This window comes from Saccostrea cucullata, unplaced genomic scaffold (assembly GCF_032062105.1).
Source record: "Saccostrea cucullata isolate Sc308-1 unplaced genomic scaffold, CSIRO_AGI_Scuc_v1 ctg231, whole genome shotgun sequence".
In the NCBI taxonomy this organism is placed as follows: Eukaryota; Metazoa; Mollusca; class Bivalvia; order Ostreida; family Ostreidae; genus Saccostrea; species Saccostrea cuccullata.
In genome coordinates, this window is record NW_026926599.1 from 165,594 (window position 1) to 278,479 (window position 112,886).

The 112,886-nt window shown below is 31.5% G+C and overlaps 2 protein-coding genes across 2 annotated transcripts; both read right to left on the reverse strand.

The window, feature by feature from the left end:
- Positions 1–6,998: 6,998 nt before the first annotated feature.
- On the reverse strand, positions 6,999–84,821 carry LOC134272207 (uncharacterized). Its single transcript, XM_062754453.1, has 24 exons — positions 84,757–84,821; positions 67,060–67,137; positions 66,597–66,813; positions 64,665–64,790; positions 64,398–64,479; positions 63,168–63,239; positions 61,950–62,056; positions 50,383–50,442; positions 49,601–49,660; positions 48,180–48,287; positions 47,098–47,373; positions 46,532–46,654; positions 42,567–42,656; positions 38,522–38,614; positions 37,679–37,798; positions 36,953–37,045; positions 36,530–36,603; positions 34,123–34,243; positions 33,399–33,491; positions 23,467–23,586; positions 21,861–21,980; positions 21,157–21,249; positions 15,960–16,157; positions 6,999–7,147 (listed from the first exon to the last, which is right to left on the reverse strand). The coding sequence occupies exons 2-24, from the start codon at positions 67,105–67,107 to the stop codon at positions 6,999–7,001; spliced, it is 2,643 nt and encodes an 880-aa protein (XP_062610437.1). The 5' UTR covers positions 67,108–67,137; positions 84,757–84,821.
- Positions 84,822–103,276: 18,455 nt separating this feature from the next.
- On the reverse strand, positions 103,277–112,578 carry LOC134272205 (gastrula zinc finger protein XlCGF57.1-like). The gene is made up of 10 exons (XM_062754452.1): positions 112,114–112,578; positions 111,782–111,882; positions 111,250–111,421; positions 110,600–110,732; positions 110,237–110,320; positions 110,036–110,121; positions 109,388–109,600; positions 108,602–108,758; positions 107,789–107,954; positions 103,277–104,647 (listed from the first exon to the last, which is right to left on the reverse strand). Exons 1-10 carry the CDS (start codon positions 112,513–112,515, stop codon positions 104,236–104,238), a joined length of 1,926 nt encoding a protein of 641 aa, XP_062610436.1. The 5' UTR covers positions 112,516–112,578; the 3' UTR covers positions 103,277–104,235.
- Between the last annotated feature and the right edge of the window lie 308 nt (positions 112,579–112,886).

Genomic DNA, 112,886 nt, shown 5'->3' on the forward strand with positions numbered 1-112,886 from the left:
TCTAAATCCTATGGTTCAAAATTTATACCGAAAGTGCATAAAAGCTATTTTAGCTTATCGGTCAGTGTCTAGGTCACAGAGTCATTCACCTTTGTGTCATTTGAAAGAGCTTAATTGGTGAAAAACGCATACCAAAATTAAGTTTATATCTCTCACGATTCAAAAGTTATCGCAAATGTTAGAGTTGACAACAGACAGACAAAGAGACAGAGAAATAGATAAACAGACACACAGACTAACAGAACAAAAACAATATACGCCCCAAACTATCGATCCCAGCACATAGAAATTAGTATAATGTTTTATAAAGATTTTATTTATTATAATTTTATCTTAAAATTGTCAGAACATCATGATATATTCGATGATTGATATACTCAGTGTTGACGAAGATGGTAAAATTTTCAATTCTCATCGATTTAAACATTAGTTTTTTTCTTGGAGTAATTCAATATTTGTGAGTTACTTCCTTAACATTGAAGAAGCAGTCAGAAATATCATCACTTTCAAAGTTAATTTTTTTTCATTTTAAATTTATAAATATTCCTAATTAATGAGCTTATGACAATATAAAGATATTAACTTTTTTTCTCATGTAATTTTTCCTTTATTTCCCGATTATGATAAAGAGCACACGGCAGGTTGTACCGATTTCTCAATCGTTCATGGCACCTAATCCCACCTCTAATGCTTGAGAGGTCAGTGTTTGTTCTGCTCTAATTTGCATTGTATGAATCGGCTTTTGAGTTTAAAAACTGTTTTTTATCTCTATATATCTCATCTGTAATGTGCAGGTAATGTCACGTACAGCTATTTAGAAGAAAAAACTAAAGAAATTCTTCAATGATGAATTTCTTATTATCGGGAAACTTTTATATAGATAATTGGATTTTATTTTAAGCCTAAACAAGAATCCCAGGGGCCAATTCGCTTACCTGAGCACACAGTAGCTAGGATTGATTGATTGATTAATTGTATATTGTTTAATGTCCTTCCTAAGAATTTTTCACCCATATGGAAACGTCACCGTATGCCGGTGAAGGGTTTCAAATTTTGACCTTTACTTGGCACTCAGGGTCATTGAGTAGTGAGAGATCTTTATCGTGCCAACGCCTGCCGCTGACACAGGGCCTCGGTTTTTAAAGTCTCATCCAAAGGACAAGCAACTTTCACGTCAAAGAGCCAACTGCATGGCAAAGTAAACAGTTGCTACTCATTCTAACGACTTGGTCAGTCTAGGCGGAGATTCGAACTCACGACCTTTCGATCCCGAGCGTTCTACCGACTGAGCTACCGTAAACGGTCAGTAGCTAGGAAAAAAGCAAAGATCAATTAAGTATTTAAAAGCTTAAACGCATGTGTGGTCCCAACCTTACTCTTAAAAGACAGAATGGTTAAAAGGGAGGGAATACGATTTGAACAAATATGAATCTACACTATCTGACGATGCTATAAAAAAGATATGAGAAACCATTGCTTTGTTGTTCTTGAAAGTAAGATTTTTCCTAAATATCATATGCTGAACGTTATTCATCATTGTGGCCCCTTCCCACCGAGAGTGGTGTAATTGAATAAACTACAATCTACACAAAATATTTACACTACCAACAGATTATTTCACATAAATATGTACAAACATTGTTTTACTGTTCTTAAGAAGAAGATTTTTAAAGACTTTTTCTTAAATATTCCTATGTTAAACGTTGATCGTCCATTGTGGCTTCACCCCATCTCGGTGGTCATGTTTTGAACGAACTTGAAAGTAAACCACCTGAGAATGCTTCTATATTCATATGACCAACCATGGCTTTTGGGTTCTTGAGAACAATTATCTTTGGTTTTTTTGTGATTGACACTGGCTCCCATATTTATTTTCTATACAAAAAATTAAAATTGAATTAATTATTTTTCACCAGAATTAGTTTTAAATAGATCTATTCATTATACATCATGGCCGATTTCCATACTATCGGGATACTTTAAAGGCATTTTTTAAAAAAAAAGTATTATGGCTTTTGAAAAATCTGATGCTTATTTAGCCAAATAATTTTATTTAGTATTGATAATTCTTTACTGACATGTAAATTTAAAATTATTGTTTTATTTATAAATTGTATTTGTGACCAGTATAGAATCCTACGATTATGTTCAACATTAATTCATCTTTAAAAAAAATTATACACATTTTATTTATCATTTTTATGTTTTACATTTTTACATAGATTGAAATTAGGGTCATTGTTTATTGAGGAGCATGTTCAATGATGTGTAGCACTGATACGTGAACCCAAATAACATGCATGATTTCACTCTAACTGAGGATGCTTCCACATGAGATCCATTTTTCCTGGCCCAGTGGTTTTATTTAAAAATAAAAGTAATAGATGTCATTGATTTTTCACTAATTTATAATTATTTTCCTTGGAAGAATGTGTGACCTTTCATTTGAACAAACTAGAACTCTTTTTTAACCAAGGATACTCTGTGCCAAATTGAAATTAAAATAAGTTCTGGAGAAGAATATGAAAAGATGAAATGTAAAAAGTTTATAACGATGCCGACAGACGGCGGACAAGTTTTGAATTCAAAAAAAAAAAGTTCAGCAAAATCGTTTACTTCTGAAAATTATATTTACGCGTGACAGAACAAGTTCAGGCAATATAAAAAAAATGTGTTTTTACTCGTAAAAGAATCTCCGAATTCTCTAAGCCCTGAACAAGGGTTTCTGTTTGAACAGACTTGTGTGCATCGATCCACTACTCCATATCATAAATAACCCTCAGTATTCATAATTGTAGAGAGGTGCATTGGTATGTTGTTCTTAATCATCAATAATCCTTCTTAAAAAAACCAAAATATGCAAAGAATGGGTGATTTTGAGCCAAACAGAAATGCCTCCTCTTATATCTTAATTGTATGGCAATGTAGGCTATATTATTTTGTGGTCATGTCAAAAATCTATCATTTTTTTTACTGGTGTATAGCCTATTATTTTGATCTCAAAGAAGATTGAATTTGGAGGTAACATATTCCAAAATTATTTAATTATTTAAATTATTATTATTTTTTTATTATTATTATATATTTTATTATTATATATTATATCAATATTATATATTATTATATATTATTATATATTTTATTATTATTATGAAAAATTATTTAAATGTTATAAAATGCTGAACAAATACTGATTTTTATGTACTTAACCCGCGATATACTCCCAATATTTTCCCCTAAAACGGTGTTGAGATATACAATTTTTAGCTCCTAATAATTTAATGATCATTTTGTTTAATTTTCGTGCAATTGTGCATTTCCTTTCTGTAAGGTACAAGTAATGTAGGAAAAATTTATTTTTTTTTAATAAAGCACCTTTATTAAAGTATAAAATGGAACACAAAGATTTTGCATAAGACAGATGTGTTTAAGGAAACTTATGAGTCTCTAAGAATATAAAGAATGGAAATCATCATGCATGAAAAAATATTGTTAAGAAACGTTGATTATTATTAATTACACAATAATTGGCCTAATACGGAATCATACAGGGTGTGATATGGAAATCCGTATATGGCGAGGCGAAGCCGAGTCCCAATACAGATTTCCATTTCATACACTGTATGACTCCGTATTAGGACACTAACTGACTGTGTTGCGAATTCATCTTGCTAAGGATCTTCTGAAATATATAGTTTTTTAAACATTGTGCATCTGATCAAAATATCAAGCTTAAAGTAAATAAAAATCAATATAAAATTAAAAGAAATTTAAGTAATTACACCACCTACGCAAACCGTTTCTTTTATTGGAAATTTCAGGGCGTCATGTGATGAGCTTTTATCCAATCAGTAATCTACACATTTGTGAGAAGCGGGATAATATAATTATCCCTGTGATATATTTTCTCAGGTAAATTTATGAATACTTAATTCCGTCACTGACTTATTGATAGCATATTTTGTAATATTAATAATACATGTCATTGTTATCATCCAGTCTTATTCTGATCCATTGTTACGATTAAGCTCCCCCTCTAATACAGACCCTGAGACGTGCTACTACCCCACATGCTCACTGCACGATCGGTAAACGAACAATTCACGGATTGCACGAAAGGCTGCACGGTTTACACGAAAAGCTACTCGGTTTACACGAAACGCTTCACAATTTACACGAACGCTTAGATTGAAAGTTAGAACAAAAACTGAAAAGACTGTATAAGCAATTTAATTTACCACCCCCTTCCTTTCACGTACTTTAAATGTAAAGACAGGAGCGGAGTCTTGAAATGTTTTTGCTGTAAATTAAAAATAATTATACCGGTTTTCTTTCTTTCTTTGAGAAATTTTTTTTAAGAAGCCATGATTGCGTTATTAGTATAAGTAATTCAATGCCCTTGTACAAAGTAGTTGATTAATTTTGAAAACATTTTCTTTAGAAGGAAGAGAAAACAAACAAATATATATTATATATTACCGTGAAATTTAATTTTGTTCAATTTTTTTTTTGGTTTTTACTCCTAAAATATCACAAGCATAACTAATTCAATGATTAAATATTAATACAATTTGACATCCTGACACATCGATAGCCATATTTAAAATGAAGTGACTTCCAAACGAATCCTACACGATTCTTGCACGAAAGTCACAAGTTTCTCACACGGTTCCTACGCGAAAGTCGCACGTTTCCCAACTCTTCTCACATGCTTGCTACACGGTTTGCACGAAACGTTTTGGAGCTTACACGAAACGCTGCAGATTTACACGAAACGCAACACGGTTTGCACGAAACGCTGCACTGTTTACACGAAACGCTACACGGTTTGCACAAAAACGGAAAGCGCACGAAAGTCACACGCTTTTTGGGGGTAGTAGCACGTCTCAGAGTCTGTACATATGTACATATGTTATGTTCAATCAGGGCATATATGTTTGAATTATTTGAATATCAAAACCCATATAGTCTGGTCCAGATTTTTTTTTAAAAGAAGGCTAGAAATAACTTCTAAGGGCAAATAATTATTATCTGGTCCAGCATAGATTTTCAACCTATTTCGAGTATGCTGAATCCGAAAAAAATGCTGGCTTCATGAAAATTGCGTTAAAAAGGTCAAAATTGCGATTCAAAAAAGTGGACATGTGTGAATATTTCATTGAGTGAAATGCAACTATAAAAATGATAATAATATGCAAACATTATAACTTTAACTCAGTAATTTAGTCATTTCTGTATTTAATCCGAATTTTCTCTGATTAATTTGTCTATTATTTTTATATTCTGTTATGTTCAAGGATTTTTTATTTGTAAATATTAATACACTGTACATTTGTATTTTTCCTCTGCATCTCACTATTCTACAACTGAATCAATGTGCAGCTGTAAGTAAAAAGCTAAAATGGCGATTAAAAATGGCGGATATTCATTTTTTTTTAATTAGTTCTTAACGTTTAAATATGAATAAAGATAATTTGTGAATATCTTAATGAGCGTTGTTCAACTATGAAAATGACAAACAGCACTTAGTCTAATATTTTCACTTTAATTTGGAAAAATTGATCGTTTAAATTTTAAATGTGTTAATAAGCTCAAAATGGCGATTTAAAATGACGAACACTCGAATTTCGGAGAATACTGACTCTGCTTAATTCCGAGGCGTTTTGCAGAAAATAAATTTATTAAAGTTTTTAATTAACATTAATGAAATAATTTTCAAATGTTCAATTAAAGTTCGAGGGAATTGTTGTTAATGACTTAAGATTTTTATGACACGGATCTTTGTTAAATTACTTTTATTATTTAGATTAACTTTTGACATTTTTTTTTCTCTCCGCATCTCACTATTCTACAACTGAATGATGGTACAGCTGTAATTTACAATTCAATTATTTTTCTTAAAATCTCCGCAATGGCCCATGCATAAGTTGCAGCAAACAACCAAAAACATCAATCCCGTCTGTTTGGTCTTAGTAAAGTAATACTACCACTACATATGCCGTATCTTAATCTCACATACTGCTTGGCATTGTTCTGGCTTTGCATGCATATAAAAAGAATTGAAAGCGTAATTTCCAAATTATTTTTCATGCGCGTAAGGGGACACCGTATACGAAGTTCGTTCAATAAATAATGCAACATGTCATCTAAAAGTAAGAAAAGTACGTAATACTGTAAAAGCACAAATATTCGTGGGGGATTAAATTTCGTTTATTTCGTTGTTAACAAAATTCAACGAAATTAAATCCCACACGAAATTTTATCTGACTATATATTGAATAGGATTAGTTTTAAAACAATGAAATTAAATGCACACGAAATTATTTTTGATGGCAAAACAACGAAATTTTATACCCACGAAAATTTGTGCTTCTACAGTAAATATTTTTAATAGTTTCAATCCCTAAAGGCATTCCCTGTTACCAGTTTCATGTGTCTTAAGTCTTTGAATCAATGAACAGAAATCCTCAGCATACTTCTCGCTAGGGATACCCCACAGACACTAAGAAATTTCATTTCCCATGGCATATCTAACATTATAAAATCTTCCTTTGATTGTTTTCATGCGTTTTGGGGAATGAAAAGATCTCACAATGGCTGCGATTAAACTAATATTGGTCATTGAAAAGTCCTGTATATTTTCTTTTCTTCAAAATTTATTTTTTTCTCTCAGAGTATATCCAACTGCGTTGTTACGCACAGGAAAAATACCTCGGTCACTGAGTTTTGGACTTTCTTTGCAAAACTTCTGAATTCAAGTCCATCTTCAACAATTCAATCACCCCTTCCCCTCATCCCTTCTACACACAGCAAGCAGTGACAATGTCTTTCATAATGGTAAATGGGAGGAGGCAGGGTATTATTTTCCAAGGTTTAGCAAAGTTAAAAGGCAGACGAATTTCTCTTAATGTCAGTTTCTTCTGAGTTTAGCCAGTTATATTGATAATTTTATTTTAATGAACAACGTTTTAATTATTTCTGGAAAAAGTTAAAACATACTAGACTTGAGAGCTTCCAATTTTTTTACTCATAATTGACCGTGTTCCAAAGCCTTTGATCCCCTTTCCAGCTACATTCACTCCTGAATCGCTGTCATTATCAATGCGCACCTCCACTTCAACATCCCTCAGCAAACCATCGAATAACACTGAAAACAAATCTTGTCCAATTTCGTCGAACCCTTTGTACTAACAGAATTTAGCAGTTGTAAGAGCTAAGGATTACCCCTATCTTCTATTCCAGCCTTAAATGCTATATGTATCAATCAGTCATCGGAATTTTGGTCTTTTCAACACTCAAGGAACTACACCTTTATGTTCAAACATTAAAAGTATATTTTGTTTACCAAAACCTTATGCAAAATGGACAAAAAATATTTCTGATTTTAAAGACAAAATAGCTTCCTATTTTGTGATCATGTACATTTATTGTCTTTCGGGGTTGAAAGGTCATTCTACATGTACTAGCAAGAAAATTCTAAAAGTTTACCATCTAGAATCACACTAGATAAAAAACAGATTAAGAATTTCCAACAACTGATATGATTTAGCAACCCTCGAACAACAATGTTCACTTGCCTTTATGCTCGGGGAATACTGCCCTTGATGCATCTTAATTGGCATATTTTATTCTAAACAGCAATTATTATATGATGATATTAATTATTTACACAAAGAAGCATATGGTGAGACGGGTAATAGGTAAATTGTCTTCAGAATTGTCGTCAAAAATAATGAAACAAAGACCCGTGTCTTAAAAAAAACATAAGTCATTAACAACAATTTCCTCCAACATTATTTGAACATTTGAACAGCATTTCTTTCGACCTTTTCCGGATTAAAGTGATAATATTAGTGATCTATTGTCATTTTAACAGTTGTACTACGTTCAGTAAGATATTCAAATCCTTTCTCCTATTCATTGGGAAATAATTTCCATTTTGAATCGGCATTTTAGCTTATAACTTACATCTGCACCTTAATTCAACTGTAGAATAGTGAGATGAAGTAAACAAAATACAAATCTCCAGTGTTTGTATATATGTTTGTATATATGTGAATGTAAAATCCTTGAACAAAGCAGAATATAGAAGCAATAGACAAATAAATCAGAGAAAATTCAAATCAAATGTAGAAACCACCAAAATTTTAAATTTTAAGTTAGTTATAATGTTAGCATTGTATTATCCTTTTTAAAGTTGCATTACGCTCAGTGAAATATTCTGCGTTTTGAACGAAATAAAGAGAAATTAAAAAAACATTGATTGTTTGCCATTTTGAATTGCCATTTTAACCTTTTGAACACAATTTTCATGAAGGCCAGAATATTTTTCGGATTTAGCATACCCGAAATAGGTTAAAAAATCTACGCTGGACCAAATATTAATTATTTCCGTTAAAAGCATTTTTTTCTATGAATCGGATTTAAATAATAAGGGCAGAGATCATGGAATTATTTATTGTATAACAGTGTTATATTATTTTTAGCGTTTGTATTTGGTGTCTATTTGACAGTCCATTGAAGTTAATATATAAAAATTCAAATGTTTTAAGACTTAAAAGCAACAGAAGCTACTGGTAAAAGACTCACTACACAATGTTAAGTACAGTAACCCTTTCAAACCATTTTACTTTTTTGGATGAATTATTTAGAAAACTTCTAGTATTTTCTGAGAAGTTTTTTTAATACATTTTTTTTCCTTTTTTGCATTTTGCAAATTCCATTTTACAGTTTTGAAGATTACCAATATATTGATAATATCATCCCCAACAGAAGGATATGGAAATAACGAACATTATTCAATCTCAACGTCCATTTAACGAATATACAAAATAAGAGCAGAGCAAACACGGACCTCCGAAACATCAGAGAAGGAATCAGTTGCCATGGAGGAGTGAACGTCCCCTGCCGACCGGTCCCACCCGCCGTGTGCTCGTTGTCATAATCAGGAAATAACGGGAAAAATCCGTGAATTTGCTGACAAAGTCATTGTATCGACCATAGAATTTACGAAATGATGACTTTAAACGAGACTGTTGATATTCTTGTTACATCAACTTGCTTGTCAATAATTTACCTCGTATAAGAAAATGTTCATGCGTAGAACATGCTCTTGCGTATCGAATCAACTGAGATATAAATACTCCGTATGCAGGTATGTTGCTGCAAAAGTAAGGGAAGTTGACGATAGAAAAGTTAAATTCATCACGTTTATCATATAGCTTGGTTGTTAGATTACCATTAGTGTCTTTTTCAAGTAAAATATCCAAGTATGAAGCAGAAGTGTCGGACTCTGTGGTATCTTTTATCTCAAGCTCACCAGTATATATCGCGTGGACGTAGGAATGGAAATTATCATTATTAATTGACAATACATCGTCGATATATCTAAATGTCGAGTTGAAGGCCACAGCAAGTGTTGTCTTCTTTTCACAAAAAAGATTTTGCATAAATTCCACTTCATATGAATATAAAAATTAGTCTGCTAATAACGGAGCGCAATTTTTACCCAATGATAATATCATCCCCAACAGAAATAAAATCAACTCTGATAGAATCACATCAATTGCAAACTCTTTTTTACAAGGAGTAGCTGGGCTAAAATTCTTTTAGGTCGAAACTGTTTAAAAGCCTTATTGCAATATACAGTTTTATTTCATATATATCTCTATTATGTATAATTTATGCAATCATCTATCTGCAAATTGGGAGAAAAGAACAAAATAAGATTATACTGTTATTTTTTTTCTCCAATTGCTTTGCTCTAATTTCGTTTTAATTACTATAATGTTTCTATTTATTATTATATTTTGTAATTTTTCAATTACATAACTATTATATTAAATGATATCGAAAAACAGATATGAAGGTTTTAAAAACAGGATAACGCAAGAATTGATACATGAAAAATATACATGTATTGGAAAAATATTTAATTGTCACTTACGGGAGAAGTTAAATACAGGGACAAGTTTGATAATCTGAACTTTTTCCATATAAAACATATATATTTCCATAGTGTTTTTCGGTACTCTCATTTGGATAAAAATGATCATATCTAGACATTACTGATGTGCAAAATTCGGGGGAAAAGGTACTCATTATTTCAAGAAAAGAAAAATGCCAAGTCTTCTTTAAATTGCTCAACTTGTGAATCAATATGTGTCTTAAATATATTATACTACTAGCTAGTAAACATGTTTTTGAAATCAACTCTTACATAGGTTACAAATGGAAAATAGTATTCAAAGTATCCAAAATTAACCATTTTACGAATTGAATTTCATGTTATAAACTATTATAAAGGATGTTAAGAAAGGTCATTTCAAATTCATAAGTTTCATAACACTCCTTATGTTGCAACAAAATAATAGAGAAAAGACTTCAAAACCTTTGCTTAGGGCGCATTATGATATCTCTGATGGGTTGGCAATTGTCGATGTTTTTTTATACCACAGAGAATAAAAATTTCGCTCTGTACATTTCAAGCGTACTTTTCAAAACCTACATTATTTATAACTGATGATAAATTTTTATAGACTTTGGAATAATAATAGTAATTTGAAATAGATTTTTAAATTTGACAATCATACGATCAAAGTCGAAGAACATAGCACCAAAATATGATATTCAACTTTACATTAGTCAAATAATAAATCGTATGTTTCTTACTGAAGGTCAATAGTTCAAACTAAAAACAAATAATGAGAAACGAAATTATTTAAAAAAAAAAAAAGAAAACAAAAACTGATATATAAAGAAAAACGAAGTTATTAAATAAATAAAAACGAAATAATTAAATAAATCATGAGGTTGTTCTTTATTTGAATAATTTCGTTTTTCTTTATATATTAATTTCGTTTTTCTTTATATGATAATTTCATTTTCTTATTTTAATAACGCCGTTTTTCTTTATATATTTATTTCGTTTTCCTTTATATATTAATTTCGTTTTTAAAGTAGAAAACTTAAACTAAAATACGGAATTTAAAGATGTGCATTGTAAGGGCCTGCATTCATTTATCATTAGCGCATGCGTGTGATAGACCTGATTGTTTTTTTGACAGTTAAAACGTGTGTTGTTTGCCTTTACTCTCACCTACTCCCATATCGAATGTGTTACCATTAAAATATATGAATAGGGGAGAATTAAACATTTGGTATCTTATAGTTATATGCTTAGATTTATGTTTTATCTTACATAAACATGATAATTGTGAACTTTGACCAGTCTGATAATTCGGTGAGATGTTGACGTCAACAATCGGATAACATTAGCTTTCTTAAACCCTCTGCCGGAAAGGTACTAATAATCAGCAAATAATGAATCTGAACATGACACATTGATGAGATTATCCGAATAAATTTTACAAAAATTTTAGATAATCATGAATGTTAAAATTCCTTTGTTTATAACATGTACTGTTGATTTTTTTTACATTTAGGAAATTCCAATGGCTCATTATAAATATTGCACAACATCTGCATCGCAATTTGAGGGTTTGTTTGATTTTATAAAAATGTATAACAAGAACAAGTCAGATATTAAAATCAGTCAAATTTGATTTGAATGATTGCTTACAATATTAGAAATAAAGCAAAACACTTTTGATTTTTTTGGTCTTTTTATCGATTTGAAGCATGATGAGAAGTGATGTACCATCTACTAGTTCTTATTCTCAGATATTAATAATGTCAAATTCTCAATCTGCACTATTTATAAGTCAATGATACGGACTACTATATAGTACTTGTTCTCACATACTCTAAATGACAAACTCTCAATCTGTGTATTTATAAGTCGGTGATATTTGTGAACGAACGATACACACATTTGCACATTACATGTATAAATCCCACAAGTTCATCACATCATTTTTCTTTTTTATTTTTAACAATCTAAGATTGATGGGCACACAGATAGAATTAATTTTATACAAGCAGAAACAGCTATCTACTTTAAATCAAGACTTACAGTCTACAGCATTGATGATGAAGGGATACGACACATCAACAATTTCCCGTAAACAAAATTGAACAGTTTATGAATCGTTTACAGAAATGTTAGTTTTAGGCCGTGTGCACGTTTTTTTTCTACTTTTGTCAAATTGATATTTATTAGTAGTTTTTTTTTTATATTTCATTCTCCCTACAAGTTTGTAAGGTCGAAAAAAAAAATGTCTACTAATAGTTACTATGTGATGCTTTAGAACACGCGCGCTTAATGTAATGATTAATTTGATTAGACCCTTCTCATGCACATGTATAAATTTCGTATTTTAGTTTCAGTCTTCCATTTTAAAATTTCGTTTTTCTTTATCTAATAATTTTGTTTTTCTTTATCTAATAATTTCGTTTTTTTTTATTCAATAATTTTGTGTTTCCTTATTTCATTATTTCGTTTTTCTTTATTTAATATTTTTTTTTCTGTCCGACAATATGAGAACAAAATTAATTTCCTTTTCCTTTCTTAATTAATTTTGTTTTTCTTTATTTTATAAATTTGTTTTTCTTTATTTTATAATTTCGTTTTTCTTTCTTTATGTTTTGATATGCACTACTGGGCGTTTATAGGTTTTTGATGAAATGGTGAATACATTTTTAAAAATCTGAATAAAAGATCACTCTAAACAACAGGTAGGTTGTTTCCATGGTTTTACCGCAAAGTAGCCATTAGCCCATTTTGTTCTCATATTGTCGGACATTAGGTCATTAGAGTTTAAACAGCTCTGCTGCAAAAGTATTTGCAAGAAAAAAACGGCGGAATTTATTTTAATATTCAATTAAAGATTAATCTTACCCTAGTATTCGTTGATGTTTGATTAATTAAGAGTTATCTCCCGTATTCTTCTCACAAGACCAATGACCTAAACTGATAACATATCAATGTTTTCGTGTGATATTTTTATCTATCGACGACATTCAACATTGGACGCAAGTCAAACGATATGAGCAATGAGGTTAAACAACTGGTAGCTGATTCTGATTTAAACGGGGTATAGAAACTGTGATATTGAGAGGTTCGTGAACTTAACAAAGTCGACAATTCTTTCTTTATGAAAAAGGTTTATTTCCTAGAAAAATTATGAAAAGTTGCCTTAAACAGGCAAACCTCCAAATGTTATTAAGTGTAGCAGAGACTCGTAAGAAGAACCGACAGAGACTGATGCAAGATATACCATACGAAAGTTCAATTATTTTGCAATATTGCTGCTTTATTGCAGTAACATTGCAGTTACACATTTTATCATCAGAAACTATTTTGGGGTTAGTGAAATATCACCGCTACATGCAACCACGTCTGTTGATATTCTGGTTAAACTACAAGAAAAAACTTTCTGGCAACATCTAGGATTAGGCATCAGGCATTTCTTGAGCATGCTCAGTCATTCACCTCCTCTTTTTAGATAAAGTTGGAGAGAATTCAAAGGCATGCATGTTTTGCTTCATTATTGACTTGTATCAAGTAAATTGGTATTGTTAATTATGAGAAATGGTATTAGACAAGATGTGTAGTAAGACCCAATAATTGGGAATAAGCTAGAAAAAAATAATTTCAACAGTTTCTATGGTATGGCCCTTTGAAAATATTATAAAAATGTCTTCTTTGCTTTCATGGTATACACATCAGACTTGCTGAGTCAAAACCATACTTTTTATGTGATGGAGGATTCTATCGGGATAATATAGGGAAAAGTATATGTATTTCAACTATATAATGCTTGATATCCATGTTTACCAGAATTGTACGTCTATTCTAATGTTGCAGGAAAAAAATTGAATGTATACTATCAATTAAATGCATGCACAAATGTAATTAATTGATTGCATGAATTTGAATACCTGAAAGAAAATTGAATCCATATATGTTGGAAATTTCAAACAAATTGGCCTAATTAAGCTAATATATAATACTCAGATTGGCAATTGGGTATTTGTGATGGGCATAATGTTATGGACATTGTTACAGTGACATATTTATATTGTTTCTATGCATATTTTTATGTGCCCAGATCGAAAGATTGGGGTGTGTATTGCTTTGTCCTGTCTGTTTGACTGTTAACTTCAACCTTCACCATAATTTTTGATCAAGAATAGATACTTAATTCATATTTGGTATGCATACTCCACTATTTCTTTCACTAGTTAACACTTATTTTTTCAAATGACATCAAGTTCAATGACCATGTGACCTTTACTGTAACCTTCATGCTTAAAATAGCCTTTTTAAACTTCCACAATAAATTTTGAACCATAACATATAGAAACTTCGTATTTAGTATACGCTAATTAAGTTCCTTAAATTTACGACAAATTAAAATTTAGGCTTTTTGATATCAGTGACAGCTGCTTCTTTAATAAAAATGGAACTCGTAAATTTACTTACATCGTCCTTTGTCATTTGCAAAATTATTTTGTTGAAACAGATTTTGATTGCACACATAAGAACTCTGAAGTTGACATCAAGAAGATGCTTGAATTTCTGACTGACAACATCTATGTGGCTTTTAGAAACCAGGTATTCCAATAATTTGTTGGAATTCCCATGGGTACAAATTGCACTCCGTTATTAGCAGATTTATTTTTATATTCATATGAATCAAAATTTATGCAAAATCCTATGTGTGAAAAGAAGAAAACACTTGCTGTGGCCTTCAACTCGACATTTAGATATATCGACGACGTATTCTCAATTAATAATGATAATTTCCATTCCTACGTGGACACGATATATCCTGGTGAGCTTGAGTTAATAGATACCACAGAGTCCAACACTTCAGTTTCATACTTGGATATTTTGCCTGAAAAAGACACTAATGGTAATCAAACAACCAAGCTATATTACAAACGTGATGATTTTAACTCTATCGTCAACTTCCCTAACTTATGCAGCAATATACATTCATCACCTGCATACGGGGTATATATATATATCTCAGTTGATTAGATATGCAAGAGCATGTTCTACATATGAACGATTTCTTAAACGAGGTAAATTATTGACAAGCAAGTTGACGAAACTAGAATATCAGCATTCTCTTTTAACGTCATCATTTTGTTCTATGGTCGATACAATGACCTTGTCAGGAAATACAGTTTATCATTGAGTCAAATGCTGATTGACATTTTTTCATACCAATAGTAAGTCCATAACATGTATTTATACACTGAATTGACGACGATTTTTCCGTTATTTCCTGATCATGACAAAGAGCACACGGCGGGTGTGACAGGTCGGTAGGGGATGCTTACTCCTTCTTGGCACCTGATCCTACCTCTGATGTTTCGGGTGTCCGTGTTTGCTCTGCTCTTATTTGATATTGTCTTATGGAACTTGAGATTGAATACTGTTCGTTATTTCCATATCCTTTTTCCCTTCTCTGTTGTGACCTTGACTGTGATCGATGTACTAAAATAAGCTGTTTCAAACTTTGTTGCCGTCGGGGGCATAGTGTTTCAAAAACACATCTGGTTTCTTTTTTATGATGAACAACGACATTTCTTTATATTTTCAAAGAATACCATAAGAAGCTATTTCTTACTGACCATGTGACATTTGACTTAATTAATTTTACTATTACTTTACTATTGCCCTTACCTTATTACTGAAGATCAATTATTTTTATAATTATTTTTACGCTTTTGATTGAATTTGATCAAAATAAGGATTTTAAAGAGCATTTTCCAGCATATGAAATGTATTCAAAATAATACCATGTTCATCTCTTAACGACCAATCTTCTAGTACATGCACATATTTTTAATATTTTGGAAAATCTGTATATCAAATTATGGAAAATACTGGGCCTCCGTATAATAGGTAAGCTATTTAATTCTTTGATGCTAATTAAATCTCTTAAGGACTCCCAAAATTTTTTGGCAGACTAAGAATTAAGTTAATTCTGATTCAAGAAGGTAGAAGCTACATGCACTTTGTAGTTATGGAATTTTCAAATTACCTTCACGAGAACACTTTTCCACAGAATCTCTATCATCCATTTCATGGTCACCATCACGTCTTACAAGGATCTCTACTTGTTCTTGCACGGAAAAGTCATTTGGAAGTCCATCGTCATTTATACGAATGAAACATTTTAAAGCATGGGAATCTTTAATAATATTACGTTGGTGATCTTCATTTCTGTGGTTAACAATGCCTGTAAAAAATACTAAAAGATATGATTTTATATAAAAAAAAAAAAAGAAATAATGTCACACTCACTCATAATTAAATGAACCAATATAAAGGTAGTACCTGTTACAAAAATTGAAAATGAACCTGGTCATCTGATTTATGCATAACAAGAGGCCTATGGGATGCATTGCTCACCTGAGCACAATGGCTTGAAAAAAGCATAAAATATGTTCCTTTTTGAAAAGTAAGACTTGAATTTTAAATCTGAGAATGCTTCCTTATAAATAAAAATGGTTTCCTGTTCTTCAACAGGAGATTTTTTCTTCCATATTCCTTTGCAAAAATTAAATCCAAATTGTGGCTACTCCCTAGCCATTGATTTGAACAAATGTGAAACTACACTACTTAATGGTGCTTCCATGTCAATATAAATAAACATCACTCTCCCATTTTATAAAAGAAGACTTTTCCTAAATATTCAAAAAAAAACTTTGATAGTTTATTATAGACCCGTCCTACCAATGGGTCATGATTTTAACAAACTTGATTAAAAACTACATGAGGATACTTCCATATACATATATCCAATCATGGCATTCTTGTGCTTTATAAGAAGATTTCTTTTTAAACTGTGAAATCACAAATTTTAAAGGGGGTTTAATTTTCATTTTTTTCGACGTGAGAAGATACCATGAATTCATGTCCACCCTGAAATGTAAAATACATAACTAATCAACAATTAAAATCCCAACAAACCAAGAATTTTTCCTCAAACCACGAAAATTAGACCACATGAAAATATGTGATTTTACAGTATTCATATGCAAAAGTTTGAGTATCCATTGTGGCCCAGCCCAACACGGAAACTATGACCACTAGAAAGGTTATTTTATCTATTATCAAGTCTGTACCGCCGTACAAAATACAGGTTTTAATGTCAAAGTAAACTGTCAACAAGTTGAATTGTAAAAGTCAGTGCTTCTCTCAAAAGTACATTAAGTTGGAAACACATGTTAAACAATGAAATGTCTGAGATACCTACCTACCCACCAAAAGCTCGACAACTAAAAATACATTCAGGTATCCAGAAATCTCAAATAAACTTTTGTAATTTTTTACCAAGAATTTTTATCAAATTAGGTTAATTAACATGATTAATTATTTGTCTCAATAAAAGGATTAGTCTGAGACTTTAAGACTGACGTTATTGTCAAACCAGTGAAAATTGTAAATATTTATGACAGAAAGAGAATTATGTGCATAAATTAGAATCAACATATACATGTACGTGTTATTTTGAGGAGGAGGAGGATGGTAGACGTGAGCTAAGGGGAAAAAGAAAGGGTGACAAAAATATTACATGTTCAGGTTATAACTTATTGCATGCAAAAAATAAATAGAGATCAAGTTTAGAATAATGAATATATACATAAGCTGACGTATTCAAAATTAAGTGCAATCACCTGGTCACTGGGTATGGAGTTGTTCCCATATTTATGAATATGCACTGAACACTAAATGACCATGTAATGTATTCATAGATGATTTCTTAGCATATTCATGAAATCGCACACTGCTGTCCATACAAGAGGACAGGGGGCTTAATCGCTCACCTGAGCAAATCAGCTAGAAAAAAAATTAGTACTGAAAAGTTTACTGAAGGGGGAGAGTGGGGGGGGCTTGAATTTTAATACTACTTGAGAATAATTTCATATTTAATACAGCATATGACTTTGCTGCTCTTGATAAAAAGATTTTTTTTTAAAAAATTTTCTTCCTATATATAACTTCATAATAATTTGAATTTGATACCCCATATTTTTCCTCCCTATCCCAAGTGCCATGATTTGAATAAATTTAAATTTTCAATACATGAGGATGCTTACCTGTCATTTTGACTAAACATTGCTTTTCTGTTCTTGAGAATTTTCCCTTTATTTTTCTATGTAAAACTTTGATCAACCATTGTGACCCCACCCTACCCTTGGTGATAACGATTTGAACAAATTTAATTCTACACTTCCCGTAAATGCTTTCATCTAAATGCTAGTATAACTAATAATGATTTTGCTATTCTTAAAAAGAAGATTTTTAAAAATATTTTTTAATGTAAAACTTGGATCCCAATTGTGGCCCGCCCTATACCTGGGGGTTATGATTTGAACAAACTAGAACCTACATTACATGAGGAGATTCCACATAAATATCACTAATCATGATGGCTTTAAAGTATTTGAGAGGACGATTTTAAAAAAGTTTCCTATCTAGTCCTATGTAAAACTTTGATGGGCCATCGTGACCCCACCCTACCCCCGGGGGTCGTAATTTGAACAAACTAAAATCTTCACTACCTGAGGATAATTTCACATGAGTGTCAACTTCTTAGTCCAGTGGTTCTTGAGAAAATGATTTTAAAAGACATTTCACTTATTGCACAGAAAAAATATTTGTTGACATAACCGGGCAAAATGCCACACATAATATAAAAGATTCTTCACTTACATGTATATGGTCTTCAAAATTTCATATCAAAATATTGTAAATTGATATAAATTTTGAGTGATTTTTCAGCAAATATTATTAAGTCATTGAGCAACAAAATCTTCTAAGTTAGAAGCATTATAATAAAATATGTTATTTAGCTTTCATTTTCTTACTATTTTCCAAAGAGTACCTAAACAGTTTGAGTTACCTCATCTACTCAACATCCAAACACAATTTCTTGTCAAGCTCGAAATCTATTAAACAAGTTAGGAATATTCCTAGAATTTCTTTTATTTTAAAACCAACAAGAGGCCCATGGTCCACATCGCTCAACTGAGCACTGTGGCTAGCAAACAAAGCTGAAATAAGCTCATTATTGAAAGGTTTAAGCCCAAAAGTAGTCTCAGCCATTCCTTAAAGGTGAGAAGGTAAGATTTGCACAAACTTGAATCTACACCACCCGAGAATGCTTCCATATAAATACACGTATGACCAATCATGGCTTTGCGATTCTTGAGAAGATTCTTAAAGAATTTTCCAATATATTTCGAAGTAGAACTTTGGCCGGCCAATGTGGCCCCGTCCTACCCCCAGGGATCATGATTTGGACAAATTTGAATCTACACCACCTGAGGATGCTTCCATATAAATATGACCAATCATGACTTTGTAGTTCTTGTGAAGAAGATTTTTAAAGAATTGTCCTATATATTTCCATGTAAAACTTTGGTCGGCCACGCCCTAACCATGGGGGTCATGATATAAAAATCTTGAATCTACACTACCTGAATATGCGTTCATAAAAAATATGATCAATAATGTCTCTGTTTTCCAGAGAAAAAGAATTTTAAAGAATTTTCCAATAGATATATTAATATAACTTTGTTCAGCCATTGTACCTCCCCCCCCCCCAACTAACCCGAGGGGGTCATAATTTGCACAAACTTCAATCTTAACTCCCTGAGGATGCTTCCATATAAATTTGAACAATCATGGCTTTGCTATTCTTAAGAAGATTTTTAAAGAATATCCTATAATTTCTATGTAAAAGTTGTGGCTCTTGTGGCCCCGCCCTATATTGAGGGGTCATGATTTGAACAAACTTGAGTCTACACAATTTGAGATGCTTCCATATAAATCTCATCTTTCCTGGCACAGAAGTTCTTGAGAAGATTTTTAAAGAGTTACCCTATATAATTCTATGTAAAATTTTGGTCGGCCATTGTGCACCAACCCTTCCCCCGGGGGTCATGATTTGAACGAAATTGAATCTACACTACCTGATGATGATTCTACATGAGTGTTATCTTTCATGGTCCAGTAGTTCTTGAGAAGAAGATTTTTTAATGCCATTAATTTTTCACTTATTCATAATTATCTCATCTTTGAAGAGGGCTTGGTCCTTCATTTGAACAAACTTATATCCCCTTCACCCAAGGAAACTTTGTGGCAAGATTGGTTCAAATTGGCCCAGTGGTTCTTGAGAAGAAGTCGAAAATATGAAAAGTTTACAGACAGGTTCTTGGGAGGAAGATGAGGATGTGAAAAGTAAACAACAATAACGACAACAACGACAACCACGACAACAATAACGACAGACGACTTACAAATTTTGATAAGAAAAACTCATTTGAGCCTTCGGCTCAGTTGAACTAAAAAGTGTTTTTGTTTTTTGAACAGAATACTGAATTTTATGAATTTTTTTTCCATAAAACTAAAAACTTTTTCAACTATATCTAAATTTATAAGTTTAAGTTTCATTTAATATCCGTTATTTTTTTTAAAGTACAGGAAAAAGTAAACAAAGTTTTCAACAATTGTTCACAGTGTAAATTGGTCCTTGATTGCAAATTGCTTAATTAAAACACATCTATTTTCAAACTTGCTTTCACTGGGCAAAATAACAAGTGTCATTTTTAACCATCTGCTTTCTTTCACGAAAACGATCAATCCATACATTGATTGAATTAATAGGAAGTCATTTGTCTTAATAAACTATGTGCAAATTATTATTCTCTACTTCAAAGGGATTTCTAAGATGTACCATAAATTAAACAGTCGGTTATTGAACGAGTGGAACTGAAAAAAACATTTTTCGTCACAAGTGAGCTACATAGTGACGTAATTTTACACATTGTGACGTGACAGCGAGAAAAACTATATTCAGCATATGCTATTTATTAAACCTGTTTATGGCTATGTGTACACTATTTTTTTTTTCTAATCTGAATCGGGGTTTTGTAGATAAAGAGAGTTTGCTAACTTTTTGATCACCCCTCGCACACTTAAAAGAATAGGAGAATTCAAAGAATAGCATGGTGCAAAGTTTTAAAATATCATGCAACATCATTTGTGTTTGCTGAAAAAGTGGATTTTTAGGTTCAACAGGACTTTGAACACAGTTCAAAAACACTTGTATATAATGTAAGTAAAAAATTATTGTTTCTCAGTAAAGAAATAAAATATTATAAATTGAATAATTATTACTTTAATTATCTGAGTATTCTATGTCTGTACATGTATATTTATTCATGTACCTTGACCTATTTTCGACACGAATTGTGTCTCCTGAATTTTACAAGTGCATACATCATGGTCCACTTTGACTCCACTAAATATCGACACGGAACCTACAAAATGAACAGACAAATATTCAATGATTTTTCAAGGTTTAAGAAGTATAAAAAATAGTCTTCTTAAATACTTTTAAAATGTCATGCTCGTGTTTTTTTATTGGTGGTATATTTACTTTTTTTCAGCAGTGTAAAAAAACAACACCAATTATATACACTATTATGCATTTAATGACTGTTCCATGGCAACGTGTTTTGTCGGAGCAAAGAACCAAAATGTTTGATGGAGGGTTGAAAAAAGGGATATTAACAGAAAACGCAAATTCATTATGTTTTGGCATGCCTTTAACTTTTTATTATAATAAAACATTCTGCTTTTATTTGCTTCCATACTACGATTTCAACTTAATCAATTTTGTAGAGTTCTGCCGAACTCCAACGAATGAAAATAAAATACAGCTGATTTCCAATTACTGTGACATATAAGCGATATAACATGTTATCGGCAGGTCCGATATCTTCATCTTCGATCAAACATCGACTTTTTATGACCGCTCAGTAAAACAATGGAAATTTTGGACTATTACAGCATAAAATTATAAAAGGAAAACAATTAAATTTACAACAGTAAAAATCAAATTCAAAGTCAGGGTTTCATAGAAACAAACCGTCATTTGACTCTGGATACATCAAATCTTCCTTCGTTTCCGTACTAGATTCCAAGGGTTCGATAATCATGTAATCCACAGTCATCTGTTTTGAAGCCTCATTTTTACATATTTCTTTGTCTAAATTGAAGAAAATGTTCCTAAATCATTTTGAGTTTAATACAAAAAAATTTTCAGTACAAAGACTCATAAAGAAAGTTGATAAATAATAGGCAACACCTAATTATACATATTTAGAGGATAACTTTATGCTTTATGATGAGGAAACAGATATTCAGTCTTTCAATCTGTGAGCAGTTTACATTTTCAAAATTTTTCTTACACATTTGTGTACGTATACTAGAAGTGCTCAAGCTATTTAAAATGGAAATTCGAAAGAAAGTGAAAACATGAAACAATTGAAATATTAATAGTTCCACGTAGTGACATTTCTCTGCAGAAAATGTTATGCCTATACACAGCATTAAGTATTTATTTGAAAACAAATCAACAATATCTTTTTCAGTAGAATGAAAAAGTAGCTTCAAAACACTCATTTAAAAAAATCACATACCTAGGATATAAAAAAGAAGTAGGTTGTTGTTTTTTAACAGAATATTGAACATTATTCAAACTGTTTTTATATAAAATTAAAAATGATTAAATAATTAGAAGGTTACTTTTTAATATTCTTTATATTTTTAATTTAAAGGGAAAAGAAAACAAAATAAACTTTACTGCTTTTACTCGAAATCGATGCTAAATTTGGGAAAAATATTCAGTGTTATGTTTAGTATTTGTTTTTTGTTAAGTTACAAAGGGACTCGCTTCCGCTTAAATCTTTAATTGTAAAATATATTGAAAATTCATTGCGATAAAATTTAATGTTCAAATATTAAAGAAGCCCCTAATTACAGAGACAGATTTAATATTCATCAGACACTTCTCTGAACTGCTTCATATTCAGGTTTATCTTCTAAATGGCTTTTAAATCGACAAGGAACCTACACAATGAACAGACAAATATTCAATGATTTTTCAAAGGTATTGAAGTGTAGTCTTCTTCAATGCTTCTGATGTTATACTTTTGAAATGTAAAATTTGTTATTCTCATGATTTTGTATTGGTGGTTTATTTACTTTTTGAGCAGAGTAAAAAAGCAACATAAATCACATACAATATTTTGCATTTATTGACTGTTCCATGACAACATGTGTTTTGTCGGAGCAGAGAACAAAAGAGTTTGGTTCAAGGTGTGGAAAAAGGCATAGTGGCAGAGAATGCACTTTCATTATGTTTTTGCATACCTTTAACTTTTCATTATGATAAAACATTTTGTTATTATTTACTCCCATACTACGAGTTCAACTTAATCAATTTTGAAGAGTACTGCCAAATTCAACGAATGCAAAAAATACAACCGATCCCCAATTACTGTGAGATAAACGATATAACATCTTATCGATAAGTACGATATCTTTATCTTTTATCAAACATCGACTTTTGATAACGGCTTAGTAAAATAATGTAAATGCTAGAATATTAAAACAGGAAATTAGATGAGGAAAACAATTAAATGTAAAACAGTAAAAATCAAATTCACAATCAAGGTTTCATAAAGACAAACCGTTATGTGATTTTTGAGACATCGAACCTTCCATCGTTTCCGTACAAGATTCCAAGGGTTCGATATTCATGGAATCTACAGTCGTCTGTTTTGAAGCCTCATTTTTTCGTTTTTCTTTGTCTAAATTGAAGAAAATGTTCCTAAATCAATTTGAGTTTACCAAAAAAATATTTTCACTACAAAAGCTAAAAAAGAATGTTGATAAATGGAAAGCAACACCTAATTACATCTCCAGAGGATAATTTTGTGCTTTATAAAAAGAGACTTAAAATGGAAATCTGATTGAATGTTCACGCAACAGAAAGCATGAAACAATTGAAAAATCAATAATTCTGCGTAGTGACATTTCTCTACAGAAAATGTGATGCCCCCATAAAATGCATTAATTATTTATTTGAAAACAAATCAACAATATCCTCTTCAGCAGAATGAAAAATAGTAGCTTTACGGCAAATTAAATAACATCAATCTAAAGTAACCCAAAAAGTGTCATGATGTAATATGAAATTGCAATGCACAAATTTAAGATCTGATGATGTGAAACGACATGAATAAATTTATTGTTACATTTGACATACTAGTTTGAAAACTATTTCAATTTTTTTTTATTTTAAATTTGATGCTAATTAAATCTCTTGAAGACTCCCATCTTTGTCTATCAGCAATCATTTTTATGAAGATAATAGGAAAAAAACTTGACCTACATGATAGGCTTTAAATTTCTGCAATTCTTTTATTTTGATAATACTTTTATTTTAATTTTTAAGAGCGTGTCTCAGAGAAAAACATGCAAAATCTGAAAAATCGTCCAGGAGGGTCTACAAAACTTCTTATTTTATCATATATTTTTAAGGTCTAGGTTGTCTGAGGATCTAAAATTTAAATTTGAAAAGTGTGCCACGTGTTTCTATTTTTAGTAACAGCCCTGTTTCTATATTTAGCAAAAATTGGCATAAAATAGTAGGTGCAAATATGAAAGTTTGAGACCTTGCAAAATCAATTGAAAAATTTTTGCAATGCCAGATATCAATTATATCATCAACACATACATGTCAAAGATGAAAAAAAATTATTTTTCACAATGATTGCATCTATATGTATTCTATGATCGAGCCACAAGTAAAGCTAAATTTAGAACTTTAGATTTGTTATCCTTGTTTAGTGCAATGGTACAGCTTAAATGGTGAAAATAATTTTATCTAATAATGTGCTTTATAATAATTTATTTATGCTCTATCAAATATCAAAAATTCACTGATGGCTTTTAATAGGACATATAACAAATAATTGGTGGAAATGATGACCTTTCGATGTTAGCCAAGCTCTCCATTTGTATCTTAAAATTGTTCAAATGTAATGAATATTGCTTCAGTTGATGATTAATAAACTGATTTTAATGTAAATAAATGCCGAAAAAACAATCATAATTAAAACCGTCGTGAAAGTGTAAAATATTCACCAAAATTGATAAAGAAAGATAATAAAATGAGTGTTATTTATGTGTTGAAGAGTTATCTCCCGTAGTAGAACTCTCCATACAAAAAAGGGAGAAAATGATATTACAACACTGAGGGGGCAAAAGAACAATATGATTTCAGCAATTTTTCAAACATTTCAAGCGGTGATGGCCCAATAAATTCATTTAGAAGAATACACTAAGGATCTTTCAAACCATATTCGTTTACTCAAGTCTCTGAACATACCCTAGCTGGATTGTATGGAAAATTTATGATGTACCAGAGGCGATCGTTTTGCTGCATTCTGTAGTCTGTACTGCTGTAGGCCTATAGAAATGGTATTTTTTCTATTGACACTACTAGCACATTAAAATTATAAGTATGTCCAGGACAATTAAGGATTAAAATGGCAAAGAATAAAGCCAAAGTGCTGCCGTCCCGATCAAAAGGGAGAAAGCAAAAGCAGACCGATGGGCTACCCCTACCTTTGTAAAGAATATTGATTGAAAATGAGAGAGACAATATACCAGTTCAGTTGGATCAGGTAGGACAAAATTTTCAGTTGGAAGTTAAAATAATGAATGTATGAGTTTGGACCAAGGAGTATGACAGTGGTTTTAATAGAGGAAATAAGTATATTTTGATACATGCAAGGACAATTTTGAAGATTTAGCTGATCACACAAATATTTCGTCACCATAATTACATAAAGATTTATACAAAATTAAATTGAGCGTCTATAAATTTTTCAAATTGATGATATTTTGAAAATCAAGAAAATTGATTAAAATCATTAAAATATACTGTCACTCATAAAGTTAATACTGAAAATTTTAGCTTGTATATGCACTAGACAGTATATGCTTGCTAGCTAGTATACCAGGTGTATTATAGAGGTTTTAAACATCTCCCATATATTTTATAATTCCTCTCTTGAATTATACATTATTTACAATTGATTAAAATTCTTTCCCATAGCAACAGTTGTCCATGTGCTGCAGTATTTATTGGATCCAACCAAATCAGAAGAGAAAACCCTGAAGCAAATTCATATGGTAAAGTGTAGAGCTAGAAAATTAATAATTATATTTTTCACTGGTCACATTTTTTAATAACTCAATACTTCAATAACTCTTATTATCCCACTGGGCCAGTTGATTTTAGAAGAACTGGCCAAAATGCATAACTATAATTTATAGTACATGTAATACCTGTTTATATTACATGTATTATGATGCTTTGTAATAGTGCAACATACATACAACAAAACAAACCAAAAGTCTCTGTTGAGACTGTAGCTCTATTGGTTTGTTCTTATAACAAACAGAAAAAGGAAGAAAAAAAGTAGCAGTTGGGTCTAGAATAATGATTTTTGATAAAGCCTCTTTTTGTGGAAAGATTGCAATAAAACCACAACTGAAGGAGCTGCTTTGATAAAATTTTAGAAAATTTTCAATTTTAGTTACTGTAACAAAATCATTCATCAATATAAAAAAAAACAAAAAAAACAATTTTTCTCTGTGTAGTTTATTTGCCACATTATATTATAATCAGACTAAAACTGTATTTAAAATAGCCTTTTGAAAGTATTTCACAGAAATTTCTATTTTTTATTAACCATGGCAACACTGTTCATCAAAATTAAAAAAAAAAACCCATACATTATCTTCTAATTTGTAATTCAACCGTTTACAAAGGTTATGTCTTTCTCGAGAATTTTTCACTCATATGGAGACGTCACTGTTTGCTGGTGAAGGGCTTCAAATTTTGACCTATATACTGGGCACTCAGGGCCATTGAGCGGTGAGGGTTCTTTATCATGCCAGCGCCTATCATGAAACGGGACCTACGTTTTCAAGGTCATACCCGTTATCCGAGAGACCTATGACTTTCACTTCTGATGCCGAGCACTTAGTGAAGGAACAGTCACTACCTATTACTTCTTAGGTTTGACTTTGCACCGGGAATGAGAATCGAACCCGAGCCGGACCTCCCAATCATGAAGGGAACGCTCTACCACTAGGCTACCGTTAACGGTCCTATTATGAAAAGTACACTTTATAGTTAGTCTTAAAATAAATCACCACCTTCATCTAAAGTAAATTGTTTATGCTGCATTTTAATTCATATTTTAGGTAATACAGGGATTTCTAAGAGTGGAGGATCTCAGGAGTGGAACTGTTTCATTTACCCAACACCTTGAGCTGACTGATCAAGGGAAATATGAAGCAGTTTATATATGAAAGTTCTGCTGGAAGCACAGAGATTAATACTGAACAATACATGTTTAACCTCTGCCCGGACTCATCATAACAGAAAGTATTTTCAAAATGTTGCAATCACAAAAATCTTCTGGGAGTTGGAAATCAGTCTTACAGAAATTGAAGATCAAGAAGGAACACTGCAGCAAATTTATATGCTACAAAATGTGAAAGTATTAGATAGTCTCAAAATTTATTGATACAAACAGTCAAATCAGGTAGAGTTGATGATGGAGTCCAGAGTGAGCCAACAGGAGAAAGCATGGGTTTGGCACTGGAGAGCAGAAGAAAGCAATACAATTCTCCAAGAAAGAAAAGGACTACTTGTGCATGATATACAAAGAATGTGCCAGAACAGGAAAATGCCCCGATAGTGTCTTATTGGCAGATGAGCTGAAGAAAGTAACTGATAAAAATGGTGAAAGACTTTTTAAGAAAGAAAAATAGCTAAATATTTCACAAGTAAGAGGATATATTGCCTCATATATTTGTCAATAAAATCTAAGAGTGTCTCTGTACCTCCCTCTGTAAAAAGTCAATTGTTGTCTGAAAGTTGTTTTGAAGATGTTTGTATTGATGAGGATGAAAAACTTGCAGATATTGTTTCTGCTTTAGACTCGAATGAATATGAAGATCAAATGACTTGTATGGTTTACATCTGTAAATATTCAGTAAGTTTATAACCTGTATAATCACATATTTTGAAAGATGGGAATCGAGGATTCAGAAAAAAATGTTGATATGTGGAAATTTTGATTTTATTTTGCAGTTGTTGAAGTGTTGAGTAGAAATTAAGCATAAAAATTTTATATTTCATGATAGTCATAAATGTGTGGGTCTCTCCATGCCCCAAAACATTGAAAATTAGCCCCCCCCCCCCCCCCCCCTCACACACACAAAAAAAAAATTAGAACCATGGAAATTAAAGGTTCCAATATACTGAACCATGGTATTGATTTTGACATTCTTACATTATGATCAAAAGTTTCATGATCATTAAAATGTTAGAATTCTGATTGTTACAGTATTTTCAGTTTAATGGAATATCAAAATCAAATGAGTTATTTAAATTTATAATCTCTGTTGCCTACATCACAATATGACTTCTATCAAAGAATGTATGAATCATTATAAAAGTAATTAGTTCCCAATACAGTGTAACATGTTTTGGAATCAACAGAAATGAAATTAACTACAGTAACTGTAAACATGAATGTATTTTAAGTGTGTTTACTGTAACCAACATTATGTAGATGAAGTTCATGTATTACATACCATATATTGTAGAATAAGAGATCGCAATGCTTATTTTGACCTTTATGCACTTGTTTTCTGAATTCTATTTCAGGAGAGCTATCACATTCAAAAGATGTGGGAAAATAATCAAACTTATTAATTATTACAGAAGTTAGCTTTTGTTCACTTAAAACATTTACAATATTCGTTTCCTTACATGTTAAGTTTAAGAGATGTTAGAGGAATCATAATATTGTGTGTAACACCCCCCCCCCCTTCCCCCACACACACCCCTTTCTAATGGATTATTTTGATTTATAGAGGTGTTATCTATTGAACTGTACTTAATATGTTTAATTTTTAAAATACAGACATAAATGTTGCCACAAAAAGATTTTTATTTAATGTTTTGAAAAGTTTTGAAGTATTTTATGTATAACACTTTAAGTAATTTTGATACCTTGAGTGTGAAAAATTAACTAACTTTGACATTCAATAAATACTAAAGTTTAAATTTGCCATCAGCAATTTTTTCATATTTTGTTCACATAATAATCCTTAACAATAAGCAGTAAAATTTACTAGATTAAAATTACCATTATGGCAGTTAGTGTTATTTCAATTTATTAGAAAATTGACATTTTTTCAAAAATATGGAACATTGTCAATTCTATGACCTTTTTGCACTAAAACACAATGGATGTCAGTCATTTTTACTATGCACTTAAAAAGTACTAACCTGTGTTCTTTTATTTCAAAATTAAATATTTTGATAATAATGAGAGTTGCAGTTTTAATTCTTCTCCAAATATGACTAAAAAGTATAAAATATGACCTGAGATTTTGTTGCATAAGAGCTATTTTTAGTAACAGGTCATATAAGGTATACCGGTATGGTTGGCACATTAAAAATTTGTCCAATTTCTATTCATGCATACTAGATTTAGCTCGCAAAATTTGAAGGCAATTGGAGAACCTTGCTACTGGACCATTTTGCATGTTTTTCTCTGAGACACGCTCTTTAAAATTCGAATGAGACTTGAATTGTTGAAAGCATTTATGATTCAATAAGAATTAAAAACAATAGAAAGGGTTTTAATCCCAAAATTGGAAAATACTTCATTTGGGTGTTTAAAGAGATCAGGACAGTTAGTTTTTAGAATGTGTTAACATTGCATTACCTGTTAATGGTCTTTAATCTAAATTTTAAACACTTCAACGCGTCGTATGAGCTAAAATAATTATATGTGATAAAGTGTTCTTTAAAAAGAATTTTTGCTCTTTATCTTTTTTTTTTTTCAATTTCATTGGACGGAATATCTAAATCGTTTATTTTATTGCTTTTCACATTCCTTGAACAGTGTTACTGATAACAATATCACTGATTATTTACATGCATCATGCCCAATAAAAAACCGCTCATTACAAAAATAATTTTTTTGGACATGTACATTAAAAAAAAAGGTGTTGTTGGCTTTTTAAACAAAATGCTGAACAATATTGAGACTTTTTTTTTACAAAACTATAAAACAATTTCAAAATTTATCAAAAAAAACGTGTTTTTAAGTTTAAGTTTTATATATCCTTTACCAGCTTTTCTGATCACATTGTCCGTCTGTCTGTGCGTAAACTAATCACATTTTCGACATCTTATCAAGAACCGCTGGGCCAATTCCAACCAAACTTGCCACAAAGTATCCTTCAGTAAAGGGGATTCAAGTTCGATCAAATGAAGGGCCACGCCTTCATTCAAAGGGAGATAATTGGGAATTAATGAAAATTTGGTGGAATATTTTAAAAATCTTTTTCTCGCGAACCACTGTGCCAGGTAAGATGAAACTTATATGGGGAAACATTCTCAGGTAGTGTAGATTCAATATTGTTAAAATCATGACCCCCGGGGGTAGGGCAGGGCCAAAATAGCCGACCAAAGTTTTACATAGAAATATATAGGAAATTTCTTTAAAAATCTTCTTCTCAAGAATGACAAAGCTATAATTCATCATTTTTATATAGTAGTATGCTCAGGTGTTTAGATTCAATATTGATAAAATCATGACCCCCGGGGGTAGGGCAGGGCCAAAATAGCCAACCAAAGTTTTACATAGAAATATATAGGAAATTTCTTTAAAAATCTTCTTCCCAAGAATGACAAAGCCATAATTCATTATATTTATATGGGAGCATGCTTACGTAGTGTTGATTTAAGTTTGTTAAAATCATGACCTTAGAAGGTAGGGTGAGGCAAAAAATGGCCGACCAAAATTTTACATAGGAATATATAGGGACTTTCTTTAAAAATCTTATTCTCAAGAATGACAAAGTCATAATTCATCATATTTATATGGAAGCATGGAAGTAGTGTACATTCAGGTTTGTTCAAATCATGACCCCCAGGGTAGGGCGGGGCCAAAATGGCCGACCAAACTTTTACATAGTTATATATAGGCAAATACTTTAAACATCTTCTTCTCAAGAATGACAAAGCCATAATTCATCATATCTATATGGAAACATGCTCAAGTAGTGTAGATTCAAATTTGTTCAAATCATGACCCCCTGGGTCAGGGGCGGGCCAAAATGGCCGACCAAAATTTTTAAAGATATATAAAGGAAAATTTTTAAAAACCATTTAAAAAAAATACAGATTTATGATTGGTCATAGGACTACTTTTTTTATTTAAACTTTACAATAAAAAGCCATTTTCTACTTTTTCCTAACCCTAGTGCTCAGGTGAGTGATGTGGCCCATGGGCCTCTTGTTAATGTATGTATTTGATCCTTAATCATTCAGTGAATATTCCCATATGGAATGTGTTTGAAATCATCTCTTGGCAATTGGGGGGAGGGGAAGGAAAACGAAATTTACTTTATTGTTTTAATTGAAATGGGTGCTAAATTTTGGGGAAAAAATCTGTGTTTTGATTTGTATTTGTCTCTTGTAATAATACAAATGAACTTGCTTCCGCTTAGATGTTAACTTGAAAATTCATTGGATTGGAATTTAATGATCAAATACTACAGAAGCTTCTGAATTCAGAAACAATGACATAATCGACAAAACTGCATATCTGTGTTTGGTTGTTTTTCACTGCACTATCAGGCTGATATTTCTTATAGGAGGCATAAACAGCTTTTATTTTATCAGACACTTCTCTAAACGGTCTACATATTCAGGTATATCTTATAATTGGTTTTACATTAGCTTACTTGCAATTAAATTCTAAAATGTGGCATTAATACTTTTGAAAAGACAAAGTAAAACGGATATACCCTTATTCAAAGAAGAGCAATGGTGCAATATTTAAATTTAAATTACTTGCAACATCATCTCTGTTTTCTTAAAAAATGGATTTTTAGATTCAGCTGGGCTTGAAAACAGTTCACACAAACACTTGTATACAATATAAATAATGAATATGAATATTGTTTCTCAGTTATAAAAAAGGTAAGAAATAAAATATTCTAAATTTATTAGTTATTACGCTGGGGTCCTATGGTATCGCGGTAGTTAACCTATTTTGTAAAAATATCTACCATACCTGGGATATTTCAAGAAAGTAATATCATTTTCAGTTTCTTCTATTATTTATCTATATTTATTGTTCTGATGTTGAATTTTCATCATGTTGTTTATCTACTAGGAGCTATCGAAAAGAAGTACCACTGTTTACCTTACAACGCGAAAGAGTTCTATGGTATCGCGGTATCCGGTTGACACTAGACTATGGCGGCCTAGCAGTGTCATATTTAAAAAAAAATAAAAGTGCAATTTAACTATGATATGCCTATAATTTAATGACTTTGTTGTAATTAAACTTTTATGATATTGTACTTCAAAGTGAAATAAAAGATTATCAACCATTGAAGTATATGTAGATTTAAGAATGGGGGCCGGGGGCTATTAGAAGTACTGTACTTCTCCTTCCACCCACTTGTACATTGAAGTGAGATATAATTTATTTTCTTACTAATAGGATTTTATCCCTTGTTTTTATCTTTAATAGGGTTTTTAAGAACAAAATAGATTATAGTTGCTTTTTAGACAGATATTCTTCATTTACAAACATCACATGTTCTCTCCAGACATGCAAAACTCTTTTGAAGTCTTTATAATAATATCTTTCTTTTTACTCTAAAAAATTAGGATATGAAAAGTAGTAGTAGTAGGCAAATTTTGATACAATGAACAATATTTTTTTTTTAAATATAAAAAATGCAATAAAGAGAAAATTGACACAAATATTTAAATAGAAAATAAAAAAAATTAAAAGTAACAAATTGTAAATATTTAACAAGTATCTATCGGTTTGATATTTTTCCTGAATTTAAAAAACCCTGCTGATTTTTTTTTTTTATTTTTATTGGTTTAACTTTGAATTTTTAATTCTTTAACATATTTTTTCTCTAGTGAAAAATATTTTGATAAAAAAAGACAAAAAAGCTTTGTTTGATAAATAATTCGTAATGTTTCAGCTCAAACTGCAGTGTTCAATTTTTTTTTTGACCAGCGAAATTTTTGTTAATTTTTTACGAAAACTGTTTTCCATACTTTTTAATTTTTTTTTCCACTTCCATAAACGGAAAACACGTGATCTTCGAAGCCTCGTTTTCATAGTAAACACCAAACTACAGCATGTTCCGATTGAACTTTGTTATCTTAGTTTTTTCATCGTTTTCATATTGTTATATATCACATAGTTTTCGTAAAATTTATCAATGTTGACCAAAGTGCGAAAATATTACAGAAATGAAGTTAACAAATCAAAGGATGCGAAATTCTGCTAAAAAAATTGTCAGGGAATTCAACATGGCTATGTTTACAATGTCAAAAAATATCGGGCTATCACGTGCCGTTTTCAGCGCGTGCCAGCTCATAAACAGAAATACCGCGATACCATAGAACCCACAATATCATAGGAAGGGAGTAATACTTTAATTACCGGAGTATTCTATGTCAGCATATTAATACATGTACCTTGATTTTCTACCGACACGGATTGTGTCTCCTTCATTTTACTAGCGTATACATCATGTTTCTCTTTTACTCCTCTAGATATCCACAAGGAACCTACACAATGAACAGACAAATATTCAATGATTTTTCAAAGGTTTTGAACTATAAACAACATAGTCTTCTTCAAAGCAAGTAATTTTATAATCTGAAATGTAAATTTTTCAGGCTCATATTTTTGTATTGGTGGTATATATGTTTACTTTTTCAGCAGAGTAGAAAAGCAACACCAATAACATACAATATTATGCATTGACTGTGTTTTATGGCAACATGTGTTTTGTCGGAGCAAAGAATCAAAGAATTTGGTTCAAGGTGGGAAAAGGGCATATTGACAGAGAACGCACATTCATTATGTTTTGCATACCTTTAACTTTTTATTATGATAAAACATTCTGTTATTATTGACTCCCAGACTACGATTTCAACTTAATCAATTTCGCAGAGTTATGTCGAACTCCAACGAATGCAAATAGAATACAGCTGATCCCCGATTACTGTGATCGCGATATAATATTTTATCGACAGGTCCGATATCTTCAACTTCGATCAAACATCAACTTTTTATGAACGCTCAGTAAAACAATGGAAGTGTTAGATTATCACAGCATATAATTTTATAAGGAAAAAACATTAAAGGTACAACAGTAAAAATCAAGTTCAAAATCAGGGTTTCGTAGAGACAAACCGTTTTGTGATTCTGGATACATCGAATCTTCTATCGTTTCCGTACAAGATTCCAAGGGTCCGATATTTATGGAATCTACAGTCGTCTGTTTTGAAGACTCATTTTTACATATTTTTTTTGTCTAAATTCAAGAAAATGTACTTAAATCAATTTGAGTTTAATACAAAAATATTTTCAGTACAAAAACTCAACAAGAATCTTGATGAATGGTAAGCAACACCTACTTACAGCTCAAGAGGATAACTCTGAGATTTATGATAAAGAAACAGATTTATGAATCTTTAAATCTGTAATCATTTTTTTTCCAACTTACAAATATGTCATTGTATACCGAAAGTGCTAAAGAGATTTAAAAGGGAAATCCGACACAATTTCCCGCAACGGAAAACATTAAACAATTGAAATATTAATAATTCCGCTTAATGACATTTCTCTGCAGAAAATGCGATGCCTATACACTGCCTATACATATTTAAAAACAAATCAACAACATCCATTTTAGCAAAATGAATATTAGTAGCTTCATATTAACAGCAATTTAAGTTACAACAATCGAAAGGTAACCATAGAATGTCGCGATGTAATGCAATTGCAATGCACACATTTAAACAAGATCTGTTGATGTGAAACGACAGGAATAAATTTATTATTACATTTGACATACTTGTTTGAAAACTATTTCAAGTTTTTTATTTGATGCTAATTAAATCTCTTGACGACTCCCATATTTGTCTATCAGCAATCAATTTTATGAAGCTAAATAGAAAAAAAATATTTTGACTTCCATAGGGATGGAATGGACTGTTGGACTTTAAACTTCTGCAATTCTTTTTCTAATACTTTTTTTTAATTTAAAAGAATTAAAAACAATGGATGGAGTTCTAATCTCAAAACTGGAAAATACTTCATTTGTGTTTTTAAAGAGATCAGGACAGTTAATTTTGAGAATGTGTGAACAATAGCACGTGTATTGTATTACCTGTTTACGATTTTTTATCCAAATTTCAAATACTTCAACGCGTCTTATAAGCTAAAATAATTAAATGTAATAAAAAGGAAAAAAATTACTCTTTATCTTTTCTTTTAAATTGCATTGGACAGAATATCTAAATCGTTTATTTTATTGCGTTTCACATTCCTTGAACAGTGTTACTGATAACAATATCACTGATATACTTGGATCATGCCAAATAGGAAAACGCTCATTCCAAAAATCACATACTTAGTACATGTACATGAAAAAGTGTTGATTTTTAAAACAAAATACTGAACATTTTTTAAACCTTTTTTTAACTTTAAAACACCTTCAAAATTTATCAAAAAACGTGTTCACGATTTTAATTTTCATTTATTCTTTACTTTTTTAAAGTATATATTTGATGCTAAATCATTTGGTGAATATCCTCATGTTTAATTGGTGTTCTAAATCGGCAATTGAGGGGAAAGTAAAAAGAAATTTACTTTATTGTTTTTAATCGAAATCGATGCTTAATTTGGGGGAAAAAATTCAGTGTTATAATATACAATTAATTACGCCTTGTGAGGTCAACATGGTGAAATAAGGCCCCTCGACCTGGCCAACTCGATGACCTGCCCTGACCTCGGCCGCTACGCGGCCTCGGTCACTTCGTGGGCCAGGTCGCGGGTCCTTATTTCACCATGCTGAACTCACAAGGGGTAATTAATTGTTTTATTATACCGATATGTATTGAAAAGTGTGAATCTCTAACCGTTATCAATTCTTTCTTTGATGGGGATCGGGATTTGCTACAGACCGTATAGTGCATTTGTTTACATTGGCGTCTACAATCTGCATGTGTAAGTTTTTGCATCACGATTTACTGATTAAAACAATATATGGTTGATAGCGACATACATTGTTATAACTAACGATTAATTTTCCTCTACACAGTCAAAATCTAACACAGAATTTAACTAGAAGAGCCGCCTCTACATTCTATTGAACTGAATTGTAACGATATATTGAAACGATATATTGTAACGATAACATTTTACCGTATTCTGTATGGTAATGCAAAACAGACAATGCAAAATTTCAAAAACGTTGTTTTTTTTCGAATAATTATTATTTTACGCATTAACATTACTCAAAAACGAATTTTTGATTAAGCGGTCATTTTTAGCGGTCATTAAAAATAATGACCGGGTCATTATATCCCACGTGCAAATATTCCTAGGTTAGTATTGCTGTAAACAGTACCATTTGGAGTCATTGTTGTGTTTTAAAGTTTTCCTACTTGCCAATCAAATTCGAGTATTATCAATAGATGTTTAATAATAAGTATTTGTTTCTCGTTATGTTACGAAGTGACTCGCTTCTTTTTAGGGCTTAACTTGAAAAATATATTGAAAATTCATTGGAATGGAATTTAATGTTAAATATTACAGAAGTCCCTGAATACAGAGACATATTTAATTTCATCGGAGAGTTATCTATTCGGACACCTGGTTCAGGAATATCTTATAAATGGATTCAGATTAGCTCACATGCAACATAAATGCCAATATGTAGCATATATACATTTCAAAAGACAAAGTGAAACATATATACACTTATTCAAAAAATAACAATGGAGGAAAGGTTAAAATTCAAATAACTTGCAACATCATTCCTGTTTGCTTGCTAAATTAATTTTTATATTCAGCAGGACTTTTAAAACAGTTCACACACACACTTGTATACAAGATAAATAATGAATATGAATATTGTTTCTCAGTTATAAAAAAGGTAAGAAATGAAATATTCTAAATTGATTAGTTATTACTTTAATTATCGGAGTATTCTATGTCAGCATATTAATACATGTACCTTGATTTTCTACCGACACGGATTGTGTCTCCTTCATTTTACTAGCGTATACATCATGTTTCTCTTTTACTCCTCTAGATATCGACAAGGAACCTACACAATGAACAGACAAATATTCAATGATTTTTCAAAGGTTTTGAACTATAAACATTATGGTCTTCTTTAATGCTTCTGATGTTATACTTTTGAAATGTAAATTTTGTCAGGCTCATATTTTTGTATTGGTGGTATATTTACTTTTTTCAACAGAGTAAAAAATCAATATCAATAATATACAATGTTATGCATTTATCGACTGTTCCATATGGCAACATGTGTTTTGTCGGAGCAAAGAACCAAAGAGTTTGGTTCAAGGGGTGGAAAAAGGCATCGTGGCAGAGAATACACATTCAATATGTTTTTCTTTACCTTTAACTTTTTATTATGATAAGATATTCTGTTATTATTTAATCCGAGACTATGATTTCAACTTTATCAATTTGATGGAGTTCTGTCAAATTTTAACGAATGCAAATAAAATGCAGCTGATCTTTTACTGTGACATAAACGATATTACATTTATCGACAGGTCCGATATCTTCATCTTCGATCAAACATTGACTTTTTATCACCGCTCAATAAAACAATAAAATGTTCGACTATTACAGCATGAAATTATTTAAGTAAAACAATTAAATGTAAAACAGTAAAAATCTAATTTAAAATCAGGGTTTAATAGAGACAAACTCTTATGTGATTCTAGATTCATCGAATCTTCCATTGTTTCTGTACAAGACTCCAAGAGTACGATATTCATGGAATCTACAGTCGTCTGTTTTGAAGCCTCATTTTCACATATTTCTTCGTCTAAATTCAAGAAAATGTTCCTTAATCAATTTCAGTTTATTACAAAAATATTTTCAGTACAAAAACTCAAAAAGAATGTTGATCAATAGAAAGCAACACCTAATTATTTCTCCAGAGGATAACTTTGTGCTTTATTATGAGGAAACAGATGTATCAATCATTCAATTGTTGAGCAAGTTTCATTTTCAACAATTTCCGTCAAAAATTTGTTAACGTATTCTAAAAGTGCTGACGAGACTTAAAATTGAAAATCGATTGAATGTAAAAACATTAAAAAATTGAAATATTAATAATTCCGCGCAGTGACATTTTTCTGCAGAAAATGTGAGACCCATACACACATTAATTATTTATTTGAAAACAAATCAACAATACTTTTCAGCATATTGCAAACAAATGCTGATACATAGCCTATACATAACATAAATACATTTCCAAAGACAGAACAAAAACGGATATATTCTTATACAGAGAATAGCAATGGTGCAAAGTCTTAAATTCAAATGACTTGCTAAATCATTTTTCTTTGCTTAATAAATGGCTTTTTTAGGATCAGCAGGATTTTCAAAAAAGTTCACACACCCTTGTTTACAATGTAAATAATGAATAGTGATTAGATGTATTGTTTCTCAGTTTCAAAAAAGGAAAGAAAAATTATTCTTAATTGAATAGTTATTACTTTATTTACTGGGATATTCTATGTCAGCATGTTTATACATGTACCTTGATTTTCTTCTGACACGGGTTGTCTCTCATTCATTTTTCTACTGCATACATCATGTTCCACTTTGACTCCCGTAAATATCGACAAGGAATCTACAAAACGAATAGACAGAGATTCAATGATTTATCAAGGGCGTTGAACTAATAACAACATAGTATTCATAATGCTGCTGATAATATACTTTTAAAATATAAAATTTTTCAGGTTATTTCTTTATGGTATATTAACTTTTTCAGCAGAGCCACAGAACATCTATACAATTACATAAGATACTAAAGAATTATATAGAAAATAAATTTTAAAGGTATTACAATAACATCTAAACCCAAATTCAAGGGGTTTTTTTAAGACGAGAACCGTTAATGATTTTTCATTCTTGATATCTGCAATGTATTCCGTACAAGATTCCATACGTTTGAACTTCATGGACAAAAGTTGTCCTTTTTGTCGCCACAGTTTGATATATTTCTTCGACTAAATTTAAGGAAAAAATTCTAAGATCATTTTGTGCTTCATTTTTTCTGTAGATCACTAGAAAAAAATAATAAGAGAAATGCAACATCTACTTAAACCTTTAACGATACTTATTTGTTTTATAATAACGTAAACAGATATATGCTTTATTCTCCTTCTGTGATCATTTTTACATTTTTCACAATTTCCGCAATAATATGTGTACGCATTTTAAAAGTGCTCGCGAAATTTGAAAAAAAAAAAACAATACAAGATTTAGACTTCTAAATTATAGATTTATTTAGCAATTTTTAAAGGAAAAGAATAGAAATTAAATTTCAATGCAAGGGTTTGTAGGCACAAATCGTTAAATGGTTTTCCCTTCTTCGAATCTTTTCTGCATTCCGTACAAATTTCAAAGGGGTCGATATGCATTTACTCTTAAGTTGTCTCTTTTGCAGCAATATCTTGCCATATTTCTTCGCCTTTAATCAATCAGAATTGTTTAAATCACTTTAAAAATATATTTATCATACAAAAATCTTTAAACAGAACATTGATGAAAGATACGCAACTTTTTCTGTAACCTTAAGTTAATTATTTGTTGCATGATCAGGAGACTGATACATTTCTTGCCACCTATGATCATTTAACAGTTTTCATTATTTCTACAGATTACAGTTATAGGGATGAATTTATGAAAACTAAATGAAAACTTAATTACGATTCAATAACGTAATAAATTTTGGGCAGAACTCATTTCGTAATTGAAAAATCTTCATTTGGTGTTCAAAGAGGTCAGGGCGGTTAATAATTAAAATGCGTTATCAGTAGCACGTGTATTTTATATTCTGTTTAATCTTTGTCATCCTTTTTAATAGCTTTACTCTTCTAAATAAACAAAATAATAATATCTGAAATAATTGTTCTTCAGTAAAAATATTTTACTCTTGATCTCATTTTGTAAAGTTAATCTTTCAAAGAGTATCCAACATAAGTTGATTTTATTCTATTTTAAGTTCCTTACAGTATTACTGATGAAAATACCAATCTAATCATCATGCCCAATCAAAAAACGCACAACTTTGCAAAAACCCCATGCAATGTTCCTTTTTTTCAAGGAAAAAGTGAAAAAGTATTTTACCCCTTTGACAAAACTGTTTCAAACTTTTTTCTTTCAACGTATAAATTGTTAGATTTTCTCCATCTTCTTTTAAAGTATGTATTCAATACTAAATTATGTTCAAGCAAGAATCGTATTAATAAATTTGTGTTTGTAATTACCTTTCTGCAAGATGGAAGGACGGAAAAACAAAATACATATAAAATGTACAGTGTAATCATTTTATCAAAAGAAAGGCTATAAGCATGAAATTTAAGTATATTGAAAATTAAACGCATTTAAATGGTCACAATTTTCAGAAGCATCTAAATACAGGGAAAAATTTTACATTAAGTGATTAACTTTTATATATAACAGGTATATTTTCTAAATAGTTTTTAAATAAATAATTTATTTCCTCTTCCCAAAAAGTGCTGGGAACTAGTCAGTGCTGTTTGCGAAGTACTTCAAATTTTGCCAAAAATGCTTATAATAGCTATAAATTTCCACCTCGCTTAAATTCTGTTGTAAATAAAAATAATGTTATTATGCAAACCAGGTTCAGCTCCCAGCACTTTTCAAAATATACAATATATAAGCAATAAATATTACAAATTTCAGATCAAACAAAATAGTCTATGCCCTTGCACTTTTGATGTAAATCACGAATACGCTCATCGTTTTAGCGATATTCTCTACATTCCCTATCCCTATGCAGCTTCAATCTACTAGATAAATTCATATTCTATACACATTGTATTTAATAGATTATTTTCATTTAGTTTTAATGATTAGGTTGAAAAATTAGCAATGGTATTATATTTATTTAAGCTTTTTTGTTATTATTAAACCAGTGAATCTAGTCCTCTGGATCACCAGTGCTGCGTCATGTCAAGGCTGATGACGTCATATTTGAAGAAACGCTTTATTCTATTACTCGACTGTATTGCTATCAAGTATTGCGATTTTAGAACATTTTATAAATAATCGATACAATAAATAAATTCCAGTTGTTATTTACGCATGATCATGTCGTCAATTAATTTTTGTGGCTTGTTAAATTTCAATGACGTCACAGTTAAACTTACAATACAATATACAAGGAATGTGAACTCTGACCTTCCTTAACATAGCTGAGTACATCCTTTTTAAAGAAAAAAAACAATGCAAAGTTTTTAATTCAAAGAACTTGCAAAAATTTTCCTTTGCCTCAAAATCGGCTTTGTACGTTCAACTGGACTTTGAAAACATTTCCTAAATACATTTATACAGTACTAGTGTAAATACTGAAATGATTATTTTTATACCCCCCGCTTGAAAAGCGGGAGGGTATATAGTAATCGTTAATTCCGTCCGTCTGTACGTCTGTCCGTCCGTCCGTCCGTCTGTTACGCTTTGGGGTACCCATCTCTTATCCGCAACTCCTCTCATACCACTGAAGGAAATTTGATGCAACTTTCACAGAATCTTTATTACATATTGCCATTGTGCACCTCCTATTTTACTCTTTGATCCGACAAATGTTGTGGGTTTCCCGACCACAGCAAAACATGGACTTTTTCACCAGTTATAACCTATGGGAGGTGGGGGTATCATTTAGTGAGCTCATTGCTCACAGTACCTGTAGTTTTTAATTACAAAAATGTAACACATGGATTAGTTTGTTATTTATCTTCTTCCATCCCACTTCGCCCATTTTTGTTTGTTGTTTAAATTCATGTTTCAGCGTTTTCAGACCCATTTTCATGTTTTGTCTGTTAACTCTAAGTGAAAATTAGAGTAAATTTGGATTATCACCTTTACAAAATTGGCTTACAGCAAAACTCGCTTAGTGCGAACACGGATATTGCGAATTCACGGATATAGCGAAGTCATCTTGGATCCCCAGCTATATATATTTAATGAATTTCTTATACGGTTATAACGAATTACGGATATAGCGACGTAATTTCATAGGTCCTTGTGACTTCGTTATAACCGAGTTTTGCTGTATTTCTCATTTTGATATTTTGTGTCTGCTAAAAATTATATGTCATTCTTAATAATACTTTCGAGAATTTCAAACAAATTATTAAACGTCACAAAGGTGGCAACACACGAAAAATTGTTCTACAGACTCGCCACATAGACATAAAACCCTTTACCACAGAAACAGATCTAACGTTATTAAACACATGTCTTTGTTTGTCTCCATGTCACTGTTATATCTCCTAAGAAAACAAATAATGCATAGCTTTTAAGCATTTGCAAAGGCCGAGTTAAAACGAAAAACCCCATCTTCAAAGAAAGCTAAGATTCCTAGTTTTTAATTCAAATATTTTGCAAATCTTCATTTTTCTTTGCTTCATAAGTGGTTATGTAGGTTCAGCAGGACTTTGAAATCAGTTTATACATACATATATACATGCAGGACGTAAATAATGAAATGATTATTATTCTAGAGTTACAAGTTTAGAAATTAATTAATGTCAGCATGTTTATACACATACCTTGATCTTTTGACACGAAGTCTGTCTCGTTGTTTTTGTTAGCGCACACAATATGTTCCACTTTGACTCCTCTAAATATCGAGGAGGATTCTACTAAATGAATAGATAAACATTCAATGATTTAACAAGGACATTGAATTAAAAACAACATGGTCTTCCTTAATACTAATCAGGGTTCTGAATTGTTTGATATTTTACTGCGTTACAGAAATGGCATGGTCATACATATTGATGAAAGTAAAAAGCATAACAAATTCTAGTCGATACATTCAAATAATGTTCCAATTTTGAAAGTAAATTTTCCGTGATTTTTGTCAGATTTCTACAAAAAAGTTCAGAATATTAAAATAATTTTAGTACGGTGAAATGTTTGACGTACAGCGCCGACATAAGTTGAAAGCCGTTTCGTTATAGAAAAAAAAAATATGTATTTTTAATGTAACATCCAGTTATCCGTTACATGGAGGTGTGAAAACAAATTAACTGTATCTGTTCTCACATGAGTCAAGTCCGGAGAGTGTCTAAAAGATAATTAATTATGCAAGATGAAGCTCTAGTTAGATCCTCTGCCTTTTAGAATTGAAAGAGGGTAGAATTGTCTGATTTAAGTTTCTTAGAGAGATTTTTTTTATGTTTGGATATTCTGAGTACTACAGATCTTACTGTGTCGCACGCATTAACCAACACAGTAGCACAGCCCATGGAGAACCCCGATTAATTATAATACAAATATGTTCTTTTGAAATGTAAAGTTTGTCAGACTTTTTTTTGTTTTGATGATATTTTCCTTTTTTCAGTAAGGCATTGGTATATCCATACTTCATAAATACATTGTTTAAATTCAATCAAACCTAAGAAAAAAATTAGACACATGATTATAATTATTTTCAGAACCGTTTTTTTTTCTAAATTTTAATTTGTTTTTTATTCCTTTTATTCAGAAAACTTTCTTGGTTTATATTATCTCTAATTTATTTTTCATTCAAGGAATATTCCGTGCAATCCGTAAAATGTTCATTAACCTTACGTTCGTCTGTTTTGATGTCTCTCTTTGACAAATTGCGTAATTTTAGTTCAAGTAAAAAATAATTAAAATACTTGGCTTATTTTTACAAAACTTTTCGATAACGGATTAATGTAGGGAAAAAATAGGCAAAATCTTCTGCGATCTTGAATAGGTATAATTAAAATCTGCTGTTTTAGGAAAGAACTAAAAAATTAAGATGTGCTTTGCTCCATATATTTTGACACCTTCCTTTATTACACTCAACGCACTGTATAGAAAGATATGAAGATAACGAACAGTATTCAATCTCAAAGTCAATAAAACAATACAAAATAGGAGCAGAGCAAACACAGACCTCTGAAATATCAGAAGTGGGATCAGGTGCAATAATGAGAATGGCAATCCAGCAGTAAATTTTAGAGGAATTCGTGAAATGTGACCAAATATACAGTATAAATCATTTACGGAGAGGAGTACGCATACAGTTTTCTTTTCAGTCTGATGAGAAGTGCCTTTACAGTCAAATCTAATTTCAGACATCCGACAGTTTACCAAACGAATATTAGGTTGTTATAATTTTTTTCTTCAAATTTCAATAAGAATTGTTTATGTGGTTCTATTTTATTTGCATTAAATTTTACATAATGATCTACGTGTACTTTAAAGATTTCATTAAACATATATTTCTTTTAATTTAAAGGATCCTAATATAAATTTTGTGAAAGCATTCCGTTTTCATCAACAAAACGGACAACATTTATGACGTCGATTATTTAGGAAAGGACTGCTGGACTTTCATTTTACTTATTATTTTTTACACAGTTATGTTCAGTTACCAGTTTCCCCCTTTGACTCTTCGTTAGGCACTTTATTTAAATATTCCGAATTCCGCTTAGTATTCACAGCAATATGTGTCAATGTGTCTTGTCTTACTGTAATAAAATTGAAAATCTTTGCTTTCTTAAGCTTTACGGTTAGAAATTTCATGAGAAGATTTTGTGCGTATTTTCAAAAACATTCCTGATAAAAGACATATCATTTTATGATGTGTACTACGCTGATAAATATTATAAATATTTCAGACACAAATGTTTTTAAAAAAGTTGTGAACGAAGAATCAAAATTTAAATGATATCTAGTTTATCAAAAAGGAAAGATTGCTTCACATAATTGAAATGTATGATAGATACATGTGTAAAAGGATTGTTCGGAATTTATTGAGACCTCTATTTTAACTCCATAAAGGGCAGAAATAAATTCATTAAAATTTTATAAGAAAGGAATAAACCGCTACGTCAATTAAATGCCACATCAGCCGGAGATGTTGTCGTATGTATAATGATCGGGAAATATCTATTCTTCTCTGTTTGTTATAATTAACTCTAAAAAACAATTAAGGTTGCAAAACATGCCTTGGCATCATGTTGTGCAAATTTATGTTACGCAGCTCAACGCTATTAATTCTGTAATAATTAATTGTCGTCCGGGGCATTTTATTCCACTCTGGTTGAATTTTTGGTTTAAAAAGAATAACCCAATGATATAACAAACCCTCAACATGTTTTTTTCCCTGGGTGTTATTGTTTTAGCAAGTTGGTCAGTTTGGAAGAGTTTTACATAGCGCTATACAAAATTTAAGGTTTTCTCGCTTCTCCGCCTTGACGTCAAAATCCATTTAGTCGTCGGTATTAGATTGCTTTTCTGCGCCTACTTTTAAAATGATCTCCGAACGTCTGATCAAATTCTGACTTGCACAACATAAAGTCAAAATTAAACTGAAATATTATTCACATGAATAGACTTATTTTCGCTTTTATTATGGGTCCACCGGGACTTTCAAAATTGGTGTTACATATTTTCAACATCTGATTTCGTGACTGTTTCGTCAAACGTTTATGGAAATTTTCACAAAAAGACGTTAATTGGAAAGAAAAATATACACAATGTCTCAATAAATTTGGAGAAGCCCTCGTAAATACATGCTCTTTGAAAAAAAATCCTATAACTAGCATAATTTAACAAATATAGGTGTTTATTTTCTTCTCTTATTCGCGTTTACCTGATTTTGTTGAAATGAAGCAGTTATAAAGTCATTAAATAAATACATGTTTATACATAAATATATATGTGTCATCATTTTCTCTATTTACATAAACACTTTCATATACATATAAAGCAATTAAAACATTGCAATATTTGACCTCTTCCATTTGTATTGTGTACAACATTGTACGTTTCTTGAATAATTTTGCATTTTGTTGTATGATTTTGCATTTAAAATGTATAATTTTTCATCTGTATGGTACAATTATCCATTTGTACGGTTTAAGTTTCTATTTGGACTTTATATATTCTTTTTTATTCTTTTATACTCTGAATGGATTTTATTTCATTTATTTGTATTCATTTTTATTGTCAACAATCATTAGTATTGTATAATATTTTTTGTATAATTGATTTTTCAAAAACATTGTATATTTTTGAAATGACTGTGTTTTTCCTTATTTGTTTGCAATGATTTTTCATTTGCATGTATTTTATCTGAGGATTGTTCTCTGTTTCGTTAGAAAAGATTTCATTGGTGAAGTTTACTCTATAATGTTCTAAACACTAGCAATATGTTTTAGGTGCCCCTTATAATTAATATTGGTACTCTTCATACATGCAATTGAGTTCATGAACTCTCTACAAACACAAATTGGGCTCCTCTATTTACTTGAAAGTAGCAAATTTTGTCGAATCTAAATGGACCTCCGTGTTTATTGTATTGCTCTAATTTTGTATTGTTTTATGGTCTTTTCATCTTAAAATACTGTTCGTTTTTTCATATTTTTATTATAGAGAATAAATGGGGGGGGGGGGATGTAGAAAACAAGTAAGACGTATAAAAAACGAATGGAAAGTTTTTACAATGCAAATGGAAAAGATCGAATATTGCAACGTTTGACATGTCATATACCTGAATGCTTTCTCTGGCATATTTCACAGATTTTCAGTGTTGTTCTTTTTAAACAGCTTAACCAGTTGAAGATGCTCTCTGTTAAATTCTCTGTGAAGTGCCCTTTTTTGTGAAAGTTGTCATCTGAGGGGGAAAAAATTAAGTGTTTGCATATTTCACAGAATTCAAATTTTCCTTACAGTGGAAATTAATTTAAAAAAGTTATTTTGTCAGTTAAAATGTTTTTTATAACTAGAGTTGTAGAAGATCATGCATGGAATTTCATTTAAATCTCGTTGTAGTGGCTAAGGGAAAAGTAACAACAAATATTTAACTTGTAGTACAATTAATGCAAGTTTATTTTCACAAAAATGTGGGAAAAGTCATGTTACTTACGTTACATGTTACCTATATGACTCTTTTGGTCTTGAATATGGTTTGTTATTCACCAAAGAAATATCAGTTTTGACCGAAGCGAAGGTCGATATTGATAGTTTTATGCTGAACAATAAACCATATTTAACACCAAAAGAGTTAATAACTATATATTATAACTCTACATTTAGTATGCATATTGATATACTCACCTAGATTGCGACAATAAAATATACACTCATTCATAATGCTGATTTTGAATACTTTGTGCTTGCGCATACTTGAAAAATCACACTTCCTGAGTGTTTCAAGTAATGTATTTTTCACATCCAAGCTCAAAAGAACACATCCTTCTGCAATTCCCTTTATACGAATGTCTGTTGGTTTACAAGATAACAATATCTGCAAATGCTTCATGATATTCGTCAAATCCTCGAGATTGATCTTATCAATATCCGTGGCTAATTTGACAGATACTCTAGTGCTATCTATAACCAGAAAGGTAGATAATGTACAAGTCTATGAAAAAAATATCTATTTCTTACTTTTAAAGCTTTGCTTTTCTGTCCAACTTTTTTAACAAACTCTTTTTTTTAAAAAAATCTTCCACAACCCAAATGAAAAAAAATATATCAAATGTTCTTTTTTTGTTTTTTTTTTTCTATTATTTTAAATTAAAGTTTTATTAAAAAATCAATGAAAATTATTTTTTTTATTTATTAAATTTTTTTATGATTGTAGATATAAATTGAAGAAAAACCTTTGATTTTTCTCTTTTTGGAATAATAAATTCGAGGACAACTTGCATTCTTCGCAAATTCTTCGCATTTCTTTACAAGCTCTAATTCGTCAATAGCTTCCAAGTAGGCCATTAATATATATATATTTACATCAAATTCGTATAATCTGTCCATGTAATCAAGCAAACCATAACGGTCAAGTGTAGAATTCTTAGCGTCCTGCACATCATTTACTTTCTCATATTTCGTAATGTTTGCTGCAATATATTGTTGGGATACAAATTTAAAAGCAAGAAGCACTGATAAGAAGTAAAGGTGTACAGTGCCAGCAAAGTTATATTTCATTTTTTTTTTTTGAAGAGTGCCAGCTATGATAAAAAAAAAGGTTTTAAATAGTTATGAAATATAGTTATAAATCGATGTTAGTACCATTATAAATCTGTTTATTTTAACATTATATATTAACAATTTATAAAACTATTTCAATATTAATTTTCATATTGAAATTGATTTTTAATCAATAACTGTGTAAATCATGAATGAATAAAACTTACATTCCAGGAGATATTTTAGTTGCGGTATTTTTTCTTCAGGTATCTGTCTCGCTATTTCGGCTAACAGCGGGTTCACTGAACTTCCAATCATTTCAATATACGTCGTTTCTGTAAACATAATTCAAAACGTTTGTGAATTTCTGGTATTAAATAAAGAATACTTGCAATAAGCGAAGTATATTTTTTTTTTTTTTTGAAGAATAACTTTCCAGTTGATAGAGTATGCCAGGCATCAATGACAGTTGGAAACGCGGGATAATTTGCATAACGGGTAAAACCCATTAAGCATAAATTATCCCATGTTTTCAACTATCGTTGATGTCGCTGGCATATTCTACTAACTAGACGGAGATACCTTATAATTTTTATTTCATAAATTGTTATTTGAATTTCAAAAATGTAGACTTATTCTTATATATTTAAATTACACAAAATCTCCCGTGACAAGTTCAATAATCCCCGTCCATTCACGTCAAATACAAAGACAGTTGCACATATTAGGTCTCTTTAGCGTCAGGCGCAAAACGGACACATGAGATTTACATACACATTAAATCCGAATTTTCAAAGTGATCACTATGGTGTTAAAGTGAACAATAAAGTAAATCAAAATTTATCACTATAATAGTGTCATTGCTATCACTTTAGCAAATCAATGTTTTCAAAGTTATCACTCTAGAAAATCAAACGTTTCATTATTATAGTAAATCACATTTTTTCATAGTGAACACTACGGCCAATCAAAGTCTTTATGGTTATAACTTTAGTAAATGAAATTGTAAAAGTTATCACTATAGTAAATCAAAATGTCAAGATAATCAAGTAATAACTTTAATAAATTAAAGTTTTTATGATTTCAAAGTTAATTACATGTTTGTTCTCTAAGAAAAAAAAATCAATTTTCTTCTTAATAACCATAATATAGAGAATACATTTTTATGTCAAAAACGTAATCGATAAGTCTGCAGGACACTGACATTCTTTCTATAACATTGACGCATCTTTTCTTATCTACAAATCCTCATATACCTTAGAATAAAAAAATTAGTTATTTTACAGAATCTTCATTTCATAGAACCATTCGACACCTCTACATTTACATCTAAGACTACAGATGAACGAACAAATAAACTAAATACATATTTAGGAAATATTAAGAAAATTTAAACTCCATTTAGAAAAAATCAAAAAAAAAAAAAGAAAAACCAGCAACCATACCAATGAAACTATGAAACAATTTTTCTAACTTGACAAGAGAGGTTATTATCCCATCAGGTTGTGGGTAATTTTAATAGTAGGATATACATGTATAAGCATGTTTTCACAAACTACACAGTGTTGAAAAGAATTCTTAATTACTCTATTTAGATTTTTAATTTGATTATACCCTTGCATTTCATTTTTCAAAGATTTAAAACAACCTTCCTTTTCCTCTTCATCTCTTTCTTTGAGAGCTTCCATCAAAGACAGTGCGTCAATTCCTATAAATCGTATATAAACTTACATAAAAATCAGAGAAAAATGAATGATTTCCTATACAAATAAAAAAACAATAAGTTGGCAGTTAATCTAACTTGCTTATTTCTATTATTTATTCCAGTCAATGTATGGTGATGTACGAGGGTTGATCCAAAAGTAATGTCACAACTTTGATAAAATTGCTATAAATCGACGTAAAGCAACAAAATTATATATGATTTAAGTTTTATGTATTTCAAACCAGACCTGAAAAATCAAAGGAATATGATGTATACTTTTCAAAATATCGGATTTAAACAATGCGCGTTGATGGTAGTCGCCTCACCTAAAGATAAAATCATATGACGGATACACGCCGTCATAGTTTTAAGGGTTTTCCCCCTCGTTTCATTAAAATTTTTAGTCTAGAGATGAACGAACAAATAAACTAAACTAAATAAATATTTATGAAATATTACGAAAATTTAAACTCCATTTAGAAAAAATCAAAAAAAAAGGAAAAGAAAAACCAGCAACCATACCTATGAAACTATGAAACAATTTTTCTAACTTGACAAGAGAGGTTATTATCCCATCAGGTTGTGGGTAATTTTGATAGTAGGATATACAAGTATAAGCATGTTTTCACAAACTACATAGTGTTGAAAAAAATTCTTAATTACTTTTTTTAGATTTTTAATACGATTATACCCTTGCATTTCATTTTTTAAAGATTTAAAACAACCTTCCTTTTCCTCTTCATCTCTTTTTTTGAGAGCTTCCATCAAAGACAATGCGTCAATTCCTATAAATTGTATATAAACTTACATAAAAATCAGAGAAAAATGAATGATTTCCTATACAAATAAAAAAACAATAAGTTGGCAGTTAATCTAACTTGCTTATTTCTATTATTTATTCCAGTCAATGTATGGTGATATACGAGGATTGATCCAAAAGTAATGTCACAACTTTGATAAAATTGCTATAAATCGACGTAAAGCAACAAAATTATACATGATTTAAGCTTTATTTATTTCAAACCAGACCTGAAAAATCAAAGGAATATGATGTATACTTTTCAAAATATCGGATTTAAACAATGCGTGTTGATGGTAGTCGCCTCACCTAAATATAAGGTCATATGACGGATACACGCCGTCATAGTTTTAAGCGTTTCCCCTTCGTTTCAGTAAAATATATTTGTGATTCGCAAACACTTCCACGAATTCCACTTTTTTAAAGAATTCTTGGTACCATTACACACTCAATTTTTCATAATTAAGCCCTCTGTCAAAATTTTTTGAACAGAAGCATAAGAAAAACTTAAGAATTCACATGTCACTCTATACGTTTGTCTTTTTTGACAACGTCAGACACCAGTCAGCGTTTCCGTCCGATCTCCTATCTTTTGTTCTTCTTGTCCTCTGCTAATCATTCAGTGACCAATCACCCGCCCAAAATTGCTGAAACTATCTATTAAGATGTCTCTTATTTACATTCTTTATTCTGTAAGTCTGATTGATTATTGAAAATGTCGCTAGTGATGATTCCAATATTTTGAAGCAAAATGCATTACAACTCGTCGAGCCCTTTTTCCCATTTCGACAATCCCTTTGTTAAATTCAACAGAGTAAAACAACAATGATTATGATCAAAAATACCAATGCTGTCATTTAATTTTCAATTAAAGACTAGAAAGTGACGAGAATTGTGTCTTTAAAAAAATTAGGAGATTAGGTGCTTTTTTAGAATCTTAATGTGTTTTTCTTTTTCATTCTAAGAAAAAAATACACTTCAAAACGTGACGTTCCGTTTTGACGCGGCGACACCCCCTATGCTCTTTAATGTAAACATCTGTAAAATAAATTCAAATAAACTTTATTAAATTAAGATTTCAATGTTAATTATATTGATATTTGTGCATCTTTTGGTATATTGTATTTGATAATATGACGCCAAATATAAAATATATGGACACTGTGACATTACTTTTTGATCAACCCTCGTACATAGTAAAATTCTTGTAATCTCTAGGTAATTTTTCATAGTGGTTAAGAAAATGGTTTGAGGAAGATATCAGGTTTAATGTCTGACTGATAGCACACACTGAAAATTCATCAGCTACCGGTAAATTTTCTCCTTTCGAGATTTCCTCTCTAATTTTTTTTTCAGATTCATTTGCATAGTTTTATTGTAATCGTATTACTAATGCACTAATGCTGTTGAGAACAAGTGACGCTAATTCAATGACATATATAGTAAAATGCATCGTTCACTCCAGTAAACGCATTTCCATACTATGCTTGTAAAATTAACATGAAGCAGACACAGCACAATGAATGTGAAGTAGAATCGATATATTAAAACAAAATATGTGTTCCAGCTCAATTTCTTGTTACAAAATTAAAACCTTGCAATTTTCAGATAAAAACTAAGCATTTTCATCACGACGTTGTACATGTTTGGTGCGCGACGTCATTTTTTTGTATGCCTGCGCGATAAAAATGAAACGTGCAAAATCATCTGCATATTATCTGTCAATACACATTTTTATGGATAATGTTCTCGTAAACATTGTCATAATTCACTCACAACTTGGGATTATTTCAACTAAACACAGCGGGAAGTCAATTTTTTTTTCTCCCAGTAAAATAAAGTAGTATGAAAAATATAACAAAATGATGTACATGTATACAAGTTAAGAAAGAATATTAATCTAATCGGATTTGAGAACATTTTCCTGAAATTTTAAGTACTGTTATCTATAATAAATGGTGACAGATTTTAAAATCTTGCTCGACATCCCCCTACAGACAACATCAAAATCTTTAGGTTAAAGGCGAATCTTTATTGGAAGGTCGTTATAAAAAATCAATTTAGGACATACATTTATATTCTATCTCGTTTTTATAACTCGATCTTTTTTTCGGGGAATTGAATTCCAACATATTAAAAGAATTGCCATTTTAAAACAACGGGCCTGTCCTTTGGCATGTGTGCGCTGGTGCTTTTTCTAGTGGGCACGAAATTCGTTTCACCGCACTTCTGACATTGTACATAGCTAACGGATGGCAATATATATTTTCCACAAGTGTAATGGGATTTAAAACCACTAAAGGTTTAATCTATTTATCAAAGTGAAAAAAATAATTGCTGTCTGCTCTGGTCGAAAATGCATCGAGTTCACTAGGCAATTTGTACGGTATTTATCAGTTCCATTTATAGTTTGGAGATATAAGTAGCACATAGCAAGGGAACTCTGACGTCACGGCACTTATTCATTAGTCTGTGCTGAAACTTTCTTCAGCTACTCGCCGCGTCCCTGCCTCTCATGATTTTTCGTCCTTTCCGTGTGTTGCAAGTTCGAGGGCATTGTCTGTATTTTCTTTGTAATGATCTGCTACTTTAAAAAAGTTTCAGAAGTTCTTCAAACTCGCCACTCTTTTGTAAGACACAAACTTCTGATATTTCTTTGCTAAAATGTTTTGTCGGTTTGTCGATTGTGATACAATTTTCTTTTTTTTTTAAATAAGTCGATGTAACTTGTAATATTCTTCCTTAATGAATTGAATGCAAAATTTATATGATATCAATACTGATTTATTGAGTTTTACTTTGAAAAAATAGAAATAAATTTAGCCTTACAATTTTCCTCGTAAAGAATACTCTTGATTTAAGCATGTTAATCTTTGATGCATCCTTTTTTTTTTAATTATTTGCATATATAAATAAATGTTTTTTTTCTACATATCAAACAAGCTTTTTTGCATACGTTTCATTCTTTATACTGTATACTGTTGAAAATATATTTCGCTTTTTTTTTACTTAACTACAACAAGCGCAAAAAGATTTCTACTTCAAAGCCTATTGTGACATCAGCAAACCCATCATCTTTCTTAAATTGTAAGCAATTTTATTAAACTTAAAAGTACAAGTAACAAACAGTGATCGATATCAATGAATCCATAAACAATACAAATATGTAAAAGGGAATTGGAAATTAAAGTAAACATCCCGTGTTGATCAAACAAATTCATCATGATTCATACATGTAGGTATTATTATTCTTCAGAATTATACAGTCAGTCTGACTGGTTTTGGGCAAGTCATTTGAGGTGATATGTCTCCCTTACGCACAGGGTGCCAACTGTTGTCACCCTTCTGATTAAAATTAAATAAAATAGGCAATCATGCAGGGTAACAACTGTTTTGTCACCCTTTGAAAGCAATAACAATGGTTTAAGCGAGATAACTCTTATTAAGTAATTATACATGTACCATATTGCTCTGTTTTAAAACAGAATTTTAGAAACATATACTTTAATCATGAGACATTGTTGTCTTTGTTTGATTGTTTTATTGGCAGTATCTTAAATTATTCGTCAAGAATTTTGGGTTCACTTTAATCACCAAATATTGAAAAACTACATCTTGATTTTTGCGAACATATTTTAGGAGTAAAATAATGGACAATATGTAATGTAGCTGTATATTCTGAATAAGGACGATATCCTCTGCTGTACCACAGAATCTATCATATAATTAAGTTTGGAAGAAAATTCCTGACCAAAAAAATTGTATCATCCAACATTGTTACAGTGTTTTACATGAGTGTGTAGAAATGCATAATGCAAAAAAACTGATTGTCAAATGTTAAAAGCATTTTCTGCAATTTATGTATGTTTGAATTATGGGAAAAAACAAAAAGTTGAATGTGTAGACCTCCCTATTGTAAAGCAAAGAATTTTTTACCAGGCGAGACAGAATATTTTTTTCTCAAATAGATAGCTCTAGGAAGTGTTCTTTCTACAGATATTCAATTGCAAATCATAATTTACAAATTAACTTACGGAAACCCATACCAATATCAAAATATCAAATTAAAATGTATTTCTAAATTGAGACTGTCTTCACACCAACTGGCAATTGAAACAGAGCAATACAGAAATACATTGTAGATATTGTTTTTTGGTGTTCAGATTATGTTGAGGATGAATTTCATTTTTTTTAATCTGTCCTGCTTATGAAATACACCGTAAAAATACTTAAAGTCCTATTACATGTGTTGGGAAAAAACCTTCAATTGTTGTAACTTTTTAATGTTGAAAATGTGAAAGAACAATGCAACTTTGTTAAATTTACTTACTTTAGCCTAAAAACTAGAAAAGACATGTTTAATTAATCATTTATGTCATATACATGTACATATATGTATGTATCATATGTACATAATTATCGTATTCTCCTTTAAAACTGTGCAGTTACGTTTGCATTTGCTTTTACTGATGAGCTATAAAGCTCAAAGTCAATAAAGAACTTGAACTTGAACTTATGAAATTCTGACTTTAAACAAAGCTATTTAAAAGACTGGAACATCAAGTTAATAGTGATTTTCCTGCCTCATTTAAGAATTGATTGTACTCGGAGAGATATTTTAGGTGGCAGATAAGCTACATGTAGGGGACATAAACACAATCAGTAGTTGATAGTGTTATATTACTGCATAATAACTAATGGAATTTGACAATGGAAAAAATGAAGTCAATTTGTTCGTCATACAAATTTGTTTTCAATTGGCTTTTATTGTGTTTCGTCAGTAAAACATCCAAATATGAAGCCGATATAGCAAACTTTCTGGTGTTTTGAATTTCAAGTCCACTGTGACATACTTACACGGGAATGGAATGAAATTGACTATTGTTTATTTCTAATGCATCGTCAATATACCTTAGTTCGAATAAGGCCACAACAAGGATTTTTTTTAACAAGTCAGTTTAAAAAGTAGCTCAGTTAATGTTGAATGGAATCTCAACAGTTTGTTGAAATTGACGTAAAGGGTAGAAATGATAAAGAATGTGAGACATTGAGGAACTACTACTCATGAATAAAAAGTTTTCTTCCATATGTAAAACAATGATCTCTCACAATGGTTTAACCCTATCATCTGGGGCAAAAAATGAAAAATGTTTGTCGTCAACCTAATTATAAGAATAATTATATTAACTTCTGAGGAAGTAAATGCGCATTTTTTTTCTTGACGCCTTCAAACGTAAATATCTGATCTTCATTCTTATTCCTACCTAGGTCCCAGAATCTAAAAATTTTATCAACTTTAATACAAATAGAAAAGAATTAGTCTTTATGAGGCCCTTTTGTTTCCTTCGATAAAACCATTTGATAATGTGATTTTACATTATTTTGATCCTTCATTTTTTTATGATATTGGTGTTTATTTTCAATATCGATCACACTAGTCTTGTGATTAAGAGATAAAATATGGCGGTCAAATAAAGAAAAAAATGAGGGTTAGTCTAATTACATCGCGCGTTTATATGAGTATTTCTAAGAATAAAGTATCATTTTTAGAGTTACATTGGAGTATGAGATGAAGTCGGTCACGTGATTGAATTCTATAAGTGAATTTGATCACATACCGACTTCATGTCATATCCAATGTAACTCTAAAAAAGATATTTCATTTCTTATATTTATATTTTACATTTTTAGTCATGTCACAAAGAAATATAGGCATTATTTAGACTTTGCTATAGAAATGCAACACAACGTATCCACGATGTCCTGTGACGTCACAATCGTAACTTTCCAAATGGCTCGTGCAGTTTGCTTTCCATAATCAGGAAAGTCTGATCATGTGACCAACTCATGTCATTGAAAATTGAATTTCAATTTTATTAGCATTGTTATATAAGAAAAGACATCAGCAAATGTTACTTTTGAATTTTAGTGGTCGATATTTTTATACACAAAACATATCAAAATAAAACTAGAGTATTCTAATGAACGCATGTGCCCTGTTTTAATCTTTCTTAAAGATGTAGCTAAATTTAAGACTGTTCGGCAATTTATATTCTACTAGCATATTTACAGAATTTCATACAAATTAAATCTAGCATGATAGTTTATAAATGCACAAAAACATCCACACAAAGTATAAGAAAGCGATTGAATCTGTCAATAAAAACGATTCAAAACCTAATATTCATCATTTAATTGAAATTATTATAAATAACTTTTTATTACTTTACATGTGTTAACACGGGTTTTGCTAGCGCTCTCGAGCACTGAAACTACGTTACTTCATAATTCTGGATTACACGGTTGGGCATTCTACTCATCTCATCTTAACTTTATGTCATTGGAGAACTTACTGATTAAAATACATGTAATTTATTTTCACTTATGTTTTAAACGTATGTGAAAAGCTAGAAAAAAAAAGATCTTCAAAAAGATTCGAACAACCTCCAAAGCTAATGATAGGCGTAAGACTAAATGCGTTACCCACTACCCGGTATATGCTACGAAATCTTCTTGTTATTGTGTGTCATTGTGCTTTTAATGAACGATTTGTTGAGACAAATAATGTTTTTACACCTTTCATACATAATTTATCTTTTTTTTTTGGCTTTACTTCTTTTATCCAACTGTTAGACTTTTGTGTTTATACTAAGTATGATTACGGAATCCTCCGTTTACTTGATCATAGTAGAGCATAGTAGACAACGGGTGTGACCAATCAACAAGGGATGCTTACTCCTCATAAAAATCTGCTCTCACAAAAATACCCCACTATACATTATATCTCTTATATTGAATAGTAAGTTATTTTTTGTGGACCGGTTATAATTGGGTTTTTTTATTATTTTTTTCATAGTCATATAGCATAATTGTGAAACAAAATGTCCAACAAGCCCCAGGGTTGAATATCTGGGGTGGGGGACGGGGACTGTTAACAAGTATCTGTGCTTATACGTTCTTTATCACTCTTTTATAAATTTTTAATAAGGAGATAATAATGCAACTTTTGTAATATTTCACAATGACATCAGAACTTAAAACTTAGAATCAGAAACAGAATCTATGAAGATTAAAGTTTAATCAAAACTTGGAATTATTCCCCAAAACAGATCAATGAAATCAGAAATAGGTCCGAAAATCAAGACCTGATAAGTTTTTTCGAATTCAGTATAATTATTAAGAATATTAAAATAACATTATACAAGATGTGTTTGTGACACACTGATGCCCCCGTATGGCAACATAGTGAAGATTAAAGTTTTTTTAAAAGAAAATTTTAATACATTAGTATACAAATCAGGGTCTTCTAACTGGAAATACAATTGTGAAACATGAAAGCTCTATCAGCATTTCATAAGTACAGAAATATTCAAGATAAAGGTCAGAAAGTCAAGGTTATTGGTATCCATTGAAAGGTCTTTCCACAAAGAACACATGTGTGAAGTATGGACCCCCTAGCACTAATCATTCAAAAGTTACGGCCAATGTTAAAAAGATTTTAAAAGTAGGTTAAACTCCAAGATCAAGGTCAGAAAGTCAGAGTTATTGATACTGAATGAAAGGTCTTGTCACAAGAATTACATATGTGAAGTATGAAAGCCCTAGCCCTCACTCTTCAAAAGTTATTGCCAAGGTCATTATTTTTCATAAGTCCAGAAATCTCTAAGGTCAAAAGGTTAAGGTAATTTGTGTCTAATAAAAGGACTTGCCACAAAGAATACGTAAGTGAAGTTTGCAAGTCCTAGCCCTAACCTTTAAAAAGTTATTTCAAATGTTACTGTTTTTTCATAAGTCTGGAAATATCCTAGGACAAGGTCAAAAGGTCAAGGTTATTGGTATCCTATAAATGCTCTTGCCACAAAGAATACATATATTTAGTATACATGTATAAGCTATATCCCTAACCGTTCAAAAGTTATCGCTTAGTTTAAAATTTTTCAAACGTAGGTCAAATTCTAAGGTCATGGTCAAAGAGTCAAAAGTCCTGATATCAAATGAAAAGTCTTGTCACAGGGATAAAAAAAAGTATGAAAGCACTAACTCTGACCCTTTTAAAGATATGGTCAAGTTTTGTTTTTTAAAAGTAGGTCAAGCTCCAAGGTCAAAGGGTCAAACCTCCTGACATCCAATAAAGCGTCTTTTTACAAGGACTACATATGTGAAGTATGAAAGCTCTAACCCTTACTGTTTAAAAGTTATTGGCAAGGTTAAAGCTTTGTTCATTAGCTCGTACGTTAATATCCAAGGTCAAGGTTTCAACGTCAAGGTTGGTAGTATCGAATGAAAGGTCTTGCCATAAAAATTATATATTTGAAGTATAAATGTCATGGTATGTACGGTTCAAAAGTTATTGCCAAAGTAAAATTTGGAATTTTTGTGTAAAAGTGCAATATGCTATGAACTGTATGAAAAAAGATCCATGCATGTCTTCGAGAAATGTGGTTTGTTTTCTATATATTACAAGAAGACGTTTCTAATATTCCATGCAAGTTCTTCTAAACGCTTGAAAAATACGGATGAATTGAAATTTTTAAATGAATGAAGCGACATTCAGATTTGATGTTGAATGTCTTTTAATCATTATACATTTATTTTCATATCAAAACTTTAAATGCATATAGATTATCACTCAAGGGTTACAAAACCATTTGTGTATATAAAGTCTAAGAGTTGAAACCGATCTTAAAATATTGTAATTATTTATAAGGTAAATTGGTAAGCGACATAGAAATTCTTACTTTGGCATGTTTGTGTTGAATGGCTGTCATTAGTTGATTGGAAGAATGAGAATATGGAAGAATTGAGCTTATCCACCAAAGTTGACCAACAACCCAACCATAAAGTAGGTTTTTTGTTGAGGTCTTGTAGTGTTGTGGACAATTATGTAACCCCCCCCTTCCATGAGAAATTCTTGCTGAATCCATTTTTTATTCCGAAAAGTTGAATTATTAACATACTAACGAAGTAATTTGGTCATTAGGGTTGCTTCCATTAGAAAAAAAAAACTTCATAAAAGTTTCAGAATGTTAACACTCTCCTTCGTACTCAGTAACTAACCAAGACGCTAATTACTTTTTCGATAATAATTTATATAAATACATATGTATCACACTGAGCATAAAACACCAAAGGTGAGCATATGACCCATGGACCTCCGACGTTATACCATCTTTCTGGATAATTCCACCAACCTCCTAAAATCTCTTTTTTTCAAAGTTTGTTGGCAAAACACAATAAGCGAGTGATACAATGCAGTTCTACACTTATATAATATTAACCCTATAAAATACACTTATAATAATATAATAATATACACAAATAATAATAACTCTAAATATCAGACTCAAGCCTCGTTTAAAGTTAAAGAATTCAGCAAAATAAACCACTTGATTACGAAGCTTTATTTCCATGATTTTAAATTGCTATGGAGCTAGCTCACCTATCTTTTTGTATAAATGTTTATTATAAAAGCCCACCACTCAAAATTTAAAAGTCCTCACTCTTCTCTAAAATAGATCAAAGATCAACGTCACATGAATTGTAGCGCAGGTATATTTCATACTAAATTGACAATCAGTGTACATGCTAAAGAGCATAGGATAACCCCTAAAATGTTTTTTTAATGCTATATATTGGCACTTTTAACTGAGTAAAGTATGTCATAGAAAATGACCGAAGTCACAATGTCAGTATCCATGGCAATTTACAAATACTCTAGTGCCAAGTAATGTATGTGTTAAATACCCCCCAGTATCAAGTTCATATCTCTCACAGTTCTTGAGTTACAAGGTGTGACAGACGGACAGTCAGACAGCTAGACGGAAAGACAGACGTCAGATAAAGTGATCCCTAAGTGCCCCTCTGCTCCACAGGCGACACAAGAATATATATACAAAATGCCATAATTATGGAATTTTTTTCAGAAAAGTGGTGCAATTACATTTTGTAAAAAAAAAATGTCAAACTTGGACGCTTCCGTACACATGACAGCTTATGGCGAGGGTTGAATTCTTTCAATTGTATTTCAACTCCAAAGGTCGGGTAAAAAGGTCAAAAGTGTTGGAACCCAATGTAAGGTCTTGTTACAAAGACAAGGGTTAAAGTATTTAGCAAACAGTGGATCAAACGCTAGGTCAACATCGATAGGTCAAAAATATTTATACCAGCTGAAAGGTCTTGTTATAATGAATACACATATGAAGGATGAAAATCCTAACTCCAACTGTTTAAAAGTGATGGCTAAGGTTAAAGTGTATTATTCTTTTTTGAAAAGTTGTAAAGGTAGGTCAAACTCCAATTCAAATTTGGTGGTACTCATGGAAAAAGCTTGTCACAAGGTATACACCTGTGAATATGGAAGCAGTAGCTCTACCCATTCCATAGTTATGGGCTAGGTTAAAGTTGAAAAAGACAGACAGAGGCAAACAGATATACATAAAGACATACAGACAGACAGGACAAAAACAATATACGCCCTATCCTCGTCCTTCTCTCCCCCATCGACACTCAAGGCAAAAGAACGCAAAATATTTAATAGCTCCTAAAATTACTCAAAGATTTTAGAATCTCTGTAACATCAAACGTACAAGTGAGTCCTATCGGTTGTGAAAGTCTAGTGGTTGGGCTCTAGAGGAGAAATGGTTTAATTCTCTTTCATAGTTCCTCCAAACTTACTCGTTTAACATGGATAGTGGCAGTTCCTTAGCATTGAGTGTGAAAGTCCTGGGTTTTTTTTACTGTTGAAACGGTTGTTCTGTGACACGATAGATCTTGGCCAATAGAGAAGCAATATGCAAAAAATTGTTTTTTAACTTCTTACAAAAAAAGGGTTACCTCTCTAAATGGATTGAGATTGTTGCGCTGCATTGCTTAAAACAACATGCATGCTACAAAATGTGTCTTGCATCCATAAATTCCCAAAGACTGACTCACCTCAACACCCAGATTTTATTAAAAAAAAACTAAGATATTTAGTCAATAGTCTGGAGAAGAAATAGGCGTTTCTCTCTGAAAGGTGGACGGAAAATCCGATTTAAAAATATTTTTTTTTCATGTTTAAAATTCCTAATCATATTAACCTACTACATTGTATCTTTAGTTAATATATCACTATCTTCCACTGCGAAAGATGTGGAAAATATTTGCGATTGCATGCAAGTCTTGTTGTTGCTTAAAGGTTGTTATGGCATTTGTAGGAGTTACCATATGCATTGTGCCCAAACCTAGCCATCTTCCATGTCAGCCGCCATTCCCGAGGACAAGAATTGATGCACAAATGCATCTGCATCAAATGGGTTTTTTTTCAATTTTTATTTCACTTACCATAACCAAAGTAGTCTACATTAATCTTTCTTATACATGCGAATTTATTATGCATCTCTCTGAACCTTTCTTTGTTCTTGGGACAATAATTAAAGTAGATTTAATCTCAACTAATTAATATCGAAAAATTCTAATTGAATAGGTCAACAGCTACGATTTATGAAAACAAACCTTCGTTATCAAATTTTTTCTCAATCTTTCTTCTTCTGGGAAAGCGTTTCATCTTAAAGATGTATGCCACAAGACCACAGATAAGTGTTGCGCAGAAAATGATTAGCCTATATAAAATAGAAATATTTTGATGACAAAACAAAACTCTAAAGTATACTTACAACACTTACTATCTACATCTGTAAATTTAATTTTTGACAAAGTGTAGCTAATCTGGTTTGCACTTATAAAGAGGAGAAATTCAGTCTTGGATATATTCTATGACAACACCAATAAAAAGACGATCCGAGGTTAAGTTTCTCATTGTTTAACATTTTTATTGAAATTAGAATAAAACATTTTGAAGGAAATCTTTTGCAATGATTTAGTTTTTTATATTCATGAAGAATTCGTTGCATAAATTGCATATTTTAGTGTATTATATTCAAATAAATATAATTGTTTATAATTATTTCAATGACATGAAAGTATGATTTTTTTTTTTGATTTGTTATTATCTCGAATGGTTTACAACTCTTTTCATAAAAAAAACGCCGCCCAGAGTAAATTTGAGACTGCTTTAAATGGGATGTTGTGAAAATTGCTCATTATTTTGGAGATCCTTCGTAGATAAACAAAACCCACAAATTTGGCAAATGGTGATACACCAGTTTCTTATCAACTCTTCATTCTTAAAAGTAAATTTGTACCTTTGAAAACACCTCCGACTTTAGAAACAGCATTTTATTTTTCTTATCAACGTCAATAAAGTGCTTCTGTAATCAAAACTTTAGCTCTGGCATCATCAAAAGATAGAACAACTTGTTTTATTGTCTAGATTTTCGACAATGAATTCACATTCATTTATACAGCTTCATTTATACATCGCCGATATATGGATGAAATATTGCTAATTGGGCGTTAAACATAAATCAATCTTTTATACAAAAAATCTCAATAAACAAACGTTTTTGTTTGTTTTATTTTCATTTTTAAACGAATATTTCCCGGAATTGCTTAAAATCCAAACTACTTAAAGCACTGTATCAGAGTTGAAATTGAAAGTTTTCAGATATTTCTAATTTAGTAGTTACGGTGGAATTATTTGTCAAAATCAAAAGAACTGCTGAAAGAATTTTGTCTAGTATAATCTACTTGGATACCATGATTGATTAAAATTTGTACAAGTACACGTACAAATCCATGACCGAATTTAAGAAGTGATTGAATTTTACTTACCCGGTTAAGAACCAAACTAACCAAACTTTAATGTCATTTTTGTTTGATTTCGGGGTTTCATACTCAGTCTGACTAAAAAATAAAATAACTCTTATTCACTTCACTTATATCAATTCTGTATCTGTTTTCCTCCTACATATCCAGGGGAGAAAAATGCACATTAACATATATTTATACATTAACATTTATATTTTTTATTTCTGTCTGTTTACTAGATGCTGTGATTTCATTAATATTCGTGGCGAACAATTTTCAAAACATCGCAGTTTTGAGGATACGAAAATGGATAATGGTCCTTATAGAAAAAATCTTTTCATATTTTTTTCGTGTTTTGCTTTAGTAGGATCAATCATGCCATTTACAATAAGTAGAGTACGTAGATATTAAAATATAGTAAAAACCGAAGATAATTTTTAGAATTTTTTATTATCTTCATTTTACTCAATTGGTTTTTCAAAAGTCTGAACCTTCAAGTGGCGAATTTATCTTTAAAGCGCACATGTATATACGGTAAATTATATAGTGACAAAGCAGGATATTAAAAGTGTCAACAGTAAAGTAATCAATTTACAAAATTATGTTGGGTACGTATTTTTTATTTGAACGGCGTGTTTCTGGACTCGACAGAGACATCCAGATTCCCTTGTTTGTGAATTATCTACGAATCAACAACGAAATCCACGAAAATTGATATTTTGCGAATACTGATGAATCCACAGTACTCCAGGGCATAGGGGAAGATTTTCAAAGGATCGATGAATGATATCAACTAAATAAACCTTCCCCCAGATACGAGATACCTGACCCAGTTTGGTAAGGTAGCTACTTCAACTGGAAAGCGGAAAATGCAAAGAGAGACATTTCATTTTTTTTTCAAAGACGAATTCATATAAATATGAACGATGAATTTAGAATTTTTAACTCCTTTAGAGACTTTTGCAAGTAGAAGGCAAAATTTAAAAAAAAAAAATTCAAATGAAATTGAAATATTGTTGGCATAGTGCTAACCTAATCAATTATAAATATACCTGGTAGTTTTAAGATCACCGGGTTCTAAGTTAATGAACATATATTAAGGATAGTAGTTAATCTGTGACTGATTAAAAGCTCTTGATTATATGAATGTGTCTTGAAGAGAAACATTAGATTATCCAAACTTTAATCTTTTTGGTAGGGAGATTTTTTGTTTCCATTTCATAATGTTCATGTGAACATGATTTTCTAACTTACCTTGTAGAGTTCATATCTGTCGTGCAATTGTTGTCTGCTCTAAAACATCCGTGACTTATGTCAATATCAAGACACTCTGGATCTGGGAAAACAAACCACAAAATCATAACTTAATTGAAATACCAATAATGCATTAAAAACAAAATGGATTAACATTACAACAAATACAGAATATTTCAAGGAAAAGTTTCAACAAACAACATCCTGTATTATCTAAAAACATTTTAGGGTTTTCAGTAACGAGAAAAGCTATGAAATATTGCTTACATTTGTATACGTCCCTGGAGAAGTAAAATTCTCTTGGACATCCCGACGAGAATGTAGAACAGTTCAAGTAACTTGGAGCGCTGTTTTTTCCGCTCGTATTAACATAATGAAATACTGGACAATAACCTTCAAAATAAAAACACATTGTCATTTTTTTTCATACGTAGGGTAAAACATGCATACATGTATGTAAGTATCAAAATGAAATCTTTGTCACAAAAAACTTTACAATTCAGTAAGTATTTAAGTGAGGAAAGCAGTTAAAAATTAATATAAAGTACACTTATTACATGTAAACAACCCCCCCTTTTTTTGATTTTTTTCACTTGACTTTTGTATTAAAACATGTATATATAGCGGCCATCTCAGTGTGAGTGAAAAAAATGTTATCAAAGGGAAGTAAAAACAGACTAAACAATACTACTACAGCATGTGTCCATACAAGAGGACTTTGTATTCTTTACTTCAAAAGAGCAAAATATTCGCGCTTTACATTTGTAAAATCCAATTTATGGTCACATTTTACACTTAGGTTTAAAAATTCTTATGATTTATGGTGTAAGGTATAAAAATGAATTAAACCATTGATCGTGGAACTTTATCCCAAATCGGTTGTTTATGAAAATATGGGATTATTCTGTGTTTTCGCCGTATAAACCGTATTGAATCTGCCGCTTAATATGAATCCAATAGGGTAGAGCTGAAATGTAATAATAATGATCACAATGTTCCACTTTCCTTATCCTCACTCATCGCTAACATTCTCCTTTCTGTGTTTCTTTAATACCTTTTCCTTTTCTAATTCCTTCTCTTGTGACCGTTTATAAACCTTAATTGGTCAAGTTTTCCGAGTAAATAATAATTTTGATTTGTTAGTTTAACGTTCCATCGAGAATTTTTAACTCATATTGCCGGTGGATAGCTAAAAATTTAGATATGTACTCAGCACCCAAAACATTATCAGTGCGGGATCTTTCTCGCTCCAGCCCCTACTGTAACATGCATCTAGGTTTATACAGTCTCATCTGTCAAAAGCAAAAGAATGGGTTTCCTCGTCTCACTGCAATATTCGAACTTTAAATAACGGTATCTATTCTTAGGGTTCTGGTCTCAAAGTATTGAGAGACTTTGGGTAAAAAGATAAAAATAAGCTTTACATTGAAACACAGATGCGGAGCACCACAAACTGAAAATAACCATTCCCGTCATAATGCTATTCGTCAGTTTATAATCAAATAGATTTTTTCTTCAATGAGGAAACATTCTCTTTAAATACAGAGCAAACTTACTGTTTCTTGGCAATTACTTTTTGCCAGTAAATAACTGTTGCAATTCTCGAAAGAGAATAAAAAAAAAAAAATTTTAAGCAATGAAACGATATTTTTTGATAACGTCTTATTACTGCAACAGTGCGTGCAAGCAAATTGGGTAACGTGCGTACACACCGTTGCAGTTATGAGACGATATCTTTAAAAAAATATTAATCCATTGCTTATATTTACATGTTGTACTCTTTGTCTTGACTGCAAATGTAACTTTCATTTTGAGACCCATTTATTATACTTGATGCAGACTATAGTGCATAACGAACGAGCCAACATAACAACTTCTGATCTATTTAGCGTGATTTTTTATCTTCGCTTTTGAGTTGCACTTCTTCGGCATTCAACGATTTAACACGAATATCTTTAACCCTGTACTCAGTGTCCATAATTGTGTGCTTTGAATCTTATTCAAATCATATGAAAAAATGTGTGTGATGTAAATATATACAGTTATGTATTAAAATATGCCATTAATTAAAATTAAGAAATTCAGTTAGTGAGAACATTTAGGAAAATAATTTGAAAAATAAGAAAGTTAAGACATTATTTTTGTGTACTTTAGCTACAATGCATAAGACTAATTAAATAATTTAAAAGAGTGTCAAACCTGGGTCCATTGGAGCAGTGAATCCACAAAACTCGACATACTCATTCAGTGAACTGCTTGGGAGGCAATGATAAAGCTTTTTATTACGGGAAATTTTCCCAAAAAGACTACAACCAAGTCCTTTAGATGCCAACTCCCAAGCTGTCTTGTTATTTGCCGCTGGACATGTCTGCACAATTTTTGCCCCGGTAGGCAAATCTCTGACAGATTTAATTCCCTTCATTAAAAAATATTAAATCAAGTATAGAAATGTTATTGCATTACTATTGAATAATAATGTTTTTCTTTGCAAATAAGAGATGGTGTCCATTCTTTTGATAAGAAGAGCAGAGTTGCAAACAAAATAAAAGTTTAATCTAGAAGTGATATTTATTTGCTTCAAATTTATGCTCACTTTACGTCATTACTTCACACATTACAAACAACCCAAATTTAATAATTGAATCAAAGTCATACTTCGCACCTTGAAGTTTAGCATTGCAAAAAAACATACAATAATCCAGTCTCTCATTTTAACGTCTGCTCTATGAGGAAGGAACTCCTAAAAAGAATATACAATATATTAATATTAACTTAGTACATAAGGTCCTGAATTCATCAAACTTCAGGTCAGGTCTAGAAAATAAAAGGTGCCCACAAATTTATCAAAATTCAGAAGAAATTCGTTTAATCAATAATGCTCTATAACTTTAGCGTTGTCAAATAAGGTGTTTCGAGGCATAACTTGTAGGAAACAAGATTAAAAACCATATTTTAAACTTTCATTTTCACTGAAAAATTAAGCAAACTCGTCATGAATATGGGAGGTTTTTTTTCATTTTCGGCAAAGGAAAAAAATCTAAATTGCTTACCGTCTCCCAGAAAACGGTAATTTGCTTGTTCATAGCCTCTTTCAAATCATATCAATTAAAATAGACGTCGGGATTACTGTTCATATCATTTTAAAATGAATTGAATTCCATGAAAATACCCTATTTTCTACATAACTCTGTTAAAGCCGTAAAATAGGGGAAAAAGAAGTTGAAATTGATTGTGATTCATAATGGATCTAGCACCAAAAAATTAGTCTAAAGTCATTTACTAGATCTTGACCTTAATTTAAGCTGCATTTAGATTTCAAGGTTAAATATCAAATGATTGAGAATATTCGATATTAATATTATTTCTTATGCCCCCGTAAACGAGGTTTCGGGTATACATAGTTTTTGTCATGTCCGTCTAGCTAACTGTGTGTCTGTATTTGACCTTTGCCTTGGAGTTTGACCCATATTAACACCAAACTATTACTTTTTCTATATCTTTTGAACAGTATATATCAGGGCTTTTATGCTTCATGTATGTAATCTTTGTGGGAAAAAAACTTTTATTGATTTTTAAACACTATAACCTTTTGACCTTGACTTTAGAGATTTCAGTATTTATGAAAAAACTTTTACCTTGGCCATAACTTTTGAATGCTCAAGGCTAGTGATCTCATACTTTACATATGTAATGTGAGAAGTTTCTTCATTGTTTACCAAGAACTTTAACCTATGACCTTTGAGTTTGACTTATTTTAAAAAAAAATCAAACCCATATCATAACTTTTTAAGGGTTAGAGCTAGTACTTTCATACTTTGAATATTTAATCCTTGTGACAAGATCTTTCATTTGAAATCAATAGCTTTGACCTAGACCTTGGAGTTTGATCTACGTCTTACAATTTTTGATCTTGGCCATAACTTCTTAAAGGTTAGGGCTAGGGCCTTCATACATAACATATGTATTCTTTGTGACAAGACTTTTCATTGGATACCACTTACCATGACCTTTTTGCCTTAAAGATTTGCATACTTATGAAAAAAACTTTAACCGTGGACTTCTTTCATATGCCACGATTGTATTTCCATTGAGAATACCCTACTTTGGGTACCAGTATATTAAATCTACATTTAAGAATAATAGAATCATTCATTAATACGAGTGTGGGATAGTGAAATTCCACCAAGGGGACAAGATTCACGGTCTAGGACGAGGCTTTGCCGAGTCCTAGACCCTGAATCTTGGCCCCGAGGTAGAATTTCATTATTCCCGCATGAGTATGTAATGAATGATTATTTTTCTTGCATTATTTTATCCAAAATAACGGCCTGTCAATGACGTCGCCATGATTTGGCTAAAAATATATTTTTAATTTTCCATAAAATTATTAAAAATCTAAATGCACCATCGGAGTCAGCGTTCCTGAAAATGGATTACACGTAGTGTAAACTGATAAATTAAATTAAACCCCGTGTAAATTAATTAGATAGATAAAATCTGGGTATAAAAAACTTTTCTCTCCGAGGGCGTAAAAGAAGAATCATTTCGCGATTTAAAAATAATGCCATTTAAAAAGTAAAAAAACGACAATATTTTGAATGAAAATAAGTTTATATTAATAAGTTAAATTACAAAATTTTAGGTATGTGTAATATTTTTTAACATTGTTACAATTTCTTTGCATAAAGACGGAATGTTTACGTTATCGTTCGCGGCGAAGTTATACACAGTGTAAGACAGAAAAATCTCACACTGCTCCCTCACACCGGACAAGTCAAACTAACACTGGTGATTATACGAAATAACTTTAATCTTCGCTGTGTGCCATACGGGGGCATCAGCGTTTCACACAAACATCTTTTTTGGTTTTGAAAAAGACATCAATCAACCAAACCTGTCGTAAATTTAGAAGGGTTCGACACTCTAGACCACTTATGTTTGGCGGTTTTTAAAGAGAAATGTGATTTGTTGCTCTTAAGGCCCGCCATCATCTAAAGCCCACCTTATTTATTAGTCTTAAGCTATTGTAAGCGAGACTTAATTATCATTTCGCCAATGTTTTTTTGTGTTAACTGTAGGCGATTATTGGTTCATCGATAAATAATTCTTTGCAAATTGTGTCTGTTTGCAAAATGTTCCAGTGTTTGAGAAGGGGATTTTTTAAACCTTTGATATATGGATTGTATTTGGTAATCATAACATTTGGGTTGACGCCGTTTTTCTTTCATGATTTTTTTTTCATGCAAGTACTTTTTCTGTTTGTTTTGCCCATTTCAGTGATAATGGGATCGATTTCCTTATCAGAGTAACCTCTCTTGATGAAGTGTGTCTTAAAGTTTGCTAAGATGGTTGTCAGAATAGATGAATCACTTGTTTTTCTTGCATGTCTGATGCATTCGCTTTTTATAAGTCCTTTAAATACTGAAGGACTATGGGCGCTTTCTCTGTGTAAATACTGAAAATTATTTGTTGGTTTTACATATGATTGTTTATCGAGGACTTTACTCTCCTTTGTATATTGTGATGTCAAGAACTTTCATCTGAGATTTCAAAGGTGAATTTTAAGTGATTGTGACAGGTATTGCCGATAGCGAAGAATTCTAGAATTTCCTCTTTTGTGCCGTTAAAGGCTATAAACCCATCATCTCTATATCTACCATTAGAGAACTTGGTTGGCGAATTTGAATTTTGACATAATATTATTTGTGATTTGATACATTTGTTTCTGAGATTTCAGGGAATGGTATCGCACGCATACTACAGGCTTTAATTTGTTTGTAGTATTTTCCATTGCATTCAGAGTAATTGTTTTCTGATAAACACTTTAATAAGAAGATAAGATCTTCAACATCTGGATAAGGGATGTCTCTTTGTGGCTTGTTAGTGCTTTAATATGCTTCATTGACGGCAGAGAGGAGCTCGTCAAATTCCATGTTAGTGCACATACTAGTTACGTCATATGTAACCATCAACACGTCTGCTGGAAGTTTGAGGGTTTCTATTTTGTTGATAAAATCGGAAGTGTCCTTAATATATGTTGATTGTTTTTGTACTATGGGCATGAGAAATAATCACAGTAAGCGCCTATATTCCGTGTTGTCGTATCGCACTGTGAAATAATTGGGCGACCAGGTGGTACCTGCGTGATGCTGCATTGGCCTTTCATGAGGGCATCTCGTACATTATCTTTAATTTTGTGTTTTTGGGGAGCAATAAAGATGACCACATTTTAATAAGGGTTTGTTATCGCATAGAAAGCGATATGTTTCATTATCTATTGTTCCCTTGGAGTGCATTTCAGTGATTTTATTTTGTATCATTTTATGCAAGTTGTTTAAGTTCGGTTTTTCATCTTGCATGTTATGTTTGGATTGCAATTGGCGCAATGCCTCTGAGATATATAAGTCTTTGTTCATAATAACAATTGTGTTGCTTAAATTTTTCCGCATTTTTTGATAACAATATTGTTATTGTTTCTCAGAGAAGTAGGTGCTTCTCTTTCTAATTTAGAAGTATTGCTGTGTATTTCCTGATTGGGATAGATAATAGTTCTAATTTCGTTTTGACCGTTCACGGTAGCTCCGTCGGTAGAGCGCTCCCTCCGTGATTGGGAGGTCGTGAGTTCGTATCTTGGCCGCGACTGACCTAGTCGTTAAAATAGGTAGCAACTGTTCCTTTGCCATGCGCTCGGCACTTTGAAGTGAAAGTTGCGGGTCCTTCGGATGAGACCTTAAAAACCTAGGCCCCGTGTCAGCGACAGGCATTGGCACGATAAAGATCTCTCACTGCTCAATTAATGACCCTAAGTGCCGAGTAAAGGTCAAAATTTGAAGCCCTTCACCTGCATACGGTGACGTCTCCATTTGAGTGAAAAATTATCGAGAGGGACGTTAAACAATATTCAATCAATCAATCAATCTAATTTCGTTTTGTCAATGTATTGTTCTAGGGTATAACAAGCGAGTGGGGGGTTTGTGACCCGATAGTTTTCTGAAAGTATGCATAGGGGAGTTTTCTCCCTTATCATAGTGATACTTGCATCTGAGTTTTCTGGCGAACTCGTCAAAGTCATTTAAAATAACTTTTTGATACTTTTTTTTTTACAGTTGGTATGAATTTCAAGCTTTTGGAAAGTGCAGAGTATGCATGACGATTAATTTCGTATCTTGATAAATTAAGTACATATTTCTGCGAGCTACTCTCATAAGTTATGTATACATTCTTCATCTGCAGTAAAGAGTATTAAGATCTTCCTTTTATGATTTTTTCTGATTTTCTCCCGTCTATTAAAATGTCTAGCCATTTTAATAGAATAGAATTCAATGTTAAGAACTTTGTGGAGAGTGCAAGTCTAAAATTCCGACTATTAAACGATTATTCGTTGTAATAGATGAAACAGTATATGCTGCGACAGGTTGTCTTTGGAAGATTTAACTCAAGCTAAGAATACCACGTGGTTGTAGATACGCCTTATTCTTAAAAATTAAACAGAATCAAGTTTAAAAATTTTCAAAGAGCGTTAAATTTTGAACACACTCAACGCACTTTGAAAAAATTTTTCAAAGTGCGTTAAGAGTGTACATAAACATTCTTTTACCATGGGGACATTTCAAGCACTTTGAAAAAAAATGTATAGAACAAAAAAATTCTTGACTTAGATTTTAGTAAATGGGAGAAACAATTTGTATAAAAATCTTTTGAAAAACTTTTTTTCATTTACATGCACTCATTTAAAGGTACTTGGACACAGATTTGAAGTTAATTTTTTCTGTTTAATATCACGAATTATATATTTCAATAGGCATTTCACACAAAAATTAAAAAAATCTTAATTCATTAAAAAGATATTAAAACTTTAAATCTATTGGCGGGTTTGATTGACACATCCTTGCACTTTCACAAAGTTTAACTTTATTCTTAATCCTTAGGAAAAGTGGCAATCTTTTTGTGTATTATTGAGAAATACTAAAACTTTAATCCAAAAAAATAATTTTATTCAAAGTAGAAATGTTAGAAAGCAAAACTCCTTCACAAGTATCGTCATTCAGTTGTGTACAGAGTTTAGCAAATCGAGCACTCTCGTGTTATGTACACAGTTTTTGTAAACAAGGCAAGAGCCCTGTTATTGTTTGGTGCTTACGATTCACCGGGTGCGTTAAATCGCCAAAGTCTGCTCACCATAACTGCACGGACTGACAATATATTGTGTGTTTGTTTTGCTTTCGAACATGTCTACTCTGAATTTTCTGAAGTATAGTATTAATATTTTTCATTAATACACAACAGTATTGTCATTTTTCCTAAGGATTAAGAATAAAATTAAAATTTGTGAAAGTGCAAGGACGTGTCAATCAAAATTTTAAATAACTTTTAAATGAAATAAGATTTCTAAATAATTTTTGTGTGAAATAGTATTAAAATATATAAGTCGTAATATTATACAGAAAAAAATAACTTCAAATCTGTGTCCAAGTACCTCTAACCTCATTGAAAACAATGAGAAGACGAGGAAAGGTCTCTCAGCCCAACACTTTTTTCTTATACATGGTGCATAGCCGTCGGTAGCAAATTGAAAGTGGATACCCCCCACCAACCCTTCCCTTAGATAAGCCCCAATTTCCAATGCCTATACTCTGTATGTCTTTGCAAAACATTTGTGTGGCTAAGCCCCCCCCCCCCCACCCCGGTACCGATGCCTATGCTACACCCAAATGTATGTATTTACATAACTATTATGACGTTGAAAACTTTCAGTGCATATCATGCATGCAAACTAGGAAAAATAAGCACAGTAAAACATTTAAGAGAGAGAGGGAAATTACAAAGTATGGAAAAATCAAAATCGCTCACTTTCACATCCTAAAGTGACCTCATCACCGAAAAGTTATCAAACAGGTTCAATTAATTATTTTTCATACCTAAGATTGACCAAGCCATATACATTTTTTCAAAGTGCGTTTATATGGTCGATATAAACGCACTTTGAAAAGAAATTTTATTTTTTTCAAAATGCGTTGATTTATTCCCAATTTAATGCACTTGAATTTTTTTTCAAAATGCGTAATTTTTTTTGAAAGTGCCTTGTAACGCACGTGTATATTCTTCTGGACAAAGGAGAGGTAAAAAAAAGGTCTTAAAATAAGATGAAAACTGAAACATCCAACAATCAAAGCAGATACTAAAATCTATTCATTTAAGTTTAACATTTTGAATTTAAATGCAGATACCTAATTGATATAAAGTTATCAATAATTACAAAGTTATTACATTATTATTATTATCTTGATTTTAATATTCATTACCTGCGTTTAGAATGTAAACCTTTTTTTTACACCTTGATAACATGCGTCTTACTGTTTGCAGCTTTTATCATTCAGTGGCTCATCACTGTGCATATTACAGCTAAAACCCAGATCGGAGCAAGTAACTGCAAAAGGGAAAATAAATGTAATAAGTTAACATCATTTGTTTGAATTGATAAAAAACAACATAACTGTGAACAGAGCTATTTCATTGTAAGATTTAATGAACATTAAAACATAAATAAAAGGCACTGTTCACTGATCTGCAACTGTGATTCCGATTGTTTTAAAAGACATATCACATTAAGTATTGTTTTAACAAACAAGTAATTTCAAATACAATTTTTTAAACCTGTGAAAGCGTTTCATTTATTTTATCTCTGTAATAGCTACAACTTTTGTTTCTATACTAACAATCAAAGAACATATTTTATCGTTCGTATTCATATTTGCATAAAAACATATAAAATAGGGGAAAAACATTCAATATTTCAGTATTGATACATGTGTGTACATTACTGTGTGTTACACTGATGGAAAAGATATTGTTCAGGAACTATATGCAGGTTATTTGCAAATTTTCATTAACAGATCCATGAACAGCCCTGAAATTTATCAGAAATAAAATATCCCACATTCAGTGAATGTAAATATAAGGTGCCGAATAAAAACAAAGTAAATAATAGGACACTTGCGTTCAAGCATAAATTATATTTTCGAATAATCAACACTTTTTTTTTCATTCTGTCTATTAGTTTACATTTTCAAACAATGAATATCTATAACAAATGAAAATTACCCCCTTTATTTCCTAAAATTATATCCCGAAATAAAACTGATTCCTTTTGTCACTCGTTCATTTTTTGAAACGTCTGCGACTAAAGATGTTTTGCTTCCTCTATCACTGCAGTAATAGAGGAAACAAAACATCTTTAATGCACAATATCTAAAATACTTAATAACCGATTTATTTATATGAATTGTAATAAATTTATAATAAGAAATATATTTAATATATATGAATTAGTTGATGATACACGTATCACTGTGAAAAACTTACTGCTCCAGGAAAATCTCTAAATTTGACTTCAATTAGCAATTTTGAAATTTGGAAGACCATTTAAGTAAAGATTCTTTTATATTATGTTTGACATTTTGCCCGATTATATCGTCAAATGTTTTTCCGTGCAACGAGTCCACGTAATTTTTTAACGGCCCTCGTACTTATAATATACGAGGGTTGTCCCAAAAAGTCGTAGACAAGTAAAACAGTTTTGTTTCTCTTTGCGTTTTTAAATTTCTTTCCTTGTCATAGCAAAGAGTAACATTTTATGATCATGCACTTCAAGTATCATGATGATATCACATCTTATAAGAAAATTATGAAAAAATAAAGAAAGAATATAAGTGTACACCGGCGCACGAAAGCAAGTGTAAATTACGTGTCGTATAACGTCACGATCTCTTTATCTGCTTCACTAGCGGGTATTAACATTCAATATCATTTTTAAGTGATAGACCACTCTTGATTAACGGACATATTTAAATTCAATACTGTCCGTTTGGTTTTTACTTGTTTTTTTTTTAAGCAGATTCAAAATTCAGTCGAAATTTAGTCGAAAAATCGCCTAACATTGTAGGCAGCAGATAATACAAATTGTTTGACGTCTTTCGCGGTCCAGATTTTTCCAGATTGTCTGCGTTTATCAAACAGTACTCTACGTCTTACATGCCATAATTAACTATTTTCGGTACAGAAGAAAAACTCTCATTGAATAACGTGCAATTTAAAAATAACTTCTTTATTAAAATATGGTGTGTAATGTCACTTCTGTACTCTTTTTTTCCCGTATCCGATGTATATTAACTATATCCAACACAATTTATTAAATCTCCGTGCGCCGACTACGCGTTTGACGACGTCATTTTCATCAAACTCAATTTCAACGATACTATGAAAATCATGACACCAATCGTCTGTTTCTAATGATATTTATATGAAATTTTGACATCATATTAATATTTTTATTCTGGTTTCACTGATTTAAATTTGAGTTCAACATTTTACTTAGTACCATAGAAATAAAAGCAAATGTAATAGTTATATGCGTAAATTATTCCGAATTTTTTCCGTGCGCCGACTGGCCTTATCGGCCTTCATATAAATCGTCCTAATATTATTAATATGAAAGATATGAATTTAAAAATTCACAATATTAAAGAACATTGACTACATTATGTCTTTGCAAAATTTGGTAAGCATTGGTTGCATGATTAAAAAAATATAAACATTGTCTACGACTTTTTGGGACAACCCTCGTAACCATGTCTTTGTACTTTCCACGTTCTTTTGCAATATATAAAAAAATGAATAACAATGTATGCAACGCTTAAAGGGGCTGGGGGTTGCAGTCATTTTCACACTATTTCGATGTCCTTTAGAGGAAGAGTTCCATAATAAAGATATACAAAAGTGATCAAATTTTTAAACTAAAATGTATGAATTTTTTCTTTGCCAACTGATAGTTGACAGTTTAAGATACCGTATCTAAAAAAAATATGTTAAATCTGGTGGCTAATTTGTGGTTATTTTGTTGACCCCCAGCCTCCTTAAATAGTTTTGTGGATTATATTCATGTTGTGACGATATTTTATTGGTCTCTCTTAATCACATGTTTTAAAGTCTGGATAAAGTTTTCGTAGATAATCTTCCGTATAGCTATGTGCTAGACAAATATCACAAATATCATAGTTTACTACATGTTTTATTATGCGTATTTTGGATCTATGTTGGTAATGTATCGAGCAATACACATAATTTAACAAAAGCATTGTGCTCCGTCAATTCAGGAGACATCATTTTCACAGTCCTTCGTTTTTTCGTGACCTGTAACCTTGTCCTTTAACCTACTTTACTTAAAAGTTAAAAACTGCCAATATACAGCATATTTTTGACAATAAAGGGGTAACTTTAGGCTAATTAGCATGTGCATTCATTGTCATAAAACGTATGAAAAATACCAGTGTTACAATTCACTTGACCTTGACATTTGATCTACTTTACAAAGAATACCCAGGACAATTTAATTTAACATAAGACTTTTTGAAATTTGAGTGGCGGATGTTAATACTAGCAATTATTATTTACAAATGTCTATGAGCTCACAATAGTGTTCTTTTCTTTAATGTTTAGTTTTTTAAAACATTTATATCATCATTTTTGATTCAAGGGAGAACAGGAGATATGGCCAGTATATCTATTGAATAAAAAATATGTACATGAATTGTATACTTTTGTGATTATTTAATTAATTTGTTTGTTTGTTGCGAAAACATCTCTCTCGATCGAGAATTTTTCACTCATATGAAGACACCACTACTTAAAGATAATGAAGGCAAGATGTGTTTGTGAAACATTGATGCAGCTTACGGCAAAGGTTGAATTTTCTCAAATGTAAGTAAAACTCCAAGGACAAGAACATGGGTTTCAATTTTGGGTATCAAAAGGAAAGTGTTGTCATAAGGAAAACACATGTGAAATAAGAAATTCCTAGTACTTCCTGTTAAAAAGTTATTGTCAAACTTAAAGATTTTAAGTGTGTCAAACTCAAGAGTTAAGTTCAAAAATATTTATACCTGTTGAAAGTTCACAATGAAATTAAATGAGTACACATGTTAAGCATGTCAGCCATAGCACCAACGGTTCAAAACTTAAGCCAAGTTTTAAAAAAAAGTCTGGTATCTTTTTTTTGTAAAAGTGGGTCAAACTCCAAGGTCAAGGTCAAGAGATCAATAATAAAAATTGGTGGTACTCAAATAAAAGGTCTAGTCAGTCACAAGGAGTTTATCTTTGAATTGTAAAAGCCATGTGTATAGCCCAACCCACTTAAAACTTGGACAAGGTTAAAGTTTCTGAGGACAGACAAACAGACAGTCAGACCTAATATTAACGAAATAACAAATTATGTAGTCAACTATAAAACATAATCTAATTTACATCATTAAAAATTTAAATTCCTTTATTTCAGACTGGTAATGAGATGAGTAAATGAAATACATATATGAGGCTCATAGGTCACATGGTCACCTGAGAATTTTATGCTCAATTTGAAACATACGAGGGTTGTTCGAAAAGTTCGTGGACGATGTCAATCTTCGTTATATCATTCATTGGAAATTTAAAATTAGAACATTATAATATGTAAAGATATTTGTTTTGTTGATGTTTGAAGTTTCATTCCATTCGATTTAACAAATATCAATTTACTTCATTTTAATATTAACATGTTTTGTACCCGCGAAGCACACTTAACGGCAATGTAACGTCAAAACATGGCGGCGAAAAATTTCTAAAGGATTCTATCACTATATATTTCACACAGTATATTCCAATACCCATTCATTAAATCCTTTTTCTAATACATTTATTTTATTAAGAATTGATCTCGTTGTATAATTTCCTTTGTTAAGGTTTTAATTTCTTGTATTACCTAACTCTGCTTTCACAGGATAAGTAATTCTGAAGCGCTTATGTCTTTCCTTGACGTTCCAACTTTTTAAAGTTTGTTCAGATTTTTACAGTTAAAATGTTTCTTCATAGATCATCCTCATCTGATACAGAGTCTCTGTCACTCAAACACTGCCTGTACTATTTGTACACACATGCAAAACTCGCTTGATTGTCTTGATTCCTTCAACATTTTTAAAGTTTATTCAGGATTTTTCTTGAGAAAATAACAAAATTGCATCGTTGTCTGCTGCTCCGTGAAGTTCTAAGACGTCATCGTTTTTTTTTTTTTTTTCGTTTCCAATAAGGACTACCTATCTTCCCAAGTTGATTTCTTTTCAATAAAACAAAATAAAAAAAAAACCCTAATTTGGTATACGAATCGATGTAACAATTCTTAATTTGACACACACTAGGTTGATTTTCGATTCTGCTTCATTTTACGGAGAATATGACTAAGGACATTATTTAGTGTATTGTTTGTAATTTGCTAAATTTTGACTTGCTCCGCTACCCGATTTTTGCATTTTTTAAATCTGGATAAGTTTTGAATAAATCGTAATATTTTGAAGAAAAAAATACGTATCATTTGGATTTATTTTTAAAATATTTCTACCCAAGTTGGATTTTGGAATACCATATGACGTCAAATAAAAAAGACATGACAGTTGTCCACGAACTTTTCGAACAACCATCGTACAACCCTCGTACATGTACTGTGTAAATTATAGAATTATTTTAACTTTTTCCTTTGAAAGCACAATACAAATGGGTGTGTGTTTAGATGCAAACACCTTAGTGCGGGTATTACTGTCTCATGACAGCATCTAGTTCTGTTTTTACTCCAAATATGACGTCAGTGATCTAAATACAGAGTAACAGAACAATATAAAATACATAAAAATACATAAAATTACAATTGTCGAAAAAAATATAGCGAATTTATAAAAAATTAATGAGTTAAACTTTGAATTCCACATGCATTTGTTTCATTTTTTTTTTTTCGTGCTCCGTACCTCTCCATCAGCAATATCAAAACAGCGATAATTTTAGGGGATTTTTTAATGCAGAAATTTTGCCCAAGTTTATTGGAATCTTTAAGATACATATTTCTGTAAAACTTCATTAGTTTAAGTATATGACTTCTGTTAGGGTAAATAATGGCAGAGTCCGCGTAATTTTTGAACAACTCTCGTATTTATTTACGCTATAAAGATTGTGAGATCAGGCTTTCCTTTATAAAATTGTTGAATAATAAACCCAGCTAGATCAAAAAAGATTTTCCCCGTAGATGACCTCATATACTGTTTTATGTTCATAAACCGAAAGAAGAAAACTTCCAATGACGTGTCAATATTTTAAAGTTTATTATGATTGTCTGCAGTAGAAAGCGATCAATCTTTGGTTTGCAAGAAGGTGCACATGCACGTAATTTCTCTTTTCACAGTTGTCGTTCCTGCAACGCTTAAACATGGTTCTTTGAGAATTTTAGCTATTAAAATAAAATGTATCAATACTCTTTTTATCGATAGAATATTAATCGTTATCGGTAAACTGAGTTACCTTAATCTATTACCCAATAACAGAACTTCTTAGTGAAGATTTTTACTCGCACAATAGTTCCATAAAAACAGTGAAAATAAATCGTTTAGAGGAATGATCAAAGAACTATATGCGGTATATTGCATATATTTGCCCCCACAGAAGTCAAATTTTTAAAACTTTCTGAAATGTGCTGAATTCAATAAATTGTATGAGAAATACAAATCAACAGAAAAAATTATAGTGTCAAAGCAGTGTATTCACAACTTTTGTTTTTATGACGTCACAAACTAGTCCGATTTTATATCCTTTTTCAGAAAGAGGACAAAATGGACAAAATTTCAACAATTTTAGCTTTAAAATTTATAGAGCGCAAGTTTGTTCAGGAACAATATTGACATATTTCATTGATATTATCATTCTACATATTATATCAAAATATTGATCCTGAACACACATGCGCTCGGTGACTTTTACTCAAAATATCGACGAAAAATGTACATTTTTCTGTAAATTTCATAAAAAACTGAAATTTACGTCATGTTTGTGACGTCATTACGTACATATGGCGTCATTACTTATGAAAATATTCAGTGCTTTGAAGTCAGCATATACTCCCCTGTTTAAGAACTTAATTAAATATATCTCCATCAAAGTTTGATTTGGGGGGCAAATATTGGTTATTACCGAATAAAGTTCTTTAGAATAAATTATACTACTAGATTATCATTTTGTCGATATAAATTATTAATTTCGATTTTAAATACCCTTCCAAACTAGTACAAGAATCATAAATTGTACAAAGAATGTTCGATGTAAACTGGTATTGCCTCTCTCTCTATTAGACATGCAAGGCCAATTACATTAGCGTAAGGGAAGTCAGGTTCTCTGGATAGAAAATGGTGCATATGCGGAAATGAGAAGTATTACTTGGTGCGATAGAATAATCCCTTCATTTTAAACAAAAGTATTAAAGTTAATTGTGAATAAAATAATTAAAATATTTTTATACGTGTACTATGTCTTTGTCATTGATATTGTTTCTAAATTTGATTTCAATGTTTTGCAAGATAATTTGTTGTACCTTCTTTTAGAGAAAAAAATTACAAGTACTCCCACCAGACATGTATCTGATATGAAGGCTAATCGTTTCCGAATAATTATATTAATTATAGTATAAAAATGATAAAAAGAAAGAAAATTGAGTAAAACTAGTAAATTATCATACATATGCAAATTATATATTTTCTTTCTACACTTAACAATTTTAGTGGTCTATCATCTTGTCATGGAACACTGGATAAATCATCAGCATCATGACTTAACAACCTCACGGAACGCCAGCTTAACATACTCACATACAGTGTTTTTACTTATTTTAAATTGAATTATACCTATCTTTAAAGCAAATGTAAAGAACTCCAAACAAGTTAAAGATATTAAAAGCTGAATTAACCCTATCTTCAATTTAATTGGAGGTATGAACTATTGATATTAAGATAGATAAAAATATTTAAAGATTAGGTATGTGTCAGTAATTAAAATTAACATATATTCACACATCTTATTATTGTACAGGTCTATATTTTTTAAAAAGTGAACCTGTATTCAAATAAATTGAAGACAGGTGCAACAGAATAAAAGATAGATCCAAATGAAATACGGTTTGATTGATTGATTGTATATTGTTTAACGTCCCATTCGAGAATTTTTCACTAACACAAGGACCTCGCCGTATGCCAGTTAAGGGCTTCAAATTTAGACCTATACTCGGCACTCAGGGCCATTGAGCAGTGAGGGTTCTTTATTGTGCCAACGCCTACCGTGACATGAGACCTAGGTTAATAGGTAATATCAGAAAGACCCGTGCCTTTCACGTCTAGTGCCAAGGCCTGGACGAAGGAACAGTCAATACCTATGTTTACGTCTCCGGTTTGACGCGGCGCCGTGAAAGAGAATTGAACCCAGGCCTCCCGATCACGAAGCGAACGCTCTATCACTAGGCTATCGTGACCGGTCAAATGAAATAAAAAAAAAGGTTAAAATAATGACACGTCTTTAAATAATTGAACATAGTTTAAATTTATTAAACCTACCTTCATATCCATCATAACTAAATTCAATTAAATCACATTAAGGTTCAATTCAATAAAATCTTTTTTTTTATTTACTTGAAGATAGGTTAATTTCTTTTAAAGAAATATCTACAATTTATACGATGGTTGTCCGGATAAATCTTGGACAAATTCTCTAGATTGAAAAAAAATTATCACTGCGTTCTAAAACTCTCACAACGCTTTAGAACATTATTCTTCAATACATGTATATATAGCAAATTTCATATAGATATATGCATAAATAAACATTCAGTGATATTTTATGATATGTGATTATCGCCTTATGGCACACAGATCATAGCGTCATTGGAAGTGTCTGAATTATTATCACCTTTCCTCTTTGCTGAAATAATCTTCGATAAGTCCAACAAAAATTTAAGAATTAAATCGATACAAGAGGCCCAGGGGCCTTATAGGTCACCTGAGCATTATGCAACAACTTTCCAGTTACAGTGTATTGAATTTGATTCATGTTTTAAGCGGCAGCCAGATGCTATATGGCATTCACAATTTTGAAAGGGCACCATTGATAATCATAACAATAAACTTAGCAGTTGCTTAGCTTGGTTACTGAATACCCATACGCAGGGTAGGGGAACAAAAATGCACTCCAACTAATCAGTAATATTCATCAATAATCAGTAGTGCCCCTAACACTGTGACATAAACCCCTGACCCTAGGTTGCACAAATTTTTAAAAGGCACCCTTAAAATTGCCTATCAAAAAGTAAATAAATGTTTTATAAATACAAAGGACCAGATTTCAAACAATTAATTCATTTTCAGTATATAAGTAGAGCCCCCCTCCCCCTGACCCTGGGGCCTTGAAATTTACAATTCTGCAAGATTAGGGCCCTTGCTCATCATAACTATATAGGTAGTTCATCTGCTTCATACCCAGAGACAGAGAAGAAAATTTTCAAAGATTTAATGTATGTTCACTATATAATCAATACAGCCCCACCCTAACACCAGAACCCCAGACCCTAGGGCAATGAAATTCATAATTTTAGAAGAGGCATTCTTGCTCATCATAACTATGCACTTACTTAGTTTATCTAATACCTAAGAGCAGAGAAGAAGATTTTCAAAGAATTCATGTATTTTCACCATATGATCAATAGAGCCCCCCCCCAACACCAGAACCCTTGACCCTGGGGCCATAAAATTCACAATTTTGGTTGAGGCACTCTTGCTCATCATCACTATGCACTTAGTTAATTTATTTAATACCTAGGGGCAGAGAAGAAGATTTTCAAAGAAATCATGTATTTTTACTATATAATCAATAGAGCCCCACCCTAACACCAGAACCCCTGACCCTGGGGCCATAAAATTCACAATTTTGGTAGAGGCACTCTTGCTCATCATAACTATGTACTTAGTTGGTTTATTTAATACCCAGGAGCAGAGAAGAAGATTTTCAAAGAAATAATGCATTTTCACTACTTACTTATTTAGCCCCGCCCTAGCACTAGAACCCCTGACCCCAGGGCCATGAATTTCACAACTTTGGTAGAGGACTCAATGCTAATTACAATCATGCAAATAGTTTGATTGCTTGATGTCCAGGAGTAAAGAAGAAGATTTTTAAAGATTGCATTCATTTTAGTGGTTTTTGCCCCACCCCTCAGGCCCCAGGGGGGCAGGGATCATGAAATTCACAATTTTTGTTCCCCTTTACCCATAGATGCTTTGTGCCAAATTTGGTTGAAATTGGTTCAGTGGTTGCAGAGAAGAAGCTGAAAATGTTCAAATGTTAACACACGACACACGACACACAACACACGACACACGACGGACGACGGACGACGACGGACGAAAACGGATAGCAATAGGTCACCTGAGTTTACTCAGGTGACCTAAAAATACGAGCGTTTCACTCAATCTTCCACTAACAGTCTGAAAACCAATCTCGCACACACTTAGGACCTTTTGTTTATTTATTAGTAAAGTTATGGACAGTATTCATGCTATCATCCAAATAAATAGGTAATCTTATATCGAGGGTTTACAGTGAAAGTTTTGTTATTACTATAGCTGTTACAACTTTACGAAGTATTTTACATTTATCCGTATCTTAAATTCAGGATTTTTAAATCTTTTTCAAATCAGGTATACCTATTTTCAAATCGATCGTTATTAACATTATTTTTATGGTATTTGGATCAAAATATCGAACCAATATTCCATGCAGCAAAACCCTAGCCCTGTGGATGGTCCTAAAGTCAACCAACTTCATTCATACATCTAAATATTAAATAGAAATATGACAAAGAATATATTTAAAGTTATTTTGAATTCATACACTTCCTTCAAAAATATAAAAGAAAAATGTTTGATGATAGATACATGCCCACTGCAAACAAAATATTGAAGAAATTAATTTTTGACTTCGGTGTATGTTAATTAATATTTATCATAGCTTAACAAATTAGGGGCAAATACATGCATTTTACGTATTAAAAATAAATCTATAAGGAAACAATTTGAAATTTGAAAATGTTTATCAAAAGCAAATAATATTTCCCCTCGATGGCCTTATACATATCGAAACTAGAAAATCCATGACGTGTTTTTATTTCATGAGTACCATCGACGTCAAGGTCTCGTAAGGTTATTTATATCAAGCACTAAAAATGACTAATGACAAAAACAATTAAAAACTGCATGTCCATTGCTTTGGACATAGGAGACGTAAAAAAAGTCTTTTAAAATAAGCTAAAATATCTAGCACTACGTACAACGCATCTACTAGAATCTTTACTAAAATCTATTCATTGAAGTTTAATATTTTGATTTTTTTTTATGTAGATACCTAATTAATTTGAAGTATTCAACACTTACTTACAAATTTATTGCATTATTATCCTAAATTTAATGTTCATTACCTGTGTTTAGAATGTAAATCCTTTTTAACACCGTGATGAAATGCGCCTTACTGTTTGCAAGTTTTATATTTCAATGGCTGATCTCTGCGCATGCTACAGTTTAAACGAAAATCAGAACAAGGAATTGAAAGGGGGAAATGCAGTTCACATGATTGATTTAAATTGTTTTAAACCAAAATAGCCGTAAACAAAACTCTTTTATTCTAAGATTAAATGAACAGGAAAACAAACTGAAAGCACCATTCACTGATATGAAACTGAGATTATCTCATTCTTTTCTTTTTTTCTTTATATACTTAAATGTCTTTTTCTTGACCCTTGACTGTAATTGTTGTTTGTATATATGTAGCAAATGTACCAATGATCTGGTTTTGATCGAATATAAAGAACTGAATTGAATTGAAACTATGAATTCGATTGTTTTAAAAAGACATATCACACTAAGTATAGATTAATCAAACAAGTATAAGGCGGTATCAAAAAGTTCGTGGAACTAGCGCCATGTAATTAAAACCGCTTTAGGCACATCAATAAATTTTAAAACAACTAGTAAGCATCATCTTTTCTATCTATAGAATAAATTACAAATCATAAATTTCATTTTTTGATAAATTAGTAATGTTTTATGCAAACAATGGTATGTCCAGGCGGTGCAACCTCGAACACGACGTTTTTTCGGACCCAAACGTAACTGAGAAAAACTCTTTTGATATGAGCATTTGACATCCAAAAATCCCTTTAATTCAGGTATGTGTTGGGACACTATTTTTTCATAAAAATAAGAAACTCTTTTAACCTCATTCTGGAAGTTCTATAAAATTTTTATGGTAAATTTTACATTTAGTGTCCAAACAAATAAGGCCTTATAATGACGTCAAAAAGGAGGAGGGTTTCCTTTTTTAACATTCTATAAATGTTTGCCTGTGAAAAACTTATAGACCTAGGAATTTTTTTTAATGCCAAGATTCACAGAGAAAAGGGAAGCTCAGTTAATATCGGTTTGTAGTCAAGGTATGAAAAATAAATTCCGTCAAAACACGTCAAAAATGATGTAGATATTGAACTCTAAAATGCAAAATATGCTGGAACAATCAAGCGATGATCTCTCCAACTTGAAATTAATTTTTTTTTTTTTTAATTAAAATTGAAATGGGTGGACAAGGCGGGCAGAATGCCTATATGGTCAGATATGAAGAAATCATATTCGATATGAGAATTGAATACTGTAAATCGTTTTAATTCCACGGTGTTAAAATTTCACGATTTCTCAAAAACTATCAATCGCAATGGTTTTAATTTCACGCTGCATGGAATTATTTTAGATTTCACATTAGCATTTAAACGTTTTTAAAACTAATAATAGGTTTCACAATGGGTTTAATTTCGTGGAAAAATTATAAATCGCGATCATAGTGAAATTAAAACCATCGTGATTATTTGCCAATCTAAAGTATTTAAATGAACTTCTCATTATGGCAATTTATGAAATTATGAGAAAAAAACTTTTCTTAGAGAAAAAAAATATCTATAAAATATGTTTCTTTTATAAAAATAGTTGATGGTATTCGTGGGATTCGAACCCTATAGCAACAAAAATCCGACGAATCAAACTGCTTTGAGACGAACGCGCTATAACAAAACAAAAAAGCTAAAGTTTACTATAGTTTACTATAGTTAACTATAGTAAACAGGGTAAATCAAAGAGTCAAAGTTTTTGCCAAAGTTTTTCAAAGTTGCGAAGATTTGCTTAAGTTTTCCAAAGTTGCGAATGTTTTGCTTAAGTTTTTCATAGTGTCAAAGTTTTCCAAAGTGTTAAAGTTTTTGATTAAGTTTTTCAAAGTGTTAAAGTTTTCGATAAAGTTTTTCAAAGTGTCAAAGTTTTCGATAGAATTTTTCAAAGTGTCAAAGTTTTCGATAAAGTTTTTCAAAGTGTCAAAGATTTCGATAAAGTTTTTCATAGTGTTAAAGTTTTTGATAAAGTTCTTCAAAGTGTTAAATATTTTGATAAATTTTTCCGAATGTCAAAGTTTTCGCCAAAGTTTTTCAAAGTGTCAAAGTTTTCGCCAAAGTTTTTCAAAGTGTCAAAGTTTTCGTCAACTATTAAACTATAGTATTTTTTTAGGGATAACCACTATGCTATATGGCTCATGATGATTGTGGGTATTTAAATCATGTTTGTGATATGCCCCTTGACTTAACGCACTTATAGTATTTCTCGGAAATTGCGAATGTTTTGCCATAAAAGTGTACTTTTAAGGTATAGTGGGTCTTTGCTCCAAGTTTTTGTAAACCAAAAATCGTTTATTTTATTGCAAACTTTTAGGATTATCTTTCAAAAAAATGGAGCGAAGACCCACTCATATTAAAACAAAATGTTAAAGTTTGAAAAATTTATCGTTTTAGTGTGTGTGTGCTTTTCCATAGGCATATATTTTTAATTTTTTGTGGAATTTTTATAAATTGTAGAAATTTTACATTTAGTATACTTTAGAATTAGATGAAATATCAAATAAAATTTTGATATAATTGAAATTTAATTTTTCACTTCTTATCTTTCGATCTATAGGCACTTTGCCCGCCTTATCCCCCAATCTTCTTTTGAAAGCACAGACTATATTGTACTTGTTTCATAGCCTTAGTCCACAAAATTTTGATAACCCCTCGTAATTACATGTGCAAATTTTCTAATTTGCATAAGAGTTTCAGTTATTTTATCTCTGTAATAGCTGCATCTATAACTCCTATACTGAAAAACAAAGAGAAGTTTTAGATTAACGTCTGCATGAATAACCCTACAAAGTAGAAATAATTCCTTTAAATATTGCATTATTGATATTTACATCAGTGTATGTTGAATTGATGGAAAAGGTACTGGTCAAGAAATCTATGCATGCGGTTTGCAAATCTCCGTTGACAGATACATAGTAAACGGCCCCAATATTCATCAGAAAATGAATAAAAGACACCACATTCAGTGAATGTAAATATTCGATATCGAATTAAACACAAAATAAATGATAGGACACTTACATTCAAGCATAAATTATATTGTTGAAAAATCATCACTGTTTTATTTTATCTATTAGTTATGAGTTTTTAAACATGGAATATTTATAACGAATGAATATTGCCCCCTTTACTTTCTAAAATAAAAAAAAAATGTTCGTTTGTCACTTGTAGTTCATTTACTGGAGTATTTTAGATTGTCTGCATGAAATATTTTTAAGAAGAAGGTTCCTCCATTATTGTAGTGTAAGGGTTAATTGCACAGTATTCTATTACTTAAAACCAATTTAATCTATGTTTATACGTAATTAATTCATAATAGGAAACATATATATTATATGACAATTTTATAAATTGTTTCTCACCTTGAAAAATTCATTGTCACCGGAAAAAGTCTCTATTTTGTTCTTTTATTCTCATTCTTTTTTTGAGGGGGAGGGGGCAAATTTTATTTCTAGTGATGTTTCAAAATTCTACTGTAATGTTGCTTTTGTGATACTTTTTGGACTCTTGATCTGTTATTGCAAAGAGGACTGTTCATATTTCATAACAACATTGTGTAAATATCTTTTTTTCATCTCCAAAGGTCAAAGAGTCATAAAATTTGTATATTTTCAACGGGTTTTTAAAAAGTTCGTGGACTGACAAGATAAAATCAAAACTGCTTAAGGTACATACATGTACATCAATGAATTTACAATAATTCATCAGTTTTATCTTTATTCATTTTTTTTTTTTAATACAAATTATTGATGATTTTATAAGCAATGGTATGTCCAGGAGTCGCAACCTCGAAGATGACGTGTTTTCTACTAGAGTGTAACGAAAAATAGAACACTTTTGATATAAACATCTGTCATCCAAAGAGCACATTATTTCACTCATTTGATAAGATACAATTGTTTGATTCAATTTGCAATTTTTACCTTATTGTGTTGGTTTTCAGAAATTTTCAAGGTTTTTGAAAATAAAATTCCTAAACAATTAAGATACTCAATGACATCAACTTGGGGGTAGGGGTTTCGTTTTCCAAACATTTTATAAAGTTTCATCCCTTGAAAAATTGGCATTGGTGTAAGAAATGTCTAAACGGGCTACAGAAAAAAATAAAATACATCCAGATTACTTGCTTTTAATGCTAAAAAAGATAAAAGGATGAAAGATGCATTAATTAATGTCGATTTGTAATCAGGGAGGTCAAATTCTGTCAATTCGAAGAAGTGACATTCATTTTGCTTGACAGGCATTGAACTCCTAAAATCAAGTTATGCTGTTATTAACAAGTTAGATTTTTTTCACTATGTATAGGTCCATCTTACAGTATTATGCATTGAAGTCAGCTGTTTTTGCCATTGTGAGGTCATATATAAACAAGACGGGTTTGAGTCTTATATCACCGAGCAAAATTAACATTTTTGAATTAAAATAACTTTTATCTGTGAAATTCTCTATCTAGATCTGTTTTTCATATGTGCTTATTTGTAGTAAGTTGTGTCTTATTTATATCATTACCTTTGAAATAGGATTAAGACATTCAAATTGACACTCTGTGACTCTGTCGAAATCACTGTTGCTCGTTAGGTGTTAATGCCTCGGGATTTGTTAATCCTTTACCAATAACTTTATTTGTATAATTTCTTATAACCTCTTTCATGTTCATTCTATCAAAGAAACACACCTGTCCATCAATTAACTCAACTAGTGTCAAAAGTCAACTATTGTTCACTCTTAATCTTACAAATATCTATGTCCATTATTAATCTCGTCAGCTTGGAGGCCCGACGCTCTACCGGCCACATCCAACTCGATTAAGTCTCTAAGATATTGTAAAAATTCATGTTTGTTATTTACCATCGTCTTTCATAAATTTGGAACCTGATTTCCCAATTCTTGGACTTTATATTGGAAGATCATAAGGAATACGACACCTTTACCCTTTACGTTTTATTACGGCCCACAGCGCCACTACTTTGTTAGACCCGCCAACATTCCTTCTTCCCCGTTAACACAAAACAACGGATTTAGCCCAGGAATTACTTATACAACTTATGACCAAAAATCTAACTGGTTATACTTAGTTTAACTCCAGGGAATCTCACCAAAATAAAATTATGAAGTAGAGGGTGTAGGCATCAAGATGAGAAACCATGACATTGTTTAACGGCATGAAACTAAACGGCTACAGCGCCGGGTTATCATATTTTTTTTTAAATTTAATTTGATGAGATTTGAAAAATTTGGAGCGTATCAGGCTAAAATTTTTAACACTTCTTTAACTTTTGCTGTTTAATGTTCCTTTAAAATGTAATAACCACAGATTACATAGTACAAAGTTGGTCCACGAACTTTTTAGATACCCCCTCGTGATTAATTGACAAATCTTTCACCCATTTTAAATTACGTATATTCTTATAAGTAGACATGTGCAATTTGAATCTTTGGTCTTCGAAGACATTGTAATATTAAAAGAAGAACGAGGGCGCTTTTGATTGGCATTCGGCAGGAATCTGGGCGTAATTGAAAAGTGAAAATTTTATCGACGTGTCACATGAAATTTTAACATTTCCTTTATTTAACGGGTTCCTGTGCAACAGGAAAGGAAAATATTTTCTCGAAATTGAGCTTTTGTTTTGCTAAAAAATAACTTGAAAATTGGCCAGATAAAACATTTGGTACAAAATGGTACATTTTTAAACACGTTTTTTTTTCTTTTTCTATCTCTGGGTCTTCTCTCTATGATTTTGAAACGTTATTTGTGTGTATTTTTAAAGAAAGGAATTCACTTTTTTAAACAATGGAGAGAAGACCCAGAGACCACGAAAAATGAACTTTTCCCCAAAAAAATCCAAAAGTGTGAATGTGGTGCTTCTTTGTTCTTTTAAAATCTTTTTTATACGTGAAGCGATGATAGCCCAGTGCACTCGAAATGAAATGTTTTTGGTTTGAGCCTGGAATGGAGCGGTTTTTTTTTTCATGCAAACAACCATTTATTTTGTCAGTTTTGTTTTATGTACTGATGTATTAAAACTTTGAATTAGATACATTTTGGTTCATTTTGGTTCTCGAGCGAAATCAATTCTAAATTCTAATCTATTCTATAATGTACATGTACACGTATCATACATCGATCCATGCATAAAATATTTAGGTGTTTATTTTTTGTGTAACATTACTATGTTATATAGTACCCCCTAGGAAAAACGGACATATATGTTACTGTACAATCTCACAAGGTCTTTCAAACTAAATGAAAAAAAAAACCTATTGACGTGTATGTAAAACCTGACTAGCTACATGTATGTTCAGCCAACCAAATCATGGACATTTAAACCATAAACAGTATGACATTTAACTCTGGACACGACATAGTCCAGACTTTTTACTACCATTTCTAATTATGATAACCAAAATATTTTTATATCACTTGGTGGGATTTCTTAGCAGTATTCCAGGGTCTTATGTTGGACTCAAGAACATCTCTACTACTAAAGATATGAAGTCCTAAAATTCAGAATCCCATGGAAGAATGGTGGGATTTTCAGTCCCACCAACTATCCCACCATTCTCCCATGGGAGAAAAAATGTCAGATGGGATATTTTCTCCTAGGGGATTTTTTCTCCCATGAATTTGTTCAAATGGGATAAATCCCACGAATATTGACATTCAATGAATTTCTCCCATACATTGTGAAACATGGAATATATCCCATACATTATGACGATGACAAATTTCTCATCATAATATATAGAATATATTCCATGTTTCACAATGTATTGGAGAAAATAATTCATTGTCAATATCCGTGGGATTTATCCCATTTGAACAAATTCATGGGAGAAAAAATCCCCTAGGAGAAAATATCCCATCTGACATTTTTTCTCCCATGGGAGAATGGTGGGATAGTTGGTGGGACTGAAAATCCCACCATTCTCCCATGGGATTCTGAGTTTTAGGACTTCATATCTTTAGTAGTAGAGATGTTCTTGAGTCCAACATAAGACCCTGGAATACTGCTAAGAAATCCCACCAAGTGATATAAAAACATTTTGGTTATCATAATTAGAAATGGTAGTAAAAAGTCTGGACTATGTCGTGTCCAGAGTTAAATGTCGTACTGTTCATAGTTGTTTCGTACAAAAGATTCCTGCAGATCACTCGCCAAATTCGCCCATCTTCTTTGTTTACTGTATAAAGATTGTCAGATCTGGTTTTGCGAACTTCATAAATTTGTCTAAAAATAAACCCAGCTAGCTTAAAAAGGAATGTCAATTATTTCCCCCCGTAGAGGATCTCATATATCGTTTTCTGTTCAAGTTTTATAACCGAAAGAAGAAAAGTTCCAATGACGTGTCAATATTCTAATGTGTTATGATCGTCTGCAGGAGAGGTCGATCATGTTTTGGTGTGATAGAAAGTGCACATGTACCCAATTTCTCTTGTTCTCGCTACGTTTAATTAAAAAAAATGTATCAATATTCTTTGTATCGATAGAACATTTATCGTTATCGGGGTTTTATTCTGCTGATTGATTTGAACATATTTTATTGCGATATATGTAAACATTGTAATTGAGAAGAAGTTCTAAAGAAAAATTAAATTGCCCTTTTTCTACATGAAATATCAAGACTGAATAAGACGTGTCCAAGAGTTTGTACAGAATAAATTGACTCACAAAATAGATATTTATTCAGCTACATTATTTTTGATTCAAATTGTAAAAATAAGAACAATCATTAAATCTACAAAAATGCTGAATATAAGAATGTACAATAGAAAAATATAGTATACACCTATTTACTGGCTATGAGGACAATAGCAAGTTTATCGTTCCCCAAGACAGCAAACTATTTCCCGAGGCGCAGCCGAGGGAAATAGTTTGCTGTCGAGGGGGACGATAAACTTGCTATTGTCCGAATAGTCAGTAAATAGGTGTTTTATTATACCGATGCTGACTAACTTTTGTTAACTTTTGGAAGTCCAGGGTACACACAATTATGATATTCCATATTATACCGGTGCTGACTTAACTTTTGTTACGTCATAATATATACGCGTCACAATCCATGTAAAAATCAGAAGTTTTTCAGAGATGAAAAGCGAGGGAAATCGAATGCTGCCGTTGAATAGTTTGAGGACTATTCACCATGGGCAAATAGCACAAAAACTATTTCACGGTAGAGACTGTTTAGAAAAAATAGCATGTTTATTCGTCTTATTTTTATATAGAAAAAATAAACAGAGGTATAATAAAATATACTATATCATTTCTATTGTGCATTCTTTTATTCAGCATTCTAACTTCAACGAGGCCAGGAAAGAGTTCTTTGATAAGTTCTTGAGATTAAATAAAGTCCATATTGTTGACATTTATACTTTACCCTGGGGAGATACATACATGTAATTGTACATCATTCAAAGCAAAATATTTTTTAGCAATAGTGAATAATGTACATAGTATATCTCCCCAGAGTTAAGTTTTCTGTATTACAGTTTTAATAATATTCATTAATACTCAACAAAATTGCTCCTTTTCGTAAGATTTAAGGATAAAGTTAAAATTTGGGAAAGTGTTATGATGTGTAGTCAATCAAAAGCGTCTGATTATTATAAGTTCTAATAACTTCCAGAATTTGGGTAATAACCATACATGCTTCCGCAAAAGTTTCAGCTTTTCTGGTATAATGGCCACTGAGCTTTCTTTCTCCTACTAATTTCAATGTTATACTTGTATTTAAATTCCTTACAGTGGCCTGCCGAACCCCGGGGGTCAAGATTTGGACAATTTAGAATCTACCAAGGCCGTAACTAGGCTCAAATATTTAGTGAGGCAAAGGTGATGGGCATTTTAGTCCCAGACGGGGTATAAGGGTAGTAAATGATGATAAGTGATGGGGGTTTCCAGGGGGAGGGGGATCCTGAAACCTGGGTATTAGAAAACAAAAGATTTAATCTTGGAAAGTATTTTGTCGCCCGCATATGGCACAGTGGTTATAGGTATGCTGTAGAGTCGCAGACTAAGGAGTTGATCCTTACATCGCGGGTTCGAATCCCACTACAGGATGTGGAGACCGGTCCTTCGGATGAGACCGTTTAAACCGAGGTCCTACATTGTATGCCACTGTAAGAGATGACACAAAAAGTTCTCTCACTCTTCCATCATCTTCAGTGACCCGGAAAGCCCAGTGCAGCCCTCCACCGGCAAGTAGTAGTGTCTCAATATGAATGATAAAATCTTAGAAGGGATGTTAAACAATCAAACAATTTACAAAACAAACGTTTTGAATTATATTTTACATGCGTTCTAAATGGAAAACTGGTGAGATGAACGATTTGGAGAAATTGAAACAAAAGTTGAAAATATTTATTTACTATGAAGATACATAATTTTATGTTTCATATTAGTTCAATGGAAAATTTTTTCACTTTTTAGAAAACTGTAAAATTTTAATGAGGCATTTGCCTCACTTGCCTCAATGGTAGTTACGGCCTTGTCTACACTACCCCAGGTTGCTTACAAGTGTTTCTTGAGAAGATTTTCTTATGACCCAAACCTATTTTTATTTGTTTATTATTATCTCCCCACTCAAGGGGGCCTGGCATTTCATTAATATTATATTTAAAATATGAGCTGCATTTTTTTTTTATTTTTCTGTTAAAAAGTGTTATTAAGATAAATTTGTATGTAATTTAATTAGCCTTTATGATCGATTAGACTTTCTTTCTTTATTCTTTAAGCCAAAGGCTCATCAGATTTACATGTACAACATATAAACACAATAAAGAGAACATAATAAATATTATATATACAAAAATACACAAAGGATATAGATATCAATAGTAGTTACAAATTCGACTTTCGTAGAGCAGTAGCTTTATATAAAAATTTCCCCAAATTAGACAATTCTTTAACATTTTCGCTACTCATTAAACATACGACTTTAAAAACACTTGGTTTGACATAATAATATTTCTTAATATACATACTTCTCAAATTTTTATAAAATGGACATTTTAATATGAAATGAAATTCATCTTCAATATCATTACAGGCGCAAAGTGAGCAAATTCTTTGAGATCTAAGAGTATTATTATATCTACCAGTTTCATTTTTTAATTGGTGGTTTGATAATCTAATCTTTGTAAGCATTCTCCTATATCTATCATCAATAGGTTTTGTTAAATATCTTTGTAAGACAAAATCATTCATAACATATTGGTACAATTGTCCTTTTGAAGATGAAGTTACAAATGAAAAAATATTTTGTCTATAAATATCAGTCATCCTTTGTTCAATTATTTTATATGTACAATTATCAACAATGTTAGATTCCCATAAATAGCTCAAACCTAGTCTCTCCAACTCTTCTTTAATACACATAATCCACTTATCGTTACGTAAAACCATATCTTCATAACAGGCCCTAATTATACAATTATCAGTCCCTCTTAACTTGAGCCAATATTTAAAAATTTTTAATTTCATTTTTACTGCTAATGGATATCTTCCTAATTCACAATATATAAAATTATTAACTGTTTTCTGACCCACCCCTAAGACTCTTTTACAAAAGTTAAGGTGGATTTTTTCGACATCAGTAGCTTTATGCCATCCCCATACCTCTGATGCATATAAAAGTACACTACTTACGTAAGTATCAAAGACCGATAACTGCGTTTCAACATTGAATGCATGTGCTTTTAATGAATTAGATATAGCAAATGAAGCTTTTCTACCTTGCTCTGCGGCATGTTTTTGAGTTTTCAAAAATTTTCCATTGTAATTAAATAACATTCCAAGATAATTAAACTCGTTAACAATTTCAACTATATCATTACCATAAATCCATTTCTCATTTTCTCTAATCTTACCACCATTTCTGAAAATAATTATTTTTGTCTTCTGAATATTAACTTTAAGATTCCACACAGTAGTATAATTACATAATGAATTCAACAATTGTTGTAAACCCTCTGGGCTTTCAGACATAATCACCATATCATCTGCATACATAAGGAGAAACAAACTTATTTCTTGTACATCTATACATTGACAATTCTCCTTAATAAATTGCATCTCAAAATCATTTACGTATAATGAAAACAGTAAAGGGGAGAGTGATTCGCCTTGCATTAGTCCGGCATTACTAGTAAAATATTCACTAAATACGCCATTGTATTTCACACAACATTTTATACTTTGATACAATGCTTTAATTATTTTATACATTTTCCCTTGAATACCAATATTAAATATTTTCCTCCACAGTTTAATTCTATCTATAGAGTCAAAAGCTTTCTGATAATCAATAAAACAGCAGTATAAACGCTTTTTCTTGCTCAAGTATTTGTTGACAAGTGATTGTAATACAAATATTGCGTCAACAGTTGACAACCCTTTTCTAAAACCAAATTGTGCATCAGACAAAATACCATAGGTTTTCTCCCACCGTAAGATTCTATTATTAAGAATTGTAGTAAATAACTTTCCGAAACAGCTCAAAATAGTTATTCCTCTATAATTGTTTGTATCATTAACATCCCCTTTCTTGTACATTGGGACAATAAACCCTTTTGACCAGGACTCCGGATAACATCCGCTCTCAAAAATATTATTAAATAATCTGTGTAAAAGTGGTAATAGAATTGTTTTACAATTAATAAAAACCTCATTTAGGATATAATCCTCACCACAGCTCTTATTAAGCTTAAGTTTACCTATTGCATCTTCAATTTCCTTTTCGCTGATTATTTGGTCTAATTCATCATACGATGGATCCATACCCAAAATGCTATCATTATCTAACTCAGCATTTGTTGTAGATACTAGATCTTTAAAATGGTTCAAAAAATCTTCGTTGGACAGAGAAGTATGTGTGCGCTTTTTTTTCTTTTTAAAAAGAGAATGAAAATGTTTTGTATTATGTTTTCTCAAGTAGTCTAGCATATTTCCCTCATACCGTTTGTACTGGCGTTTAAGTTTCTTTTCTGTTTTTTTATAGATATTTTTATCGTTACATAGAATTCTCCGATTTTCTTCTGACTTGTTGTAATTAAAGTTTTGTAAACTAAGCATATATTTTTTATATAAATCTTTACATTCATTAGTAATCCATGGTTTATCTTCTGTATGACGTTTAGGATACTTTGATCTAAATGCTCTTACTTCATGTCTATTGTTTTCCCTGACTTCACAATAAGCTAATACCGCATATTTGAGTTCATCTCACAATATGCGTCGTTATCAAAGCTCTATCCTTTAATTATATGTCATCATTCACCTCCTTTTTGTGAAAAATTGAATAAATGAGATAAGCCGGAATTTATTTATCCATCCATACAGTGTCAGTACGTAGTCACTAGGTTTACGGGTTATCTCCCCTTTTCTATGCATCAATGAAAGTGAAAGGTGGGTGATGAAAGTATCCGATTTATTTTTCTGTATTTTGAAATATTTTATCATAATTTCCAGTTTTTAAAGTTAAGTTTCAGTCAAAGAATTAACATGGATTATCTTATCAACATTGATATTGCTCGATGGCAAATATTTCATTGGATTGAAACAGATCGATTTGCCTCCCGTCCATACTTTAAACACTGGCACATGGTACAAGATATACAAATATGGTAATAATAACCAACTTCATCAGTATATTTTGAATGAAGAAAAGCGTACTTAGTGAAATATTATTTAAACAAAATGAGCTAATTTAAAAATAGGTCTGAACTTCAACTTTATTCGGTCCATGTTATTCAAGGTCATTGGTCAAACATCCGTACACATGGTAGCCTATATTTAGATACTTAGGTCCCTTGGCATATCTTTAAGGGGTTTAGAAATGTGAATATACATAGTTATAATTCTTACAATATGAGTATGGTTTTGTAACTTTGGGCTTGTTGTATTTATCAGTTTATTCAAAATATTTTGTGACATTTGAAAAAAAAAAAAAACCCTTTGGGGGTATGCCATTTTGCCGGCTGCCCCACTGTTGTGTAGACCACTGTGGACAATACCTGCCAACTCGAATAAAACATTAAACTTAAATACTTAGCATTTGTTTATTATATATAGGTCTTTGATAATACCGCATATTTGAGTTCATCTCACAATATGCGTCGTTATCAAAGCTCTATCCTTTAATTATATGTCATCATTCACCTCCTTTTTGTGAAAAATTGAATAAATGAGATAAGCCGGAATTTATTTATCCATCCATACAGTGTCAGTACGTAGTCACTAGGTTTACGGGTTATCTCCCCTTTTCTATGCATCAATGAAAGTGAAAGGTGGGTGATGAAAGTATCCGATTTATTTTTCTGTATTTTGAAATACCCTCCCACCTCAACCCTTGAGCTAGGTGTTAGGTATATACTCTTTCTCCTTTTGTTTGTTTAAATTACGTTTACATTGTTTTACATGGGTTAGGTATAGCCAATTTATTAAAGTTATGGAAATGTTATTGAGAATCTTTTTCTGCTGTGGGGTTTTGTTTTTGTCTTTTCAGGTATTAGAGATTTCGTTGAAGGAGACTAACGGTGCTGATCAGAATTGCCTGCTATTTCCGTATTCTAGGACCTTTGGAATGATCTCTGACCTAATGCCATGCGTGACAGGTGTCAACTTGGCGAATTATCCATGATTTCAAGGAGTTCGGGAAAAGACAGTAGACTATACTTCACAGTGGTCGTATTGGCGAAATCGTCACCTTCAATTTAACCATTGAACTGTTGATTTTGTTGACTTTTTGTGGTTGATGTTGATATATGTGATGGTTGATGTTGATATATGTGATGTTGACTTTGAAAATTATATCTTATATAATGTAAATCTAAAGCAAAATAATATAATTAAAAGACAATTTGTGTTGAAATGTGTCCGTAGCACGATTGAGGTCAACCCAGCGTGCTACTTTTCCCGTCAGGGAGGGCACAACTTATGTTGTTGGGGGTATGCCATTTTGCCGGCTGCCCCACTGTTGTGTAGACCACTGTGGACAATACCTGCCAACTCGAATAAAACATTAAACTTAAATACTTAGCATTTGTTTATTATATATAGGTCTTTGATAATACCTGCATATTTATTGTTTCGCATAATTTATCTACACATAGATTAACATCCCTCAAGTTTGTAATTTTTACGTCCACAATATTACTTAGAATATCATAGTTCTCTACCAATTTATCAAATATCAATTTACTGTTGTCGTTTTTCCACTTGACTGATTTACACGCTGCCCTGCCCTTGTTTTGTTTACATTGTGTGTTATTCATATCGATGTCCGTGTGACCTTTAACTGTAATTCTGAACGATACGGGTGAGTGATCAGAGAAAGGTGTAAATGTACTGCTAGAGAAGTCAGTGATTTTATCTATATTATTCGACTCACATAATAAATAATCTATCAAACTACTTCCATTTGTATTATAAAATGTAAAACCTCCGTGTTCATCATTAGGAATTCTACCATTGACAATTTTCAAACCTGTAGATTTACCTACATCAATCAATCTCCTACCAAACACGTTGCATATCTTATCGGTATTTTGCCTTTTGGGAAAATTCAAATCAAAATCTTCTTCATAGACCAAAACAGTATTCTCGTTAAGCATATCTTGAGGTAACTTATCGTTAGCAATGTAATCGATGCATTCACCTGATCTAGCGTTAAAATCTCCAAAAATATAAACTTCCCCACTATCTTTGTATTTACAGTAAGATTCCTCTAATAATTGAAACAGATCAATGTCAAGTGAATCGTAAAAAACACTATTATTCGGTGGTATATAACAAAATGCTAAATATAAAAAATTGTTGTTGCTGCATTGATTTACGGTACATAGTTTTAACCATACAATACTATCAAAAATAATATCTACTACAGATACTTTGAAAGGCAGTGAATTTCTATATAAAATGACAATACCTCCACCTTTGATTTCTCTTTGTATAACAATTTTATCGTAATTTTCTAACTCAAACGAATCATCTTTACTTATCCATGTTTCACAGAGACAAATGATATCAAATGAATTAATAACTGCCAAAAATTCATCATTTGTTAATTTTTCTAACAGTGAACGACAAACATTCCACGATATAATACTAAGGTCACTTACATTCTCTGCTATTTTATTTCTTTACTAGACTAGAATTAAACATTGTTTCAGAAGGAAGACTTCTTTATAATTGAATATACAGTATTGTATAAGAAATCAATATTGTACAGAACAACAATAATGTCATTTTGATTCAATCAGTTCTTATATCGCAAATATGAAGTTTGTAAACATTTTCTTTTTCCGTCATTGAAATATGAGTAGTTATTTACAATTTTGCAACAAAAAATTTCCGACATCAGAGTTGCCACTCATATTGCTTTCAACATGCCTTCACCCAAGGATGCGCTGTACCAATTTTGGTAAAATTTGCCCAGTGGTTCTTGAGAACAATGTGAAAAGTTTACAGATGGACAGACAGCTAGATGGAAGGAAGGAGGACTACAGGTGATCAGAAAAGCTCACGAGCTTTCAGCTAAGGTTAATCAATAAAACAAAATACATATGATCCAGAATTCGCTGTCAAGGAATTTTCGTTACATCTCTCAAAACTGCCATTTATTTTTTTCTGTTTCACAACTTTAATGAATAAACTTATTTAATATTTTTCTGTTGCTCATATTTAATAATTAATCATGTTTTAATGATTATTAAACAAAAAATTAAACTTTTAATGATCGTTTTTGTAGCAATTTAGTGGACAAACTCTGTGACATTTTTTCATATGGCCCGAAGAAATGAAGGAATAGCAGCAGTAAATAACATCATACCACCTAATTTTCTTGACTCTTTTTTACTGTACAGATTTATTTATTTAATTTACTATGTTTGTTAAAAAAATATAGATAATTTTTAAAATTAAACTATGGTTAAATTTTATGCTTGGGGATGTAACATTTCGTGTCAATTCTGTTACGTCTGTTTCACACCCGCGTTCAGATACAAGAAAGGAAATTTCGATCGTTACAGTCTATTTAAAGTAAGAAGAGATGTCGTAAAACTATTTTAAGACCAGTGAGCTATTCAACTATAAATAAAGTGTTTCTTAATAATCATCGAAATATAATTCCAATTTTCGTGTCAAAATGTTACGTCTGTATATACCTATCAATTATGAATCAACTGAATGACCGAATGACAACATCCTGTTTTTACGACATTTTCTGGTGTCTACTTTCACTTCTGATCGAGACACATGTGCTCTTGTTGGATCAGTGCCAAGAAAACATGGAAGGTGACGGAAGGAGTTAAGGTAGGTCCTTTGTGTGTTACGTCTCTCATTTTTTGTGACTTCAATTTTGACGTAGATTTAAGGATATAATTTGAAGTATTTATAAATCAAATGAGGGTTGTTTTCAAAGAAATGAGAATTAAATTTCATTTAAGATGTAAACAATAAACACTGCTACGCCGACAAAAGAATATTGCTAACTTATTTCACACCATGGTTGGATTGATCGTGTCCATAGTTACATCAAGCCATCCCAATCATGTTTACAAAGATAGGCGTAATTATTGATTTCATTTGCATACTTATTTTATTTTAATTGATTGAATGAAACTTAATAGTGTTAAGGAATAACTGCAGTAACCTCTCTATATATAAAATATCTGAAAATTTATGAAAGATGTAACTTTGACAAGATTTTTAACCATCACAGAATGTGTCAAAGTTACATCACTATTTATGAATGTGCATATTTTTTTTTGTTGATTTTTTTGCGTAAAAAAACTCTTTGGTGTTTTAAGACATGCAAAATACAAGACAAACTTGAATGATGATAGTGTCCAGTATGCTTTGATCCAACATGCTTAAAATATAATTTATGATGTAACATTAGACAACAGTTTTTGTGTCCAAGTTACACCTTTGTGTTAAACTATGTTTTTCATTGTCTTAATGTCTTTCTCAGCAACTTTTTTTTCTTTTCGTGTTACAGATTGGCCCTAAGTTGGATTCTACAAGAAGAGGAAGGGGGGTTGGGTACAGGATGTGATTGAACATACTTTGCTTCAAAGTCAAAGTGATGTCAAAGACATTACATGTATTCCTGCCCCAGATTTTACTTGTCATGGGATCCGTATTTTTTATGTTTTTATAATCTTTAAAAAAATCTTTGATTCTCATCCCAACTGTCTCATATTTATCCCCTGCCTTCATTTTTTTGTTTAGAAATTGATCAAGTAAACAAATATTTCTTTACAATAATTATCAAATAAAAATTAATGTCCCTTCCCGCCACTTCTTTATATCCCCGCTCCGAAGGAATGGGGGTATACTGTTTTACCCTTGTGTTTCTGTCTGTGTGTCCATGTGTCTGTCTGTAACAAATTTTGGTCAGTTTTCTCAGCAACTACTCATTGCAGATGATTGAAATTTTAGCACACTATTTGTTTAGGCATGCCTTATGGTGGGATTCATTTTTGTTCAAATCCAACGTCAACTTCCTATTTATCCATCGTCTCTCCTTACCAAATTTTTGTTGCAGTCTCGGTAACTTCTCATCACAGATGGTTGAAATTTTGGCACACTATTTGTTAGGTATTTTATATGTTTGAATTCATTTTTTGTTTGAATTTGATGTCAACACGAGATGGTATATATTCAAATGAGAGTAGGGGGTATTAGTTACTAGTGAGCATTTTCTCACAGACTTCTTGTTTTAAATTAAAAATTGGATGAGAATCAAAGATTTTTTTTATTTTGGAATGATTGAAATAAAATTGTAAATTAACTTACTAAACTTAGTGGTATTTTTTTAGTTTCCTTTGGTATAGTTTAAATTAAACATGTTAAGAGCTTAGAATCAATCACATTCTGAAAAAAAAAAAATTAAATTGAAGACTTCAGTGTCCACTGTTACATCTCTGAATTTTAAAATGAGGTATAACATTTTCTTCCCTTGCTTTATGTTATTGCAAACTTAATAAAAATATATTTGAAAGCAAGCACATTCCTTTAAAAAACATTTTGCTCAATCCAGGTTAATATTGGGGGTAATTTTTTCTTTTTTGTGCTGAAATATGTGTCCTGTTACATCTGGAACAGAAGATGATGATTTCATAGAAAAGTATTCAGATTTGAGTGTCAAAATTAATAATAAAAAGAATTTTTGTTTTAAAGAAAATAAGATTGGTGTCACAATAAAGAAATGTATTAGTTTTTATTGATTAATTTGACTTGAACTTTAAGTGTCCTCGTTACATCACTCATTCTTAACGAATCTAATTTTAATTGTATTTTAATTTTTTCAAGTCCAACTATCTCGGCCTTCCTAGGTGACTTGGTCCTCATACCATTCTTCAATTTGCAACAATATTTAGAATGATATTTTTAGTCTGAAAAATTGGACACAAAGCTTTGAGTGATGTAACGAAAATTCCTTGACAGCGAATTCTGGATCATATAGACATCATTAATAAAATTTATTTTCACACAGGAACATTGTTAACAGCTTTATTGCAAAGCCAGATATTTATTTCTGAGTTTCAACTTTCTCAAATAAGAAAAATAACAAGACTAAATATATTAAAGGAACACATTTTAAACTTCCATATTTCACTCTAGGAAGGTGGAAAATTAAAATTTCAGACCCCTGAGTGATTTTATTATGAAGTAGCAAATGGATGCACAGTATTCAATTTTTTTCAAAATAGAGATAATCTCAGAATTTGAATCAACATACATGTATTGACCTATGTTGACAAAATTGTTCAGCTTTAGTTTTCAATTCTTTAGTTGTATAACTCAAAATAAAATCAACATAATTATGTTGAACAAAATAATTTACATAAATTCTAGGGCTGTCACAGTTCCAAAATTGTTTGGGTCGGATCAGTTCTGATTTTTTTAGGTTCGGTTTCGGGATTTTCAATTTGGGTAGGTAATGGAATAAAAGCTCATGATTTGTATTTTTTTCAACAACAAAAAGAAAATTTTCATTTAATTTTAGACATAGCAACATTATAAATAGTTTAAAGTAGCTTCCTGACTAGACAATAATTGTACCAAATTATTTAAATAACCTTATAATGGCAATGCACTATCAAATCTCTCGTTTTTGACACCATTTTTATAGTAAATCTATTCTATTGTACACATCCAAACCGAACCGAATTCTGGAAAAACGGAACTGTACCCAACCCCAATTAATTGTTCCGGTTCCGGTTCATTTCGGGTACCTGTGACAGCCCTTTTAAATTCAAATACAACCACATAGTTTCTGTTCCTGACATAAGCCACAATATAAGGTACATCTTCCATGATAATAAATATTCTTATCGTTAAAAATGACTACACTGTCCCCATTAAAATTGAATGTTTTACATTTCATTAATTAATTATAGTTACCCCCTTACTACATTAACGCCTCCCCTTATGAATTCACCCCTTACTATAATAACACCTCCTCCTATGACAGTATAACAGTTTGATTATCCTCCGGTATAACCACATACACAACTTCTTCTCCATTCTCGTCCCCCTGGTAAATGATACTGTCCGAGGGCATGGTAATGTGAGTGGCCTCCCCTGAATACAGCGCTGCTAGATTTGCCGCCGTAGCCTGGGCGGCTTCTCCGTCAGCCTCGAACTGGATCGTCGACACGGCCGAATTAGTCTCACTGGGCTGTCCCTCGTTGTTAATCTCAAAAGGAATAGTGACGTGGGTCTCAACCACTTCCTCTGTGACCCCCTCCTGTGGATTGTCCGCGGTAGACACAGGGATGTACTGTACAATGTTGTTGTCATTGACGCTGGAGGCGGGGGTGTGGATCACCGTGATTACGCCATCTTCCTCTATAGTCTGAATGTTGGGACCATCACTGAAACATCAAAATACAGGTTCAGATTAATGCTGTACATTTTTTAAACAATGTCTTTATCATGTTTATCAGCTATTGATATCAAAATTTGCACGAGTTATTTTCCTTGACACATTATCTCCAAGGATATTATGCATAAATCATCTTTTAAGTTTTTCCTTATAATTCTTTTATTATCTAACAACATGTACTGAAGAATCAAACACTTTTAACCTTCAAAGACAAAAAAGACCTTAACTGCTTCATTAGTTGACCAATTTAAATTTGTGAACAAGGTAGCAAGAGTTATGCTTCCTGTTAAAACCCTATGCTTGCATATAGGCTTTATATGGGCAAATTGAAAATTTTCTCTTACATCAAGAGGTACTGTAAATCACTTTTTATTCGCGAGAACTTTATTTTCGCGTAATTACGCGAGACAGCATGCTTGCGAAAATTTAATTCTCGCGTATAATAGTATTCCTTAAGATTATATAGAGCAATAACCACAATTCGTGAAAATTTTGTCTCGCTTAGTAAGAATCAATGACTATCTCGCGAAAATAAGGTGTCGCAAAAATTTAGTGATCTACAGAATTTCCAAGTTCTATCACAAAGACTCACAAAAAAGATTTCTTTTATGCTGCAAATTCTGTACACATTTCTATATCTTATTCTCCCTGTTTACACCTATGACCTATCCAATATCTATATACAGTCAAACTTGTTTTAAGAGGCCACCTTTGGGAAGTCTGGAAACTGGCCCCTTAAGACAGGTGGCCTCTTATTCCAGTTTGCCCTCGAAAAAAAACATTCGGGCAATGAATAAACAACATTAAGCGCTACAATTAAATTAATAAAATAATAAAACAGGTCAATTTAACAAAGGCTCTTTATGTGTATGTATAATAATTCAAGCTCATTCAAAAAACTATTAAAGAATTAGAATTTTTTAAGGTTTTGTGCATGTTTTTGTTCCTACATATTAGTCAAACAAGAAATACATACAGTGCCTGACTATTATCCTTTTTTATAAAGAAAAAAAAAATACACAAAAATACAGTTTAATGGTAAATAAAATAAAGCATAGAAACTTAAGTACCGGTAAGAATATCTCAATAAAAATTTAACTTGCATATGTTCAAAAATGGTCAGCAGTGTAACCCCCCCCCATTAATTCATCGGCAATTAACTTACTTGCTGAAGTTTTTATAGTTTGGTGAATTTCATTGTTTATAAACCTATCAGAATTTCTATGTAACATAAGACACAGAAATAAAATTAACCAGTTGATCAGAGAGATGTATTGACACAGTTGAAAATCATTCCATAACACAGACCTGTCATATGCAGTAGAGCGTGACTAATCCCTATCGATCGTTTGTTGATAGTGAAATTCACGATATAATCATGCCACATGAAGCACTTTGTTTTCACAAGAGTAGCAATTAGGGCTTCTACATGGAATCAAATTCAAAAGGTGTGAATTTCTTTAGATAGAGGAAAGCATCAATTGTATTTAAGGTAGAACCTATGTCGGAGAAGTCTTTGTCACAAAATTTTCAAACTTTTCATAATGATAAATTAGCACTTGCTTATCAATCAGTTAAAAACACATGACATGTTTCCTGGTTATTAAATGTAGTGCAGCCAGTTAAACATGGAATGATAAATACATGTTGCGACTTCACAATTTCAGTCATTTTAGGGGTACTTGTCATGCAAAGAAGACAACAAAATCCCAGAATTGCTTCTTTAAACATGGTTGTTTTTATTGTCTATTAATTGAACAGTATTAAACCATATTTCCCGAGAATAACTTCTTTTTTATTCAATTGACATATAAGATAAGTCCACATTTTTAAAACTATAGGCAAATGAACTCTATTTATTTTCAGTCAATTTTCCGCCCTACATTTGTAAATATATATCTGAAGTCTTTATCACAATGTTTTCAATTTTGAATATGATAAAGAACATACCCAAATGATTACAAAAAGTGATTAAAATATATACCTTTCCCCTTTACCTAATGAGAGATAGGTTATTTACCGATACTAATATTTTTGACCTTTTTGCACTTACACGGATTTTATTATTAAATGACTGTTCAGGGCTACTTTCAGCTTAAGAATGTTTATAAAAATTGTACTTTTAATTTAAAAGATTATATTTAATAGAGAAATTGTAATAAAACTCTCCAAGAATATGAATAAGTAACAAATAATTATGAAAAGGAATACACATCATTTCATGATAGATATCACAAAATGTACACACAGCCTACAACACGTACATCTTTGACTTAGACACATTTCATCAAGATATTACACTATTTAGTTGGCAACTGACGATTTTTTAAAAAAGAATTTTGCATTCCTTCAAAATAGTTACATACCATTTATATTATTACAGTTTGTTGTATACATGGCAATTTCATCACACAATATAGTCTTGGATTTGTCAACTTAATTAAGGTCAAGATCTATTAAATGAAAGGTGCCCACAGGTTTATCTCATTCAAGAAATATATTGTCATTAAGCATTATATTAAAAAAATATATAAATCGAATATTATGAAGATTATTTCGGCAGGATTTTAAATTGAATTCTGTGAATTTCAAAATGCAGTATTTTCTATCATTTCTATACTAAAGCTGTAAAGTACGGGAAATGACATTGAATTAATTATGACGTCTTAATGGATCTAGCACAGGCTAAGCACATTCACTAGTTATGATGTCATACGACGTAGGTTCAAAGTTAAATTATTTTTATTTTGCAATCGGCGATCTTGAAAAATAATTACAAATTGATCTAACAGATTTTTTCATAAATGCAAACAGAGTTCAGTGTATCTAATAGTAATTTGTTTAATTGCATTAATAGCTAGTTTAAATTGGCTATCAGGATATAATTATCCAAGCGATTGAGTTTAAAAGACACAATAGAATCACAGCAAGTGACGAAATGGCTGCCTATTACAGTGTCAATAAGGCTATGGGTGGGGAATTTGAGTGGATGCTGGCCGTGTTACACAGGTGGCCGTTTATTCCAGTTAAAATATATAGTAAAAATCGTCGGGGGGAACTGAAAGTGGCCGCTGATGGCAAGTGGCCATTGATTTCGGGTGGCCGTTAAGACAAGTTTGACTGTACTTACAGTGACACTATCTTGGTCCTGACTGGTTCCTGCATGTGGATCTGTTTGATGTGTCTGTTAAGCTTGGCTTTCTCTAGGAACCCCTTACTACAATAGTCACACTGATGTCTGTAGATTCCGTCGTGATTGTCAAGGTGACTCTGTAGCTTGAACTTCAGGCGGAATCCTGTAAAGAAAATACGTGTAAGTGTGCATCCTATTATAACTGTATAGGTGATTCCGAACTTAAAGTATTGAGAAATAACTCTGCTAGGGTATAATATATTCCATGTCCTAATATTACCAATTCATTTAAAATGTATTTATAACAATGCTTTTTTAATATCATTTAGACAAAACAAAGTAGGAAAGACCCTCCTTCAAAAAGACACACTGTCTGAAAATCAAAAGCCTGAAGGGTTTCAATGGCATCAAACACGAAAACAATTTTAAAAGATCTGAAGATTTTTTCTATTGCAGATGCATCCACTGACACATTTGGTCACAGTGGCGATTTCGCCTAGCCAATCACTAGATGACAATCCAAGAGCTCTTTGCCATAATAAAATTGAGGATATTCCAATGAAATGGACAGTGGCTGGTATGGCAGTTCCTTACCTTTTACCACAGATGTGACAGATGTGTGGATTCTGCCCTGTGTGGGAGTTCCTTACCTTTACCAGAGATGTGACAGATGTGTGGATTCTGTGTGTGAGTTCCTTACCTTTACCACAGATGTGACAGATGTGTGGATTCTGTCCGGTGTGGGAGTTCCTTACCTTTACCACAGATGTGACAGATTTGTGGATTCTGTCCGGTGTGGGAGTTCCTTACCTTTACCACAGATGTGACAGATGTGTGGATTCTGTCCTGTGTGGGAGTACGTGTGGAACTTCATCCTCTCCTTACTGACGAAGCCCAGACCACAGTATTTACACTTATAGGGACGTTCTCCTGTGTGAAGACGACGGTGACACTGCATAGCTCCCATCTACAATAGAAAATAACTCAAATAGACTTATATCTCATATTAGACATATAACTGGTATAATCTTATAGATGATGTTAAACTAGTAGCTGATAAAGACGATGTAGATTTATACAGTAAAACTCATTTAGTGCAAACATGGATATTGCAAATTGACGGATATAGCGAAGTAACTTTGGATCCCAAGCTTTTTAAATTTAACAAATTCATTATACGGATATATCGAATTACAGATATAGCAAAGCAATTTCACAGGCCCTGATGATTTCTTTATAACAGAGTTTTACTGTACTTGATTTTAGACTTAAAATCAATATTTTAATCAAGAAAACTCACCAAAAAAATCTTCAAATACATTTTTTTCATTGAATAACTGTTATCTCATTATTTTTTTGTTTGGATAAAATTTATGTTTACAGGAAAAATAAAATTTAATATCATAAATAAATTGTAAATTTTGGGACAGCAACTGTTTTAAGTCAATCAAAGTAAAAAAGTGTATATTCCTCATTAACTCATTTATTTCCTGGTCTGGCTCAACCAAAAAAAAACAAAGATACTGAGACAACAAAGGCGGTAATTAATTTACCCAAATCACAAAAAAATATATCCGGTGTTAATGACTTCCTCACCTGAGTGAATGCCCGATCACAGATGTCGCAGACGTAGGGTTTTTCCCCGGTATGTCGTCGGCGGTGACACTTGAGGATGTTCTGCTGGGTGAATGACATGGGACACAGGTCACACTTGAAGGGCCTCTCTTTACTGTGGACGCGGCTGTGCTTCTGTAGATCAGCCTTCTCAAAGAACCGCTTACCACACTCCTTACAAACCTCATTACGAATCTGATGAAATGGACAAAAATACTTCTTTTTTATCACATGCAGAATTTTTTATTCAAAGATACAAACATCATTGCAAATCTGACAAATGACCAAAACTAGAGTTTTAAAATCTTATTTTATTAGATATTAAAATCACTGCTTAAATACTACTGGCAACAAAATACATTGGAATTTCTGTCTAGATATCATTGTATGAAATGGATTTCTGCTAAATTATTTACACTTAAAATATTCTAAATGCACAATTCATGTAAATGCAATAGATTTATTAAAAAAAAAAAATGAATAGTATCAATACAAGTATTAACAAAATGTTTGTGAAAATTTCAAAAGTGTTGAAACATTTGAGTCCTACTGGATTTAACAGCAAGAACAAATGTTAGGATCAGCAACTGCTGAGATATTTTAGACGGGTGATAACTGTTTGCACCTTACCTGAGTGTGGAGATATTTATGACGTCTGAGATGAGATAGCTGAATGAAACGTTTTCCACAATCCTGACATTCGTATGGACGCTCACCTGCATTATAAAGCAATATAAATTTGTACATTCATGTCATAATTCTTAAAAAATTTTAATTTGAAATCAGCAAAAGTGTATATTATACAGATTTCTATATTAAAGTACTGTATACCTGTATGTATTCTGATGTGATTCTCCAAACTCTTTTTCTCCCCGAATCCTTTCTGACAATGTGGACACACAAATGGCCTCTCTCCTAAATAATCAACAGTTTGTTTATTAGAAAATCAATACAGAGTCAAACTTTGTTATTTCGTTCTCAAAATGACTGGGAATAAAAACTTTGAGATAGCTGATGGCTGAGATATTGAAGATAAAATACTTTAAAGAATAATGGGTTGAGACTTCCAAATCACTTCAACATATTCACTGAATTCAAAATCTCAAGTGTTCAACATACCAAAACTTTAACCTGAATGTATAATCAAAACTTATCCCTGACCTTTGATTATCTGTATGTTTGACCCTGACATACCTGTGTGCTTGACCATGTGTCTCTTTAGATGCCCTTTATTGTAGAACTTCCTGTCACAATGTTCACACTGGAATTCTTCCACCTCGTCCCCCTCCGGAGGGTGACAGAACTTGACATGCTTCCTCAGGGTGTCCTGATAAAGAAGAAAGAGTTGTTTCTCTTGAAATGTTCATGAAACAATGTGATGAACAAAGGCATTTTAAATGTGCTCCATACATTTGTAAGGAAGCAAGAGTTATCTTTCTTGAAAATTCATGCCCATGTTCTACTATGTATAATACAAGGTACACAGCACTCAGTTAATCTATCTTCATAAAATTCCCATTTTCATGCTTACATAGAGGGAAAAAATTACTAAAATCATGAATGCTGAACAATACAGTAAAACTCGTTTAGTACGAACACGGATATAGCGAATTTACGGATATAGCAAAGTCATTTTGAATCCCCAGCTATATAAATTTAATGAATTTCTTATACGGTTATAACGAATTACGGATATAGCGAAGTGATTTCATAGGTCCCAGCGACTTCGTTATAACCGAGTTTTACTGTATTCACACAAGATACACATCTTTATTCTTAAAATAAGGACCATGTTTCAATGTTTCATATTCCTCAATATGTCTACTTTCTACAACACAACTGACCTTGTCCTTGTACGACCTTGGACAGACATCACACTTGTACATCCTAATCTTGGTGTGGGTCATGATGTGCCGCTTCAGGTGGGTGATCTTAAAGAAGCGCTTGGGACACATACTACACTGGTGGATTCTATCTGGTACCTCTGTGTGGGTCCGCATGTGGATCTGGTACAACCTGGTGTAATTAAACAGAAGTTAATGTAATTTAACAGAGGTTAATGAAAGTTGTTATAAACAGATCAGTGCGAGAAATGGCTGATCACAGGGTGGCAACAATAAATCACTACTCATCCCTGGTGACAAGTATGATATCATACTCACTTGTCTCCATGATGATTATACTATGGAACTTACTTCAAGTTAAGTTGATCATGTGACAATTATGTATCATGTGACTCACTTGACCTTTGTGTATCATGTGACTTACTTGACCTCTGTGTATCGTGTGACTTACTTGACCTCTGTGAATCATTTGACTCACTTGACATTTGTGTATCATGTGACTTTCTTGACCTCTGTGTATCATGTGACTTACTTGACCTCTGTGAAGCTCTTGTCACAGTATTTACACTTGTGACTCCCACTCTCGTCCACTGGTATAGCGTCATGCCTCTCTCTGTGTTTGATCAGATATTTCTACAAAGAAAACTTAAAGGTTAAAAATAAAACTCTTTAACACATTTCAAATTTTTTCCTATGCATTATACTCAAGCTTAGTTATTCAGAAGTCTTTCACACAAAATGTACATCTTGTTCTTACATCCTTAAACAACTCATTTTTCTAGCAAGAATATCACTATTGATATAATACACACTTCATATATGTGTCTACATATTTCAAGTTCAAGCAAATTTAAGTATATATACCTGTAGTGAGAATCCCTTTCCACAGAAGTCACAGAGCCAGGCCTTCTCTTCCGTGTGGATCTTCTCGTGTTCCTTCATGGTGTAGTAATACTTGAACAGCTTCCCACACACACTACAGCCGTACCTCTTCTCAGGATGAGCCGCCGACACATGTCTCTGTAACTTAGTGTACTTATCAAACCGGGTCGGGCAGAACTTACAGGGAAACGGGTCATGCATGTAATGCTCAGCCTCCAGGTGTACATCAAGGTCCAGGACGGTCTGGCAGGTGGTGGTACAGTGTGGACAGGCGTGCTCGCCGAACTGTTTGTGTCGGTTGTCGTAGATGACGTTGTCGGGGCTGACACTGTCCAGGGACTCCGTCCTCATCCCAATGTCCCTGACCTCTCCTTCCTCCAACATGTCACCGGTCAATGTGCTGTCCTGACTCTCCTCATTCTCAATCTCCTGTAAACAAACAAAATACAAATTTACCGTATATACTCGCCTATAAGTCGGATTTTTGGGAGTTAATTTCTGGTCCAAAAATCTATGTTCGACTTATAGGCGAGCTATGAAATGAATGGTTTTATATGAGGTCAGTCCTATGATATATAAGCTTATAAAATACAACCGACTTATAGGCGGACCGACTTATAGGCGAGTATATACGGTAAGACAAACGTGTACTTATTTTATTAGTCAGAATGTATCTGTATGAAATCTACCTTTTGTCATGCATAATGAGAAAAAATTTTCCCATTTGTTTCCTTTATATAAGCAATTATTTTGAT

Coding starts and splice junctions, on each gene's coding strand:
- LOC134272207 (XM_062754453.1), bottom strand. CDS start 67,107: ATGAGAGACTGGATTATTGTATGTTTTTTTGCAATGCTAAACTTCAAG. Junction 50,443..61,949: donor GAAAAAATTTGATAACGAAG/GTTTGTTTTCAT, acceptor TACAATTTATAG/GAATTGACGCATTGTCTTTG. Junction 37,799..38,521: donor CGTGTCAGAAGAAAATCAAG/GTACATGTATAA, acceptor TCTTGAATTTAG/ACGAAGAAATATGTGAAAAT.
- LOC134272205 (XM_062754452.1), bottom strand. CDS start 112,515: ATGTTGGAGGAAGGAGAGGTCAGGGACATTGGGATGAGGACGGAGTCC. Junction 111,422..111,781: donor AAGAGCTTCACAGAGGTCAA/GTAAGTCACATG, acceptor TAATTACACCAG/GTTGTACCAGATCCACATGC. Junction 110,321..110,599: donor ACACATGGTCAAGCACACAG/GTATGTCAGGGT, acceptor TTGATTATTTAG/GAGAGAGGCCATTTGTGTGT.